General features: G+C 36.8%; 1 protein-coding gene across 1 annotated transcript; it reads left to right on the top strand.

Moving 5' to 3' along the window:
• The first annotated feature begins 21955 nt into the window (after positions 1–21955).
• PCM1 (pericentriolar material 1) lies at positions 21956–109480 on the top strand. Its single transcript, XM_082863950.1, has 40 exons — positions 21956–22508; positions 32126–32243; positions 34244–34489; positions 35840–36109; positions 36761–36931; positions 37117–37233; positions 43677–43854; positions 46613–46722; positions 49385–49601; positions 52601–52802; positions 53740–53913; positions 54443–54600; positions 54940–55178; positions 59397–59551; positions 59696–59825; positions 60820–60960; positions 61485–61675; positions 63040–63240; positions 64337–64556; positions 64646–64791; positions 65313–65500; positions 67940–68111; positions 70869–71227; positions 78649–78813; positions 81098–81154; positions 83508–83680; positions 84018–84149; positions 87927–88047; positions 89008–89166; positions 89637–89776; positions 94634–94768; positions 96906–97103; positions 98702–98764; positions 99018–99153; positions 99451–99611; positions 102151–102226; positions 102820–103076; positions 105364–105456; positions 105548–105665; positions 107242–109480. The coding sequence occupies exons 2-40, from the start codon at positions 32148–32150 to the stop codon at positions 107265–107267; spliced, it is 6291 nt and encodes a 2096-aa protein (XP_082720076.1). The 5' UTR covers positions 21956–22508; positions 32126–32147; the 3' UTR covers positions 107268–109480.
• The last annotated feature ends 14294 nt before the right edge of the window (positions 109481–123774 follow it).

The following is a 123774-nucleotide window of genomic DNA, read 5'->3' as shown; positions in this document are numbered from 1 at the left end:
TTTGCTGTTTTTCCCACAAAGTTTCCATTTCAGAATATAATCTGTGCTATATTTTGCATAATAAAAGCGCATTAAAGTATCACCCACCAAGAAAAAGAAAAGTTTTCTCCAAAGATAAATAATGGCCCTGCTCCTAGCTAAACAAAAAAATTGTCACCAAAATCTTCTTGTTAAATATGGTGGATTGACCACACATTTAAAAATGTGCTTCCTCCTCAAATCCCTTTAAGATGACAGCAAAGAAATAGAAAGGCATAAACCTACAATGTCAAAGCAAACAGGAATGATATGTGAAGAGATAAGAGATTACAACAACTTATTGGAAGAGATTTTAGAGGAACCACAAAATTCAAGAGTGACTGTCAAGGCTGAAAATAAGGGGATTGGTAAAATAATATAAAAAGTGTAGCTGGACCCTATAGCCTCCTCCCCAGCCCATGTAACTCCTACCCTCTTTATTCATATACTACCTACCACTTGCCCATTTTTTATTCCTAAAAGAATTTGATCTGGACCTTATTTTCATTTGAGGATAGCAGGAATGTTGAAAGGTAGGAGCCATAAACAGAGAAGTTAAAATAAAGCATGTATAGAAAAAGTACAACCAGGCACCTCTTTCAAACAAGATTGCTGTCAGGCAGGTTTGTATTTCTTAGCAGGAGACAGGGTTCTTCTCGGGAGAAATAGAAGGGCCCCACAGGAAAAAAAATTAAGGATACTAAAATATAATGCAACCTCCACAGATATGCCAGTTCACCACTTAACCATATATTGAATCTCACCAGTCCACAAACTCTACCCATGAACATTAAGCTAGCTTTCTGTTAGCTTTGTCGGTGCCTCACATAGAGATAACCAAGGGTCACCAGACATTTGAAGAATGTCTCCAGTATGAAAAACAGAGACAAAAACAAGGGAAGAAAAAAATAAAAATGGAACCCAGGGAATACAGAATACTGGGGGCCAGGCAGTGTTCTAGATGCTGGGGAAACTGTAATGAACAAAACAGACAAAAGTCTCTGCCCTCATAGAGCAGAAAGGTGGAAGTAAACATTAAATGAAATAAATAAATAGATTTGTTAGAATCTGTAATTTGTTAGAATCTGTAATGAACAAAACAGACAAAAGTCTCTGCCCTCATACTAGCAGAAAGGTGGAAGTAAACATTAAATGAAATAAATAAATAGATTTGTTAGAAAGTGATGTCTGCCATATACTGTGAAGAAAAATAAGTCAGTGGAGAGGCTTAGTGAGTGGGTGGGGGAAAGAGAGGCAAATTTAGATAGACTGGGCCAGGGAAGGCTTTATTGAGATGACATTTGAGCAAAGACTTGAAGGAGAGAAGAAAGTAAATCATGGGGATATCTGGGGACAGAGAGAGGAAGGAAGCAGTCCAGGCAGAGAGACTAGCTAGTGCAAAGGCTATGAGGCTGAAGTGTGTCTGAATGTCTGAGGAATAGCTAGGAAGCAAGCAGTCGATGTGTTCAGAGAGATAACAGAGATCAGATTACAGACAGACTACTAGTCTGTTGAAAGGAATGGGACTTTTACTCTGAGTGATGGGCAAGCCACTGAGGTATTTTTGAACCAAGAAATAATACAATGTGACCTACATGGGGGGGCACAAGAGTGGAGGTAGAGAGACCGGTAAGAGACTAGAGGAATACTCCAGGCAAGAAATGATGGCAGGTCAGAATAGGATGCTAATAGTGGAGGTGAAGAGGAATGGATATAATTTCAAAGTAGAAGAATGATTTCCTGACAGATTGAATGTGAGTTGTGAGAGAAAAAAAGAAGTCAAAGATGACTTCAAGGTTTTTGGTCTTAGCAACCTGAAAGATGGACATGTCAATAAGCTGAGGTGGGGAAGAATGAAAGAATAACAATTTGGAGCGAGGAGAGATGAAGAACTCTATTTTGGAAACGGTAAGTTTGAGATGACTGTTAAACATGCAAGGAAAATGTGAAGAAGGCAGTTGGATTACAGAGTCTACAGTTAGGGGAAAATATATATTTTAAAGTCAGTACCATAAAGAATGGTATTTAAAGTTATAAGAATGAGGACAGCAAGGATGTAGTACAGATTCAGAAGGGAAGAGGTAAAAATACCGAGCCCTGGGGTAAACCAATGTTAAGAAGCTGGGGAGATGAGGCACAAAGAGCAAAGAATAGTAGAGAGGAGTTGTCAGTGGGGTAGGAGGAAAACCAGGAATGAGTGACGTCCTAGGAACCAGGTGAGAAGATGCTTCAAGGAAAAGGGAGTCATTCATGTGTCTAGCAGATAAAGTAACAGGAGGACTGAGAACTGATCCTTGGATGAAGAAACATGAAGGTCCTTGGAGACTGTGACAAGGTCAGTTTCAGTGGAATGGTGGTGTGAAAGCCTGGTCAGAGTGAGTTTAAGAGAGAATGGGAGGGGATAAATTGGACATAGCTAAAAAGAAGTGCAACTGCTATAATGGGAAGTAAAGAAAAGGTTTTGTTTTATTTTTTAAGATGGGAGATGTCTGCAGAAGAAAACTTCCAAACTATATTTAGTATTATCAGAAAAGTAAGAAACAATAATGGAATGCTGTTATTTTTATTTAAAAAAGAACAATTAACACAAAAAGCTCAAAGAAATTAAATGAAATCGTCAAAATTAAACAAACTTCACTGAGTGGATTAGAATATATATTCAAGGAAACCTCCCAGAAAGTAGAATAAAATAGGAGAGAAAAGATAAGAAAATTAGAGGTATAATTCTAGGAAGTCAAGCATGTACCTAACAGAACTTTCAAAGAGGAGATAGAACAAAATGGAGAGTGAATTAACAAAGAAACAATAGAAAAATAATTCCCAGAACCGAGAGTTGAAGTTGAGTTTATTTCGTGTCCAGCACAATGACTTTTAAAAACAAGACAAAAAACACCCACCCCTTGGGCAAATCATGATAAAATTTTGAACAGCAGTGTTAGTGAAAAGCTGCACAAAGCTTTCAGAAGTGAAATCACATAAAAAGTACTGAGACTCACAATGGCATCATGCTTCTCCACAGAAAGAATGCCTTAAAAGTTCTGAGGGAATTTATATTTTCCAAATCAGGACTCTACACTGCCAAGCTAGCAATCAAGTGTGAAGTGTGAATAAAGCCATTTCGGACGTGCAAGAACTAAAAAAACAAAAACGAAAACAGCAAACAAACAAAAAACTACCTTAACATAGCCTTTCTGAGAAAGAGTCTGACAATACGATCTAGAAAAATAAGGGCGAATGAAGATCGATACATCAGAAGACAAGGAAAAGGAACCAAGAAAAAGGGTTCATTTCCCGGAAAGCCCTTTCCCTTGCCAGAGTTGGGATTCTTGTGGGCGATTTGGAGGGCAGAAATGAAGCGGCAGGCTTTTTAGCTCTCACATGCTGTTGCCTATCTGTTGGCTCATCTCGCTGGCATAAGATCTCTGCCAGGCCTGCAGCTGCCCCGCCTCCCCTGGATCTTCCTTCAGCACATGACAATGGCTTCAGCTTCTACAGGAAAGCCCCAACAGCCAGGTCAGAGGCAACAAGAACTGACAGAGCTTGCAGTCCGTCCTCATGGGCTCTAGCTCCTGCTTCCCTTACAGCCATCTACCCTTTTCACTCACCTACCCTCCATCCTTCTAACTCCTCCGGCATCTTATCTTAAGAAAAGGGCCTTTGAGAGACACACAATAGCCTAAGGTCATTCCTTATATATCCTAGAGGCTCTGCTTCTCTGATTGAACTCTGTTATATACAGGATCCCAAACAGGAAAACCGAATGCCAGAGAAGGAATTTTTCAAATGCACTGTTGTTTCCTGGAGGACTCACTGGCCCTCTTGGCTGGCTACATAAAGCACGTAAAAAGTAATCTTAATAGACATTGGACAGATCTCCCAAAATGTATAGCTTCAGGTCTCACAAAACCTGTATCCTCCCCTGCTTACCAGTTAAGATAAAATGAAATGCTTATTTAGTACTCTTCTCTTCAGAGGTTTCTTGCTTATCTGAAATTTTTTCCCTCTGGTATCTAACCAACTCTGAATTAGTTGTCTAACAGGGCAAAGTGCAAAAGATGTTTTCTTATTCAATATATTTTCCCTGTAAAGAATAAAAAGAGCTCTGGGCAAGGAATGTTTGTTTTTCTTTCGATGTTTATGCAAGGACTTCAGAATTGCATATATTTTATGCTTCTGAAGAATAACATCTTTCTTATTAAAGAAGAATCTCCCCATAAGATCACATCATTAAAAAAAAAACTGCAACCAAATAAATGTTAAATTCTAATAGAAAACAGATTTTTTTACACTAAATAAATGAAGAAGAAATTCAGCTATATTGTGTAAAAATATGTGGAGAAAAAAGAAAACAAGAGCTCATGTTAAGTAAAACCACATTTTAAAATATGCCTTTAGACCCAAGGAAGATGGGCGGTAACACAAGCGTCTGCTTTCTCTCTACTCCCCAGTATGACTTCTCTGCTTTCTTTGATAAATTTGCTATACATCTTTTTCATTCAGGTACCTAAATCCTGTTTCTACGTGAGCTTTTTTCCTCCAGTTTTTAGATTCTTAAAATATTATCTCCTCTTAAAACATCATCCAACTAACTGGAAAACACACGATGATTCATACTTTTATGACCACAACTAAAAGTAGAATTCCCAGAGTTGTTAGCTATCCTGACAAAATTTCTGGACACTAGCAGAAAATTTAAAAACATGTTATTGACAGAAGTGTATTTGTACATTTGAATTTAAAATTTGTCCTTGGGACTTCCCTGGTGGCGCAGTGGTTAAGAATCTGCCTGCCAGTGCAGGGGACACGGGTTTGATCCCTGGTCCGGGAAGATCCCACATGCCGCGGAGCAACTAACCCCTGTGCCACAGCTACTGAGCCTGCGCTCTAGAGCCCGTGAGCCACAACTACTGAGCCCATGTGCTGCAACTACTGAAGCCCACGCACTTAGAGCCCATGCTCTGCAACAAGAGAAGCCACAGCAATAAGAAGCCCACGCACTGCAACGAAGTGTAGCCCCGGCTGGCTGCAACTAGAGAAAGCCTGCACACAGCAACAAAGACCCAATGCAGCCAAAAGTCAATCAATCAATAAATAAAATTAAAAAAATAAAATTTGTCCTTATTTTTCATTCAGCTTTTAATATTTTTTATTTCTTAGAAAAAAATAAGACATCCTAAATATAATGCTCTAAGACAGTTCATTTAATTTTTTTGGCCGCACAGCTTGCGAGACCTTATTTCCTGGACCGGGGATCGAACCCATGCCAATGGCAGTCGAAGCAAGTCCTAACCACTGGACCCCCAGGAAATTTTGAGATAGTTTCTTACTTTCGCTTCAAAATAACTACATAATGCTGAGAAAAAAAAGTTTTATTGTGCACAATTACACTCACATTCTGATTCATTGTTTGGTTAGCCTGCATAAGTTTCATTACAATGAATTTATTTTTCTGCATGTGCATTTGAGACCAGAAGCTGGCGTATTAAACTTCTAAAATTTACATTTAAAAATTTTACATTTGCATGTGGATGACTTTACCAATAACTAGGATTACCTCGAAAACAAAGAATAGATGTCCATACATGTGCATGACCAAGAATACACACCAAAGTGATTCTCTAAGATTGAAGTGTTTTCCCGTTTCGTCCTTAGAAATATTGAGGGAAAATTCTAGAACTTTTAGACTTTTTGTCCCTACCTCTAGCAATCAAAGATTATGAAATATTAAAGCCTAATCTCAGAGTAATCCACTTTTTGTTTTTGCTTATAAGCTAAAGAAATAAATTTATCCAGTCATCTTGAGCAAAAATAAATAAATAAAATAAACAAATGAATTTATTACAGGGATACTAAGGTAAGTAACAGAATCAATAACAGACTGCCACAAAAAAGCTGAGGAAGACAGAACATGCACTGCCCCAAAATGCTCAGCAAGAGTTCTTGGATCTGTTCTGTAGTGTGCACCCTTAAAATGATTTAATTTCAGTGGAAGTTTAGCCCCTGTGTCTTTCCATACAAATTCCACAGCCCCGGGAGAGAGAATCCAATTAGCCTAGTCACTTATATATCAGCGTACACCTAGACATACAGCACCCACACATCGGGGCTATATGCCTGCTCTCTTGCCCACAGATGATAGATTCAGGGGTAGAGATTCTTACCAAACATGACTACTTGGGGAACTTCTGTAAATAAAGAAGGCTCCCAGTATGTACCATTTTCCTATTAGCCAATCAGAAAACTTAAAGAATGAAGAAAGGGGGATCCATCCAGTTTACTAGAATATCTTCTGGTTCAATAAAGATGCCTGGCAAGCCTAATATCTCATCTCCTGTGACGACTATTTTCACCAATGACTCAACCACATTACATGTGCTCTTTTGTTATTGCTGTCATATATATATATATATATACATGGTTGATATATGTGTGTGTATACATATGTATACATATGTATGTGTGTGTGTGTATTCCAGTCCTCTTTTCCTTTATTTGTCTATTCCAATATTCCAATAGTCCCTCTGTACCCTCTATGAATGAAATAGGCCTTCCCTGGCCACTTGCCCTTCCCCTAAGCCCATCCACCTAGGCTAGATGTTTTCCTATGTGTTTACTCTCTTATATCACACATCACTATATTGTGTACTGGAGTTTCTCTCGTCATTAAACAGAGATCAGGGACTCTTTTCTTGCTTCTATATCCATAGCACCTAGCATATACGTACCATACAATAGAGGCTCAAAAATATTTATTGTTCATGGAACAATAAAATTCCTTATCTGTGATAGCATATAATAAAAGATTCAAACTTGGTAACTTACATCAAGTTGGCATCTTACATGAAGTATTACTTACTATCAGGCCTAATACACAGAAGTCATGCAATAAATTCTAGTTTCCTATTGTCTTGAAACAAGATTAGGACTGTTGAGCTTGATCTATAGAGAGTGAGGCAGCAATAATACACACACAAATAATTAATGGTTTCATATACATTGCTAATTTAGGAAAGGAAAAAAGTGATTTTTAATAATCTAGAATTATTTGTGAGATGGGGAAGAAGTGAATCTGGAGACAATACCTTGCTCCTAAAATCATTTTCTAACATTGCCAAACTCACTCACTCTTGTGGCAGAATGAGAATTTTACATTGCAATAAAGAAAAGTAACAGAAACTTCCGCTTTAATAATGTAAGTGCTTGTAGCAGAACAAAATTGCTACCAAGAAAAACTCGAAAAGTTAGGCAAAATGAAAAAGACGACCTGTATGAAAGCATCAGGGAGTTACTAAGGCAGCCAGGATTGGAGGGGCCAGATTGTAGAGAAGAAAGCTGTCCACAGTCATAATATGATAAATGTAAACTATTCTTGCTTCTTTTTTTTTTAAAGCATAAACTATTGATCAAAGCAAAAAATACACACAGGTACACACAGGAAAAATACACAAATCATTAGCATATAGTTCAATGAATTTTCTCAAACTACTTTTTCTGTAGTGTGGACATTCTGGTGATTGATTTTTTTCTGTTTTTGTATACCTGAAGATATTTTTGCCTTAGTTTCTGCATATAGCATTCTGGTTACTCCACTGTTTTCTCACGTGCATCATTTCCAGCAAGAAATCTGCTAGCATCCTTGTTCCTCTGTAGGTAACACTTTTTTCCTCTTGCTGATTTTAAAGGAACTAAGTCTGTCCATTCAGATTATATTCTTCAGGAAGCTAAAAAGTTTTGTTCTCGGGATGTTTATGAGGGAGTGGCCTGTGATCCACCCCTGTGGAAGGGAGCAGGTTTGGGCAAAGGGAGAACCTATGCAGAGTTTTGAGCTAATATAGCCCATCAGAGGTATCCTGCTTTGGCCAAAATGGCTGGACCTTACTCCCAGCTTGATGGGATGTTACACGTGGGCTGCCCAGGGAGGGGAGAGACCTTGGCTAGAGGTGGCTCTCTATAACTGATGGAACTCCTAAAGGGGCTGACGGCACACCTGTTGCCCTGATGGCAACAGGGCAACAAATTCTCCCTTGAAGGGCTGATCTGGAGGTGGTGTGTCACCATTTCCTTACATCTGTGGATACAATCACAGGCATTATTCATTCACTTGGTGGAGGAGAGCAGAGTCTAGATACCCAAGACAGTGTCTATTGTTGTATCTTTTTTGTGACAGAGAAAGACTGTTAGATGCCTTTAAAAAAAATTGTGATAAAATACACATAGCATAAGATTAACCGTTTTAAGTGTATAATTCAGTGGCATTAAATACATTCACATTGTGGTGCAACCATCACCACCAACCATCTCCAGAATTTTTCATCTTCCCAAACTGAAATGCTACACACGTTAAACAATCACTCCTATTATTTTCTTCCCCCAAACAATGGCAACCACACTCTAATCTCTGTCTCTATGAATTTGACTACATTAGGTATCTCAAATAAAAAGAATCATTCACTATATGTCCTTTTGTGTCTGGCTTATTTTACTTAGCACAATGTCTTCAAGATTCATCCGTGCTGTAGCATGTGTCAGAATTTCCTTCCTTTTTAAGAATGAATAATCTTGCATTGTATGTATATAATGCATTTTGTTTATTCATCTGTTGATGGATATTTGGCTTGTTTCCATCTCTTGGCTATTGTGAATAATGCTATTATGAACACTGGTATACAATATGTCACATTCCTTTTAATCGCTCTCCATGACTACTAAAGGATAAAAGAAAACAAGAGGCCAAAATATGAGCTATGAATTTCAATTGGGGAGATTCAGAGTCAGATTTTGAGTATTTGATCATACAAACTACATGAGGCTTAAAAGCAGGTTTGCAAAACAGGTAAGTGTCTTTAAAAGGATTGTTCAGCTTTCAACAGTATAAAAGGCCACACACACACACACAAAATCTGAACAATCTCATGTTCTCTCCGCCCCAGCCAAATTGGATATATGCCATTTCCCAAATACAAGTTGTGCTTTCTGTTTCTGTGCCTTTGCCCATGCTGTTCATTAAGTCTGCAGAAATCTTTTCTCAGAGGATCTGTGATAGCCAACTCTGACCTGTAGTTCAGAACAGAGAAAATGCCAATAATTATTTTCCTATTCTGAGGCAATTTCATTTAGCATCTTTTCATTCCACTGCTAACACCTATTTAGATTTATTCCCATTTTTTTCAGTTTGTCCTTTAAACATTACATTATACATATTATAGCCAAAGAACATTATGCATCCTAGATCATAAGATCTTTATGGTTATTCATTTATTAATGACCAGGTCTGTGTCATCCATAGTCAACAGGCAGCCCTAGACAACAGCCCTGTCTGGTTAACTGATGAGATTTGCAGTTGACATGTTATTCTTTTGCCTCCCAGCTTCTATTCCTCCTAATAGCATCTCTATTTCTGTCTGGGGCTTCTCCGTAACTTTTGGGGAAAATAATTCTGCACTTCCACCGCAGGAGCCAAAGGACAGTGGGCTGCAGGAATTAGATAATTTCTCCAGCATCTGCACATTTAAGGAGAGACACAAGGAGGTCACGCAACCTAGAAGAGCAGAGGCAGCAGCACGCTGGCCAGATGGTACAGGCTATGACACAGGTGCTCTGCCCCTTGCTTTCTGTTTCTTGGCTTTCCAGAGCTCTCTTAATGCTTGTTCATCCTGAAGTCTGATGGTCCCAGACGACTTCTGATTCTGTGAATCCCGCATTCTCCAGTAAATTTCAATAAATTCACTTCTGCCCAAATTAGTGTCAGAAACCAACCAGGAACTCTGATACATTACTATCCTCTTGCCCCTCCTCATCTCTCAAATTCCTGTCCTGCTCTGGCCTGTATCTATTTTTTAAATGCATATATATATAAATAATACATATATATGATGACTTTGTAGATGAAAATGTAGATGTAACTTTAGACACAGATGAACGATATCTATCTATCTATCTACCTATCATCTCAAAAAAATGAAGGATCAGATTCAGAAACAATGGAAGTGAAGGATAATAACACAAGTTGGCAGTTAGCTTTTACTGCTTTTACACATCTCTCTTTAGAAGATCCTTATCCTAGGCTACTCATCGGAAGATACAGTACTACCGGCATGGACAAAGAAAAAGAAGCAAAAAGCACAACTTGTATTTGGGCAATGCCATGTATCCAGTTTGCAAAAAGGTTAATAAAAGTGACAAAGTATGATTTGGCTAGAAAAACCCAAGACTTGGAATTAGAAAACCTGGGATAATGTTCTAACTCAAAATCTATTTAAATTGGGGTCCCCCAAAGCAAAGCCTGAGGCAAAGATTTGGATGCAAGTAGTTTACTTGGGGGGTGATTCCAGGAATCATAAGTGAGGGAGTAGTGAGATGGATCAGGGAGGAAAGCCAATAAAGGGTGCCTAGTGAGTGGGTTACAGCCCTAGGCAAATGGGGCACAAACATGCTGGACCAGGGCTTCCCTGGTGGTGCAGTAGTTAAGAATCCACCTGCCAATGCAGGGACACGGGTTCGAGCCCTGGTCTGGGAAGATCCCACGTGCCACGGAGCAACTAAGCCCGTGCACCACAACTACTGAGCCTGCGCCCCAGAGCCCACGAGCCACAATTACTGAGCCCACGTGCCACAACTAATGAAGCCCACGCGTCTAGAGCCCGTGCTCCGCAACAAGAGAAGCCACCGCAATGAGAAGCCTGCGCACCACAACGAAGAATAGCCTCCGCTCACCGCAACTAGAGAAAGCCTGCACACAGCAACAAAGAACCAATGCAGCCAAAAACAGATAAGTAAAATAAATACATTTATTAAAAAAACACACAAACCTGATGGACCCTCGGAGAGACCCACATCAGAATTTCCCCTCATGTGGCAAGAAACCTGGGGTATATATCTAGTAACTCCAGCCCCTCATTGCTTGAGGGTTGCCTCTGTAGGTACTGGCTCCTCTTGTTTTAGTCTATTCCGTCTACCTATGCTCTGAATCCCAGCCTCTTCTTTCTTGTCTAGAACTGTACTCTTTTAATTATCTTTCCCCTTCTTACTTTTAACATCACCCGCTCTACCCATAGTCTTGTCCCCCTTTCATCCTAGAGACAAGCTCAATTCTTTTAAACTCTAGAAAATTAAAATCTCCCTTGTTCCTGCCTCTGGCTACCCTCTCATTGTTCTCTCTCCCTTCCAGCCATGCTTTGCAAAAAGGGCGATCTACACTCACTGACTCCATGGTCTCCCTTCCTATTAACCCCTCAACCAGAGCCAGTGACTTCTGATCCGTTCACTTCGCTGCAGCTGCTCACGATTAGGTCACAAGTCTCCTCAGAGCAGTTTCTTACTGATTTCTCAGAATGCTCCTTCTTCTTCAAAACTTATTCTTCAGTGGGCTTTCCTAAAACACCTCCCTCTTAGTTCTCTGGGTGTCCTCCAAGTGTTTCATCTTTTCTTAATAGAGTATTCTTCCTCTCTAGTCCACTGAATGTTAGTGTGTACCAACTCCCAAATATCTAATGCCAGCTTTCACTTCTCTCTGTAACTCTGTGTTTGGCCAACAGTCAACTCATTACAGTCTCTTCCTCTTCCTTTCCCCTGGAGGAAAAGGCTTGCCTTTGGGAGAACACAATGAGTTGGAAAAACCCTTATTTATTCACTCATTCAGTTCAAACTCCTGGCATTATCAGACATCATTCCTCTCCCTCATCCTTCATTTCATTAGTCAATAAGTCCTATTGAATCTACTTCCTAAATACCAAACTTTCTTCATCAGCCCCATTGTCACAACCTCATTGCCACTGCAATCTTAATTTGTGTCCTCAACACCTTAGCATAATCTATTGGTACCTCCTCTTTGATCAATCTACTTCCAGTTTCCTTCCCATGGTGACTATCTCCTACACAGTTAAAAAAAAAAGTTATCTGTATAAAAACAAATGTGATCACATCACTCCTCTGTTTAATAAGGCTCAAGTGGCCCTCCATAATCAACAAGATAAAATCCAATTTCTTTCCTGTGGTGATCTAACCTTGGTGTCAGTATCCACTGGTAGTCAAGCAGTCCCCACGGTTAAAGCCACTGTGACTCAGCCAAAGTGGCGTACTGTGAGTGCTTTGAAACCTCTGCTAAAATGTGATGCAGGAATGGATCCTGAAAACTTGGAGGCCTAAGTCAGCATCAGCACAGAGCCTCCTTTGTAAGTATAATAAATGTAAACATTTATATATCACTTACTGTGAGCCAGCACTCTCTGAACATTTTCTGTGTATTAATTCATTTAATCCTCATAACAGCCCTTTGAGATATGCATTCTTATTTTTACTCCCATTTTGTCAGTGAGACAAGAGAGACATAAAAAGAGCAAGTAACTTACTGAAGGTCACATATGCCAGGGTTTGACTTGAAATAGTCTGGTCTCAGAAGCATGTTTTCATCCACTTGCTGTAGTGCTTTACTAGCTTTACACGAAGGTAGTGGGGTCGCCCAGCCTTAGAACATCATTACAGCCTGTGCGGGAATCTGTGCGAATCAGAGGCAAAAAGCCTGAGTCAGTGACAGCTCAGGGCAACCTAAACCTGGAGCAAAACATTATAAGGAGAATCCTTGTTTCCACACCTTCCCAATGCCCCACACTCCATGAAAAGCTTCTAAGAGACCAGAAGTGGAATCACTGCTGCAGAGGATAATGATGGCCTCAGATCATACGGGAATGTTTTCAAAAGTGATAAGATGAGGGCAGTGGGACAAAGGACAAAAAGTGGGACCCATCTTGAAAATTAGGCAGTCTACCCTTCTCTCTCCACTATGTGTTTGGACTAAAGACTGGCTCCTGGGCTTCCCTGGTGGTGCAGTGGTTGGGAGTCCGCCTGCCGATGCAGGGGACGTGGGTTCGTGCCCCGGTCCGGAAAGATCCCACATGCCGCGGAGTGGCTGGGCCCGTGAGCCATGGCCGCTGAGCCTGCGTGTCCGGAGTCTGTGCTCCGCAACGGGAGAGGCCACAACAGTGAGAGGCTCGCGTACCGGAAAAAAAAAAAAAAAAAAGACTGGCTCCTAAGAACTGAGTTAAGCATCCTCCATTCCATTCTTGGATATTAAGGGAGGGGATGTCAGGGAAATGAAGGGAAATGTTTCTTGTTACAATATCTGCTAATCAGGATAGTTAAGAGTCATATGCAATTAATTTTAGCATTCAGAGAAGACATAACTTTCTTAGAACTTCATGCTGAGGAAATGGGTCACACTAACTCATGTAGCAGAGGAAGAACATTGTTTATCTTAATAGTAGGTCTAGCTGGGACAGGCTAGAAGCAAGACCAAGGGAAAAACACTGTTCTGATAACAAATAATTAATGAGGAATTTGGAGTTTCCATGGATAACCCAAGAGGAAGAGGGTGAAAAGGCAGGAGTGAGTGAGATAGGAATGGGCAGCAGAATGTGAAGAATCCATCAAGACGACAGAAAGTTGGCAGGAGGCAGCCAGTGAGAAATTCCAGGCTATGGCCAAAGATCTTTAAACAACAGGGGTGTCGAATATTCACTTTTAAGATGTTTGCTGCAGCACGAAGTCCTCTTTCTCCTCACCCCCTTGGCACTGTTAACACCAAATCCTCAGTGAAAAGCTACCACAGAGAGGTGCCTGATGGTATTTTGAGAAAATAAAGGGTAAGAGGCCATGTTCTGCCTTGGGAATGATGTGGGATGAAGAAAAAGAACAGCCCAAAGAGGCTAGACTTGAGAGAAATCAAGAAATCAGCAAAAGCAAAAAATAACAGAAAAACATTAGCTCCAAGATCCTAGAAGATGTCGGCAAATGAGATCAGATTTCCTGCTGTCCTCGCAACGGAGATGTGGTTATCCCAACAACTTCGGGGGCTTGGGAATATTCAGGTAGCTGACATTTGAACTATGTAAGTAAAGTGGGTATATTTCTTATGCCACAAACTTACACGTGAAAGATAAATGTGACTCTTGTTTTCCTAATTGGATTTCAAGACTATATTCTCTGGGCTTGAAGAAACCTAATCTCTCTTGCACTGACTTTGGGGCTTGTGGTAGGCGAGGTCTGCGCTGTGCCACGAGAACCCTCTATTCCTGCCACAGATACTGGCCCCTCTTAGTTCTCCTCAGTCAGCAGTCCACACAGGCTGCTGCTAAACCTTCCTCCTCTTCCTTTTCAGAGATGCAAGGGAAAGCATCAAATTCTTTTGATTTCCCATCAAGTCTTCCTCTTTTCACAAATTGTAAGGCGTGGAAACTGCTCTGATTTTAATCTTTTTTTCTCATGTCTGAAATTTTTATCTTTTGTTGCTGGTGTGACTGCCTGGGATCATCCTTCATGGAGGCAATGCATGCCTATAACTAGTCTGAATGGGGGAAAAGAAAATATATCAGAAAATGGAACAAGCTAATACCTGCAAATATTGTTCAGTTGCATTTGCTTGATATTCTCCCTCTCTTAATTAGTTCAAAAGATTCCTTGTATAATGACCATCCTGCAAAGTAGTAAAACTGCATTTTTTTCCATTGTTAATTTCTCCCTTGATCTATCATTAATTATCTAAAAACTTTAAATGTTCAGTGCTCTCTTAGGGGTCAGCACACTATGGCCCCTGGGTTAAACTGGGCCCACTGTCTATTTTAATATTTTTAAATGGTTGAAAAAAATTAGAAGCGGATTAATATTTTGTGACGTGAAAATTATATAAAATTTAAATTTCAGCGTCCAAAAACAATGTTATATTGGAACACAGCCATGCTCATTCATTACCTGGCTGCTTGCACTCTACAATCATTGAGTAGTGGGACCATATGGCCCACAGTACCTAAAATATTTAATATCTGGCCTTTTACAGGAAAAGTTTATCAACCCCTGCTCTACACCATTCTGCTGCACCTATTGTCAGGGTTTTATTTTTTTCCTTCTCTAGATTAGATTGTCTGTCCATTCAATATCTCCCAGTTTTTAACTCTGGACATTTAGTCCTCTTTTGGTAAAGAAAGAACATTCTAACCTCTTTTACCTGGTTAATCTGAGTTCACACATGTTTTGCCAGTTCTCCCTGACCTTAGAATCTTTCTTATGGAAGGAGAAATGCAGTGTGGGAAGCCTTTTTATGGTAAAAGGGCAAAAATCATAGCATATACAGCTGTACCTCACTATATAATGCAGTGAATTTAATATGGCTCAATGTAACGCCAATCATGTTGGATATTCCTTCATTAGCCCACCCTTATTTTCATGCATATACCAAATCTAGACCTGCAGATCTCCTTATTTATGTGAGAAAAGACCCTTTTCTGACCCAGAGTTCATCTTTTGTAGTTACTCCAGATTACTCCTTTAGAACCATGGCAATTGTTCTTATTTCATATAATTTTAGTTTCAATAACAGGGTTTTGAAAGTAAAAGCTGAAAATTACTTTTGATACCTTTTTAATATTTTTCATATGAATTACAGAACAAAATCCCTATCAGTCTATATTTCTGTAATTTTGGAACCTTCCCACCCAATTACCTGATTTCTCTAATTATTAACAACCTACATCTAGTTATATTTAAGACTTTCTATTGTAGGGGTGGTGGGAAGCTAGGAGAAAAGATATAGATTATTTTTTGTCCAGTTTTTTATTGTTACTCAGGACACCTTTTTAAAAACCCTTCAACTTGATTTTTTCCTGGGAAGCAAGCATTGCACATAGGACTGCACTACTGCAGCTCTGATCAGGTTTACAATGAATAGAGAAGGTGGGGTAAAAACACACAGACCCCCAAGAATATAGACAAGGAAAATATAGGAAGAAGTGTATAGTAATTACAACTCTAGAGTTGGAAAGCCACGTAAAGACTGATGACCTGCAGACAGAAATAGAGACACAGATATAGAGAACAAACCTATGGACACCAAGGGGGGAAAGTGGTGGTGGTGGAGGGGTGGTGCTGGGATGAACTGGGATTGACATGTACACACTAATATGTATAAAATGGATAACTAATAGGAACCTGCTGTATAAAAAAATAAATAAAATTAAATTAAAAAATTAAAAAAAATAATTTATGACCTGCAAATATGTATGGAATTGTCAGAATCACAAGGGTTACATTTATTGAAAGAGTGATTTTTGAATGAAAAGGACCATAAATTGGTTATGAAGGAAAGAGCAGTTCAGACTGGTGTAAACATTAATATTGTATGCTGAGAGCAGCAATTAGGTATTTTGGAATCTAGTAATAAAGAGTCTGAACTAGGCAGTAATGAGAGCTGTCGTAGTAATTAGATATGGGGGAAACGGAAGAAGGTAAGAAGAGCCTTGAAACATTACTTATGCATGAGGATTTGATATAACTAGTTGATATAATTACCTAGTAATTAATTGATTTAATTATTTATATGTTCAGGTTTTTGAGCAAAAGAGGTACATAAGAGAAATCATAATTAACACGGTTTTCTCAATGCAAAGACTAGACAGTGTTTCTCAACTGGGAGTGATTCTGCCCTTAAGCCACACGGTCCACCGCACCCTGACTCCGGGGTTATTGGGCAATGTCAAGGGACAGTTTTGCTTGTCATCACCAGGGAGGCAGCGGGCTACAGGCTGCAAGAGGCCAGGGCTCCTGCAGCACACAGCACAGCCCCCATCACAAAGAATCATCCAGCCCTACAGGTCAACCATGTCAAGATTGACAAACTCTGGGCCAAATTAAGGCAGAGCAGTGAAGTGCTCAAATTTAACCGAAAGGTATAAGAACTAGGCCAGAGGTCTCCAACTAGTTCCCTGGGTGACATGATCAATCTCTTTGTTCATCAAGTTACCCACAAGCTAAGATAAAGCATAAAGATAAAATCAGTTATATTCAGTTGTAGGATTATTCAAAAATTAATTTTACATTCTGCTCTTAACAGACTGTGTTTCTACCCATCAACATGGATGAATTGCAGAAACATAATGAGGAATCAAAAAGCACATCAAGCAAGAATATAATCAGTATGATACCATTTATATGAAGTACGAAAACAAGCAAGACTAAAAAAATACTACTTAGGGATATATACATATAGTTACACAAGGAAAATGAAGGAATTATAACACTGATATCATTCTGGATAGTACTTATGACTGCAAAGAAGGGGAATGAGTTTGGTGGAAAGCAGAGGGGTCCTTAAATATACTGATTATTTTCTATGTTTTAGGTTAGGAAGTGGACTCTTGAGTGTTTCTTTTCTTATTGTACTTTATAATTTACATAAATGTCATACATTTTCTTGAGTGTATCAAAAATCACATAATAAAAACAATCTTAAATTCAGTTATAATAGTATAGTGGTCACTGAAGGTTTTACCTTTAACTTCTCTCGCCACCTACAGGTTAAAACTAGGTACTGCAGAAAACCGTCTTCAAAGACCAAATTAATGAACATCAAAATAAATGAACTCTACAAGGCATCTGGGATATAAAGAAGCATAAAAGGCAGGGTTTCTGCTCTAGCCATGGTTAAAATCTATCTGTGGATAAAGAATGTACAGAACTCATTAAAGAGATAAATAATATACCACAAAATGTTAAATTTTAAGAGCCCTCTGGTCAATGTCATACTAAATATCAAATAACAGAAACAAATATTTTACACAGCAATGACAGCTTATTTAATTTACCGTCAGATTCCAACTCCTCCACTTGATTCATTCTGCTATCACCTTAGGCCAGGCCTTAATTACTTCATGCCAGTTACCACCTGTTCTTTGTCTTTCCCTTCTCCTCTGCTCTCCCTAGTCTGTTCTAAACATTGCCACTAGATTAAGTCTTAAAACAACTACTTCCTTATATCATTGCCTCTTCCAAACCCTCAACTAGTTTCACATTATCTGTTGAACAAAGCCGAAACATTTCAGATCAACATTTAAGATTTTTTACAGTTTGGCCCCAACCTGTTCATGGCTCTCGCTTTCTTCTCCTGCTTCCCCATCTCCACATGAATCCCCTACTTGACCCAGTCTGTTTTCTGTATTATTCATTGCTTATTCTGGATGTATTATCTGTGTTACAGGTGTGCTCCTTTCCTTTGAACATCATTCTTCCATTTCGGCCTCCTCACCCACCTTTAATACATGTGTTTAAGTTTTACTTAAATGTGGAAAACTGAGATGTAGTTTCAACCTATATCTCTTAAAGGCTACTTATGTTCCCCATTTACATTTCCACCAGACTGTTGCCCCTAATTTCATCCTACATAGAAATCCTGGAGCTATCATCATCTTTGAGACAATATAATACAATATACTTAATATAATGTACTCTTTCTCTGCATTCCTAAAGCACTTACTGTATTGTTTATTTGCCATATTCATACACTACTGATGCTAAACTGGTTCATTTGCATAGTTTGTTTTTCTAAATTAGATGTGAAGGTTTTAGAAATCCAGGATAATTTCATCATTTGGGGGGGTCCTCTGTCCCCTGCTAAGATCAATAATGCCCATATTTAGTTTGAGGACCCCATTTTAATGTAAAAATTTCTCAGACTTCTCCCACCACCTAACAGACCAATAATAGCACTGGCATCTTTTAGGGTTCACAAATTAAAAGAACATAATGACCATATGATTTCAGTAGTGCTTTTGAATCCATCTGTATTGTTTCAATGACAATAGCTTCTACATATTTAAAAATAATAATATATATGTATAAAACAAAACGGTGATGATGGTGATGATTATGGCTTACCATGTGCCAGTATTTTTTCCCATGCATTTTCTTTTTTTTTTTTTGGTACGCGGGCCTCTCACTGTTGTGGCCTCTCCCGTTGCGAAGCATAGGCTCTGGACACGCAGGCTCAGCGACCATGGCTCACGGGCCCAGCCGCTCCGCTGCATGTGGGATCCTCGCGGACCGGGGCACGAACCCGTGTCCCCTGCATTGGCAGGCGGACTCTCAACCACTGTGCCACCAGGGAAGCCCTCCCATGCATTTTCTTAATCAAAAAATTCCTTCGAGGAGTCACAGTTTACACCTGGGCTCTCCTACTTGGAGCTGTCAGAACTTTGGCAATTTATTTAACCCCTCATTAGTAAAATGGAACTGATGTAGAACCAGTATCTTCAGGATAGTTGTGAGAATTCAGAAAACCACAAGAGATGAAATGCTTAATCCTGTGCCTAATACAGAATAAACACTACTTTAAAAAAAAAGATCTAAGGTAGGCAATATTATTAGCTCCTCCCCTTCATTTCATAGGTGGGGCAACTGAGGCTCAGAAAGGTCAAGTAACTTGCCCAAGATCTTAGAGCTAGTGTGCGGTGGAATTACAATGAGGCCTAGGGCACACTGGACTACAGTGAACACCTAATCCATTAGCTGCTCGGTGCTGGGAGTTCCCACAGCACTTTGTTTTCTTATAAAACACAGTTTATTTACATCACACCCTATTTCTTCATCATTCATTAAAATATGAGCTCTTAATGGGCAGGGACTATGTTTTTGTTACCTAAGTAATCAGCACTGTTAGACGCACAGAAAAGTACTTAAAAAATGCAGGACAAAGGGTCAAAGATCATTGCACTGAAGCTGAACCTGGATTCAGTTGCAAATTACAGTAGCACGAAGGGCTTGATTTACCTGAATCATCTATTGAGATGCAGTTCTATTAATTGGTTTTGTGAACAAATTCCATTGGTAACTGAGAACAATTTGCTGTTGGAACTTAGACACCCATTCTTCATTCCTCCTACCCTTATTTTGCTTAAAACAAAGTTATCCCACAATTACAAACTGTCGAAAAATAAAGAAAAACTGACCAGTGTTTAAAACTTTCAGGTAGCCACACTGAAGACCTTAATTGTCACCGTGTTCTGGGGGTTTGTTTTAAGAGAGAACCTGTTTATATACTAACCTTAACAGGGCTGCTGCTGAGAAAAGAGAGTAAATAAAAAGGGACTTCAGAGACTATAGTTTTAGAGAACATTTTTCGATATTAAATTTTGATTAAAATCATCTGGTTCTTCTAAGGAAACTAGGGCGTTAATCCAAGGTGGAGTTAATTACTAACACTGATGATTCTCCCACTGACCAGCTGTACGACGTTTGGCCAATTAACTCGCGTGGGTTTATCTCCTCAGGTGTAAAATTAAGCCCAGATTGTAAAGGTCCTTTTGCTTCCACCCCTTCGTGACCGGGATGTGGGTAGTGGGCGACCGCACTCCGCGACCTTTTCTCCTCCTTCCGGCACTCTCCGGAGCTGGAACCACCCGCCCACCCACAGAAAACCAGAACGCGCCTCCACTCTTTTTCCAGCTGCCCAAGAGGGCTCCATCCGCTTCCGCACAGGCCTCGACCTCCTCGCCGGAAGAGCCGGAAGCGCCCAGCATGCTGGGATTTATAGTCATTTCCCTCGTGGCGAACGTGCGGGCGCGTATAACCCGAGAGCGAGTTGGCATTCTGGGATATGTAGTTCCTGGTGGTTCGTTTGTGTAATCGGCAGCCGTCTCCGGAGCCAGAGGTGACACCGCAGACTCCCGCCGGTCACATGACTCCAGTCTAGAGCGCTGATCGCACTGCGGCTCCCGCCCAGGCGAATTTCGCCCCCGCGCGGCCGTTGCCGAGGAGACGGCGCATGTCTCCCGGCGCGTTGCCCCCTCTGCAGTCCCCCCGCCCCTCTTCTCCCACCACAATGAGAGCCTAAGATGGCGGTGGCTGCGACGGTTGGAGCCGAGTAGCTGAGGTAGAAAAGGCGGCCATTGGGCCCTAAGCAGCCAGGAAACTTGGGGACTCTCCCTGCTGTGGTCTCTAAGGGAGGCCCGCCGCCGGTGGCGGTTCGTGGGGGCTGGCCGCTACTCCGCCCTTGGCGGGAGCGGCTGCTTCGTTTACAGGTAATGCCTGAGCGTCCCCAGCCCTTGGCAACCGAGGGCAGCGCGGCGTAGGGGCGGGAGAGCAACGGCCCTGGGACACTTGACTCCGTAGGGCCTGGTCTCGGGCCCACGCCTCTGTCTGGGCTCCTGGGGTTTTTTTGCTGCTTGCTTCCCGTCCCCTGGCCAGGCATTCCGCCCCCTACCCCGGACCGACCGACGCGATATCGGGGTGAGCCTCAAGGGACGCATCTTGGCGACCACAGAACCCTCCTTCTTGCCTCCCCGCCCCTCTCTCTTTTTGGCCCTGGGGAGGAGGCCGCCCTGCGACTCTGGAGCTCCAGGAATGTCCCTTGCTAGTGCAGGAAGCGGGGGGGGCGGGTTACGGTTTGGTTGCCAGGGGCAGGGGGTCTAGTTTTCCATAGTAAGGGGCCTTAGTGGCCGTAGTCTTCGTCACTGCGCCTCTCCCACCCTACCCCCCAAATTCTCTTCTGGTGGGGCTCTCGAGGTCCAGAATTTGGGGTGGAGAAGGGCTGGTGAGGAGCGACGCGACTTCGGGGTTGGGCTGTGGGCAGCGGGACTTAAGCTGTCTCGGGTGTTTTTAGAGCGGAAGGGCCGCGGGAGGCGTTCCTGGCTTTGGGGTTTCTACTTGCGAGGGGAATGTTCATTTCAGAGCTCTTCCCTCGCCTCTGCCGTTGCGCCCCTTCGCCATCCCTTACTGCTGGTCCAGTTTGGATGGGCCCAGGGTGGGGATAAACTAAATGCCAAATGGAATTCGGGGAACATCGCTTGCTTTGCAGAAACGGGGGTTTGGGGGTTACGTAGTAGGCCCCGCTAGGGAGGCGGGTCGCCCAAACTTTTCATCCCGCGGCTCACTCCTCAAGAGCTCGCCCTATCTGAAAAAAGAAAAAAGTTTTTTTGACCGATTGGAGATCTGTGTCGTTTGCTCTACGGGTGACGGATCGTGTCTTGGCGCTGGAAGAAGCGGGCTTTCTGGGCGCCCCTTTCACCCCCGCCCCATCGCTGCTTTCCAGACTCCGCCTTCTGGTATTCTCTGGTTACTGGAGTGGGTGTTGTCAAGCTTCGGTGCACCTGCTCCTTTCTTTCCCTATCACCTTCCCAGTTAGAGCCACTGGGAACCATTATAATTCTGAGTTTTTGGACTGAAAGTAAACCTTGTGTTTATGTAGTTACAGGGTTATTTTTTAATGAAGTAGCCAGCTTTTAAATAAACATTTTCCTCATCAACGGGTCTGCAAGGTTCTGGAAGTTTTGAGTGACAGGAAGTTAGTGACTTGATCAATCTGAAGAGTAAACTTGGGCATGGATTTTTTACATGATGATTACATTATATTCCAAAGTAGGTATTAAGGTATCACACTGTTGTTTGGTAGGATCTTACAAGGTTGGAGGGTTTAAACCTGTGTACCACATTGTTTTCCTAAAAGATGAAAGTAAGGTGATTTTAAAATAGTGATAAATTGGATTTTTCCTTTTCTGTTGATTTCCTGAACATACTTCAGGTTATAAATATAGTCAGTATTTGTTATTCTGTACTTCATAGTGTAATTTACTGAAGTGATTTTTTTTTTTTTTAAATCATAAACAGACAACAGTTTTGAAGTGTGAAACAGGAAAGGAGCCGTTTCTGAGCTGCAAAAACTAGTTTCTAAACAGGTAACTTGACATCATTATGTATGTTATTGGCCTTTGTATTATAGTTGAAGAAGACCTTATGATGCAGACTGTTATAAAATACCAGTGCGTGTAGTAAACAAACGATCTAGGTTTGTTGCCCTGTTTGCTGTGCTTTTGGCATGCCACTTTGGTCTGCCTTAATACTTTTGTTTGAAAAGAGTCATGTCATTCCTAATTATTAAATCCTAGAATAGCTTATGCAATACCTTTTAAATGTCTTTGTCTTCGCAGAATTTCTTCTTCAGCCCATTTCAGTTTGAATGTGTCCTGTAACAACTATTTGGATAGCCTCTTCTTCTGAATTCATTTACTCTTAAGTCATCTTGTACAACTTTTCTATAAGTTGGCTGTTTTTATTTTTTATTCACAAACCTCTACTTTTTGAGCTTATTATATATACTATTGATTGAAGTTGGTTTTTTTTTTTTTTTTTTTAGCTGTCTAAAATTACTTTAAACATTAGTTTGTATGCACAGTGCATTGTCAAATGCTGGTTATGTAAAGATATTCTCTGACCAGCAGAAAAAAGTCAATGTAAGTTCATTGAGGGAAAGTTAAGTAATTGTTTGCCAAGGACCATTCAGAAATTAAATGACCAAAGGATGAGGATTAGAAGAAATTTTTGTTAGAAGCATTTCAGCAATAATTAGTCTTTTAAAAAAAATCTCAGAAAATTTAATTCTATTGTTAAAATTTTAAGGCAGACCATTTTTAAAATATGCTTACTATATCCTTGCTTTCCAGGAAAGCAGACAAATCTTCAGCTCCCTTATGAAATAGGCTATCATGAGAAAATATAGATTGGTCATTGATTTATATCTTAATTATAATTCTTGGTATTTTTTTCTTTTAATTGAAAGAGTATAACAATAAAACAAGAAAAGTGGAACTCGGGAAAAGTCAAATGTGAGTTTGTGGATTAGAGTTCTTAACACTGGAGTGTGTAATAGGCATTTGGTAAAATAAAAACAGTTATAATATCAGTCATAAAATAATTTTCCTTTTAACACATTAGAGAAGATGGATAAAATAGAATAAAAATATAGGGCTCTTGAGTTAAACTCATTTTAAAAGACCTTCGTTTTCTCAGTAGGAGGTTTGGCCATTTGTAAAGGAGGCAAATGTATGTGAGATTTGGAAAAAATAGAAAGTGTTTGGAATAATCACACTAGGGAGTTTATTAAGAAGCCAGAAGGGGGTACATAGCAGTACATTCATCTTACAAATTTAATTCAGTGCCTACAATGTGCGACTTAATGGCTGTAAAGTACTAGAGATGTGGCAGTGAGCAAAACAGATAAAGTTCCTTACCTCAGTGAGTAAACCTACATTTTCCAAGTGTGAGTGTGTAGTATGGTATAATACACCTTAATAGTGGACACAGTCATTGCCATTTTATAACTATTTGACCTTACCTTTGAGTTTGAGAGTAGAAGCAAAGAGATTAGGTAATGAGGTTTATCCAGAATTGAATTCATAAAATGGGCAAATAGTTGAGTAGGCCAAGGATGCTAGCAAGTCATTTTTGGAATGGCTTACTTGGGTTTGTATTTGGGGTTGAGTAAGAAAGTGAGGGTTTAATGGATTCCTGGAAAGAGAAATGATCAAGGGGCTGGAAGTGTTCAGCAGGGCCATGAGCAAGTGAGAGAAGTAGAATGCAAGGTCTTAGGTTCAGAAAGAGGGATTTCAGAAGTTCAGGATCTTGAACAAATTATCTCTTCAGAGTAGAAATAGTATTGGAATAGAGAAGATGAGATGGATGTTGGAACTGAGGTCAGAGTTTAGAAAAATGGTTACAGATGTTCAGGTCATGAAAGCAGAGAATGAGGTGCAGAGTGAAACCATGAACCTGTTGTTACCAAGAAAAGTGTAAGACTGTCTTGGGATGGACAGTAGGAAGTGGTACCCAAGATAGGGAGAGTGGTATTTTTGGTGGTTAATTTGTTCGAAAGAGGAAGGTTAAGCATTGTTAAATAAGAATGGTCTGCAATTGGTATCCTTCCCCCCATGAATCTGAAAGACTAGGAAGAGTAGCATCTTCTTTTAGAAAGGATTTCTAAGGAAATAGTGCTTTTAGAGTGACTTGGGATTTTATTGAACCCAAAGAAGTAGGAGGAATATTTGGGAACAGATGGAGGATGTATAGGGAGTTTGTATGTAATGGTCCAGTGGAAAGGGATCATAGGAAGAGCTGTTATCAGTAATGAGTATGGGATGGAGTGGCAGTGAAGATTGGGATTGATTATAGCAGGGCATATAGATGTACCCAGGGAGTTATATGTAATCAGTGATAAGGAAGTGACAGATTTGAATATAAATTGCAGAGAGGGAGAGGTTTTAGCAAGCAGAATTTAATTGACCTCAGGGCTCTCATTTGCTTTTGTAGAGAGCAAGGATATATTAAATTTTCTTGGTGTGGAAATGCTCTACAGAGCAACTGTACCATAAGAGAGACCCAGTGCAATACTTGGTACATAGGTCTAATTAAATTGTTGATAATTCGAATTGAGTGTTATATATTGTAGTCTATTGTTGCAGTCTATTCATTCTCCTCCCCCCAATACCTTAAGAGTTTTAATTTTTTTTTAATTTAAAGAGGGTAATTATAGAAAGATATCTTAAGTTCTAGAAAATTATTGAAATTTTTAGGAAGTGTCAAATTGAAAGAACCAAGGGAAAGATCTGTATGGTTTTTAGGTACAGAGAAGAAATTGAGAAATTCCTCAAATGAAACTAAACAATCACATAATGCCAGAAACTTATGCATTTTCTTCTCAGTTTCCATTAAAAGTGCTTAGTATGCTTGTATTTCCTTTATATAATTAGTAAAAGAAATATTCCAAATAATGCAACCTTTAGAAAACTTGTGCAGATAACATAAAGTACCAGCTTTGGTTATTTTGTGACTCTAAGTAAATATTTAGAAAAAAACCTATAGTTTCTACATTATTTTATTTGGATGAGTATTTCTAAAACCTTGATTTACAGCTGTCAGGTGAGAAGTAAGGTATTTCCAAAGACAGTTATGAATAATTGAATACTATTTGAGAAATAATATCTGAATTTTAAAGATTTTAGGAAAAATAATCTTTTTTCTTTTCTTGATTAATTTCTTCTTTACTTTGTATTTTTATTTCAAAGGTAACTTTAGTCAACCATTGGTATTTTCATGGTAATTAATACTGTGATATTCTACTTAGATATATATAATACTTCTCTATAGTAAGAATCCTACAACAGGATTTTCTTCAGAAGGATCAGTCACTGAAAGTAGCTTATAAATTGCCGTGGTATTTTTGCATATCATATCCTTATAAGATAGGGGAACCAAATAAGGCTGTCAAAAATAGCAAAATGAAACCTATAAATAATAGTTTCAACTTAGTTTAGTAGGTCATAGGATGCACAGAATTGCTTGTTTGAAGTAGAATTTTACTCTTATCCCCATTCAGCTTCACATACCATCATCCATCACTTGTACTAGTTATCTTCCAATGGCTTCAACTTTTCCATCTCATTGTCTTTCTATTAAGCCTGCCTGGCAAAATCCCAACCTTGGATGGATTCAATGGAGTGTTTATACCAAGGCTGATGAGCACTTCTGGGGGAAAAAAATTCACACTGCAAATTAGTGACACATTAGTGATGTCAGGGAATGTTACTGCTCTCATCTGAGTCCTTAGTGCTGCCCACGTCACTCTTCCCCAGTCTCTCAGACACTGTCATGTTACCCTTGCACATTTAACGAGCAATCCTTTTTACTTCACCTCACTTAACAAACTCAGCTTCCTACCACCAAATCTGCTAACCAGCCTGTATCCAATTGTATCCTTTCTTTTCTTTTGTTTCAGTAAAAGAGGTGTTCCTTTGCCTCTCTGAAGTTAATCATTTTTCTTACACCCTGGATCCCAGCTGCTCCTGGTTTTTCGGAGACCACACAATTTATCTCCTTTGTCATTTGCATCTTCATTATCTCCCTCTGTGAGCTCTATCCCGACAAATTTTAAACGTGCTCAAGATACCTTCCTTTTAAGGAAACTTCCTCTTGACCATCGCCACCTGCTTTCCTTCACAGACTGATTCCTTGAAAAAATCACCTCATTACTTCCTTTATTTTTTCCCTTTCCCATCAATAAATGCATTTGTTATGGAAGTGATTCTTACCAAGCTTGTCAGTAACCCCCTTGTTGCTAAATCCAAGTGTACACTTCTCACTGCTTTCCTTATATGACAGAGTAACATCTGGCATTCTTATCATATCCTCCTTCTTTATATACTTCTCCCCCTTTCTAGCACATTCTTCTGGTTTTCCTCCTGTCTTTCTGTACCTTCTTAGTGTTCTTTTCCTTTCTCTCTTAAATATCAGTGTCTTTCAAGGTTCAGTCTTCTTCTCTTACTCTTCATCTTCTCCCTGAGCCTTCTTTTCCACTTTAAGTTCTTTTATGAGTTGATGATTTGCAAATCTCTCTAGCCTAGATTTCACTTCTGAAAGATCAGTATTTGCCCACTAGACATTTAATTTGGTGGACAGTAGGCATCTCAAATATTTCTAAAACTGAACTCATCTTCTCTCAACAGAAACTTGTTTCTTTTCACATTACTTTGAATGTATCATCCTATACCCGGTTGTTCAAGCTAGAAATCTGGGAGTCATCCTTTAACTCCTTCCTCCCTGCCTCGTCTCCCACATCATTACAGTCACCAAGTTCTTTGATTCTGCCATAAAAATTTTTCTTGGCATTGGTCCTCTTCTCTACATACCTAGTTTTTTGATTATTGGAAGTCTTTCTATACAAGTAATAGTTTATAATCATCATAAAATAATCAAAAACTATATAAATAATTATATTAATCTGTTTACAGAATAAAATTTAGAAGGTAGAGAGAGACCTGTAATTTTAATGGTGACTTTGAGGTGGTTAGAGAGGTTGACATAAAAAAGAAATGACTTGCCTTTGTTTTCTCCCTTTTGTAGGGCGAGATAGCTACTCCCGTAGAGAAATCAGCTGAATGTTAATACACTGAGAATTGACTCACATGCAATTATTTCTTTAGCTTCATACTGATGATTTTACTTCTTTAGGAGTGTGCCTTTTAAACCATGTTTTAGAAACTTACGTTAATAGTGTTCAAAGTCATTAGCCTGTAAATAGATCCCTAGAAAAAGCTCTTCATTTTAGGGGGAATTCATCATAATAAAAAATGAGTATAAAATATCTCTGAATATAGTCTTAATAATTTATCTTAAAGTAAACTTACCTTATTACTCAACTGATAGAAAATGTAACATACTCTATTAAAAAAAGAAGAAAAAGGGATTTCCCTGGTGGTCCAGTGTGTAAGACTCTGCATTCTCAATGCAGGGGGCCTGGGTTTGATCCCTGGTCAGGGAACTAGATCCCACATGCCACAGCTAAGAGCCCACATGCTGCAACTAAGACCCGGCACAGCCAAAATAAATAATAAAATAAATAAATATTAAAAAAGAAAATATAACATACTCTTTTACCAAAAAAATTGGTAAGAGTTTTTCCTAAATATTTTAATAATTTTCTGTTCTAATTTCCATTTTAAGATAAATTGCCTTTAGTAATGTTAAGTATCATTATCACCTCTACTGCTTATGTATTTTTTTGAGCTCCTGTTCTTTAATATTACAGATTATATTAGTACATCGAGAAAAAGGTACTTGTAAAATGTTTCATTTAAATGAGTCATTTCAGTTCACTGGGCATACCTCTTTATGAGTATCAGTTATTTTGCAAAGTTCTTAAATATATTTCTAGTATAAAAAATGATGTAAAATATTGCTGAAAATATATAAGACAGAAAAGAGCAAAAATCACATTCTACACCTGCAACCAAAAATTGCTTTCATGCAAGCATTTTTTTAATATAGTAAAGATACTAACTATATACTTCCTGTTTCTTTCAGATTTTTTTCTCAATTTGTCATTTACTATTCTCAGTATACTTGGGATTCACTTGTATATGAATCAAATCGGTTGAACATAGTCCTTTTATTTCTGCATTCCAAATAAGTAAAATCTCTATTTTTCAAGTCTGTTCTTTTTTCTTGTCTGTTATTTGATTCTTTCATCTTATTTTTCTATTTTTAATCTACTAGATAGTATATTGGTGTTATGATATAAGGCAGTCTTTTTCAATTGGGAGGGAATTAAGCTCTAATGCTCTAAGGCATCTGTTTCTTACTGTGAATTAATTCCCCTTCTGTGTGTCTGGAATGGTGCTGGGTATGTACCATCCTTGGGAGAACTGAGAAAATAGTTACTCAAATCATTTTTCTGTGTTTGTGTTTAAGATGAAGCATCCTAGTTTAGGAAGCCTGTTAAAGCTCTAAATAAACTTTTTTCAACATTGTTAGCAAATTGTCCCAACCACTGAATAATCCAATACCACACAATTGTTGTGAAGATTAAATGATAAACGCATATAAAATATTTAGCATGGTGCTTGGCATATAGTGAACAAAATAGATGTTAGCTATAATTACTTTTTGTCATTAAATTTTTTGAATTGGGTGTATTTGAGGATTTTCTTTTTGGGTGGTACTAATATAACCATATAGATACTTAACGTGGTTGAGTATCTTGGGACTAGTTTTCTACTCTCTTGACCTCTCTTGCAACTCTTGCTTTTATTTTTCAGATAATTTTATTTCCAACTACTTGTTTATTCTTCCAGATGGCTTTTAGAATCATTCTGTCAAATTCCAAGAAGAATTCCAGTGGGATTTTTCTTAGTATTTAATTAAGTTTATACATTTAGAAAAAATGGTATTATGTTTATAATATTTAGCCTTTTCATTAAGGGACATAGTTTGTTTTTCTGCTTATTCACATTTCTGTTATGTTGTTTTATAGAGTTTAATAGTGCTTCTTATATATGTTTAACTGAATCACTCTGCTGTACAGCAGAAATTAGCACAACATTGTAAATCAGCTGTACTTCAATTAAAAAAATAATTCTTCTTTACATAGGGCAAAACTATATTATTCCTAGATAATTTTATTTTTTTGCCACTGTTATAAGTGATATCATTTCCACCCAGTATATTTCTAACTGGTTATTTGTGATATTTTGAAGTTCTCTACGTTTTTAAAATGAATATTCTTTAAGAATACCACGTTTTCTCTTTTCAGTATTAATATTTGTTTCATATTTTTCTATTTTGTACAAACAATTTCAAAACAATGCTAAATAACTAATATGTATTTTGGTCTTTTATTTAAAAATTGTTTTTAAAGTTTTTTTTTTGATGTGGACCATTTTTAAAGTCTTTATTGAATTTGTTACAGTGTTGCTTCTGTTTTATGTTTTGGTCCTCTGGCCAAGAGGCATGTGGGACCATAGCTCCCCGACCAGGGATCCAGCCTGCACCCCACCCCACCACCCTGCCTTGGAAGGTGAAGTCCTAGCCACTGGACCTACAGGGAAGCCCCGTTTTGGTCTTTTAATAGGAATATTCTTCATATCTTATTTTAAGATCATTGGCTATTGGTTTAAAATATACTTTTCAACTCTTTAGAAAATTTTTAAAGTAACATATGGGGCTTCCCTGGTGGCTCAGTGGTTGGGAGTCCACCTGCCGATGCAGGGGACACGGGTTCGTGCCTCGGTCCAGGAAGATCCCACATGCCGCGGAGCGGCTGGGCCTGCGCGTCCGGAGCCTGTGCTCCGCAACGGGAGAGGCCACAGCAGTGAGAGGCCCGCGTACCGCAAAAATAAATAAATAAATAAAAATAAAATAAAATAAAGTAACATATGCTCATTGAGTATAACCTTTAAAAAATTTGAAGTTTTACACCTGAAAATTATATGATGTTGTACGTCAACTATACCTCAATAAAATTTTTTTTAAAAAGTAATAAATGCTATTGAAATAAACAGCATAAAAATACACATACCTGTAAGGAAGTACCAATGTATTTGTACTTTTTAAGATTTTTTTCAAATTAAGTGTTGAATTTTATCACTTTTTATTTTGAGATGATAATATTTAACCTGTTTAATGTAATGTATTATTCTAATATATATCCTAGCATTCAAATCCCCATGGGATAAATCCTGCTTTGTCATGGATGGTTAAAATCCTTTTAATATTATACTCTAGTAAGTGGGAGAAGTTAGGATCTTAGAATCAAAGCAACTTGGATTTGTATTCTTTTATGACATTTTTAGCTGAATGACCTTGACAAAATTAACTGACTTCTTTGCATGTTAATGTTAGTATCAGTAAACTGAAAAACCTATTATAATCCTGATGTCTAATGGCTTACCCTGCCCCTTGAGTTACAGATAAAGTTTATCTCACTGTCTCCCCTTTCACTCAGTCCCCCTCCAACCCGAGCAGTTCCACACCCAGTGGAAATACAAAGTCCTCCACGAGATCATGTAGAAATCTTATTTTCTCATGATTATCTATGCTTCTGAACCTTTGCTTGTACTATTGCTTCTTCCATTTCTCAGCTCTTTGACCCAGGTGTGAAATTTAGTACCTTCCTTGATTTTCACAAAATCCCCACTTTTTTTTAGTGGGGAGAATTTGTGACTTTAGTAGACTATATCAAGATCTAGGGAAAACTATGAGGTAGCAGTAATATAATTTAAAATAGGGCAGTAGGGGGACTTCCATGGTGGCACAGTGGTTAAGAATCCGCCTACCAGTGCAGGGTACACGGGTTTGATCCCTATCTGGGGAGATCCTACATGCTGTGGGGTAGCTAAGCCCATGCGCCACAACTGTTGAGCCTGCGCTCTAGAGTCTGCGAGCCACAACTGCTGAAGCCTGCATGCCACAACTACTGAAGCCTGTGCTCATAGAGCCCGTGCTCCGCAACAAGAGATGCCACCACAGTGAGAAACCCGTGCGCCTCAACGAAGAGTAGCCCCCCGCTCGCCGCAACTAGAGAAAGCCCACAGGCAGCAACGAAGACCCAATGCAGCCAAAAATAAAATAAATAAATAAATAAATTTAAAATAGGGCAGGAGACATTGCTATGTTTAAATGTTTTTAGCCACTGTATTCTTGGTTTTTATCGGCCATTTCACCTACCTGGTCCTGTTTCTCTCTTGCTGCTTTCTTTTCATCTTGCTTACCATTACTTTCCCATTAAGACCAAACCTTTCTTCATGTTCCATGCAGAGCCATTCTACCTTCTTTGAATCTTTGACACAAAACAAATGCCCAGGTCTTTGGGGGTATTAGTTTCTTTTCGAAGAGCAGTTTTGGTTCTAGCTATTAATAACTTTTTCCTACCTGATTACTCTACCTTTTAGGATTGTGTTGAATAAATTAAATTGAATAACCTTAAAGTATGCAAGCCAGCTGACACAGTGGATATTCTGAGATTTTTCCTTCCCCTCCCCATCACTTTGGCTACTTAATGCATGCTAATCGTACTATGCCTATGGCAGCTAAATCATTTCGTCTGTGATGTGTAGTTGACAGTGCCTCTTTTATTTCATAAAATCAGCTTTTCTGATATTCTTTCATATTGCTAAGCTTCATGGAATTATTTAAATTACAATTTGTTTTTATGTGTTAGGAAAGTTAGTTTTCACTTGTTTTGCAGAACATTAATTATAAAAGCCAGTATGGCCACAGGAGGAGGTCCTTTTGAAGAAGGCATGAATGATCAGGATTTACCAAACTGGAGCAATGAGGGTGTTGATGACCGACTCAACAACATGGTAGGATATCTTACTATTGATGGTGTGTCGTTGGCTGCTAATGTTAGAATGCAACTTTCCCCTGACTTAGCCAAGTCATACTCACTGAAACTCTTTGAAAACACATTTTTTCTTGCTGTCCAAGATATTAAATGACCCTGGGCTATTTGTTATATTACTTTAAGACATTTTTGTTTGTAGGTAACATATCAACTTGAGTTAGCTTAAGCCAAAAAGGAGATTTATTACAAGGATATAAAGATGTTTTATGGAAAACAACTTAAAGGAATATAGCTGGGTTTTAGGAAGGGACTAGAAAATGCAACCAGAAAGTTGTCAAGAATTACTTTTTCATTACGCTGACTCTTTGCTTCTGTGTGCCTCTGCTTAACACAACTTCTTTTCACAGACCAGTTTTCTCTCCTCTGGTCCATGTGGTATACTATGGCTGCCCCTTCATTCTAAAGTTTTCAGCTATGGCTGCAATTATATACTGACTAGTTATGTCTTAGTTCCAATTTGAAATTTTAACATAGGATTATCCCAATTTGGATTAGATATGCATCTCTTTTCCAGTCATATATGGCCAGGATTGGGTGGGGTAAGTAGAACAGGAGGTTGGCAGGAACACCCACACATGGATTGGGGTGGAGGGACAGTTTGTAGAGAAAGGAGTTTTATTATAAAAGAGAAAACTATCCCAAAAGATTTTACTAAAGTAAAACTAAAAGACTCTTCCAATATGGCTAAAGTGGGAATTTATATCTTTTTTGTTGAATGCGTTATGTGAGTATAGCTAAGTAAATAAAAATGTTTTCTAGTTAAAATATTAAGCATATTTTTGGGCTTCCCTCGTGGCGCAGTGGTTGAGACTCCGCCTGCCGATGCAGGGGACATGGGTTTGTGCCCCGGTCCGGGAAGATCCCACATGCCACGGAGTGGCTGGGCCCGTGAGCCATGGCCGCTGAGCCTACGCGTCTGGAGCCTGTGCTCTGCAACGGGAGAGGCCACAACAGTGAGAGGCCCGCGTACCAAAAAAAAAAAAAAAAGAAAGAAAAAAAATAATTAAGCATTTTTTGTCATTTCATATTAGACCTTATCATGTAGTACATTGTTGCCTATAGAAAATAATAGTTATATTTATTGCTTACTATATGCTAGGCACTGTGCTAGCTGTTTTATGTACGTTTTTTCTTTAAAAATTTTTTTTTATTGAAGTATAATTGCTTTACAATGTTGTATTAGTTTCTGCTGTACAATGAAGTGAATCAGCTATATGTATACCTATATCCCCTCCCTCTTGGACCTCCCTCCTCCGCCCCCATCCCACCCATCTAGGTTGTCACAGAGCACCGAGTTGAGCTCCCTGTGCTATACAGCAGGTTCCCACTAGCTATCTACTTTACACACAGTAGTGTATTTATGTCAAACCTAATCTCCCAGTTTGTCCCACCCTCCCGTTATGTATGTTATTATTAATCGTGTTTTAAAGGTGACACTATTTTAGAGATTAGGAAACTGAGATCTTGGGAAGTTTAATAAATTGCCTGGAGTCACACAGTGGGGCGTTTCTTCCTATAACAATAATTGCTTTAGAACACAGGTTGATTCCAGATCTGTCTACCTATATATACTGACTTTAAAGGAGGCCAGTAAAGATATATATAATTTATTTCACTATTCAGTTTATAAATAGTAACGAACCATTTTTAAAAACGCTTTTGAAAATATTCAGACTGACGCTAGGTTTGGAGTTTGGGTATTTGTATTTGTTAATGACCTATGATAGGAAAGTAATTATTTTCTGAATAATTATAATTTCAGCACAGTTTGAAATTTAGGCTAGGTGTAGTGGAGGGACAATGGGTTAGTACAAGTAAATAATTGTCTCTAAGACTATATATTTATGTGAAAAATGTTTGTCATTTAAAATTTTAAGACCAAAAATTTTTAAGTGTACCAAAATATTTTCCTGATTTGATAGAGGCCAGATTAACCTTTGCCTGTACTTTTTTTTAAAGGATTGGGGTGGCCAACAGAAGAAGGCAAATAGATCATCAGAAAAGAATAAGAAAAAGTTTGGTGTAGAAAGTGATAAAAGGGTAACTAATGATATTTCTCCGGAGTCATCGCCAGGAGTTGGAAGGCGAAGAACGAAGACTCCACATACGTTTCCGCATAGTAGATACATGACGCAGATGTCTGTTCCCGAGCAGGCAGAATTGGAGAAACTTAAACAGCGGATAAACTTCAGTGATTTAGATCAGGTTTGTAAATTATTTTAAAAATCAAGTTATGACTATGGAAAATATTGGCAAAAGACTAAATAGTTTGTCTTAATAAATTTGAGCTGTTTATTTCCTTTTTCTTAGTTTCTGTGCATATGGAGAGAATGTTAATCCGTTGTGATGGTACTGTGTTCTTTGGAGGGCAATAACGTCCTTATTTCTAAACTTGCTGAGGACAAGTCTCTTGGGACTTTATTATTATACTGTATGACTAACTTAAATGATTTCATTTTGAAACTAAATTATGCATGCTAGTAACTGAGTAAGATTGCTGTTAAGCAAAAGGGAATATCCAGTTTAGAATATTTGTCATTTGTTAAGTGTGGGATGTGCTGGCTTATCTCAAGTTTAGAATAAAACAGTTGTTTGTATTTATAATCACTGAAATCAAGTTTAGAACTAAAAGCAAGTAGAAATGATAATGAACTCTTAACATTTTACTGTCACATCTGTACTTCATAGAGATAAGTTTTCCAAATATGCATAAAGGTAGATTCAAGTCTGGTATGATGGTGATGATCATATATCATTTAGTCACCTATGTGTTAATTATTGAGCATTTACTGTATGCCAGGCACTGAGTTGAGTACTTTATCAGACAATGCTTCACATTGACACATCTTGTTTTTAAAATTTATTTATTTATTTTTGGCTGCGTTGGGTCTTCCTTGCTGCATGTGGTCTTTCTCTGGTTGTGGCACGCGGGAGCTACTCTTCCTTATGGTGCGCAGGCTTCTCATTGCGGTGGCTTCTCTTGTTGAGGAGCGCGGGCTCTAGGCACGCGGGCTCAGTAGTTGTGGCTCGCGGGCTCTAGAGCGCAGGCTCAGAAGTTGTGGCACATGGGCTTAGTTGCTCCGTGGCATGTGGGATCTTCCTGGCCCAGGGATCAAACCCGTGCCCCCTGCATTGGCAGGTGGATTCTTAACCACTGTGCCACCAGGGAAGTCCTACACTGACACATCTTTATGTTGATGTTTATATTAATTAACATTGATTCATTGGGTCCAAAGCCTATGTTATATTCTGTGATCAAGTATGACTAGCAATATGAGTTATAAATATGATTCATAATCCTGCTACTTCATTTAGACTAGTCTTGCTCATATTCATCATTTGAATTGTTTGACAGAATGAGGCCTAGGATGTGATAATTGAATTTTGATATTTTACTAAAAGAATTTTGTAGGTCTGAAGCTGTTTTGAACCTTACAGCAAATCTGTTTATATGCACCTTGTGAATCAATATCTGATGGTAAAACTAAGAACATTGGATTTTTTTAATTTTGAAAGATTAATGTTTGTGGGATTTGGTTTCTTTTTCATATATAGAGAAGCATTGGAAGTGATTCTCAAGGTAGAGCAACAGCTGCTAACAACAAACGTCAGCTTAGTGAAAACCGAAAGCCCTTCAACTTTTTGCCTATGCAGATTAATACTAACAAGAGCAAAGATGCTGCTGTAAATCCTCAAAAGAGAGAAATGATTGGATCAGCACAATGTAAAGAGTTATTTGCTTCTGCTTTAAGTAATGACCTTTTGCAAAACTGTCAAGTCTCTGAAGAAGATGGGAGAGGAGAGCCTGCAATGGAGAGCAGCCAGGTGATAAAACTTCTTTCTTTTGCTCTTTGCTTTCATAAACCTCAAAGTAGATTCATTAAGATTTAAAAAAAATATTGGGTTATGCACATAGGAATTTTAGGTAGAATTAAAGTACTTCTCTGACCTTTCTCATTAATATCTCAGATTTACTCAAAATGGTGTAAATTTCTTTTTACCAAAATGATTGTAGAAATGGCATAGTAAGGTAAATTAAGACTTCTGTTCATCTGCCAAATGCTGTATTGCTAATTTTTAGTGAAGAGCAATTGGGAGCAATGTGATTAATAGATTGCTGTAGAAATTTTTTTAAATGGTTGTATAATTTTTTGAAAAAATTATTTTTCAAAGTATCTTAATTTTTAAAATTTATTTATAAAATATATAAACAGTAGAGAAATTTATATAAATGTTTGATACGCAGTTTTATAAAATGAAGTTCCCAAGTAATGAAACTAAAACACATTTTGAAATTTTTAAGTTAACAGTAATTGGAATTGTTAGTATTGCCTGTTATGTTTTGATTAAATTCTAAATTTGATTCAGATCTTTTGCATGTATGAATTCACACAATAAACCTAGAAGTATCTTTAGTTATTTGAAATTAAAATCTATAATTATAATTCCCCCCCACCCCAAATATTTCCGTTGCAGATTGTAAGCAGGCTTGTTCAGATTCGTGACTATATTACTAAAGCTAGTTCCATGCGGGAAGATCTTGTAGAGAAAAATGAAAGATCTGCTAATGTTGAGCGCCTTACTCATCTAATAGATCACCTTAAAGAACAAGAAAAGTCATATATGAAATTTCTCCAAAAAATTCTTGTAAGTTTTGGACCCTTTAAATAACGTATTGAGTTATTTTTGTAGTATATCAGTGTACATGTACTGATGACATTCTGATGCCACCCCAGAGGAGTTAATATATTTTCAAAACATCGTGCTATCCATTATAACATTTTATTGCCCTTTTTAATAGTTGTATGATTTATACCACTAAAATATTTCAGGCTAGAGAAAATGAGGAGGAGGATGTTCGGACTATAGATTCAGCTGTGGGATCTGGTTCTGTAGCTGAGAGCACATCGCTAAACATAGATGTGCAGTCTGAGGCTTCAGATACCACGGTAAGCGGCTTTTTAGTAATTAAAGTGCTGGAAATGAAGATATAAAGTTTTCCCCCGTTTTTCACGATGATATTTTTGTAGGCATTCCTTAATGAAAAGTTTATCTCAGGGAAGAAACCCTCAGATTGTTAATGCTGTATATATTCTTTTTGAACATGGAGGTTTAAAAGTTTTATTTATTAGCATTAAAAATAGTTTTAATGGTTGATTAAATCTAATAATATCTGATCTTCAATTTGCAGAAACCTGGTTTTTCTAGTTTGTTTCATTAAGCACAGCTTTACTCATTTTAAGAAGCATTGGGAAAGTTAAAATTCATTGTGGATGTAAGAGCTATAAGTACAGTGTCATTGCTTAGCACGTCGTCTGTTGGAAAAGTCTCCAAGTTAATTTCCCATTGAGGAACCATTTTAAGGCTGTTAGGATTCTCATTTCTCAGGCTAGCTTAGAACGGAAGCAAAACCAGGCGACTGATAAATTGAGATGAAAATGGGACAGGGTAGCATTTACTTTGGGATTTATTCCAGTGAGAAAAATACTATAAATTCTAACTCTGCAAAATAGAATGTATCAAAATACTGTCTTTTGGAAAAATAATCAGAAATTTACAGAACTTTGAGGAAAGATTTATAAAATAAACTTAGTTCGTAGAAGTTAGTATGAAACTAGTATACTTTTAAGCATTTTAATTTTAGCAGATGAACCTACAACCATGCATTAGTAAACTTGAAAGTCTGTTATCAGTAATGCCTTTCTTGTGAAAGGATAGCCACGTGTATCTTTTGTGTCCGAGGTATGTTCCAAAGTACCATTCAGCATTAGGAATTTGAGGGTTTGTTTCCTTTTAATATTGACCTGCATAGTTTCCTGTCTGCCTCCTTTCTCTTCCTTGCCCTTCCTGAGTTGAAGAGGAAATTTGAATTTTTTTTCTCTCCATTATCTCCACCAGGAGATGCTCAGAGGGCTTGATCCAAATGGTTGTTGAAGAATGGATTCTACTGCGGGGAAATTGTTTTTCTGTTTACAGTGGTGCTGGGACTAATTTCTTTCTCACATTTCATTCCAGCAGAAGTGGAAGGGTTGGGGCATGTCGGTAAAGGAATTCTGTTGGAGAGGAGTGGGAAATGATATAGATGATTATTATAACTTATATGCTAGTGTGTATCGTATTCCCCATGATGAGAATTTCTTTCATATCATTAAATCAGGAAATTTTGAAAGTTAATGACAGCAGAATAAATGTTGAAATATGCTTCAGCAATTGTTGTATAGCTTATTGCCTAGGATATGATATTCACTTAATTATAATAAGCCCAGAGTCTAGTCTATAGGAATTTAAAAGTCTAACTTAAAGTTTTATTGCCACTTGGGGGAGGGTGGATTGATTTTCTGAAAGATGGACTTGTAATTTTTTATATTTATTTACAAGACTGGCTTATATGTTAAACAGGAGTTTGTGTTAAGAAATTAATATGTTACACTATTTAATAAAGGAGGCATCTTTTAGTCTGAGAATTCGGCCGTGCATTGAGGACAAACTAGGGAATTCAGCTTCACAAGAACAGGTTTCAGACATTGACGTTACAACAAGTCCAAAAGGGAAAGGTGACAGACCTCCTCAGAATGACAGGGAACTGAGGCCTAATAGGAAATATAGCCGAAAACGTGGATTTCCCTCAAAGGTATACTTCACAATATTAACTTGGGAAGTCTCTAAATGAGCACCTCTTTTGTTCATATTTCCTCTCCTTTATTTTCTTTTTTGTTGTTGCTATTAACTTTTAAATATGTACGTTAACATGGTTAATTGTACTGTAATTTGCATTACTAAAATGCTGTCCCTTAGTGTTTTTTCCTTTTCTGCTTTCTTATTCTCCGCTCCATGGATTATGTGTGGCAGCTGTTTTTAATTTGTATTAACAAAGGACTTGAAACTTAATCCATTTTCCTTTTTTTGCTGTTGAGAACTCAAAATATAACACATTCTTAAACCTTGACCATTAGTTGCCTTTTGTTTCTGATATTTGTGTTCATGGATTAAGATGGTATTTTTAAGTTTTGTCTTATTTCCTGTAGTCATTCATTAAAGAAAGAAAAAATAGAGCAAGCAATTAGCTTTCCTGTTTTTTTAATAATGAAATATTGGGTTGGCCGAAAATTTGTTTGGGTTTTTCCCCTAACATCCTATGGAAAAACCCAAACGAACTTTTTGACCAACCCAATATTTTTAGTGTTTTTTTGTTTATATTTTTCTTCCCATTGGAAATCCCTTCTTCCATTCTGTTTTTAAAAAAATTATCCAGTTGACTTGTTTCCTGATGTTTTTGCTACTTTTTTCTCCAAAGTTTGCTGTAAATGTTCTTTCTTTTAATTTTCCATGATTTGCATAAAGACACTCAGGAAAGGTTTAAAGACAACTATTTGTGTAGTTCCACTTAAAACAGTTTGAAAAAAAATGGCATTTGTAAAAGTGCTCATACTTGACAGGAGTAAAGTACTATTTTAATAATTGAGTATAGATAAGACCAATTTCCTATGTTTTATTACTAGCTTATTACCTAGGATTAGGCTTTCCTTTCTGTTATGTACATATTTTATATTTTTGTGGCGTTTAAAAATGACAAAGTTTAACCTCTAGATATTATGGTGTCTCCCCGCTCTCCCACAAGAGTTTGAAGATATAGTTTGAAGTCAGCTATAGTGATCTTACTATAAAGTGTTAAGCAAAAGGTGTCCCAGTTCAACAGAATAGTAAAGTAGCTGATTATTTTTAAAACTACTAGCATTGGAGAAGAGAAAGTGAATGGGGGGAAATAGATCCTTTGGAACTTAATGTTCCTTTCTTAAGTCTTCTGAATAGTGACAAACAGAACTTGAGTTGACAGTTACTACAGCATAGCATCTTCCAGTTTTACTTTTATCCCCTAAGGCATTAGGTTTGCTTTTAAAAACCACTTTTCTGTTTTAAGTTTCTTTGAATAATGTCCTTATAAATATTATTTTCTCTTGAACTTCTTTCTGGAGTTTATTTTAATTTGATTCTTTTTAATCTTTTGATTCTTTGGGCCATCCTAGGGTAATTCTATCAGTACTGTGTTCATAAAATGATTTCATTTTCTTAGAAAAAACCCTAATTCCCACTGACTGACTTTATTCTTTCTCTGTTATGCAGAATCTGTTGTTCTCCCCACCTACCTTCATTCCCTCCTTAACATCCTTTCAAAATGTAGTATTCTGTTAGAAGACTAGGGAAAAAAGTTGGTGTCTTAACTGAGGTTCAGAGCTTAAAGCAACCTTGTGAGTTGCAGCTTGATAGGAGATAATTGATATTCTTGAGTTGCCTACAAGGGCAGAGTCCATTTTATGAAATATTTTATAGACACGATGACGTTGCGTAATTTTTAAAAAGAGCTTTCCCTGAATACCCATGCCCTCATTGTTTTCCCATACTCATCTTTCCCCCACACTTAATCTCAGCTCTTAGAGCATTCATAAGCTTTTAAAAATACCATCTACTCATTTTTTGCTATTGTTTTTATCATTTCTATTTACTTCATGTGGGCTAGATTTGTCTCCCAAACTAGACTATGCTTCTTCAGAGATAGTTTTAAATACAGAAGACATAGTCTATGGATGTAATTTTGGGGCAGATAGTATGATGTGAAAAAACACTAACCTAGAACTTAGGAATCTGATTTCCCCTCACTGTGATATTGGATAAATCACAGCTTTATCTTCTCTGGGCTTATAGTTTCTCACCTTTCAGATGACAAAACTTAGAATACATATTAACTGAAGTACTTTTCAGCCATAAAAATATATTTGGATCCATGAAGAATTATTGGAAGAACATCAGTTGAGTAGAGGAAAGGAAGACTTAGGGTTTTCTGAAATGTGTTACCTGTATGCAACTCGAGATTTCATGCTTAAGTTATTATTTTTTTTAATTTGTAAACTAAGAATGTACTTACTGAAAGTGACTCAAAACGTTTAAATGAAAATATGTGTTTGAAGGATGCGTATAGTCCTGGCCTCCTTTTTTGGATTTCTATTCCATGTACCATCTTCTTGCCATGTTTTTATCCCCAGGTATTTTTATTACCATTTTCTCATCTTCCCTTTCTTTATATTTGATTGTAGTTCCACCCACCTCCCTCAGTTCATCTTTTCAAATTATTAGTCTGAAATGTTATTTATGTGGATGGAAAAGTTATTAAGCAGTAATAAAACTCCACTAATTTCAAAAATTGTTGGGAATTCATCTTTGGATTAGTGAAAAATCTGAAGTTCAGAATTCTTTATAATTAGAGTATCACAGTTTTGCAAATAAATGTGACTAACAAGGATTAAAGTTCTTTTTAAAAGTTTGCATTTTAAAGGGTAAGAAACCATAATATTAAATTGTTTAGTAAGTTCTTCAAAATTAGATAGCTTTAAGGTTAGCTTGAGGTCTAAACTATTTTTGAGATGGGAGGATTATGAATTAGATGGAGATAATGCATTCTTGATGGTTTTCTTTTTTCCTAGATGACTTTTTGCCTTATTTGTGTAATGTTTCTCTTCTTAGTCATTTATCACTGATGCTTTGTTGGAGTATTTGATTGATGTCAACCTGGAGAGATTTCTCCAAGTTGTTCCACTGAAATCTGTACCTGATTGGGTTTGGTTTTATATTTTACCAGTGACTTTGATGAAATTAATTTGGATCAGATCTGAGATGGCTACCTATCTCAGATTGATAGTTATCTCTCACCCTTCAAATTATTTTTTCAAGATGTAAATAGTCTTGAAATGAGCAAGAACTAAGAAGATGAATTTTCATAGGAATGAATGTAATGTTAACTAGGTAACTCCACTTGTATAAGATGGGAGAGAACTGGGTAAATTGTACTTGATTTGAAAATGGCTTTAGTTTATTGGAAAGTCTTCAGTAAATACTAGCTTAACCAAGGTACATTATTTCTCTTCCATATTCATAAAGTCTAGTTGGCCAGTCCTGGATAGAGCACTGACCTGGCTTCTCTGATACCTACATCAAACATTCTAACTGTAGTCTTCTACTTCCTATTTGAGCTTCCTTTCTTTGAGTTCTTAATTCTGAGCCATGTAATTATTTTTATTGCTTGCCAAGTTATCACAGTTACTCATTCTATTTACAATACTAATGAGTCCTACTTGGGGAGGTAAAGAGAAGAGGTTTTTGCAAAGTATTGTTAAGGAATGTTACCCAGAAGAGAATTTCTCTGGAGCCGTCTGTGTTCTCCATAATTTTTCTTGGAATCAAATGTACATAGGGAGAACAGATCAGTTCATTTTTACTTTGAAAAGAAATCACTGAGGTTTATTTTCCTTGTTAACTTTGGTCAGAGCCAGGGGAGATCATTCATTTAAAGTCTCCAATTTGGTAGCAATGCAAATTTAAAATTGACTATTTCTAAGTTAATAGAAATATTTTATGTAAATATTAGCTAAAATCATTAAACTTTTAAGATACAGAATTTTTTAAAAGGCAAATCAGTGATGAAAAATACCATTATGGTATACAGTTCATGCATAATTTGTCTTATTTATTGTTTCCAGGTTGTATTTAACTTTCTCTCTTTGATTAATTGACTTTATTTTTTCTGGTTGGGTTACACTTGAATAGTTTTAAGATTAACATTTAAAATTTTATAATTCCTTATAAGTGGCACCTATTTAATCTGTTCCTCTTTTAGGCAAAATGTTATCTTTTGGGGGGAATTTCAAAGTAATTTATGTCCTCAGACTCAGCATTAAATGAGCATCTTTTGAAAGAAAAAATAGTAATGATATCTTTGATGCAAAAGATAATATTTTTTCTTTACTGTATGATAATATAAAGTGATGCAAGTAAATTAAAGCCTTTCACATCAAATAATCAAATAAAAAGTATATTTTAAAAATTTCCATCCGTAGTTAGAAAATAGTTGGTTTGTTTTTGTTTTGTTGGTTTTTAAACATCACTTCTAGGAATGGGGCAGAAGAGTTTTTTAGTCTGTTCTTTCTCCAGGGCTACTTTTAGGGCATTAGCCTGGTATGATCTGCTCTTCCTTTTCTGTAAGGCCTGGTCTGGATCCCTCATTTGTGTGTGTGTGTGTGTGTGTGTGTGTGTGTGTGTGTGTGTGTGTGGGCCTTCCTGTCTTCCTTTTTGTATGCCTTTTCTTTTATTTTTCTTTTTGTTAATTCTTCATGCTAAGCATATGCATATGGTCTTTTACCTTGAAATTACCTAACTATCTAATTCTTAACATGACAGGCTGTCTCTGTGTCATCATTTTCCTCTTTCTCTTTTTCTTTCAAGTCTGTATCTAGGGTTGTATATTTAATACTAATTTATTATCTATGTATGTACCTTGCCGTTGGTAGTTGAAATAGGAACATGGATTTTAAAAGATATAAGCGTTGTTGGTCTTATTTTTCAGGCCAGAGATCCTCAGCAGGAGCCTATGGAAGAGATAGAAAATTTGAAGAAACAACATGATTTATTAAAAAGGATGTTACAGCAGCAGGAGCAGCTGAGAGCTCTGCAGGGACGACAAGCTGCTCTTCTTGCTCTGCAGCATAAGGCAGAGCAAGCTATTGCTGTGATGGATGATTCTGGTATGCCACCATCTTAGAATGTTGTTATAAGTAAGGCTCAATAAATAATGATATGATTGCAAGGTGGATGCTGGTTATTATATAATTAGATCTTGATTGTTGTCTAGTTTAGAAACCTACATGTGAGGCTTACCCTGTCCTGTGCTTTTCTCTGGTTATGCAGAAAAGGTTGCAGGGACAACTCCTGGCCATCATACTGTACCGTGCAGACAGCCAGCTCGCTCTCCTTTTCATCAGAGAGTACCCTTAAGAGGTAAAAGGGACAGGATGTAGTTCTGTTTTTGTACCTCAAATTTATAGGGCTCTTGTTGCTTATATTTCTGCCTTTTGTACTTTATTTAATTAGGATTGCTGTACTTTGCTTGCCTGCCAAGGAAGGGTTAAAACCTTAAGTGAGACAGTGAATAAATGTAAGCTTCTTTGGCTTCTGACATGAGTAGTGAGGTATCAAATTGTATGCACTAGTTCCTTTGAACTAAATTTATATCCTATCCAGTCTCCCTGAGACTCAGAAATGTTCTTTTCTTTCTCCTTCTTTCCCTCATACCCATGTATCACTTAGATGGAAATTGTATTGAATTCTTTTTTTTTCATTTTTAAAAAAATTTCAGCTTTATTGCGGTATAATTGACATATAAAATTATAAGATATTTAAAGTATACATCTTAGTGATTTAAGTTTTGTATTTTTGGATCTTGTTTAAGAAACCTTTCCCCATCCTTTGTATTGAATTCTTTAGTATTGAGTCTAACTTTATAGTTTGTCTTGTTATTGGCAAACCTACGTGTTTAATTTCTCATTAAGTTGAAAACATATTGTTACTTATTAAAACTTAAAGCCAAATTATATTTTCTAGTAGTCTGTCATTACAGTCTAATAATAATTTATCTCCTGTGAGCTCTCCATTTTAGGTCCTTACTGTGGTTACCCTGTTGTTACTCAATTTATCGTGTTGTCCACACCTAGCCCACTGGCTCAGCCTTCTGATCACTGTTATATGTAATTTAATTTTGCATTTTCATAAGGAACTTTATGACTTGCAAGTAACTTACTCTTTTGTAATAATTATATAGTCGTATAGAATATATATGGTATAGTATATAATAGTATATAATATGCAAATTTTCATCCCCATTTTTCCCTTGCAAAATTCAAAGTATCATTAGCTGTTAGATTTAGGAAAAAACAAAATATTTTAACAATGACAAATACAGTTCGGTTAATGACCAACTTTTAAAATATTTTTCAAGATTGGAGTATCAGATTTCAGAGACTTTCTTGTGATAGTTATGTTATTTCAAATAGTTATATTTACGTCATCTCATTTGATCACCACAAAACTGTAGGTTAGTCGCCAGGGCTTTTTTTATAATTCTCACTTTAGAGAGAAGGAACTCTAACACAGAACTCGTGACTTGCCTAGGCTTATATGGAATTTTAGTAGAATCAGATTTCTTGAGTTCCAGGTCAGGGGTCTTCTATTTCTGAATATAAACCTTTATTTTTAAGTAAGCAGATAATCTTTCTTTCTTTCTTTTTTTTTTTTTAATGTACTATTATGAGACAAGTACCAGGAGAAGAATAAACAGGAGTTAAAATTTGAATTTATTTTATGTACTATTTCAAAAAGAATTTTAGGTTAATGATTGAAAACAGATTTTCTCTTGCATTTATGAGATTTTGCAGAAGAATACTGATGAAAAACAAACTAACAGTAATCTTTAGGTATATAAGAGAGGCAACATAATTGTCATGGGAAAGAGTGTTCCTTTAACCATTTAACTAGCAAGTTGTGTGTTATCTAGACTGTAATTGCTTTTTTTTGTCCCCAAGTACTTTGGACTGGATACATGGGAATCTACCCTGCCCTGTAATTCTAATTTCTCTTTGAAAAAGCTAATATTTTCCTTCAAAACAGAAACAGTTTATAGTCATTGTCTCTTTTAGAGCTGGAAAGATAAGCATGGGGTGTTTGAGTAATAGAGAGTAACTATTATGAAAATTGTCATCAGAATACTGCCTTAGGAAGATAAAAACTGTGGTCTTTTAGTATGACTTGTATCACAAGCAACTCCTTCAATAAATTATCTGTTCTACAGTAGGGGTCGGCAAACTATATATAGCCAGCTGGATTTGGCCCACTGCCTGAAATAAGATTTTATGGAACACAGCTATGCCCATTTGTTTATGTATTGTATGTAGTTGCTTTTGCCCCACAGTGGCAGAGTTGGGTAGTTGAGACAAGAACTATATCTCCACAAAGCCTAATATGTTTACTATCTGAATCTTTAAAAAAAGTTTGCCAGCCCCTGTACTACAACACTGATTCTGTTGGGGAGGTGGGGATTGAGACTGGTCAGAATTAGCTGTGCTTTTTCAGACGAACCACTTTGCCCGCCATGCCTCCAACCCAACCTGGTGGACCTTCCCACACCCAGACTCTGTTGAGTCACTATTCTTAATTGGGATGTAACAGTATCCCTCCTTGAATGTTGGGACAGAAAAAGATGAACCACTATACTAGAGTTTTGTGAGTGTCCCTTTATTTTCAGGTTAGGTGGAAACTTATAAAATGATTGGTTGACAGATAAATCTGAGGGTTAACTAGTTTCAAATTACGTTGAGATTTTTTAAATTTCTTTTTTCCCCCCAAATTTCTTTTTAGCGTCTCAGAAGTTAAAGTGTTGTTTTTTATTTATTTGCTTTAATGAATTATTAAATTATTTGCTTGAATGAAAGTTGTTAACTTCCTTTCCAGCTGTAACAGAAACTACAGGTAGCCTATCTGGAGTCAGTATCACATCTGAACTAAATGAAGAATTGAATGATTTAATTCAGCGTTTTCATAATCAGCTTCGTGATTCTCAGGTAACTTCATTTTTTTTGTATACTGGATTTAAAATCACATTAACTAAAGCAGTGCTTCTCAAACTTTACTGAGCATACATATCACCTGGCATGATTGTTAAAAAATGTAGATTTCTGGTCAGTGGGATCCCCCCACCTCCAAAATTATGATTCATACATTTGGGGTGGGCTTCCCACCATGTGATTCCAGTGCTGGAAGTCTCGGGACTATGCTTTGGGAAACACTAATTTAGAGGAAATATCTACTTTGAATGAAGTGATTAGTGAAATTTCCCCTTTGTATGCTCCTAGATGACGCATTCTTATTTCACCTTTAAGATTGTTAACAGTCACAACTGTTAAACTTAAGTTAGTGTGAATCTATGCTTTTGCAATGTTTTACTAACAATTTTAAGGAAGTTCTTAAGTTTAATTTCAGAGTTAATAAGTGTTATAATTTGATGACCTTTGTAAATAATGATATAAATGCAAAATTTCAGTCTGTTGAGTGAGAAAGGGTGAATTAGTACCTTCCACTGGAAATGGGTATAATTGACAATGCATTATCTTCTGTCTGCTGACCCAAGTTTAAATGAAAGAAGATGATCTAACTACTTTGGAGAGTTATTTAGCAATATCTAGTACATTTTTTCTAGTGACCCTGTTCAAAAGGAGATGCATACAAGAATGTTCATGGCAGCATTGTATTAATAGCAAAGCAGAAACAATCTAAATGTCCATGAACAGGAAAATGGATTAGTAAGTTATGATATATACATAGAGTGAAATCCTGTAACCGATTACAGGAAATGAACCAGAGGTAATGAATGAAAATGCAAGTTTAAGAAGGATACCACTTAGCTTATGTTTTAAAATGTGTAGAGTGTGTTTTTTTTTTGTTTTTTTTTTTTGAGGTATGCGGACCTCTCACTGTTGTGGTCTCTCCCGTTGCGGAGCACAGGCTCCGGATGTGCAGGCTCAGCAGCCATGGCTCATGGGCCCAGCCGCTCCGCGGTACGTGGGATCTTCCCGGGCCGGGGCACGAACCAATGTCCCCTGCATCGGCAGGCGGACTCTAAACCACCGCGCCACCAGGGAAGCCCCAAGTATTTTTTTTTTTATGGATACCTTCATAGGTATTACAAAATAAAAATACGTTTGAGAATGGTAGGTGTCTAATTCCAGATTGTGGTTATCTCAAGAGAGTAATGGGGTCAGGATTTCTATGTATAAAGCTTTAGCCATTATCTGTAATATATTTCTCTTAAAGAAAGAATTGATGCAAATGTGGCAAAATACTAAAATTTGACTAAGCTCAGTGCTGGTTACTCATTATATGATTCCCTAATCCTTAGTGGATTTTTTAAATGTTTCATAAATTTTTTTTTTTAGTAGCAAAGAAGTGATAGGAGAAACTGATAGGTTAAGAAGTTAAAGTTTATGATTGTGGTTCTAAAAAGATGGCAAGAGAATGAGATTTTTGAAGGTTTATTCTATATAAAATATGGCATTTCTAGCACTTAATTTAGATCCAGTTAATAACATCCAGTGAATCCCCACTGTGTAGTTATGTGTGTCTATAAAACAGTATATATATACTGTTATATAGATATGGTGGCACATCAGGGAATAGTATGTATATAATTTGGGAATAGGAAAGGCATATATACTTACCGACCAGCACAACCTACACTAATGTTTATCTCTTTTTATAAAGAATATTTATGTATTTTTGGGACTTCCCTGGTGGCGCAGTGGTTAAGAATCCACCTGCCAATGCAAGGGACACGAGTTCGATCCGTGGTCCAGGAAGATTCCACATGCTGTGGAGCAACTAAGCCTGTGGGCCACTACTACTGAGCCTGCACTCTAGAGCCCACGAGCCACAACTACTGAGCCCACATGCTACAGCTGTTGAAGCCCGCCTGCCCTGGAGCCTGTGCTCCACAGAAAGAGAAGCCACTGCAGTGAGAAGCCTGCGCACCACAGCTAAGAGTAGCCCCCGCTCGCCACAACTAGAGAAAGCCTGCATGCGGCAACGAAGACCCAGTGCAGTCAAAAGAAAAAATGAGAGAATATTTATGCTGTTTTAATATATGATCCATTTTTTAAGAAATTTTATTTATTTATTTTATTTATTTTTGGCTGTGTTGGGTCTTCGTTTCTGTGCGTGGGCTTTCTCTAGTTGCGGCGAGTGGGGGCCGCTCTTCATCGCGGTGCGCAGGCCTCTCACTGTTGCGGCCTCTCTTGTTGCGGAGCACAAGCTCCAGACACGCAGGCTCAGTAGTTGTGGCTCACCGCGGCATGTGAGATCTTCCCAGACCAGGGCTCGAACCCGTGGCCCCTGCATTGGCAGGCAGATTTCAACCACTGTGCCACCGGGGAAGCCCTATTTATGCTTTTTTTTTTTTTTGCGGTACGCGGGCCTCTCACTGCTGTGGCCTCTCGTTGTGGAGCACAGGCTCCGGACGCGCAGACTCAGTGGCCATGGCTCACGGGCCCAGCCGCTCCGCGGGATGTGGGTTCTTCCCGGACCGGGGCACAAACCCGTATCCCCTGCATTGGCAGGCGGACTCTCAACCACTGTGCCACCAGGGAAGCCCAATTTATGCATTTTTAAAATGAGATTGCAAGCTTTAGTCGCCTAATCTTTCTTTTTTTTCTTTTTTCTTTTTTTTTAAAGCCTCCACCTGTTCCAGACAATAGAAGACAAGCAGAAAGTCTTTCATTAACTAGGGAGGTTTCTCAGAGCAGAAATCCATCAGTTTCAGAGCATTTACCTGATGAGAAAGTCCAGCTTTTTAGCAAAATGAGAGTGTTACAAGAAAAGAAACAAAAAATGGACAAGCTGCTTGGAGAACTTCATACACTTCGAGATGAGCATTTGAACAATTCATCCCGTAAGTAAATCTAAGCAGTGTTAGGTAGAGGACACGTAAGTATATATGCCAACATGTAATAATTCCTTAGTAAATATTTGGTGAATGAATAAACACATAGTTACTCAAGAAAATTATAATTTTTGTGGGGAAATAGGACTTGTATGTGAAAGTAACAGACAAGTTTTTAAGTAACAAGGCAATGTATGGTAAAGCCAAATAGATGGTAGATCTGTTCTGTAAAATTCAGAAAAGGAAAAGAATGAATTTGCGCTTGAAAAATTGGTAGGATTTTATTTTATTTTTTATAAATTTATTTATTTGTTATTATTTTTGGCTGTGTTGGGTCTTCGCCGCTGCACGCGGGCTCTCCCCAGTTGCGTTGAGCAGGGGCCACCCTCCGTTGCAGTGCTCGGACCTCTCACCGCGTGGCCTCTCCTGTTGCGGAGCATGGGCTTCAGGCACGCGGGCTTCAGCAGTTGTGGTGTGCGGGCTCTAGAGCACAGGCTCAGCAGTTGTGGTGCATGGACCCAGTTGCTCCACGGCATGTGGGATCTTCCCGGACCAGGGCTCGAACCCGTGTCCCCTGCATTGGCAGGCAGACTCCCAACCACTGTGCCACCAGGGAAGCCCAGTAGGATTTTAAATAAGGGAAAAGTATAAGAGAAGGTAACTGTTAGACACTTTGACATAATAATACTGCACTTTTTCGCATATCCAAAATTTTTCCTTAAGGAAAAGCTAAACCAAATTAGTACTTTGATTTTAAAACTATGAAACAGATTTAGAAAGTATTTATACAATGAAAACCTGAGATATGAAAAACTTATTTAGTACAGAAAGTCCCAAACACTCCCCATTTTTTAAAATACATAAATAGTTAGGTGGGACTAGGAAAGGCATATAGTCATCCTAGGTATACTAGTTAAAGAGTTATACAACTATCCCTCAGTATCCATGGGGGATTGGTTCCAGCACCCTCACCCACACCCACACCCACACCCACACCCACACCCACACCCCTACGGATACCAAAATCTGAGGCTGCTTAAGTCCGTTATCTAAAATGGCATAGTATTTGCATGTAACGTAAGCATATCCTCCAGTACACTTTAAATCATCTCTGGGTTACTTAAAATACTTAATACATGTGAATGCTATATAAATAGTTACCAGCATGCTGCAGATTCATGTTTTGCTTTTTGGAACTTTATGGAATTTCTTTTTTCCTGAATATTTTCTATCTGCTTTTGGTTAAATCCGCAGATGCAGAACTCTTGGATATGGAGGGCTGATTATACTAGTTATATAGGAAAGCCAATAGTCATCTTAGTTATACTGTAGGAACTGTCTTTTCTGCTCTACAGATTACTTGCCTTTGTCTAATTCAGATTCAGTTACTAGTCCTCACTTGGCCGCCTACCTTCCCAAGCCTGGTCTCTGCCTCTTACTCAGACAGTTGGTAGTAGGAGCTGTAGCATTGGGTATTGGAATCAGTAGGGTCAACCCTAACTGGTCATTATTCTTTAGCATTCCAGATGCTGTCTTAATAAAGAACAGACAGGGATAGAAACATCATCTCTGGATCCCTGTACTTCACCCTAGTTGTCTGCCACCTTCAAAGAACTGTACTGTTTCTGCCCTGAGACGTGCTCCTTTCTTTTCCCTGACTTGTGCTGCTCCTCGGCCTCCTCTAGAGTAGAAGCTAATCCCAGTGCCCATCCTCCCTAAACAGATGAACACAGCCAAGAAAAACTTAGTTTTTCCAAAGTTGTACTCAAACGCTTGTGGTCAGTTTTATACACATAATTAAAGTAGCACTCTGTCTACTGATGACTAAAAAATCATATATTTCTCTGGGAAACAGAGTGAAAGCAGAGCAAAAGGTAGAACAGTCAAGGAATAGAGAGAAAAGACTACTGGAAACCAGCTGTAACAGTAGATAACGTGAGCAACAAATGACGATTGTCACTGAGGAAGAGATAAATGATGATAGTTTTAAAGTGGTAGTGGACTTGCCTGGTGGTGCAGTGGTTAAGAATCTGCCTGCCAGTACAGGGGACAGGGGTTTGAGCCCTGGTCTAGGAAGATCCCACATGCCGTGGAGCAACTAAGCCCATGCACCATAACTACTGAGCCTGCACTCTAGAGCCTGTGAGCCACAACTACTGAAGCCCGCGCGCCTAGAGCTTGTGCTCCGCAGCAAGAGAAGCCACCACAATGAGAAGCCCGTGCACCTCAACGAAGAGTAACCCCCAGCTCACTGCAACTAGAGAAAGCCCACACGCAGCAAGGAAGACCCAACGTAGCCAGAAATAAATAAATAAAAAGAAAAAAATAAATAAACTGGTAGGAGAGAGAGAAGCACAAAGATTCTTAGTCTTCATTTATTACCCATGAAAGCATAAGATATCTTTGTCTGATCTGTGTGGACAGAAAAGTAATTAAAATGTAGTTCAAGAGCTGTCTTAGAAGATTAATCATCATCTAATAAGAAAATTTTATTGCTGAGTAGTATTCATGGTATTATGTACCACAGTCACTTAAACAATTTTGCTTTATCTTTTGGAACAAGAAAAGTTCCATCTTGGAGACCAGATAGAATCCCTCTGGACTGGAACATTCTCAAGGACCTAATCAGCTAGGGTTGCCCTGTAAAGATTTGTAGATGGTGTGCTTGCACATCATATGCAGTGGCTCTATTTAACTTAACCTGGAACCAAGTTTATCAGAGGAGTACTCTCGTTACTTTCTCAAGGTAGAATATCGTAGTTCTTGTTGGTTTCCATCTTGTCTTTCCTTATTCTTTCCTTTCTGTTTTAACTGTGTTTGGTTGAAAGACATGTTAATAAACAAGTGGCCTGGTTATATCCTTAAGTTTCACATTTTAAAGCTGCAGGATTTAAGATGTTAATGACTTTTACTTTTTATTTTTCTATGTCTGAGCCAACTATGAATGTGTTGTTTGATGCTGTATTTGTTTATTTATGGTAACTGGTCTTTTTTTTTTTTTTTGGTAGTTGTGCCTTCTTCAGCCTCCCCACAAAGGAGTGTGGATCAGAGAAGTACAACAGCAGCTCCCTCTGCTCCTGTAGGCTTAACACCAGTTGTCAATGGAGAATCCAATAGCCTCACATCATCTGTTCCTTATCCTGCTGCTTCTCTGGTTTCTCAGAATCAGAGTGAAAATGAAGGCCACCTAAATCCAACTGAAAAACTCCAGTAAAACATTTCTACAAACATTGTTTACATAGATTAGAATTGAATAATGGGGATAAATCTTGGGGGTTTTTTCTTTGTTGAAAATTCTGGAAAAACTGAGTTAATTTGATATGATAAACATTCTTAAGTGGTATGGTGGTAGAATAAGTGTGTGTGTTATATGTGCATCTTTGAGTTGTCCTAGAGAAATGTGACATTGTAGTAACATGTAATTTCTATAGCTAATGTATTCCTGTTTTCCAAATAAAGGGACTACAGTTAAAAGATTTCTGTATTCAAATGGTTTAGAGCCCAGGCTCTAGAGTCAGACAGCCCTGGAATTGTATCTCACAAGGTTGTGTGACTGTGGACAAATAGCACCCTCACTAAGCCTCTTTTTCTTCACCTGGCATAATATATTTGTTCATAAAGGTGTTTTAAGGATTAGAAAACATTGGCATAATTCCTGGGACTCAGTAAAAATTCAACAACCTAATTATTCTTTTTGGTAAACATGTTATATAGTATGGTAACTGGTAGATCTCTATATGTTTTAGACAAATTGGGAACCTTCTGTGAATGCTCAGGAATGCCTGCATACCTGATTTGCCTAAGAGGTCCTATTTTAATGGAATATTTAGTACTTTACATTTTTGATACTTATTAAGAAACATAGGAATATTTTTGACATTGAGACTTAAGATGTTAACATCTATACCTGCTTAAAGTGAACACTTGGAAGAGGGTTTCTTATGCTTTTGTCCATAACACAACATAAGTAAATAAGGTGATGAGATTTTGAATAACCTATACTTGAAATTACATTCATTATAGTCACATCTCCTGGATATTTGACTGGGTTTAAATTTTGTTTGTGCTGGCTGCTACTGTATGAAAATAGTGTATGCTTTATTTTGCTAAAATGGGTGTTAATATAAATGTTTTTGTTGTTTATCAGGAAGTTAAATGAAGTTCGAAAGAGGTTGAATGAGCTAAGAGAATTAGTTCATTATTATGAGCAAACATCAGATATGATGACAGATGCTGTAAATGAAAACACAAAAGAAGAAGAAACTGAAGAGTCAGAATATGATTCCGAGCATGAAAATTCTGAACCTGTTACTAACATTCGGTAAGAACTTTTTTTTAAGTTGTTTTTCTAACATACTCATCCTAACAATACATTTAATATGAAACAAAAGAAACCTCAGTAGAGTGCCTACCGTTTGCCTTTTATTTAAGCTTTTCTCCTGTAAGTCTGCTGTTTTGGTTAGTGTACTCTTACTTGTTCTATAAAGAAAAACAAATTGGGAAGTATTGAACACAGTAGTTTAGTAAATTTGCTGTTTGTTAGATCAACTAAAAGTTAATCATAAGAAGTACGTAACTTCATTTTCCTACCTCTTTATTTTTACGTGTAGTTTTGATTTTTTTTTGGTTGTAATTTTGATTTTTTTAGATGTTTTTCTTCTTAAATGTGTGAATAGGAGAAGTTAGTGAAAAGCAAGAGCCGTTTATTTAGAGGATGAATTTAAATGGGGAAATAGCCAATGATGTTCATAGTCTGGAATTATTTTATCAGCAGTTGTAAAACTTTGATTTTTTTATTATTACATATATTTTTTACCTTAAATAACTTCAGGTTGTTTTCTTTCTTTTAGAAATCCACAAGTAGCTGCCACCTGGAATGAAGTAAATAGTAATTCTAATGCACAGTGTGTTTCTAATAATAGAGATGGGAGATCAGTTAATTCTAATTGTGAAATTAACAACAGATCTGCTGCCAACATAAGGGCTCTAAACATGCCTCCTTCTTTAGGTATGATTGACTCTATTCACAGATAATTTTACCATATTATTCTTGGGCAGTGGAATTCCTTTCTTTTTTTTTTTTTTTTTTTTGCGGTACGCGGGCCTCTCACTGTTGTGGCCTCTCCCATTGTGGAGCACAGGCTCTGAACGCGCAGGCTCAGCAGCCATGGCCCACGGGCCCAGCTGCTCTGCGGCATGTGGGATCTTCCCGGACCGGGGCACGAAACTGTGTCCCCTGCATCGGCAGGCGGACTCTCAACCACTGCCCACCAGGGAAGCCCGGAATTCCTTTCTTTAGTACTCTTAAGTTTATTAAGGTATTGATTTTACTGGTACATGTTTTCAGCAGATTGTCGATACAATAGAGAACGAGAACAGGGGATTCACGTTGCACAAGGTGAAGGTGAGGAGGAGGAGGAGGAAGAAGCAGAAGATGAGGCAGTCAGTGGAGCGTCATTATCTAGTCATCAGAGCAGTCTGGTTGATGAGACGCCTGAAGATGCTGAATTTGAACAGAAGATCAGCAGACTTATGGCTGCAAAACAGAAACTTAGACAGTTACAAGATCTTGTTGCATTGGTGCAGGTAAATGCTGCTTGTATTTTAAAAAAAAAGTGTCAAATGGACAGTCTTGTAAAATTTATGTGTTTGATAATTATGTTGGTATAAGTATACTAGTACACATTTAATGAGTTCTAACTATATACCAGGTTTAAATGCTTAGCACTTTACATGCCATATTATCAGAGATAAGCAAACTTTTTCTAAGGGTGACTTAGTAAATATTTTAGGCTTTGTGGGCTATACAGTTTCTGTCACAACTACTCAGTGCAAAAGCAGTGATAGACAGTATGCAAACAGATGAGCATGGCTGTGTACCAGTATAACTATTATAAAAACAGGTTTGTTTGTTTTTTTGCTGGAGACCCCAGTTCTATATCACATAGAACTTGGTAACATCTCAGTGAGGCAGATACACAGATTAAACGTGTTAGTTGACCAGAGTTATACCATTGTCAGAGCCAGAGTTGAGACACATTCTGGCTGAGATCTTAACTCACTTGATGTAGAAGAAAAACCATATTGTCTTATTCAGTAAGGCCAAATAAGTAAAGTTGGAACTATTAGTTGTAAATTTTAAAAAGCCATTTGAATGTATGAACGTGAAATTATGTAACAATTCACACTTGTATATTGACTGATGTGGTCCAGAGGCTTTTTGCAGTTTATTAGACTAGGTATAAAACTTTCTAAGAATGATTGAACTTTTTAAAATCATTCCTTTTCATCTGTTTTTATATATATATATATATATATATATATATATATATATATTCTTAGTAACATAATCACTATAAAAATATCTTTAAGAGAGACTTCCTAAAGTATTGAAATTTGTACGATTTTTGGAAGCCAAAAAACTTCTGGTAAAATTAATGAGTGATTTGTCTTCATTTAGGTTTGCTTAGCTTGTGTTAGGTTGAAAAAAATGAAGTATAGAACATTAAAATTAACCACACTAATGTATAGAAAAACAATTTTTTTGTGAATGAAAAAAATTAAATTGTTATTCACAACTTCTTTTGGAATGCTACTTATTTTGAGTAACTCAAGTGAAAGATGAATGTGCTCCCATTTTTAAATAAAGGAAACACTACTAGTAAATTCCCTTTGAGCCTTCATTCATAATCCCATTCTCCTTCACAGATGCTACTGTGCATATGTTTTATATATATATATATATATATATATATATATATATAGTAAATACAGTTCTTTTTTAGCTGCAATATAGTTTTCTGTACTATCAGTGGACCTTAGTTTAGTTAATCTAACATCCTATTGATGTTTACTTTTGTTGTTTCCAGTTTTTCACTATTTAGAAACAACAATCCAATGAACATTCTTTCACAAGCTTTGTGATGCATTTGTGTTTTTCAAGAGCAGATATGAAGAAGTGGAATTGCTTTGTCAGAGTTTATGCACATTTTTTTTTTTTTTTTTTTTGGCGGTACGTGGGCCTCTCACTGCTGTGGCCACTCCCGCTGCGGAGCACAAGCTCTGGACGCGCAGGCTCAGCGGCCATGGCTCATTGGCCCAGCCGCTCCATGGCATGTGGGATCTTCCCGGACCGGGGCACGAACCCGTGTCCCCTGCATCGGCAGGCAGACTCTCAATCACTGCGCCACCAGGGAAGCCCTGCACATTTTAAATTTAATGGACACTGCTTAATTGCTCTCCAGAATGACTATATTAATTGATATCTAAGCAGTGGTGGATGAATCCATTTCCTTATACCCTTGATTACATTTTATTTTATTGAGATACCATATAGCTTGTTTAACCATTACTGGAATTGGCTTTTGGCTTTTTCGAAGGTTTTCCTATTGTAAGAAGGGGTGTTGAAGGGAAGAAGGAGCATAAACACATGTATACAAACAAACACATACAGGTTTATGTACACATGTATATATTTTTGCTTATATATTCAAAGTATATCTGTAGACAGATACATAAACTGGTAACACTGGTTACCTATGGAGAATGGAATTGGGAAAAGGGATAGAAAGGAGATTTTTCTAAACATCTTTTTTACTATTTGAACTTTGATCGTATGACAGTAGTACCATTTGAAAAAATTAAGACAGCTTCTAAAGCAAATAATAATATAGGTTGTGCTATCTTGAACATCATTGTACTTGCTAATTACTTTCTCATTTTTTCTTTATGACTCCTCTCCTCAGATTGCCCGAGTGGGAATAATAGATCAGAAATGATGAATAACTTGGTGGCTTATAGATGAATCAGCTTAATTTCAGGCTTATGTTGAATGCAGCTCTTTTGCTTTAGTGAGTGTTCTAAGACCTGAAATAACATGTATGAAAAATGAGAAAACTGCAATACAGAGGGATTAAGGGTCCTCATTCTGAGAGCTATTTAAAAACAAATGATCCAAACTCCCCAAGTTTTTATATGTTTAAGATTGATACATTTTACTTATTTTATTAAGGGTAGTCTTCTTTTGCTTGTGCCCTTACTTGTATCCTTTCCCAAGAGACTCAGGAGAAGGTTTAAACAGTTATATGGTTATCATGATTGTATAAAACTATTATTACTCTTCTTGATGAGATTAGCTTAGACAATTTATATGGCCCTTATATGGTTCCTTAGTCTGTGATGCAGCATGTGTTGAAACAATAATTCTTTAGTCAGTTACTTTTAGCTTCGGAGTTTATATCATTTCAGTTCAGACACTCATGTGACAATCTGAAACTTTATGTAGTTTTTTTTTTCATACTTTGGTTTTTCCACTTTTTTATTGTGGGAAAATGCCTCATGATCCAGCTTCTCTGTTTTTGAGTCCCAACTCAGTTTCTTTTTAATCTTACCATTTTAGTAATAAATCAGGTTAGCTTTTAGATTGATGAGAAGACCAGAATAACACCATGTCTATAAGCTTAAAATCGATTAGACAGTTTTACAATCAAAGTTAGCTTTAACTCTCTATTTCCAAAGGTTAAAGTTTCAGTTGATTTCTGCAGAGAAAGCATGAGTAAATATAAAGTATACAATATTAATTTTTTTTTTTTTTTTTTTGGCGGTACATGGGCCTGTCACTGTTGTGGCTTCTCCCGTTGTGGAGCACAGGCTCCGGACGCGCAGGCTCAGCGGCCATGGCTCACGGGCCTAGCCGCTCCGCGGCATGTGGGATCTCCCAGACCGGGGCACAAACCCGTGTCCCCTGCATCGGCAGGTGGACTCTCAACCGCTGCGCCACCAGGGAAGCCCAATATTAAATGTTTTTAAGAAAATGTCATAGGTTACCTCCAATCCTCCATTTTTTTTAAATAAGATTTTTAAAAAATAAATTTATATATTTTTGGCTGCGTCGGGTCTTCGTTGCTTCATGCAGGATTTTTCTAGTTGTGGTGAGCGGGGGCTACTCTTCATTGCAGTGTGCTGGCTTCTCATCGTGGTGGCTTCTCTTGTTGCAGAGCACGGGCTTTAGGTGCGCGGGCTTCTGTAGTTGTGGCATGCGGGCTCAGTAATTGTGGCTCACGGGCTCTAGAGCACAGGCTCAGTAGTTGTCGTGCATGGGCTTAGTTGCTCCGTGGCATATGGGATCTTCCCGGACCAGGGATTGAACCCGTGTCCCCTGCATTGGCAGACGGATTCTTAACCAGTGCGCTGCCAGCCCAGTCCTCCATTTTAATAAGCACATTGATTTCAACAGAAGATACGTATCTACTGTTAGGAAGATATGAACTTTTGTTGTTTTTCCAGTAGTTACAGATTTGAGGTGGTACATTCTCATTCGTTTTTGTATTGTGAGCCATTGGTACTTGTTTGGCAAACTAAAGACCAAAGTGAGGAAATGGAAAGCTTTTTAAGTGAACAAGTGGTAATAGACATTGGTTGTTAAATTGTTAATGTAAAAGTCATATCTGAAGAAAAAGTATCTAATATCAAGAGTTCCAAGCTCCAATGATATATTTTGTATCTTTTTCATATTCTCTAGAAAGCTCTTCTTTGATTTTAGAATCTGGTCAAAGAAAGAAAAGGCAAACTAGTACTTGCCATTGGTGGGTAATTGGCAACTCAAATTATTAATGTACTGTTTTTAGTTTTAGTACTTTATTTCCTGCCATTGGTAGAGGATGAATTTCATTGCTCAAAATCATATGCTTTCCCTACTGCTTTAAATTTTATGTTAATTTTACAACCTAGTTCTATTTACTAAGGTATGAATTGGATAATGTCTTTAGATATCAAGATGGTTTTAATATAATGATGCTGTTTTAGGATGATGATACAGCAGATCAAGGAGTTATCTCTGCCAATACCTCAAATTTGGATGATTTCTACCCAGCAGAAGAAGACACCAAACAAAATGCAAATAACACTAGAGGAAATACCAATAAAACACAGAAAGATGCTGGAGTAAATGAAAAGGCAAGGTATGTTAAGCTTCTGGCTTTCAGGTCATAAAAATTTAGTGCCTATTAGAGAGAAGGTACTCCGCTAGGTACTGTATTACATCGTGCTTAATGCTATTATCAGATTTACTGGAGTCCACAAATATAATGTCAATTTAATTATAGAGAGAAATTTTATGAGGCTAAACTACAGCAGCAACAGAGAGAGCTCAAACAATTGCAGGAAGAAAGGAAGAAACTGATTGAGATTCAAGAGAAAATTCAAGCATTGCAAAAGGCATGTCCTGACCTACAGGTAATTAGGAAATTTCTTTCTTTCTGTTTGTCTGAAGAAAGATATTTAAAATCTTAATGTCAACTGAAAGTACTCTTTGTCTTTTTTTAGTGCTAATTTGATAGATTTGTATCTTAATTTTATGATTAATGTAATGGATGGACAAATGAAATGTGTTAAGGATGTACATTTATACTGTGAAAGGTAGCACATAGGAATTGACTCTAATTATTCCCATTCTTTCACTTGTTGGGCCGGCTGGCTGTGGATTCAGAACGTGAGTATTTATAAGTATGTATTATATTAAAATATTCTGGTTTGAACTTGGCAGTTAAGGGACTAACATTTCCATTTTTTACTGGCCTAAAATTACATAATAAAGCTGTTAAGCCATCATGAGTTTTTTAGGGAAATTAAAATATTGTTTTTGTAGTTTGAATATTAAATAGTACCCTATGCATGGGTTTTTGAGTTGAACAGAGAATGTGCAGTCTTTGACCATGTCAGGTAATCAGGAGGAGGGTTAATATGGGAGGGGAATATCAATTCTTTTTTGAGATTTTTCCTACACTTTATTGGTTAGCTCTATTCTTCAGTCAGGTTTTGTTTTCAAAGAAAGGGAAACATATCAAGTGATATTTCTAATATAACTTTATTTTCTAGACACTTACCTTTTCTACTTTATCTAATCCTTTTTTTCTCGTTCCCAATCTAACTAATGTGCAGAGGAATATATGTCGGAGTTGGGTTGAGTATGTGAAATTTTCCACAGTAACATTTTATCCCTCATGTCTCTGTTGTTTCGGAGGGTTGGTTACTACTGTTCAACTTTAGTGTGTGTTTTCATCTTTGTTTGCTTATGTCAGATTTTCTTTAGATCATGATGGCAATTGAAATCTGGTGGTAATAAATTAAATATGATACTAGAGCCCTAGAGAAGCAGTGAAATAATTGTTTTTACGAAATTAACATATAATTGCTTTAATTCCTCATAATAGTTTTAATTCTTTTTTAGCTGTCAGCCACTAGTGCGGGTAATTGTCCCACAAAAAAATATACGCCAGCTGTTACTTCAACCCCAACTGTTAATGAAAATGAAGCCAGTACAAGCAGATCTGCTTTTGAACCTGATGATCCTTCAGTGGTAGATAATGAGGTATGTTGTACCTTGTTCCTGAGTCTTAAGGAAGAAAACTGAATATCTGTGAAACATGTTTTTAAATGTAGCCTATTATGTGTCTTTTAGTTGTGGGAAGAAATAATTTTTTCCAAAAAGTAATTAAGTTTGTATATTTTCAAAATAGCCTTGCCCTTTATTAGCAAATATTTGGCAGAATTATATGTAAGGGTTAGTTATAGTAAATAGTAATCATTTCAATTAGAAAAGCCTGTCCTTTGGCATTTTATTTATATGGGATTTATAGAAAACATTGTAACTTTCTTCTAATAGTTGATAAAGTATACTTGGGTGCTACCTGTTTTCATAAAGAATTAATGATTGCCTAATTTTTTCTTATTACTAAAATATCATTTTGGCCTTCTTGGGTGTCTCAGTGTAAAAAGGATAGAGTGAGAATAGAAATATTTGTTGGTATTGACAATAGTATTAGGCTGTTTTTCTTTAAGGCTAAAACAAGTCCCGATATTTACACCAACTTGCCTTAATTTTTAAAATAACAGTTGTGGTCAGAAATGCGAAGACACGAAATGTTAAGGGAAGAGCTGCGACAGAGAAGAAAGCAGCTTGAAGCTTTGATGGCTGAACATCAGAGGAGGCAAGGTCTGGCTGAAACTACATCTCCAGTGGCTGTTTCACTGAGAAGTGATGGGTCTGAGAACCTGTGTACGCCTCAACAGAGTAGAACAGAAAAGTAAGAGAGCTGTTTAAATCATTTTTTAAAATATCACCTATTTACGGCCTATAGGATAGGCAGCCTCATTTCCCCTCTGCATCATAGCACAAATCTGCTGTTGCAGTGAGACTTGTGTTTTAAGCATCACCTTTGTGACTCAGTTTGACTAAATCTAGCTACTTTCTGTTCTAACTTCTCACAGCATCACCTGTCTCTCTTTTTAAAAAATTTACAAAAATTACCAAGATGCTTGCTCAAATGGTGATACAGATTTTCTTGAGTATATAAGCCTTGTTTTCTTAGTTAAGTTTAAAGTTTATAAAAAGAAAATGCTTGATACTTTGTAGTGCTCTTCTATCAGGCCAGAAATAAGTGGTTTTTTTTTAACTTAAATTGAGTGTCTGCTATTTGTAAATTTCCTAAGAATTTGAAAACATTTTATTGTATAAAACATTCAGTTTTTAGGATTTATGTTTGAAATTTCCATATTTAGAATATTTCTAAAAGAATTGGTCATCTATAAGATCAGTTAATTACTTATCTTTATAGTAGTATTCAGATCTAAAATTTTGAAATCCAAATTTGTTATGACCTAATTTTTTGGTATCAGATGGCATTTCTGCAACATTGCACTAAACCTTACTCTCTTTCGTACTCATAAAAGAACTATTCCTGTTCTTGGAGTGCCAATATGAATTTTATTGATCAAACTATATCTTCAATATTTTATTGTGTTCTGTGTACCACACATCTATACTTTAAAAAAGTTCTTTATATTGTTTTGTTAAACATCTAGGTTTGAGAACCATGGGTCTAGAATTGTGCTTTCCAGTACGGCAGCCACTAAATATAGGTGGCTATTTAAAGTTAAATAAAATTAAAAATTCATTTTCTCTGTCACACCAGCCACATTTTAGGTGCTCATTGGTCATGTGTATTTAATGGCTACTCTATTGGACAGCACAGATATGGATTATTACTACTATTGCAGAAAGTTCTACTGGATAACTCTAATCTAGAAAATTGTGACTCAAGGAAAAGTTGAAAGTTGAGAGGGGTTTAGTTTAGGAATAAGTTCCAGGGGATATGATTACTAGTTTAATTTATATGAAGAATTGTTTTCTGGAAGGTAGCGTAAACAGATTATAACAGCAGTTGGAGAGTACCACCCATCTCATAGTTACTATGACTAAATGAAATTTTATATACACACATATGCATATACATATATATATATACATATATACATACACTTTTTTTGGTGCAGTGATATATATATATATATATATTTTTTTTTGGTACAGTGTCTGGTACATAATAGGCGGTAAAGTATTTAGCTCATCTCCAGAATGATCTCATGTGTTTTGTCTCTTAATCTCTAGAACAATGGCAACTTGGGGAGGTTCTACCCAGTGTGCACTAGATGAAGAAGGAGATGAAGATGGTTACCTTTCTGAAGCAGTTCGGACAGATGAAGACGAGGAGGAGGAGGAGCAAGACGCCGGCTCCCATGATAGCTTTTCCGTGTGTCCTCCTAGCAGCGCAAATCATAACTCCTATAATGTAAAGGAAACTAAAAATAGGTTAGCTTTTCCGTGTGTCCTCCTAGCAGCGCAAATCATAACTCCTGTCATGTAAAGGAAACTAAAAATAGGTTAGCTTTTCCGTGTGTCCTCCTAGCAGCGCAAATCATAACTCCTATAATGTAAAGGAAACTAAAAATAGGTTAGCTTTTCCGTGTGTCCTCCTAGCCATGCAAATCATAACTCCTATAATGTAAAGGAAACTAAAAATAGGTTAGTTTTGCTGTTTTAATTTTTTGCTTGATTTTAAGAGTCTCAGGTCTTTCTGACTCCAAGCAGTTCTTCAGTTCTCTGAACCAACTGTGTGTCCTACAATGTAATTTAATTCCACCACTAACTACTTGGAGTCAGAGCAGAGCCCATAGGTCAAGAGGCTCAGTCCCACAAGAGTGCCTCACTTTATTTTTTATTTTTTTGCGGTACGCGGGCCTCTCACTGTTGTGGCCTCTCCCGTTGCAGAGCACAGGCTCTGGACGCGCAGGCTCAGCGGCCATGGCTCACGGGCCCAGCCGCTCCGCGGCATGTGGGATCTCCCCAGATCGGGGCACGAACCCGTGTCCCCTGCATCGGCAGGCGGACTCTCAACCACTGCGCCACCAGGGAAGCCCTCCCTAGTTTTAATATTTATTTGGTTGCACTGGGTCTTAATTGCGGCAGGTGGGCTCCTTAGTTGCAGCTCGCCAGCTCCTTAGTTGCGGTACGTGGGCCCCTTAGTTGTGGCATGTGAACTCTTAGTTGCTGCATGCATGTGGGACCTAGTTCCCTGACCAGTGATCGAACCAGGCCCCCTGCATTGGGAGTGTGGAGTCTTAACCACTGTGCCACCAGGGAAGTCCCATAACTGTTTTCATTTTGAAGAATACAGAATTATATAAACACTTCTCGGTAAAACATAAATGAAAAAAGATTCGAAAGGAATGAAAAATGATAGTGTACAAGACTAGAAATCCAGAATTTTTCTCATTCTATTTTCCATACATTTTAAGTCCTGTGAAGAGAATACAGACGTATGGACCCAGGGTATCAAGGTTTATTGCCAGATTTTAAAAGCCAAATAATTACATAAGATGACCTAATGCTTTAAATCTTGTGTTAGGTGGAAGAACAATCGCCCTTTTTCAGCAGATGGAAATTATCGTCCTTTAGCCAGGACAAGACAACAGAATATCAGCATGCAGCGTCAGGAAAACCTTCGCTGGGTGTCAGAACTCTCTTATGTAGAAGAGAAAGAACAGTGGCAAGAACAAATCAATCAGCTAAAGAAACAACTTGATTTCAGTGTCAATATTTGTCAGACTTTGATGCAAGACCAGCAGGTAAAGTAGAATTTTTTTATCTTGTTTTTGAAGCAGTACACGTTTTTCTCATGTCATCGGCAACTATTCTGAAAATTTTCTTTCCACAGACTCTGTCTTGTCTGCTACAAACTCTTCTCACGGGCCCTTACAGTGTTATGCCCAGCAATGTTGCATCTCCTCAAGTACACCTTATAATGCACCAGTTGAACCAGTGCTATACCCAGCTAACATGGCAACAGAATAATGTACAAAGGTAATCTGTTTCTTAGAAGTAGTGAGAGTGTATAGTAAGTGCTAAAACTGAGCAAGAGTTTTACAGTTACCTTCTGGGAGAAAAGGGCCTGAACCAAATATCATTTTTGAATATTCTGACACTTGGGAATTTTATAAGCAGAGATATTGCTCAATGTTCCTTTTTAATACCGTAGACCTGACTTTAAAAAAAAATTTTATAGTACTCAACTTTACACTTACCTTAGGTAGGTTGTATGGTGTGTAAATCATACCTCAGTAAAGCTGTAAACAGTATAAACAATGAGTGTTGTAATTATGCCTACTATCTGTTAGAAGTGCTAATAAGCACAGTTCTTCTTGCAAAGGCGAAGTTACTGAACTAAGCATGCAGGACAAGCAGATATTTGTTGTAAACATCAGAGCAGTCAGTTTGTTCCACATACTGTTGAATCATGTCTTACATATATTCTTTCTGGATATACTTTACATAGATGGTAATACAACTGATCTTTAAATTACTGACTCCTTAAATTTTTACAGGTTGAAGCAAATGCTAAATGAACTTATGCGCCAACAAAATCATCCAGAAAAACCTGGAAGCAAGGAAAGAGTCAGTAGTGCATCACACCCTCCTTCTCCCAGTTTATTTTGTCCTTTCAGCTTTCCAGCACAGCCTGTAAATCTGTTCAACCTACCGGGGTTTACTAATTTTTCATCATTTGCACCAGGTAGGTGGCTGAAAACTTAAATGAAAAAACTTAAATGAAAATAAATAAATGCAGAGTGTTTGAGAATAACATTTGTCTGTTGCATGGATTTTTATCAGTCCCTTTTGGAGTGGTAGGAAATGTTGGCAAAGAAAGTTATAAACTCTTTTCTACATTGATTCTTTATAGTGAACTCTTAAACTGAATGTGGTTGCTAATGAAATTAAGTAAATTATGAATGATTGCTTAGTCTTTTACCTTTGAATTATTCAACAAGTATTTATCAAGGAGAAAGGGAATTAACCTGTCTATTGGCTGCTGTACATCAGGCACTGTGTAAAATATTAGGAGAGAAGAGGTGAATAAGGCAACGCTCTTGTAGAGGAGCTTTGTGTCTTGGTAGGGAGATATATACCACTAGAGTAAAGGTGTTTGGCTTAGGCTTATATTTACTTTTACTTACTTTAGGCTTTTATTCAGACTTTTCTGTACCTGTCATGTGCCAGGCACTATATAAATGACTGGGATTCAAAGATGTTAAGCCTGATGCTTTAAGGAATTTAGAGTCTAGCGAAGAAGCCAAGAATGTTAATAAATGCTTAGTGCTTTGCCATGGGTGCTGTAGCAGTGGTGCAGATGAGGTGAATGACCTGCTTTTCCTTGGGGCAAGAGATTATCAGCAAATCTCTTTTTTCCTAGAGAAAGTGATATTAAAGCTAAAGAATGAATATAATTTTTTTCCAGGGAGATTAGAAGGGAAAGGACTTTCTGATTAATGGAACCACTTAGAGTTACAAAGCAGTGGAACAGTATATTACTTAGGGAATTTAGAGGTCATGAAGTATGGCTAGTGTTTAGGGCCATGACAGGGGAAGTAGTAGTTGATGTGGCTGGTGAGCAGTGGAGGCCTTTGTGCTGTGCAAAGAAGCTTAGACTTTCTGCTGCTTACTAGAGGGGCCATTGGAGGATGTTGAGCAGAGGAATAGCATGAGGTTTATATTTTAAAAAGATTACACTAGTGATAGTGTTGATTGAGATTGGAGGGAAGGTGCTAAGGGTATAGATGGTGACTGGAAGGCAATTGCAGTAATAGCAGGGAAGGAATGACAGCTTGACCTAAGGCATCGGCAGTAGCGGTAAAGAAAAAGGAGTAATTTTAAAGACATTCTGGAGGTAGAATGAGCAGTTAGGTGAGGTGAGTCATGAAGGGAGAGGAGTTGAAGGTGTTTGCCAGAGAATATAGGAAGAGGAAAAGGGTTGGGAGGGCTTTGTGAATATAAATATCCACAGATACAGTGTATTTTCTTAACAGGATTATAAAAGCAATGGCCGTTAAACAATTTAACAAGGTTTTTGGTTCTTAGGTGTGGATTAATATTGGCAGCAGACTTTTAAAAAATTAATTAATTAATTAATTTATTGCCTGTATTGGGTCTTCGTTACAGCTTGCAGGCTTTCTCTAGTTGCGGCGAGCGGGGGCTACTCTTTGTTGCAGTGCGCAGGCTTCTCATTGTGGTGGCTTCTCTTGTGGTGCAGCACAGGCTCTAGGCATGCAGGCTTCAGTACTTTTGGCACACGGGCTCAGTAGTTGTGGCTCATGGGCTCTAGAGCGCAGACTCAGTAGTTGCAGCACACGGGCTTAGTTGCTCCGCGGCATGTGGGATCTTCTCAGACCGGGGCTCGAACCTGTGTCCCCTGCATTGGCAGGCGGATTCTTAACCACTGTGCCTCCAGGGAAGTCCCAGCAGGCGTTGTTTGAGTAGGCATTTAAGAAACAAATAATGTAAGAAATTGCACATGCAGTTCCTTTTTGTCATAATATGCCTTATACCCATGCCAACCCTGTACGAAGACTGTTCATTCTTCACAGTCAATCTAGTTCAGTTTTGTGAAACCCTCCCTGATCCCCTTCTCCCACAAGTTGTAAGTAGCCATTTGTAAATACCTCTGATACAGCAATATATATTAAGTATGTGATTATATTTTACTTCCCATGTAGAGTGTAAAGAACCTAAGCTTTGGAGCCATGCAGACCCGAGATCTAACCTGCTCTTTCATTTACTAGGCATTTGATCTCTAAACCTATTTTCTCACTAGTAAAATGAATATAATACCTATTTCACAGTGTTGTTTTGAGCATTAAATGAAGTAACATGTAACGTGCCTACAGTGGAGTCTTGTACCCAGTAATACTCTGATAAATATCAAGCATTATTTTTGCTAACTTTTAGGTCTTAAGGGGTTGGGGATCAGTATTTATCTTTGAATCACCAATGCTGAAAACATAGCAGACTGAGTTGTAAAACAGTGATTGAGTAAATGAGTGTTACTTTATTTTAATCACAAATTTTTCTTTTGGTGGATTTGAATGGCATATTTAATTAAAACTATTTTTTAATTTCATTTTAAGGCTAAAGGTGCTTCTTTATTGTTGTCTTACCCATTGTTTTTATTTATTAGGTATGAATTTCAGCCCTTTATTTCCTTCTAATTTTGGAGATTTTTCTCAAAATATTTCTGCACCCACTGAACAGCAGCAACCATTAGCCCAGAATCTTTCAGGGAGAACAGAATACATGGCTTTTCCAAAACCTTTTGAAAGTAGTTCTTCTGTTGGAGCAGAAAAACAAAGGTACTTGATTGTAAACATAATCCATTATTTGCTTAAACATCACTTTGTGATTACATCTAATTATCTGTAATTTGAGAATGTAATTAGGGAGGATGTTTGTGATTGTCTGACTTGATAGTGTTGGGAATATGAAGTTTTGACATCTTGCCAGGTGTCACTCAGGTGTATACCTGCTGCTAACCCTTGTACAAGAGCAGTTCAGAGTTTTGATCAGGGTGTCCCGTGAGGTTCATTTTGGAAGGATATGACCTAACCCATAGAGTGTCTTTGGCCTTGATTTGATATCTGTCTTTAAGGTTATACCAGTTCACTGTTCATTGATGTAGAAATAGAAACTAATATTAACTGCTGGAGGATAGTTGTTACAAAGTGATGGCTCCTTTGTTTGATTCATGGCCCCTGATTAGAGTAAGTTCCTAAGGCCCATCCAAATGTAATATTGAGTACTATTAGGTTATAAAAACAACTTTTGTCAAGGAAGTTTTAGCAATGCATAGTCAGGAATCCTTTTTCTCTCTGTTTCTAACATTTATTATTATTATTATTATTATTTTTTGCGGTACGCGGGCCTCTCACTGTTGTGGCCTCTCCCGCTGCGGAGCACAGGCTCCGGACGCACAGGCTTAGCGGCCATGGCCCACGGGCCCAGCCGCTCTGCAGCACGTGGGATCCTCCCGGACCGGGCACGAACCCACGTCCCCTGCATCGGCAGGCGGACTCTCAACCACTGCGCCACCAGAGAAGCCCACATTTATTATTTTTTAATATGATAATCTTCCCAATTATAATTTTGACCCAAATAGTGTGTGAAAGACTCATTGGATTGGCTCAGGTTAATCATTCTTTAAAGCATTTTTATGGCTTGATAAATAATGTTTTTAATGATTGTTTTAATCCAGAAAATGATTTTGATAGCCTGCTGGTAAAAAGATTATAGCCTTTTTATTGTTGTTATTTACTTCAGAAAAACTTTTTAAAAGGAGGAAAAATCAGAGGTCAGTTGAGCCTAATACTTGTTCTGTCAGAAGTATCTCTATGATTTTGTTTTTCCTATCCCTTTATAAATATATAGGTCACATTACTTCTCCCTTTAGTTAGGTGTGTGGGCATGTCTCAGCCTCTTAAATTAGCATTTTGACAGTTTAATTGTTAAATCATGAACATTTTGGTTTTGTTCTTTACTTAATTAACCAAAAATTCTTAGAATTCAACTTGGTGTTCACCTCCAGGAATCCTGTGGTAGACCTCCCTGACCTTGCCTGACTCCTTTTCTTATCTGCACTAACCTTTTTTTCCTACTAAATCTTGTGTTACTCTGTGAAAGTATTCTATTGTCAGAGCCTAAAACAGTGTTTAGTGCTCAATTGACATTGAGAAATGGTGGTTGAATGAATCTCCATCACAAGCAATAAAAATTTATTCAAAGCTTTAGTGAATGGTCTTCCTATTGGAAGGTCCCTACTTCACTATTATCTATAGTTTATATGTAATTGGTAGTAAAAAAAAAAGATGCATCTGAGTAGTATTATTTTAGATATTAGACCTACTTCAGATTGGACCTCATCTCTTTCCAAAATTTCAGCTATTATAGGTTCCCTGAATTAAATGGCTGGAGATAACAAAGAGGTCAGCTAAAACATTGTAGTTGTTAGCTCGGGTCAGAAAACTTTTCCTAGAAAGGACTACGTAGTAAATATTGCAGGCCATAGTGTCTGTCATAACCATTTATCTCTGCCATTTTTGCACAGAAGCATTTATAAACAATATGTAAACAGATAAGTTGCTGTGTTCCAAGAACACTTGATTTATGGACAGTGAAATTTGAATTTTATGTAATTTTCATGTCTCATAAACTATATTTCTCCTTTTAATTTTTGTTCAACGATTTAAGAATATAAAGATCATTCATAGCTCTCAGGCCATACAAAAAAACAGGCAGCAAGCTGAATTTGGCATGTAAACTGTAGGTTTGTTAATCTTTGTCTTGAATTAATCCCTATAGATCAATGTCTCCCAAATTATATTCTTAGGAACTCTTTTGTCCATGTCAGGTTCTGTAATAAAAAGTTTCAGACAGCATGTTCACTATGTTCCCTTCGAAGACATTTATAAAACACATTGGCATATTGAAAGTTCTGAGAAGTACCGCAGACCTGTTTAACTTTGTTTTGCCTATTTTTTCCCAGATTTAGATAACCAGTGAATACCTATTAACATATTAAGGGATGCCAAAGTTTAGCAGATAAAATTTGGAAAATGACACTAAGCTAACAGAGCTAAATAAGACTTAATGTGCAGAGAAATAAATTACTAGTTACATGGCCAATTGTTTTCACCAGATTCTGGTTATATTTGAACTGCTTTAGATGACACAGATCCATGTACGTTTCCAAACTTTTTACTGTGGTTCTCTTTCAGTTGTTTCTTTAAGTTTTTTGTTTTTTCCTTGTATGTCCCATCCTCCCTTGATCTTACCTTCCCACTCTTTCCATCATGAATGCTGGACCTTTGGTTTGGAAGTCTCACTAGTGAAAATGGTTTAGTGAGAAAGGTCTAAGATTAAAGTTTAAAGTAATTTAGTACCTTAGCCTGTGTAACATTTTCATTTTTAATGTGTATTTTGTGGGAATATTTTTATAGCCTGTTGACAATTTTTATTTACCTGAATCTACTAGTAGACTATAAGTATATCTGGAGTTTTCAGTAGATATAGAAATATATCATTGTAATATATAAAAACTTATTTTCATTGGTAAGGAATCAAAAACAGCCCGAAGAGGAGGTGGAGAACAGTAGGACACCATGGTTATATGACCAAGAAGGTGAAGTAGAAAAACCATTTCTCAAGACTGGATGTGCAGTGTCTGTAAAGAAAACAACAAATAGTAATCGCAAAAATCAATTAGATACCAGTAGGAGAAGACGCCAATTTGATGAAGAGTCGTTAGAAAGCTTTAGCAGTATGCCTGACCCAGTAGATCCAACAACAGTAACTAAAACATTCAAGTCAAGAAAAGCATCTGCACAGGCCAGCCTGGCATCTAAAGATAAAACTCCCAAATCAAAGAGTAAGAAGAGGCATTCTACTCAGCTGAAAAGCAGAGTTAAAAATATTGGTAAGTACTGAAATTTGTTGACTTGATCAGCATAAATGTTGGTACGCTTACTCTCACATGTTGGCGTGTATCATTTCGGTGTGGCTGTTGAGGAGGCACTGTTGTAGACCCACCTGAGCAAAGTCATTTTTATTTACCTTTGAGAACTTTTTAAATAAAATTTATCAAATAGGGTTTAATGGTGTAGCTATTTTAAAACATGGCATTTATTCTTTTTTGTGCTTCTTAAAACTTCTTACTACGTATGTGGTTCCTATGAGCTCGGAACTTTTACTGTTCTCTTGTTTAATATTACGTGCAAGACCTCGTTGGTGACTTCTGGCTAGATCCACGATGGATTCATTTAAAGAAATGCAGGCCTGTGACTACACTGCAGTCTTTGGATATCATGTAGGTGAAGTCACTTTTAGAACAAGTTTGCTCTTAGTCCTTCAGGAACTGAACCTTAGTTAATAGGAGAAAACATTAATCCATATTTTATTGAATCTTGTCATTGAGTATAATATCAAAGTTCTCTTTATAGTGTTCACTGCATGCCACTTCTTTAAAAAATAGATTTTTTTATGATTTTTGAAGAACTTAGTGAAGTCTAACACTGGTTAAAAATTGATTTACTAGCTAAAATCTGGAATATTATAGTTAAAGGATGCTCCTTCCAGTTTGCAAGGGATACTTTTTGGCTGTGGCCTTGAAAGGTCATTCTGCGTTCAAGGAGATAGTATTTGGTGCTTAAGAGCAAAATATTCTAGGCTTATAATCAGAAAATTGTGAAAACTCACTGCACCTACTAACTTCCTCTCTTGGAAGCTCACAGTACATTATAAGTGTAGTAAAGGTCCTGGGACACTCTGCAGTTAAAATCCACTTGTAAGCTTTGGCAGCATTCATCTCAGCCATCTTTGGATAATGGAACCCTTGAAAAATCTGATGAAAACTATGGATGTGAAAAAGAATACATGTACGGTTTTTTTCATTTCAGTACCTCATGTTTCCTAAGGTCCTGGGCTGCTACTCCTACTCCCATGTAAAGAATCTGATTTCATGGTTAAACAAGCAATCGTGAACAGGGGTAACATTTTTCTCAGCATACACATTATCATCCTTGAAATAATTTTTCAGTTATTTAGGTTTGGGAGGAGCTGATTACTTAGTAGATTAGTGATCTGAAACCATTCAAATGAATGAAAATACAACTACGATGCCTTCTCCATGGTCACTCTTGGTGCCACTAGAGAGGATTTAAGGAGATAGTGACCATTTTGAGAGAGGCCCTCGGGGTAACTCTGAACTTCTTATTAACGTAGTTGCTCCAACAAAATGCTTTTTGTCATATGAGTAAATGGAAAGAAACTAACCTTTGTTATCCCAGCGTTCTCTCATTCAGCTGGTTATTTTGAGTGTGCTAGGGCAGTGCGTCTTGAACTTGATAATGTTTCATACAAATCTCCTTGGGAATCTTGCTTAAAGTCAGAGTCTGATTCCGTCAGTCTGAGGAGGGACCTGATAGCCTGCATTTCTAACGAGTTCTCCCATGCGTTGTTGACCAGCATTGACAGTGTAGTCTGTGGACTACAGTTTGAGTAGCAGGGTCTTAGAGGGCACTCAGCCAGCATATGGCCATGTCTGCCTGAGCCTAGAAATCCTGGTGTATTTGTATTTTTGAAACCCCTTTATTCTGAAGAATTATGGTTCCAGATATACAATTCAGCTTTTCTTTTACTTCAAGGCAAAGATTGACATTCTGATCTATTTGCTCTCTTTTCTCATGCTTCAGTATAAAAATACTTGCCAAGAATGCACATTCACATTTGTTCAAGAGGGCTTTAAGACCATCTGTTAGTGGGAGCTCCACTTTAAGGTGCACACACAAAGGTAAAAGACCTGATAGCAGAACCGAACTAATATATGCAGAGTCAAAATAATATGTAGCAAAATCAAATGAGCTAAGTCCTTGCTATGCAGAATGTGAACCATGGACAGGCAGCATCCGCATCATCTGGGAGCTTATTAGAAATGCAGACTCTTGGGCCCCACCTTATACCAACTGAATCAGTACGCATTGTTTTTCAGTTTGCATATTAGCAAGATTCCCGATGTTTTAATACGAATATATGCACATTAAAGTCTGAGAAGTGCTGAGCTAGACCACTAATTTATGTTGTGTTTGTTCTCTTTGTGGGATAGGAATAGCCATGATTTCTTAGAAGAAAGAATGTTTACTCTGTCTTAAAGGAAGTAGGAATGGAGGTCGATGGGGGGAAGATTGGAAAGCATTCCAAATTGTAGTAACAATAGGAAAAGTAATATAGAGTCAGGGTGAAGCAAGAAGAGAAGATGAGAGAACTGGGGAAGGAAATAGGATATGACAAATAGGCCAGCACAGTGGGACTTAAGTTGCTGTCTTAAAAGATATAGTACAGCCAGTTATACTGTTCCAAATTTGAGCTGTTTCTATGTTTTTTGCACATGTTGACAGTCTTCCAGAAGTAGCATGCTAAATCTTCATTTAACTTTGTTTCACATGATGGTAATGTACGAATGATGGTAATCTTTAGAAGGTCTTTATATATAAAGATACATATTATTGCATGCAGAGTAAGATTTTACAAATTATGTGCTAATTATCTTTTAAGCTTCAGTTCAAATTCAGACTTTATGAGTTGAGCATGACTTCTTGCCTTGCTGGGTACTTGAGTTATCAGACATATGACTTGGTTTACAGACCCATAATTTGGCTACACTCTACCAGACCCATTTCCTCTTTTGATGGTATTAGAGAGGAGTAGAAGCATATAGTCTAGATGGTCCTCATTCTTGTTTTGGGAAATTGGATGAGACTATTAGTATACTGACTTCTGGGTTCCACCCAGTCTTGAACCTTTTTGTTTCTTTCTTCCCCCACTCTTCTTGCTCATTAATGAATATTGAGATAAAATGGATGTCTCGCATTAGGCAAGATAAGCCCTGACAGATGTGGCCCATTTTAGATTCAGAGTTTATTATTTAATGAAGTCAGAGAAAGGAAGGGTAGCCAAAGGTGCCAGCTCCCTGTGTCCCTTATTCCACTCACCACAAGGGCGACGCTGATACAGAAGGGGCCAGATGATAGTTGCATCATGAGTGGTGGGGCACCCTGTAGCCTAGGAGCCAATGCTGTGCTGTAGCTAAGCCACAGTCGAGAATGGAGATGTACCCTCAGGGGGTGAGGCGAACTGGTCTCATGTTTTCATCAGAGCCCAGGAGGAGATGAGAAGTTCTCTCATGACAGCCTTTCAGGGGAAAGAGAGGAAAATCATAAGGCCTTCCGCCAAGACTTAGATTCAGCGACGGTTCAGTCCTTCCCAGTGTGGCCTGTGTAGGTACATGGAAGGTCTCCAGGGTGCTGTGGCTGAGCTGTTTCCCTGTATTGGAGACACAACTAGAAATACTGTTTCTTCCAGCTCTGTCAGCCACTTGTGCTGAGAAAGACAGGAGATAACCCCCTTATAATAATGACCATCATATGTCGTTGTTGCTGTTGTTATATCAGCTGGCCTGGCCAGTGTTACTCTGAAGTATTACTGACTTTCATTAAATCTTCTACTTTCCCTGGAGGATTACTATTAAAGTGTCCCAAAGAGAAACAAATCAACAGTAGTACCTTAACTTTGGAAATCTAGCCCTTGATATTTTTAAATTGGGACTCATGTAAAACCATGGGGTTTTTTTTTTCCCTCTTTTTATAGCATCTTAAAAATTATAGCATGCTTCTCTTCACAGTCTTAGCTCTTTTGGAAGATGACTGAGTTTTTTTTTTTCCCCCTCACTACTGGGGCTCCCTAAAGAGAATTTTGTGTATGCTGCATAATACATATTTTAATTTTGATTAGAATCCATTCAGCACTTTTCACATGATTCAGTAACAGCAGTTAGAAGCTTAATTTCATTTATATAAATGTTCTTGTTAGAATAACATTCTTTATTTTCTTCAGAGCTATGTTTGCTGTTAATTAAATAAGCAATAGTACTACCATTTATATCATCTTACATATTACTCTTGGCAATCATACCTTTTATTGCTTTTTATGTAGTAGTCCAAAGTAACCAACAGGGCTCTTTTTCCGGTAAGTTTCATGCAGATTGAATGAGAGTGGCTTGAGAGTCTGAGAGACCAACAAAGAAATCAGGAACCTATACATGAGATGATGAAGTCCTAACTTGAATGATGGCCTTAGAGAAAGAAAGGGAAGTTGAATCCAGATAGGATATCACAGAGAATAATTTGACAATATATTGGGAACTAATTTGTTATTAACAGAGCAGCCGTTGTGATCTAGAGAGATAAGCAGCAAGGCTTTAGGTTCTGCTGGCTCTTTCAGAGAGTGAGCAAAAATCAGAGCCCTGTGGTTCTTAGAGAAAACTTGGTTGGAGGAGATCCATGCAACCCCTCCTTCCACGGGGAGGGCGCTTCCCTCCCTTCCAAGAGGAGCAGTCTTTTGCCACTTCAAAGTACTAACGGGAAAGGGTGTCACTGAAAAAAGAGGCGGCATCCTACCTACTCTGAACATGGTAAAGCATTTACCTTTGCAGCTGAGGAGCCTGAGGGGTCGAGAGGCTTCCTTCTTCATCGTCTTGATGGGAGGCTGACAGCTTGCCAGCCAGATCACTGCTTCACCATGGGCATGAGGCTCCCAAGCACTGCCAGCGTGCTGCCATTAAAGCTGCCCAGCAGTCAGGTCCAGCCTGAAGGGTAGATAAGAGTCGGGGCTAACCCAGTAAACATAACAGTGCACATAAAAGGGACCAGCAGCCAGAGAGAAGTCATGGAAGCAGACCACTAGAACAGGTAAAATCTAGTAAAAACAGAATTACTGAAGGAAATACTCACTTGAGCAAAATGATAAGAATACTTAAGCAGATTGAATTATTTTTAAAAAGCAGATTGAATTATAACGTAAATTCTTGAGAACTAGAAAAAATGATTTTCACATTTAATGTTTAGATTATTTGAAAAAGAGGACAAATGCTATTAAGTTCCAAATTACTGGCCTAGAAAATTAAAGGGAAGAACTATGTCATTACACAGAGCAAAAAGTACTAAGAGATAAAATAAAGAGGGAAATGATTAGAGGCTTAAGGACAAATCTTGGAGATCTGATATACAAGGAGTTCTAAAGGAGAAAAAAAAAAGTGGAGAGGCAGTAATTCAACAAATAATAAAGGGGAATCTTTAATGAAGAAAGACTCAAGACCGCAGATCAAAATAGCTGACTGTTGCCCAGCCAGGAGGCACGGAGACAAAGTACACACCCCTTCTCCCCTGTGTATAGACTGATACAGTTCCTGGATTCCGAGGAAAAAGTAAAAATCCTCTAAGCTTCCAGGTTGGAAGAACAAGTTACATATAAAGAAAAAAAACAAACTGACATCAGACAGTCTTACTTAAAACCTAAAAAAGTAGAAGTGAAATGACATCCATTCGTGGACAAAAAGGGACTACAACTCAAGAATCCTACTCTCTGACAAGAGACTCTTCACCTGTCAAGCTGAAAAAACATACTGGTGTATCCTATCTGAAGAAAACTATGGAGACAACATATGAATCAGATAGAGACCTTTATATAAGGGAAGGTGAAAAGGAGAGGTAACAGTTCAGTAAAGAAAGCAGTAGTTTAATCTCAGCTATTAATGTAAATTCAAAAGTAAAATACTAGCAAATTGAACCTGCCAGTATATGAAAAGAGTATTAGACTGTTGTCAGCAGGGTTTATTACAGAAATGTAATCGTGATTTATTATCAGGAAATCTGTCAACATAATTGATTCTGTCAACCACATTACAGGACAGAAGTCATGTAATCATAGTGGTAGGTTAGATGAAATTTTAAGTCATTCCTAATGAAAATGCACCTAGAAAGGGAGGCAGTTATTTAAATATAATAAAGGCTGTTAGCTGATGCCACTTACAGGCACTATTGTAAATGAAAATACTCCAGAGATATCTCTATCAAAATTAGGAATTAACAGGGATTCCCTCTCTACCACCATCATTATTTAGCATTGGTTGGAAAGTATTATGACAAGATTAAATGATTGGAATAAATATTTGAAAAGGAGGGAAACAAATTTTATATATTTTCTAAGCTAGCCCGAGAGACACTGGAAAACAGCTGCCTAAGTTAGCTAAGTTAGTAAAGTAATTATGAAATAAGATTATGAAATAAGTGTGTAAATATTTTTCTCTATCATAGTAATACCCAGTAGAAATGGAAGTGGCAGGGAGTATTCTTTTCATAGTAGTATCCAAAGCTACTGGGACCAAAAATCCTTAGGAATAAATTTAACAAGAAACGTACGAGATCTATAAAAATTTTTTTGAAGAACACGAAACAAGATTAAGCAAATATAAAAGCATAACTATGTTCTTAAGTTAGAATTTATAAAATTGCAACTAAAGATTCTGCACGCTGCAACAACGATCCCCTGTGCTGCAGCTAAGACCTGGCATAGCCAAATAAATATATAAATAAATATTTAAAAATAAGTAAATTCTCCTCAAATTAATAAATACTTTTAATGTGTTTCTATTTTGAATCCTCATGGATCGTTTTTGAAATTGGGGGAAAAAGATCTCAAAACTTCTGTGGAAGGACCAGTGTCCAAAAATAGCTAAGAAAAGAAGCTAGATAAGACTTGTCTTACCAGGTGTTTAAACATAGTGTAGAACTTCTGTGGCATTGGATTAGATAAGTTAAACAGATGGAATGCCCAGAAATAAAACCCAATAAATGTGGAGATTTAATATATTGACCAAGGTTGCATTTTAATTCAGTGGGAAAAGGGTAGGTGTAACCAACTATCCATGTGGAACAAAATAAAGTTGAATTCCTACCTTGTGCTAGATGCCGAAAAGTAACTGAAAAAAGATTAATTCCAAAACTTGGAAGAGTTAATAGAATATATGTATAGCCTATGGGTGGGGAAGGCTTTATACCATTTATACCAAGTCATATTAAACAAAAGGTATACAAAAGCAGACATCTGATTATTTAATGCCCCTTATTCTTCTGTCTATCATGGACATATATAGATTAGATGTGATTCTTTCTTGTATTTCCTAATACTGAAAAATTGTTAGCTTGGAGTCTAGTAGAGAATTTGGGTTATATAAGGTCTGCCATGTAGTTTGAGTTGGGATGTATTCATTGAGATGAATATTGAAGGACAATGAAGTGTTAGAATTTATTACTGTTATCCTGTGCCTACAAAGGTTATCGCAAAGATTTTTCTGAAACATACTATTTACTAGTTTGATTTCTAGTTATACCAGGCCTTCACAGCATTCTAAATTGAGTGACCTATACTGTTTCACTGTGGAAATCAATTTCCCTTTCAGTTTGAGTTAGTTGCAACTGATAACAGTTGTCACTTTTTTTACTCAAGGGTATGAAAGTGCCAGTATGTCTAGCACATGTGAACCTTGCAAAAGTAGGAACAGACATTCAGCCCAGACTGAAGAGCCTGTTCAAGCAAAAGTATTCAGCAGAAAGAATCATGAGCAGCTGGAAAAAGTAATAAGATATAGTAGGTCTACAGAAATATCTTCAGGTATGTTCTTTTTTTGGTTTGTTTTAATTTAAAGACTTCTTCACCTTAGATTTGAAAAGCTGTATTAAAACAAGCTTAAAATTCATCTATCACACTTTTCTATCATGTGAAAAGTTTTACAGTTGAGTTTACAGTACACAGTTCTTGATGTCAAGAAGTGTAGACTGGAAATATATTTTATTGTTATTGTGATACTATCTTTTGATGCATTTTGATAAAATTCTGAATGAACAAGTGTAGTTGACATTAATTTGGTACTCCTAATTTGAAATTCTGAAAATATTATCTGAATAAGAGTTGGATATAAAATCACATCGTTCCCCTGCTTAAAATCTTTGGCCTTCACCGTGCCTGCAGGAGAAAGTCCAGATGCCTCAATGTAACATATCTGACCAGCAGAGATTTGATTCCTTCCTGCCTCTCCAGACTCATTTCTCACACCCTGTGCCTTGAACTTGACTCTTTCAGTGGCACTAAACTGAAGTTTTCCCATAGCCACCTCAGCAGTTGTCTTACCTCAGCAGTTGTCCTTCCTGCCTCAAGTCCTTTTTGCTCTTTGTTGGCCTTTGTCTCTGCTGGCTCTTAAGTAAAATCTTAATTCTGCAACTCTGGAACTGTATCCAAATCCAAGCTGGGAGAGGTTACCCTTTCTCCTTTTTGTTTTTCTGTCATAGCCTGTGTAAACCTCTTTTGTTGCCTGTATCACATTATGTATATTTACTTGTTTAAGTGTCTGTATCACCTTTTTGGTTCCTTTGGCAGTAGATAATATTTTTTCATATTTGTATCTTAAATGTTAGCATGGAACCTGACACATGGTAGGCACTCAGTGAGTGTTTACTGAATGAATGGAGTCATAAGTATTTGCCGCCATTTTAGTTTAAGTAAATACTGGCACGTCCCTGATTTATAAAGAATAAGTACGTCTCAAAGAAATATGGAGAGGGAGGCAGTAAATATAGACTCTAAATTTTCAGTTGTCAGTAAGACCCTTGGTGAAAATGATAATAGTAGCTACCATTTGTAGTATGCTTTACTGTTTGCAAACTAAACAAATTACTCATCTCATTTGAGCCTCATAATCCTTTGAATTCATTTTGTTTTCATTTTGCAGATGAGGAAACATGATCAGAGGGGGTGCCTGTTTTTTCCCAGTGCTCATAAAGGACCAGTAGTATAAACTGGTACAGTTTTTTGGGAAAAATGTCATGCCCTTAACCCAGTACTTGTAGGCATCCATCCTAAGGAAACAAAAGTGAAAAGAAGAAATTGAGATTTAGGTGTTGACTGAACATTATGATTCCAACTATTTTAAACAAAAATCTGGATAAAAAAGCTGGAAGAGAATGCATCAAAATGTTAATAGTGGTTTTATTATCTTTAAACTCCTCTATATTTTATAAAACTTATAATGAGTATTTATTACTTTTGTAATCAGAAAAGAAACATCACATTTATTCATATTTTGAAATGACCTCCTCAAGGTTGTATTGCTAGCAGATGGTAGAACCGAAGTTTCAATCCTGGTCTCCTGTTAAGTCCAAGATCCTTTTGTCAAACATATCAATTCTGTTGTTCCGACCCTAGCATTTTACCAAAGTTTTGTAGTTTCCATCTCCTTTCACTATCTTTATCAAATACTGATGTCTTCAAACAATAAACAGTTGGGTGGAGGTTGGAGAAAGGCACTAAATTGATAGGCTTAATAACTTAGATGTCAGTTACCTAAATAATTGATAGTTGGTCATAGTACTTCAGATCTTATTACTGTCACTTAGAAACATATAACCATCAAATTTTGGTGAACTAAAAAAATGTTTGAATAATATAAATACTCCTCTTTTCTAAAAAGACAGTTATAGTTTTAAGCATTACCCTAAAATTCTTTATAGCACGTAAGAGTAGTTTTTGTTATATGATCATTAGATTGTAGCATATACGGCTGCTAGTATTGAACTGTATACAGTCCTCTTCTCCCTCGGGGGTTGTGGGGGGTTCCCTTTGATGTGTATGCTTCTAAGAGTGAATGGTAGAAGTTTATTATGATAGTCATCATCAGTCACATCAACACAAGTTTATAGCAGATCTTTTGATATTTTCCCTGAAGAGAGATTATTTTTAAACAAAGCATAAACCATACCTCGTGATAACATTTCAGTTCAGGCAAACGATTTTAAAGAAATTTGCTTATTTCTTTTTTTCATTCATTTATTCATGTTACAGACCCTGTCTTTACTATTCATACACATTTTATGTTCATCCTTATGTCTGCCCTTTCCTACAGCACATGCTAGGAGAATACTACAGCAGTCTAACAGAAATGCATGCAATGAAGCGCCAGGTAACAATCTGCTTAGTTTTGGTGTCCACTTTTTGTTAGTTCTTCCATTGGTCCTAAAAATCCTTAGTTTTATTGTTCTAATTAATTTTTTAGATTTAGTTTAGTGTGTATGTGTTATTTGGCTGATAAAAGAGAAAGAATTCATACTTACTAAATTCTGAAGGTTTTCATTTATAATTCTTTACTTGGTTGGTAAAATTGGCTGCTTTTCTTATTTTCATTTTCTGTTAGTGTATGTAACATAACCAACACATTCATGTAGGTAATAGAAAACATTTTTATAATTTAGTGTTTTATTTGAAGTTATTTATCTTGTATTCTTTAAATGCTTATGAGCATTCATATTTTTTGGAAACAAAAATATAGTTACTTTTATTCTTAGCTCTGATTTACAGTGTTAAGTATTGTGTATGACTTCTGTTGTAGTTCTTATTTTTCCTTACCAGTCAACATGTATAAAAAAATAAACCATTGAACAAAAACAACTATGACATGCAAAGACCATGATACATAAAGGTCATGGAAAATTGCAGAATGCTATTTTTGTCCTTAAACTATGAATTTTCTTTAGACATGGTTCTGTATGATTTAGAATTGTAAATATTCTTTAATGCCTCCTGTGCTATACATGAGTAAAAAAGAAAAGCCTGTATGAACCTCTAGGGGAATTTAAAGAAAACAAAAAAAACAAGGACCTAGCATGGAGGAAGCTAAATGTATCAGTGGTACTTCCTAAAGAAGAAAAGAACTCTGAAAGTAGGATAAAAACAAGATGGAGTCAGACAAATCTGGCTGAGATCAAGGATTTTTCTAGCCTAAACTAATGCATTTTAGTCCAGGAGGAGAAACTGGCAAAAACTTTCCACTTTTCTATTGTAGGTGGGAGGGATGAAGCATATGTTTGGCATAATTCATTATTCGGGAATAATTTAATCTTTACTGATATACAATTTAGAGTGATAATTTTATCACATACAGAGGTAATTAAATATGCTTTGTTCTTATATCTTTAAAATAAAAAACTTTTTCTAAAACAACTGATCAAACTACAATATAGTGTATAAATTGGGAAAGTTTGTGTGACATCCCATCTTCTTACCTGGATTTTTCCTATAAATAGAGATTTACTACAGAGATAGTTCTGGTTCCTGCTCATAGTAAATATTTTTATAGTAACGTAGCACATTTGAACATTTTAAAACTACTAAGAGAATTTTAGTATATTATTTCATTTTATACTCATAAATGTCTGAGGCAAGATAGGGAAGTTGCATATTTATTACCCTTATTATTTTATACTTGTGGAAATTGAGACCTGAGGATGTTAATTTGCCTAGTAAATTAATGGAAAGTTTTTTCATTAAACCACATTTGCTTTGCATTTTTAAAATTTCTCTCTTGCAAAAAGTGAATTTTTAAAATCTTAATGATCTTTGCATGTTTATGTGAAAACACAATATATTAAAACACTCAACATTTCAAATTCTCTTTCTTGAAAACTTATCACTGATTTTTGTAGAACTTGAATATTTAGCTGCTTGTGGTTCTACTATTACTCTAGAAAGTTTACAGAATTTGATAGCTAGAAGAACACTGGGAAATTTTTTTTTTTCGGTAGAGAACTCAAAATGGAAACAGTTCCTAATATGTGCTCTTAAAAGTAAAGGTATGAGTGTATACCTTTAAGGGTGATAATTCTTTGCTATAAACAAATATATGTAGCAGAATTGTTGCTAAATAATAGAGTGATGCCTAGATTCTGTGAAACTGAAAACTTCATTATCCTCACTGCTTGCTCCAACTTATAATGAGTATGTCACTAAGACACTAGTAAAATTGACCTATTTTGTTATAGTTACAAATTCAGTTTTCATCAATACAGCATGATTGCGGAGATTTGAGAATCAGTAGACCTAACTAGATAAGCCTTAAAATAGTATGTTTCCTTGGCAGCATTTAGTTCTCAACATTAACAAAATAAACGAATTTCCTTTTCTGTAAAAAAATTCATATTAGCAAAAAAAGAAAATTGTTTGCAATTTGCTTATTTCATTCAAGTGCTGAAAGATTTCCACTGATTATTCCTATGAAATGTGTAAAATTTTCCATTGAGAAATAACTTTGCTCTAAGTAATGCTAAGTAATGTTATTTCTCTAGTAGATATTTAGTGTATATCTTGATATTTTTAAGATTATTTTTTTCTTGGTAATTTTAAGATTTTTATTCTACTTTAAAAGCTCTGAAATAGAATTGTGTTTTAAGTAGTTTAAAGGTGAGAGTAATGTTGCAAGTTAAAAGAAATAGGAATGTATTTCATCAATATTAACTTCCTGATCTTTTTATATCTTCCAGAAACCGGGAGTGATTTTTCCATGTTTGAAGCTTTGCGGGATACCATTTATTCTGAAGTAGCTACGTTGATTTCTCAAAATGAATCTCGTCCACATTTTCTTATTGAACTCTTCCATGAACTTCAGCTACTGAATACAGACTATTTGAGACAGAGGGCTTTATATGCATTGCAGGTATCTAACATTTTTTCCCCTACGCTTTCTGGTACTGCCATTTTTCACCATTCTGTCTGGTTACTTTCTTAGACTGAAGTATGTCCTTGTTCCATAAGTATTTTGATCTGTTTTTTTATGTATTTCCATGCCATTTTAATAATCTTATATAGCTTATGTAGCTTTAGATAAAGTCTTTTTCTGAGCAGTTTTTTAGTGTTTTATCCTAAATGTTATGTCTTCCTCATAGTTAACCTTTGAGGTCAGGAGTATTGCATTTGTTCTGGTATCTACTTCCACTTTTAATTTTGTGATTAAACACAAATGTTTTTCATATCTATCTTATTTCCTTATTTAGGACATAGTATCCAGACATATTTCTGAGAACCATGAAAAAGAAGGGGAAAACGTAAAGTCAGTGAATTCTGGTACTTGGATAGCATCAAACTCAGAACTTACTCCCAGTGAAAGCCTTGCTACTACTGATGATGTAAGCTGATAATGATTAATGAAATTGTAGACATAATTTCAGTATGCAGCTAACAAAAGTTAAGTAGGTTGTTAATAAATTGTGAGTATACCTAATATATTTGTTTTTTAGCTTTTTTAAAAAGCTGAGTGTAGTGTATTGCTTTATTTTGAGGTGAGGTATAAAATTCAGTCACAATATGACAGCAGTCAAACACCAAAAATTAGTAAGTTATAAGGTCTGAAATAGCCATATTTATATCTCCTTTGTCCCACATAGGAGTTGAGTCATAATAGACACTCAGTAAAAATTGTTGTCTTCATTCAAGACATTGAGTAAACCAGACAGCAGTTAGATCAAAGAACCCTTGAGTAAATACAAGATAAATTGAGTTAGTCTTTGAGTTAGAAGAGAAGCCTAGACAAAAGAAAGCCTGGAAGAAAATGTAATTTAATATATTAAAATTGATGAAAATTTTGAGTAAAATAAAAAGGGCCTGGAAATGGAAAAGAGTGGTGAGGAAAATGTATATTTTCAATAAACTATGTCCTCCAAATAACACCTACCTCACACATACTGGATTGGATAACTGTATGGCAAACTACGAGGATACTGAGGAGATAATGAACTAGGCATTTGAAATCACCTATTTAAAGGTTCAGACCCTGATTCTGTTGTAAAAGATTATATGTGGTCCTGGGATAACAAGTACATTCTTTTTTATTTTATTTTTATTTATTTATTTTTTTGCGGTACGCGGGCCTCAGTGTTGTGGCCTCTCCCGTTGCGGAGCACAGGCTCCGGACGCGCAGGCTCAACGGCCATGGCTCACGGGCCCAGCCGCTCCGCGGCATGTGGGATCTTCCCAGACCGGGGCACGAACCTGTGTCCCCTGCATCGGCAGGTAGACTCTCAACCACTGCGCCACCAGGGAAGCCCAGTACATTCTTTTTTATACCAACTTCAGCACCTGGATATTCATGGATAAGAGTGTCATAATTGATTAGCAAATACCTGCTATAGGTATAGAGTTGGAAGCATATTACTGTGTTTCTGCCCATTGTTAATATAACATACACGTTTTTTTCTGAAAAGACAGTGTTTTCTCAAAAAGATCATCTTCTCTTCTTCATGTATAGTAATTTCCTTACAATTATTGAGGACTTTTTCTCAATTTTTGCTCTTTTATTTTACTCATGTTTAAAACAATACTTCCCCAAGTCATCTTTCCTGCTTAAAACTTTTCTTCACTAGGCTCCAACTCCTATACTACTATGAACATAAACCTGTGTGCAAGAACTACATGGTTTTGGTTGACTTTATAATGGCAAATACAAATTAATGTAACTAATTGCTACTTGGGATTAATTGTTACTTTAACTAATTGAAAATTGTGTTCTCTTTTTTCGTGGGAAATGAAATGTGGTCCAGCTGTATACATAAAAAATAGGAGCTACTAGGTTACATTTAAGTTGATTAGGCACTGAAATAACTTACTGAGGGAGCATGAAGAGTGTCTGTTCTTAGAAATCTTTTTTAATAATTTTATAGCCTTAACTCCAGTGCCTTTCTTTTTATCCAAATTTCAGATAGGCGGCATTACTTCCAATTATTTTAAAGGATTTGAACCCATTGGTTTGCATCATCAACAGTAAATTTTGAAAATTAAGCTGCAATTTATGATAAAGTTAACCTGACAAGGTTTTAAAGTTAAAATTTAAAGATACAGTAATACGTTATAAGTAGGTGTCTTAGCAGATCTAGAGCAGTGCTATCCAGTAGAACTTTCTACAGTGATGGAAATGTCTTATATCTTCATTGTCTAATACAGTACCCATTAGCACTTGAAATGTGACTATTGGCACTATTGGCACTATCGAGCACTTGAAATGTGACTATTGGAATTGAGGAACTAAATTTTAAATTTTATTTAAATAGCTGCAGGGCTAGTGGTTACCATACTGGATGGATATAGAGTCTCATTCTCCACGTTTCTAGGCCAAGGTCCTTTGAGTTCCATTTATGGAGCTTTTACACATACCTTTCACAGTGTGTAAAAGTCTTCATGCCGTGAAAGAGAGAATTAAAGTAGACGTCTGGGGATTATAGTCAAGGAGGTTGAGGAATTGAGACTTAGGAAGAGGAAGAAACAATTTGCATCTTCTACTCCAGGGTGCTATAAAATGGCAAAGGTACATCTACCTTCAAGTCTTACTTAAAGGAGTAGCAAAATGATTCCATTTCTTAAAACATGTTCCCTAATGCCTGCATTTCCTTTAATCAGGGACAAACCTGTCATTTCATAATTTAAGAGAAAACTTTAAAAGATGAGTAGCTAGGAAAGAACACAATTGTGAAATGAGTTACAGTCAAAATATAATTGAGGCTGTCTCCTAATCACGCTACACACAAAAATTAATTTGAAACTACTTACAGTCCTGGAAAAGTTAAAACTATAAAACTTCTAAAAGAAAACAAAATCATGATTTTGACATAAGAAAAAAATTGATAAATCAGCCTTCATAAAAATAAAATCTTTCTGCTTTTCAAAAGATACCATTAGGAGAAAACAACCTCAGTACATATATCTGGCAAATGACTGTGTAAAAGACAAATCCTGACTATATGAGGAACTTTTACAACCCAATTGTAAGAAATCAACTCAAAAAAAATGGGCAAGAGATTTGAACATACGCTTCACAAAAGAAGATATGTAAATGACCAGTGTGCAAATCAGAACTACGTGAGGTACTATCTCACATCCACTAGAAAGGCTGAAATTTAAAAGATTGACAATAAGAAGTATTGGTGTGAATTTGGAGCAGTTGGAACTCTCACACGGCTTGTAGGATTGTAAAAATTGTACAGCCACTTTGGAAAGCAGTTTGGCAGTTTCTTAAAAAGTTAAACATAAACTTGGCATGTGACCCAGCAATTTCTCTTCTAGGTACTCATCCAAGAGAAATGAAAACATGTCCACAAATACTTGTACACTAATGTTCATAGGATCTTTAGTCATGATAGCCTCAAACTGGAACATCAGCAGATAAATGGATAAACAAACGGTGGTATATCCATACAATGGAATACTATTTCAGCCATTAAAAAATAATGAACTTCTGAAACACACAACAACATGGATTAATTTCAGAAACATACTGAGTGAAAGAAGCCAGACACCGAAGAGTATATAATGAGTGGTTCCATTTTATATAAAGCTCTAGAACCAGCAGAACTAATGTGTGGTAATAGAAATCATATGAGTGGGGTGTAGAGGATACAAAGGAACTCTCTGGGCTGGTGGAAATGGTCTTTATATTTAGGAAAGATGGTTGCGTTGGTGCATATATTTTTCAAAACTCATCAAACTGTACACTTAATGGGTGCATTGTATGTAAATTATATTTCAATAAAGTTAATTTTAAAAAATATGAATATGCTGTCATGTTTTTCTTCTGAGACAACCAGATATCATAGTAAGGTACTAGGCATTGTTAGAGTTTGAAGATAGAGTTTCTCTGATGGTGTAGAAATAATGTTACCGTTTCCAAGATAGAATTTAATTAGTAGCTGGGCCTGTGTATTTTCATCTCCATAATGACAAAGTGTTCTGCAAGGTTACTTAATATTTTAATATTCTCTGTGACTCTGTATTCAACTTTTTATAACTTTCATTATATCACAGTTTTAAGTGTTTTATGCAAATACTTAGTTTCTATGTTAAATTTTTAATATTAATCATAAAATTTTAAAAGAAATATTAGTGACTTTTATTTGTTTTTTTAAACTATAACTTAGGAAACTTTTGAGAAGAACTTTGAGAGAGAAACACATAAAATAAGTGAGCAAAATGATGCTGATAATGGTAGTGTCATGTCTGTATCTTCAAATTTTGAGCCTTTTGCAACAGATGATCTGGGTAAGCAAAATTTTTATAATCTTAGAACACGACTTTAATATAGTCTTTGAATGGCATTGATAAGGAAACAAAAGTCTAGAAAGGCAAGATGTGGTGGAAAGAATGTGGACTTAAAAGTCTATCCATCCATCAGTCTAAATTCAAGAATTGTTAACTCTTTGACTTTGGGCAAATCATCTAACCTTTCTGACTCTCTGCATATACTAAGGAAATGAGGTCCTATTTACCTTGCTATGTTCTTGTGAAAAATACACAGAACTCTCTAGCATGCCTAATAGAAGTTCAGAGAATGTTAATTTCCTTTCCCTTAAAGGTCATCCTTTAAGATCTCCAGTTAATTAGTAGGAAAAATTCAGAGGTAGCAATGCCTCATCCAATCACGTCTTCAATAAAAATGTTAACTTCATAATTTGGGTAAGAACTGAAATTTCTTAGCATATATAATTTATAATGGGAAACCCAGGTAACTCTGAGGCATGGCACATGGCATTTTTTTACATCAGTAGTAAAACAAAAGCTTAGAGGGTTGCATAGGTCAGAGAGAAAAAAACCCAAGTCCTAAATTTGGAAAGGAAATTAGAGAAAAGAAAGATGCCCAGGTGCCTGATTCATTTTCCAGACTGTAGCACATCAAACTATACCCAAGTATTCACGGACTTGAGAGTCTGAGAGACCTGGGTTCCAATTCTTGATTCTGTATTTAACTGGCTGTGAAACCTTGGGCAGTCACTTAAGTTCTGTGAAAATGAGGGTACCATCATCTACTTTATAGGGTTATTTTAAGGATTAAGTAAATGTGATAGTGTATGCCAAGTACCCAAATAGTACAGTATCTGGAACTTGTTAAAGGTAGTTTTTCTTACCTATGTTCAGACATTATTTTTTTATTAATAAATTTTATGGAATACATGAAAAAGTTTGCTTTTATATCCTCTAGAAATATTTCTGTTCCATATGCAGGTAACACTGTGATTCACTTAGATCAAGCATTAGCCAGAATGAGAGAATATGAGCGTATGAAGACTGAGACTGAAAGTAACACAAATGTCAGATGCACCTGCAGGATTATTGAGGATGAGGATGGTGCTGCTGCCCCGACTACGGTTGATAGTTTAGAAGGTGTGTTCTTGAATTGATTAAAAGTAAGACTCATTGCTCCATATATAAAAAAATAAGAGCCCCATGTGATGTGTAATGGGGATTTTTTTTTTTTTGCGGTACGGGGGCCTCTCACTGTTGTGGCCTCTCCCGTTGCGGAGCACAGGCTCTGGACGCGCAGGCTCAGCGGCCATGGCTCACGGGCCCAGCCGCTCCGCGGCATGTGGGATCTTCCCAGACCGGGGCAAGAACCCGCGTCCCCTGCATCGGCAGGCGGACTCTCAACCACTGCGCCACCAGGCAAGCCCTAATGGGGATTTTTTGGACCACTTTTCTTTTAATTATCAGGGGTACTAGAACTACATGGCTGTTCCATTATGTTATTTTAGCATAAAATCATCAGAGTTTAATATTCTTTAGAATTTTGCATAAGTGTATACATATAACATCATAGACTTTATTTTGCTAATACAGCATTTTCTTTTTTAAAGTGGAAACTCCTGTTATTGAAAATCATAGTTCACAGCAATCTGTAAGTGAAGTTTCTACCGTCCCATGTCCTAGAATTGATACGCAGCAACTGGACCGGCAAATTAAAGCAATTATGAAAGAAGTCATTCCCTTTTTGAAGGTAAGCAATTAATTTTTAAAAATAAATAAACTGTTCTGTATTTATTTTTAAAATTCATACCAAAGACTCCATTGTAATAAATTAAGAAAATAGGTAAACAAAAGAGAAAACTAAAAATCACTCATAATTTTGTCACCCAGAGATAGCTCCTGTCAATATTTTGTCAACCTTTCTGTAATATTTTGTCCATATATTTGTGCATTCTTCTTTTTTCAGATATTAATAATACAAACATCTTTCTGAATTGCTGTTTTCTACAGCGTATTTTTTAATGGTTACACACTGTTGATTCATTATTCATTCAAAAATATTTGTAAGATGCCTACTTTGTCCACAAAACCTGGCATATAGTAGTGAACAAGTCAAGACCTTTGCTAACATGGAGCTTACATGCTAAGATGAGAATATGGATTAAAAAAACAAGTAAACATAAAACATATAAGTAGATATATATATCAGGTAGTCATACATGCCATGCAGAGAATTAAAATATGGTGATGTGATGGTGTCTATTTTTGACTGGATGATCAGGGAAGGCTAAATTTTAAAGAGGGAACGTTTAAACAGGGGTGTGCATAAGGAGCCAGCTTAAGGCAAGATCCTGCCAGAGAGAGGAAGGCCTTAAATTAGAAGCTAGCTTGGCATGTTAAGGAACTGGATGAAGGATCATGTGGCTGTAGGAAATTTGTGTGAGATGATGTTGGAGAAGGGGGAAGGGCCAGTTACATAGAACATCATAGGTATGGTTAGGAGTTTGGATTTTGTTCGAAGTTCGAAGGGAAACTCCTAGAAGATTTTAAGTAAGAGAGAAACAAAGTCTGGTTTGTTTGTGGAGAATTAAATATAGGGCTCAGAAGAACAATGAGACAGGTGAGAAATGATAATGGCTTAGACAAGGGTGTGGCACTAAAGATGGGGAGAAGTAGACAGTTGGGATATATTTTGGAAATCCGGTCCTACTAACAGTAGGTAGGGTCACCTAAAGCCCAGCACTAGATAAGAGAAGGTGGCCTAGAACTGGGGCCCAGGATAAAAGTTGTGCAAAAGAGGAAGAGCCAGAGTTGACTAGTAGGACTGCCAGCAGTGAGCTATGTTGATTGCTACTGTGAGTGCTGAGTATTCATAGAACAGAATTGCCTGTTATTTTGTCAGTTCCTGTTGTTAAACATTTATGTTTATTCTGGTTTCTTTTTCACTATTATGAACAATACTTAAATGATTTAGCTAAATTTAAATACACATCCCATTTTTATTTCCTCAGAAATAATTCTTAGACATAGAATTTCGAGCTTTAAGGGTATGAATATTTTTAAGGCTTTGGGGCCTTATGTGCATTGTCCCTCAGAAAGGTTAACAATTTATATTCCTACTAACAGTGAGAATAGTAAGCTGTACCATTAATTTTGTTTAATGACAAAAGAGGAGAGAAAGAAGCGTGCAAGCCAGGCCTTCTTTCTGAGATGGCCCCTTTTACATTCTCATTTAAAGTGGAAATTTAAAAAATTAAAAATGAAAAGACGGTCGTTTCATTCAGATGTGGGAAACTCCAAAATATGTTGTCATTGGGCTCATTTCTTACAAGCTACTTGTACTTGCCAATGTGTAGGATGTTGACAACAGAAAGTTGTTTCCATATAGTTACATTTCTTCCCTTGGTGGAAGTAATTGCTTTCTTTGGAATATATTTTTTTTCCTTTGGAATATTTTAAGAGAAGAGAGATCCTTGTAAAGGCAATTATAGAAACTGCTTTCTCTGAGGAGATGTGATAGCCAAGAGGAGAGAGAGGATCCATCTGTCTATGCCCAAATTATTCCATGTGAAAAGTGAAAAACTTAGCCTTTTCCTGGGCACTCACAGCAGCTCCAAATGGTTCTTTCTGTCTCTGCTTCCTCTTCTAATCTTTCAACTCTCCTGCTAGCGTTGCTAACACTTTTAAGGCTTTGGCACTTGCTGATACTTCTACCTGGAATGCTCTTCCTTCACATACCTGCATGGCTTTTTCCTTTGACCCTCAAGGCTTTAATCAAATGTTACTTACTGGGTGAGCAGATCTCCCCTACTCCTTATTGCTTTTCTTTATCTTCATAGTGCTTGTCACCTTATAACCTATTTAATATTTGCTTATTTATTTTGTCTGTCTCTCTTGTTACATGTAAGCTCCATGAAGTAATGGAAGATTTACATCAGAGATGTTAAACTGTTTTGGTTACTGTCTTACCAGTGCCAAGTATAGTACATGCAGGTAGTAGGTACTCAGTAAATAATTAATTAGTAAGTGAATGGATCCACCAAACCTTGACTTTGGTTTTCAAACTGATCAAGTGTAGTTTGAAATATAGTTTGAAAACAGTTGGCCTATAGAATCCAGATCAGATTCAGCATTGCTTATAAAACTTTTATAGCCTGGTCCCAGCCTCATAACTGTTCCTTCCCACATACCTTGTATCCTACTTGACATTGTCAAAAAGGCACCTTGCCCATGTTACTTCCTTTGCCTCGAATGCCCTTCACCCTCCTCTGGCAGTCACACCCTTGAGGACCCAGCTGAAGTATGTTAGCATGTACTTGCAGGCAGGATTTCTCCTTCTTGTAACTGCTTCTGGGATACTTGGTACATATGACAAAGTATCACAATTTTTTTGCCTGTATCTCCCCACTAGAATAATGTCTTTCTCGATTTCTTAGTATTTTCACTCAAGAAGGACTTCAGAGACTAGATGAAGGGAATCTGAGGAGATAAGACAAATACATCAGTTTCATCCGTTATTCCTGTGCCTTTATTAAAATATGTATTCACCCCCTCACATATTTATATTCCTATAAATTATAAGAATATGTATATATTCTTATAGATAGATAGGTAGATATTCATTTAAGAGTTTGAAACCATTCCCTAAAGTAAATTGACAAACTGTTCAGGTATTGCTTGCTTCTATCTTAGGCATAGACAACAAAGCATTGCCTTTTTTCTTTTAGGTTTTTGTTTTATTGTAATTCAATAAATACTTTTAAACATGGCTTTTTGGTTAAATTAGGTATATTGGTAGTGATATTTATTTGATATGTACAGTTATTTTCTAAGTGTTAAAAAATATAAATGATTTAGCTTTATGTGTAGGGAATGCGACCATCTCAGGAAATTTTATTGCATTTACAATTTTGTGTCTGATTAAGTTATATCCTTTCATAAGGATCCCCTACTAAATTTAGCATTTCAGACAATTTCTGAGGCCAACAAAATGAGTAGGACTAATGGTCTGATTTTAACTACTTTATGATGTCTCATTTCACTTCAAATCTTGACTTTTTGGGTAAGATTATAGAACTTCTTTGTTAGTGTCAGCCTTACACCCAGTCACCTAAGCTAGACTCACGAACTTTCTCTTACCCTCTGTCACCTGTGACTCAAAAATTGATGTTTGAAAGAATTGATTTTGCCCCTGAGAGCAGTTAGTTTTACTTCCTTCTCTCCAATAGCATAACCTTAATTCATATCTTTGAAGTCGAGAGATTTCACCACTGCATATGGTTTAGTTTCCCAGCTTTCTCTCTCACTGCTTTCCGTCTAGATAAATACTCATTTCAAACTACTCAACATTTCCTATACCTGCCATTTCTTTTTCATATATCAGCCCTTTGTGCAACTAGTCATCATTGAAAATATAAAATGCTGTCACTCTTTTCTGCCTGACTGACCTTTCTTCAGAGCTCTGATGTGCTACCACAGCTCCTTAGGGCACCTAGTGTGTGCTTCTTTTATGATCCTTATTTATTCAGCAAGTAATGAGTATCTCCCGTGAGCTAGCAACTGTGCTAGGTGATGAGTAAGAAACAGTCCCTGCAGTTTAAAAGTATCACCTACTGGACGGTGCATAGCTTGTAGTGATTGATGTGCTCATGATCTGACTCCTCCAGTGGTATTTGATTCCTTGAAGACAGGGACTGTTGTCTTTTTTTTTTAATTGCCTGCCTTGACACATAATTTTTTTAAAAATGAGCTTCAATCCTTAGATTTAAGGGATCTTAGATATCATCTAGTTTGGCCACCTTTGGCCACACATTTAATGGAGGGGAAAAAAACCCCACAAACTTAACCTGAGTCAAGGTTAGAGGACCTGCCCAAATGAGTTTAGTGGCAGAAAGAGGATCAGAACCTTGAGGTTACTTGATAAGGATGTTTTATGGACTCACCTCAGAAAGTTAACTCTGGTTTGGATTATTATGTAGATTGCACATGCTTCTAAAGGAAGATTAAGGTGATGAAGAGAGTTGCCCAAAGGGGCTTGTTAAGAAAGGACAGTAGTTCTCAACTGGCTGTGATTTTGACCCTAATAACATTTTGTGATGTCTGGGTATGTTTTTTAGTTGTCAGAACTTGGGAGAGTGGAGGGTGCCATTAGCTTCTAGTGGGTAGAGGCCAGAGGGCTGCTAAATATCCTACAATGCACAGGATGTCAGCAGTGCCAAGGCTTAGAGAAGTTAGAAGATAACACAGAGGAAGTTGGGTGGAAGGTGAAGTGTGGTGGTGAGAGTAGTTGAAATGAACTGAACTGCAAATAGGAATACAGGCAATATGGAAGCCATGGCATGAGTAGTTCCTTAAAGTACAGAAAGGAAGTGATGGAAAATGTTGAATCAGCCAGTTTCTTTTACTGGCTATTATCTGCTATAGTGAATCAAAATTTGCAAACCTTTTAATGTTTGTACGCGGGAGCTTGGCTATTCTTATGAATGAAGTTTCCAAGTGTGCATCTAAAAGCTGAAGAGCTTATGCAAAAAAAATACAATGTCATTATGTGGATTAATATTTTTTAAGCAAGATAAGTTATATCCTAACCAACTAGGACTTTTCTCAGGAGCACATGGATGAAGTATGCTCTTCTCAACTTCTAACCTCAGTAAGACGCATGGTTTTGACTCTTACCCAGCAAAACGATGAGAGCAAAGAGTTTGTAAAGTTCTTTCATAAACAACTTGGAAGTATATTACAGGTAAGAGTTTGTACTTGTATGACTTCAATAAGTACCATGCGGTTAGGATTTTTTTTTTCTGCCATTTTCTGACATTACACAGTTTATTCAAGTAGATATTCATTCTAGCATCCATTTGGGATGACATTTTAATACTTCTTAGGTTATTGCTTACTTAGTTAAAAAAAGTTGGATTAGGGCCTGTGTCTTCATTTAACTTTATCATCTCTAAGGCCTGTCCCAACTCTAATAAAATTTTGTTTTGATTTTTCTTCTACCCAGTAAGAGCATTTCAAGTTTGAATTGTTTAAAAAGTATTCCATGATATTTTCTAAAATAATTTTTTTTACCAATCTGGGAAATTGTAGAAGCCGGAAGCTAGCTTTTGATTGTAGAGACTTCTTAGGCTGTAACAGTAACTTTAAATTATGCGACGGTTAGTGGTTTGTAACTGGGGGCAATTTTGCCTCCCGGGAGACATTTAGCAGTGTCCTCAGACCAACAGGCAGGGAGGGGCTGGTAGTAGCACCTTGTGGAATGTTAACAGTGCCAAGGATGAGAACCCCTGTGTTAATGAGTAGGGATACCATAATTACTCCATATAATAAACATCTTGACAGTTAAATTCACCAGTATGTTTTCCCATTGAAATAGTTCAGTGATGTGTATTATTGCTCCAAACTAGAAAATATGTTTTTCTTTTCATCTGTATTACAGAATTTTCCTGTAAAATTTTTCCTTGCTTCCTATTCTGTGTTTAATTTAAATTTGTTTTAGAGATAGTATTTTCACTTTGTCCATCAAATTTTTAAAAACCCTAGGTTGATGTGCTTTTCCATCACTATAATTTTTCATTTTGTTTTTAATAAGACTGAAGTATAAATTTCAGGAAATCTATAATAATCTATATAAATCTATATAATCTATATAAATCTATAGTAATAGATCCTAAAGTGTCCTGGCTCTATTTAATCTAGTTGTACTAACACATAAGGAATGTAAGACATCTGTGGTGTTACGTATTGTTTAAAAATGTTTAGGATAATTTTTAGGTAAATGTATTTTTATAAATTTAACTAGGTAACTTATTCCTACAGAAAGAAAAAACTCCATTTTAGAGTCAGGTTGAAAGAGAAACTGTTGATACTTTAAACGTTTTTGTTAATCAGGATCCATGTAGCCCTTCCTCAGTTCTGTCTACTGTTATAATTGTGGGAAGATTCCATATATTAATTTGCACGTAAGGTTTTTTTTTCCTAAGTCTAAGAAAATCCGACTGCTTTTCTTCGTATTCCTAATTTTTTTCACAAGGAGACCTACATGAAGAATAAAAGTTAGTTTACATTAAATCTTGCCCAGAGTTGAAAATTCTTCTTGAGGTAGAGATTAAATTACTGTCTTCTACTTTTTCTCTTACAAAACCTATTCAATGAATTTTTTTTCATGAAGGACCCAGGGTTTGTACCTCTCTCCATCACTGTGCTAGATAAGGTAGTTTTTTGGGAGGGAGGGGGCACTGAGCATTATAGTTGTTTGCCTGTTTTCTAAATAGCATAGTCCATATTTTTAGGAAGAAAGAAAAATAAAAGTGGTTTTGTAAAAACTGTGTAGAATATAGCAGACTTGTTCATTTGATGATGCTATATTTCAACTTAAATAGAACTAAAGTTTACTTTTAGACTGATTTTGAAGAGAACATTTAAATTAGAATGATTGGCTGCCTTACATAAAGGGGAAAACTTGAAAAGTATTCTAATGGTATTTTCTTCTCTCATGGCACTTCAGCTTTTCACTGTGGTTTATATGTATATCCTCTGGCACTGTGTGGGACCTCTTCTGAGATTAGGAATCCCTTATCTTATATATTTGTGGCTGGCAGTTATATTACATAGGGACTAAAGCTAGGATGACCATATGTTCTTTTGTATACTCTGTAAGCAGAACTAGCAAGATTCCCACTTAGTCATGTTTTTAGTAATATTAATATATCTTTTCTTAGCCTGTCTTAGTCATTAGTTTTAAGTTTTTCAATACTAAAAAGTAATAATATTGTTTTTTCATTGGTGAGTATTATAATTTAAACTTGTTGTTTGTATTGCTTTACGCACAGTTGAAGTTTACTGTAATCTTTAAAGCTATTTGGTTTATCTTTGAACAGGATTCACTGGCAAAATTTGCTGGTAGAAAACTGAAAGATTGTGGAGAAGATCTTCTTGTAGAGATATCTGAAGTGTTATTTAATGAATTGGCTTTCTTTAAACTCATGCAAGATTTGGATAATAATAGTATAACTGTTAAACAGAGATGCAAAAGGAAAATCGAAGCAGCTGGAGTGATACAGTCTTATGCAAAAGAGGTAAATTACATGCATTTTGATTTTAGGAGTAGTTATAATTAGCATATAAATATAGCTCTTGATCATTATGAGTAATTAAAATCATACTTGACCTCAGCAAAAGTAGGTTTTTTAGTAATATGAGTTAATCAGGAATGCAGGCAGGAACAGGTGGCCGGAATTATCAGATAGCCACTTCACGTTATTGCCACTTATGCAGGTTTCCAGAAGAAAGAGGAGGGCTGGGATCCGGCCCTTGGCCAGCTGCCTGCAGTGGTTATTGCCAATCCCAGTAGATGCCCCAGGAGTATTTATCACCGCAGCCAATACTTACGCTTGTTATTAGTTAGGACTTTGGTTGTATATCCCTGTAGCTGCTTATACCCTGTTAAATTAGTCTTGATCACATATGTAATTGGATGTTTTTTTCCCCTCAACTTAAGGCATACCAGGAGGCTTTTTCCCTAGACAAGCACCCTTTTCTTGACTCTAATCATGAGAGGGAAAGCAGGTCAAGACCCAAAACAGAAACAGATAACCCTTCTTTCTGAAACCTAAAGTGGATAAAGTCAAGCCATCTTTTTCACACTTTTCATAATGTTTTTATTGTAGACAAAATAAGTTTCACATCATTTCAGTCATTGCTTAGAGCTTGAAAAAAATAAAAGAGGATGATACTATAAAAAAGTGATAGGAAGGGTTGCTTTAGATGGCGGAATCACGAGGCTCCTTCAGGGGATGAAAAGGGAGGTAAGCCATGGAGGGACAAGAGGAGTTTATAATGAAGATGAAAGGGAAGAGCATTCCAGGCAGAGAGAACTGTTAAGTGTAAAGAAAGACTCTTAAGGCAGGATTGAGTGTTTTGGAGAACAGAGAGAAGGCCAGGGAGGCAGGAACACTTGAAATGAGACGAGCATGTAGGAGATGAGGTACACAGAGGTAGGTAGGACCAAGTTATGGAACCTTAGAAACGGTGGTAGGGACCTTATATTTTATTTTGTTGTAAGCATGATGGAAACTCATGGGAAAGTTTGGAATAGAGGAGTGACATAATCTCAGTTTAAGATTTGTCTGGATAAGATACTGATTAGGAATTGTAGAAGAGTAGAGATGGAAGCAGAGAGACCAGTTGTAAGGCTGTTGCAATAGTCCAGGTAAGAAATTATGTGTCTTATCTTTGAGTGTGTAACAACAGGTACCTTTGGATGATTGAGTCAACAACGCATTCTGATAGTTTCAGTGTGGATAATAAAAGTAAAGTACAGGCTGGTTCCTAGTTTTCTGGCTTGTGCATTTGGGTGGATGAAGGGCCATTTACTGAGATTGGGAAGACTGAAGGAAGATGGGGTTTTGGAAGGAAAGGAATCAAAATTTTTGTTTTGGATTTAGTAAGTTCTTGATATTTCTTACACATCCAAGGAGATGTCCGGTAGACAGTGTTGCTTTTTGTTTTGTTCGTTTAAAAAATTTAAATGAAAGAGTTGAATTTACATTTCTAAGAAAACACTCAACTCTTTGGATGATGGTTAAAAAGTGCAGCATTTGTTAAGGTTTACTGAGTACTTAAGTGTAATGATGAATGGTTACCCCTAAGTTCTGCTTAATTGATTTGCTTTTAGGCCAAAAGGGTTCTTGAAGGAGATCATGGCTCACCTGCTGGAGAAATTGATGATGAAGACAAAGTATGTGCTAATAATTCTTTTGAAACAAAAGATTAAATAACTTAAGTAGCTTTTACCTTAATGTTTGAGAGCAAAGTATATCATAAAATATCCTTTCTTCTGACAAACTTTTCTTCTAAAAACAACTAAATTTAAAATGATTCTTTATATTTTTATTAGATAATAACTATTATTAATTTTTATGATAGACGTACTATATACCTTTGAAAAATGTACTTTAAGGAATTAATTACTCAAATTTACTTGTGGCTAGGACAAGGATGAGACTGAAACAGTTACACAGACTCAAACATCTGAGGTTTATGATGGTGACGGTCCCAAAAATGTGAGCTCTGATGTCTCTGATCAAGAGGAAGATGAAGAAAGTGAAGAATGTCCAGTGTCTATTAGTAAGTCTGAAGGCTCTAGACTAGGTTTATACATTAGTTCTTTATAGATCGCTTATTGAAACAGTTTGGTGGAGTGGAATGATTATAGAATTAGGTGTCAAACAACTCTGAATTTGAATTTCCGTGTGACCCTGACTAAATTACCTGTCCTTTCTACACCACAGTTTTCTAGTACTTACTGTTTTGAAGATTTCAGATACTGTATGTAAAGCACTTGAGCAATGCAGGAATGCAATAAATGGTAGCTATTATTAAGAGCTGAAATTTTACTAAAAATTGTGTTATTAATCAACTTAGATTTGTCCAAAGCTGAAACTCAGGCTTTGACTAATTATGGAAGTGGAGAAGATGAGAATGAAGATGAAGAAATAGAAGAATTTGAAGAGGGACCTGTAGATGTCCAGACTTCACTGCAGGCTAACACTGAAACTACAGAAGAAAATGAACACGACGATCAGGTATTCCAGTGCAGACTAACACACCCTCCACCAGTCTTACTGTAACTACTAAAAAGCTGATTCTTTTTACAGATGTTAAAATTTACAACTTCACCATTCTCATTTTCATGAATACAAACTACTTTAATATTCTTATTGAAATCCTAAACACTATTATTATTTTTGTATTTAGCAATGTTTACATTTAAAGCACTTCAAAAAAAATGTTTTTTTGATAACAAGTCCTAAAAAACTATGTGATTACTTCAGAAGATCTGGATTTTTAAGTTTTATTTTTTCTAGTTATACATGGAAGTGGTATGTAACAAAATAAAATCATTTCCTTTCCTACCTTCACCTCATCCTGCCCCAGAGGCAAAATTTTTTATGATTTCTTCTGCTGTTTACCTCCTTACATCTGAATAATATGTGTGTGCATTTATTCATTTATGTATTAGGCATTACCTACTGACTTCTGTTATAGCAGGTGAAGATTTTTAGGTCACTTACGGCTCCTCATTTAATTATATTAATCCTGTCCACCTCATTTAATTATACCTTTTGGTTAAATCTGTATTTAACCAAATATTTAGATTTAACCAAAATATGTAAATATTACTGACTGTTGAGCTAAGCAAATATTATTTATTGCTAAGTCTTATACATTTTTTCACCTGAATTTAATAACTGTCTCAATATTTTTATTTACTCTCTTTTCTTTCATCACAAACCCAAGTCTTTGCTATGCCCATCAATAGTTTTATAAACCTCTCAGTAGAATTTTCAACATGAACCAATTAGTCAGTTTTGTCCTTCCTGGAGCATTCTCCTTTCCTGCTCCATTCTGGGTTTGGCTCTTCTTTAGACCTTTAAATAGCTACCAGCCTGGGAATGCCCTTTGTTATTCTCTATTAGATCTCAGTTTCTGGAATCAAATCTTGCCTTTCTCTTCCTTGGTTTATTACCTCATTTTGGTGGAGCACATCCTCCAGTAGCTCTCTAAGAAAGAGTGCAAAGAATATTTTGAGACTTTATATTGTCTAAGAAAACTTAATGCTTCAGTGTTGAAAATCATTTTCCCTCAGGTCTTTGAAGGCACTGTCCTTGTCTTCTAGTTTTCAGTGTTGCCATTGCCTTTCTTTATTCTGATTCTTTGTATATATCTTTTTTTCTTTCTAGCTCTAGAAGCTTTCCCTCCATCCCCCCACCAGAGATCTGAAACTTTACAGTGATATACATCGTTGCAGGTCTTTTTTCATTCACTACACTAGGTACTCAGTTGTCTTTTCAATATAGCATGTTCTTCAGGTTTGGTCAATTTTCTTTTATTTCCTTTATTTCTTCCTTACCATTTTCTCTTCTTTTCTTCTGGAATAAATGTTATCAAACGTTATTAGCTCTCATGGGTTGATCTAATTTTTTCCTCTCTTTTATTGTCTCATTGCTCTTTCTCTTTTACTTTTTGGGAGATTTCTTCGACCTTAATACCTATGTGAAATTATTTTTATTTCAACTGTTACATTTTTAATTTCTAAGTACTTTTTTCCTGATTGTTACTTTTTTATAGCACCCTATTACCTCATCGAAGCAATATTTTCTCTTACCCACCTAGAGGCTTTCTTTAAATATCCACTGTACCTTTGGTGCTTATATTAAAGAATAATACATCAAAAAGCCAGTTGGGGTTCTTTTGGGCTTCACCATAGGGTAGCCGAGTGTATAGCTTTTTGACAGAAAATCTCAAATGTTAATTCCTATTGGTCTTTTCTCTGGGGTGGTTTAGTTTCTCCAAAGTAGGGAGGGTCCTCCGGTATCCTTCTGCCTCCTTGGCTGTTGGTGTTCTGCAGTTAGGTGTAGGATTAGGGCTGAGGGTCCCACCTCTATACAGACTTGCACTAGATCTTTCTGTTTCAGTGTGACACTTTATCCTGTCTTCACTTGTGCTTTCTGCAGCCTACCCCTTTCCTGGTGGCCCCTGGTCTGAGGCTCACTAGTTCATTTTCTCCAAAACATAATCTCGCATTTTCTGTTGAGCCTGGGAGAGGGAATCTAAACGTCCACATATTTCTTAAACAGCTTCAAACAACCACCAGCACCGTCCCCTTGTCACCAGCTCCCACCCCACTACTGTACTCCTTCCTTCCTAGAATCTGGTACACCTAGTTATGAGGTGAGTCTTCAGTTTTCTGTCCTCCTGCAGAAGGCACTTAGCTCTGTTCGTCTTTCTCTCCTCCTCGTCATTTCCTCTTCCTTTCACTTAACATCTGCATATAAATAGGTGTCTTTTTAAGATAGAGTCTGGTCTGAAAAAAAACAATGAAAACTAGTGGAGTCCATAACATTCAGTTCCTTGTGTTACTGTGAGGCTAAGAAGAGGAGCCCTTGTACTGAGCTGCCTTGGAACTGCAGCCACCGCCTCCTCCCTGAAACACTTTTAGGAGGTGTTTTAAAATTCCCCTGTCTGAGGTCTCAGGGTGGACATACCACACTTACCAAGCATCTCCTGTATAGTGACCATATATTTAGGCCCTACTATTAAGACATCACTTCTTCCTTCCAGGTTCCACAGCATGATTTTGAAAAATCAGCGGAAAGCAAAAATGTCCCATCGGAACAAGAACCCACTACTAGTAAAGGTAAGAAATCTAAATAAGTTTCAATGTTAAGATTATCTGAAGTGCCCTTTATGTGCTTAAAAACAAAAAAATCTAAATTCTTTGAACTTCCATTAGAAGTTCAAAGGTGTTTTGGACCTGATGTATGTCTTTTTTTTCTCCATAAATCCTTTGTAGAAAACACGAGGGCTTTGTTTCTGCAAACAGCTGTTAAAGAATAGTTGACAAATATTTAAACACAGAAAAAAATTTTGTAAGGAATGTATCTTTAGATACCAATGTGGGGGATTTTTAAAAATTAAGTTAAATTTTAAAAATTAAATTTAAAAAATTAAATTAAATTAAAAAATACCCATTCCTGGGCCTGACTCCTGAAAATCCTATTTCATTAGAAATCAGGTGCATTTCAGGTATCTAATATTTAAAGCATCCCCAGATGAATCTGGTCAAATAAATTTGGGAACCATTGATAAGGATAATTTCTAGTTGCCTTTTCTTTTGGGTCTTAAATGTCTTGATTACTCTCATTTATACTGTTTAGTCTTTATTTGGTATAATAGTAAATTTAATGACAGTTGTATTACACTAATGTTAAGACTTTCTTTTGATGACAGATGACCAAGATAGCACTCCTGTGAAGCCCTGTTACCTCAATATCTTGGAAAATGAGCAACCTTTAAACAGCACTGTCCAAAAGGACGCTCTTACTACCATCGATTCATCTAATCAGCCTAACGCTTTGCCCTTACCTTTAACTGAAATTGAAACCTTGGTGCCTAGAGTCAAAGAAGTTAAATCTGCCCAGGAAACTCCTGAAAGCTCTTTGGCTGGAAGTCCTGATACTGAATCTCCAGTGTTAGTGAATGACTATGTATGTATCATTTGCATTTCATTTCTGTGCATATTTTTTCATTTTCAGGTTAACATTTCTAGTATATAAACACAACTCTGCTTTGTGTTTAGGTTTAGAAACTGTCGGAACATTTTTATTTCTTACTCAGATTTATTTTAAACTTGAACAGAAGAGTGATAGTGAATTAAGATGACCATCTCAAAACCTAAAATTCCACTTTTCATAGTTTTGAGAAGCAAAGAGATGAGTTTTATATGGAAACCTTGAGGGAGTTCAAGTTCAGATCTAAAGGGGTAGTGATATGTGAATCATCTCTTACTCCATCCACGCTTGACTTCTCAACAGTTTGGAACACTTCATAATCTTTGATAACCCTGAAAGTTTACATTTGGGATGGGAAATAAAGCAGTTTGACAGCACTAGAGTCCCTAGCTCTGTATAGGGAATGACAGAAAAGTAAGCTAGCAAATCTGCATTTATGATGTAAGTAGCTGAGTTTAGTTTTACTCTGGACGTTTGTTTCAATTTAATTTTATAGCAAATAGGTTTTTTTTTGGTGGATCCTTGGGCTGTATATGTTATATATACTTTACTTTTTCTTGTCAGTAAAAATGAAGGGATTTGTAATAATGTACCTTTAGGTCTAAAGAATGTGTTTCACATATTTTTTAATTAACATCAGTTTTCTGCCCAAAGATATACTTATGATTTCACAGCTTCTCAGCAAGGGGGCTTATAATACTTCAAAACATTCGTAGAAAGAGTACTCTCTTAGTTGTTTTATTTGCTTCACTACCTGTAAAATTTTGCATTTAAAACTGAAAGTTAGGGCTTCCCTGGTGGCGCAGTGGTTGAGAGTCCGCCTGCCGATGCAGGGGACACGGGTTCGTGCCCCGGTCCGGGAAGATCCCACATGCCGCGGAGGGGCTGGGCCCGTGAGCTATGGCCGCTGGGCCTGCGTGTCCGGAGCCTGTGCTCCGCAACGGGAGAGGCCGCAGCAGTGAGAGGCCCGCGTACCGCAGGAAGAAGAAAAAAAAAAAAAAAACAAAAAACTGAAAGTTACTAGATTTGTTCTTGTTATCATTTGATGAGTGCATAGAATTACTGTAGGAGGCATTCAATCAAAATTAACTTGAAATTAGATCTTAGAGGGTCTTGAATTTGAATTTTAGGCAGGGAACACTACTGAAGGTCTTTGTGCAAGAAAGTGAAATGGTCAAAGTCACTGTTTTTGAAGATGAATCCGATGACTATGTAAGAAGTGTTGTCAAGGAAGCTGTGTTAGGAGCCTCCATTATCATATAAATACAAAATGAGCTGAATAGAGAGACATGGGTGAGAAATGTTTCAAGAAAAAGAAAAACCTAAGGTTTCTACTGGGTAATTGGTAGAATGATGATACTATTAAAAATCAAAGAACTAGGAGAATAAAAGACTTCAGTTTTCAGGAAAACAGTGTGAGGTGTTTTTTAGTAACTTTTGTGAGTTACTAAGTTCATACCTCATCTTTCTGTTTGAACCTCTGGAGTTGATACTGAAAGTCTGTAGGGGCTTCGCTGGTGGCACAGTGGTTAAGAATCCGCCTGCCCATGCAGGGTACACGGGTTCGAGCCCTGGTCTGGGAAGATCCCACAGGCTGCGGAGCAACTAAGCCCATGTGCCACAACTACTGAGCCTGTGCTCTAGTACCCACGAGCCACAACTACTGAGCCCATGCACCTAGAGCCCATGCTCTGCAACAAGAGAAGCCACCACAATGAGAAGCCTGCACACCGCAACGAAGCCCCCACTCGCCGCAACTAGAGAAAGCCTGCGCGCAGCAATGAAGACCCAAGACAGCCAGAAAGAGAGAGAGGGAGAGGGAGAGGGACAGGAAGAGGGAGAGAAAGAAAAAAGGAAGGAAGGAAGGAAGGAAGACAGACTGTAAATGTTTACTTATATTCTGCTGGATACAGTTCTGATGCATTCTATAAACATATCAAGTAATAAGAGTAGTTCTAATTATTTTAGCCCTCAGTATTACTATTTTTTCCTCTAACCTGTGTGAACTGGCTCTTTGTTTTATAAAATGGGGACAGAAAAGCTTGACTGTGTGCCCATAGTTGCAAGTGTGTAGCTCTTCTCGTGAACTCTAGATTTCTGTTCTATTCACTGAGCTGAATATAGAAGAAAAGCAAATATGATAGAATTACTGACATATATACACATGTAAGAATCCGCTTTATCTCCTGGCATGGATTACTTTGGTTTAGATCCAGAGATAGAGTGGATTGCCGTCATTAAATATAATTTGTTAATCTTATAGGAAGCAGAATCTGGTAACATAAGTCAAAAATCTGATGAAGAAGACTTTGTGAAAGTTGAAGATTTACCACTTAAACTGACAATATATTCAGAGGTATTTTGCTCTCTTTAATTAAAGTTGTCTTTATATAACAAATATTGTTAAGGTGAAAAATGATTTTGTATTTTTAATTTTCATTCTAAAGGCAGATCTAAGGAAGAAAATGGTAGAAGAAGAACAGAAAAACCATTTATCTGGTGAAATATTACGTGAAATGCAGCCTGAAGAACTAGCTGGGAATTCTCAGACACTAAAAGAACCTGGTAAGAGTTATCATTTTTAACCATATCATATTGAAAAGCTACTGAATCTTGATCCTGTCATTTTGTTTTGTTTTTTAAATGTGCTACTAGTACCTGGAATATCTAAGATAAACATTAGAAAGGAAGCGTAGTTCTATAAAAATTCGTTCAGCTGCCCAATTTATAAAATAGTATTATCAGATAATTTTTTTCTGTTTTTAGGGTTTTTTTTGCGGTATGCGGGCCTCTCACTGTTGTGGCCTCTCGTGCCGCGGAGCACAGGCTCTGGACACGCAGGCTCAGCGGCCATGGCTCACGGGCCCAGCCGCTTCGCGGCATGTGGGATCCTCCCGGATCGGGGCACGAACCCATGTCCCCTGCATCGGCAGGCGGACTCCCAACCACTGCGCCACCAGGGAAGCCCCTGTTTTTAGTTTTAACAAAGTAATATATGCACATGGCTTAAGAAAGAAAGGTATAAAGCAGTTAGTGATGATTGGCAAGAGCCCGTTTCTTTTAATTATTGGTTTTCAGTTCTTTTGGAGGAGACCCTCTAGATCTCTGAATACTATTCTTATAATTTTTCTTAATTTTAAAAATTAGATAATTTTCCTGTCTCCCAAACGGAAAGTATTTAGACCTACCTCTTCTTCTTTCAGTGTTTATGTTTTTGGTTTTCCTGTTACCTTTGTTCTTATAAATATATACATTTTCTAGTTCCATCAACTTTGGTCATTACCCAACTACTTGCTCCTCCCCTTTTCCTTCTGCCTTCTCTGTTCAGTTTTACTCATATTCTTACGTTATTAACATTATTAAAGTAAACACACTTACATTCTGTTTTTGTAACTATAATAATTGAATCTTGTATAATTTCCTGAAGATGATTCTATATAAATATGGTTTGTTGCAGAGCCAAGTGATAATCCCAGATTTCCTTCTTTATGGGTCTAATAGCACAACCCAAGGGCCACTCAGAGGAGCACATTTCTTGCATCAAGTTCAAAGATTTCTTTTTGTTCATCAATTCATCAGTTGATTAAACTCATATAAGATTTTTTGTTTTTTTTTTTAAGAAATAGGGTGAAGAGAAGTGCAAACCAAATGTCAAACCTTCAGTTAATTCCTCACTCTTCAGCCCATTTCTGCCTGTTAGGACTCAGTTGGTACCCTCTGCACTGCCGCCTGTCCTAGTGTGTCTAGGCTGCAGCTTCCTCCCCTCTTCTCTGTGCCTCCGTCTCCTTTGAGCATCCTGGGAACTTGTGGTTCGCCATCCTCTGTTCTCTCACAGCCAGTCTTCTTCTGTTGGTCTGGGTTTATTCATTTTTATATCTTTTTTTTTCTAGTGGGGCTTTCTTTTGGAGAGAGAGGAAGTATCTGCTTAGTCTGCCGTCTTAAAATGGAAACCCTTACCTGTGCCTTTTAAACTCTTGCTGTGTGTTATCAGGGAATTATTGTAGCAAACTGAGTTTCTTTTGTAATAACTTCATATTAGAAGTGAAAGTTTTAATGGAAGAGAGCAGTATTAAACTAAATTCTATAAGGTCTTAACTTAGTAAGTAATTTATAAGGCATTAACTATGATTCTGTTTTTCAGAAACAGTGGGAGCCCAAAGTACATGAGATGTCTTCAGAGGCTCATCTAACTCTCTCTTTACATAGTCAATGCATATATGGAAATGGCACTAAATAAACATCTGTTTTGATCTGTAAAAAATGTAAATTAGTTTGACACTGCATTTTTGGTAGGTGTGCTAATTTCTGCCCATGGCAGTTTAAAACATCAAAAACTGAATTCTGGACAGATTCAAGCCTTGATACACTGTGGGTTTTTTTTCTTTTTCTTTCTGTCATTTTTTTTGGTCTTGATTTTTTTTCCCCATTGTGATGTTTGGTAACGTTAAATTTAAAATGTAGTTTTAAATAAAGTTTGGACTTAACCTGTAAACTATCTTTTTTGGAAATTATGTTGAATTCTATACAGCAAGTCACTGTTCTGTATAATTAGGCTATTCAAAGAGCAATGGTCAAGAGTTAGAGAAATATACTATTTATTGTAAAGCCCAGCCTTTAGGCCAGGCTTCCAAATAATGCCAGTGTTGCTGCTATTGGGTCTAATGTTCTTTTAGATACTTGCATGTCTTATTCCTGTGCAAGAATAGGGCAGGTTATAAAGGTTTCCAGGTTATTGTAGAATATATATTAATATTCTATTCAAATTGGATAATAAGTTTAGAACACTTGTCCTTAGTACGTAGAACTTACATAATTATCTATTAGATAAATATTTTCTAGAATTTCAATTCATATCTGTGTTGCCTCAGTCTAAAAGTAAAAAAAGTTTTCTATAATTAGAGAGTATTTCTGCACAGCCAAGTAAAGTAACATTGTGATTAATTTTAAAAGGAAAACCAAGATCTTTAAAGTAGAGATTAATAGAACTAAATTTATGTACCAGCACATTAAAGTTCTATATGCCTTCGGACAACCTTGCCTTTTGAGATGATAGTTTAGCCAAAGCATAGCAGTTGCTTCTGTATGCAGTGAGAGAGAAGCAGGTTCGCAGAGGAAGTTTTGAGTAACGGAAATCTACATGACCTCTTTGTCATGAAGTAAATCAGCTTTTAAAGGTGGTGTAGCTTTAGATCCCAGACTTGCCACATACCCAGTAAGGCTTCACATAGCCAGTTAACAATTAAGTCATCTTTACAGATTCTTTCTTGAATAAAATATGAAGAATTGTTCCAAATAGTCTTTTAAATTTGTCAACAATTAACTGAAGTATCCCATAAGAAAAGAATTTGGTTGGTATTCCTTTGAAATTCTTGCCTGATACCTCAGTGTAAAAGTATAATGTCCAGTCAGGGAGTATTAAATGAGGATTTCCCTATGAGGGCATTGACTGTATTGCTCCATAACTTAAATTATGTGAGACATATATCTCCAACTTTCTGAATTAGTAAAACTTATTCAGAAAACTATCATCCCAGAAACAGGAATTCTTATTCAATTGGCTTGACTTCAGGGAAATTGAAACATAAGTTACATTATATGTATACTTAAGTTCTGTATTTGTTTTCTAGACTCTGTACAGAAACTTCATTTTGATACTCAAGCCAAGCCTTACATATTAAGACTGTCTCTCTCTCTGCATGCATTTTAAAGATCGATACAGTGGAAGCATTGTACTTATACCTTAGTTATTACTGTAGTATCTGTGAACCTTATCAAACTTGCTTATTTGACTTATGTTATAGCTGTTGTAATATGGTCTGTTTTTTTCTATTATAGTAGATAATTTAGTTTTAAAATACCTAGGACTTGAGAGCAGATAACTTGTTTAATATGTTTTTCCCTGGTAACTGTTGCTAAAGGGTTAGGCATTGAATATTACTGTTTGTCTTCATTTTTAAGTTAAAAATTTGGTTAGAGATAAAAGAGGAAGAAAAGGTCAAAATGAGTGAGAGAGAAACCTCGCAGGTTGAAATAATGCCTAAAAGAGTGAGCTCGCCAGACTGTGCAGCAGGTACTCTTTGTATTTTGTAACATTCACTTTGGGTAAATGCTTTTTCACTGTTAATAAATGTATATCCTGCATACAGCCCTGAATTGCATTTTCATTTAAATTGACATACTCATTTACGCTTTAGAATTTATTCCAGAATTGTGGCTTATTTGACTATTTGAAATGTGTTAAAAAAAAAAAAACCCTCAATACAAACTACTATATATAAAATAGAAAAATAACAAGGTCCTACTGTATAGCACAGGGAACTATATTCAGTATCCTGTAATAAACTATAATGCAAAAGAATATGAAAAAGAATATATATATATGTATAACTGAATCACTTTGCTATACACCAGAAACTAAAACAACATTGTAAATCAACTATACTTCAGTTTTTAAAAAAATCAAGATATGAAAAATAATGACATATCAACCAACCAGAGAGAAGATTTATTAAACTTGAGACATTTTTCTTATAGTGGCCATGCTCTTCTATTTTTTAGTTACATCTGTCTTATATACTACATACAGAACATTCTCATATTTATTCAGAATTAGATTGGCATGTTTCTTGCTCAACTTTCTTTAATATAAAAAACTCGTTCTTTATCTGTCAAAGAAATAATTGCCTCTGGATTTCGCTTGTTTCAGTATACACGTGTAATTGCTCAGTCGCCTTGCTTGGAAGAGCCAGCATTTCTTGTTCTTTCTGCACAATTCTAATTGTTACTTTAATGTTCACTGTCTTTACATGTCTAGTTTTTTCCTCATATTAAGTAGTGTCTCTGGCTGACCCACTTTCCATTAAGGAACAAGGAACAGAGGAAAATTCTATGCCTACAAATGACTGTGATTCATATATAAACAGAGTTTTAATTATCTTATCAGTTCATTTCATCTGCCCAGACTCAGAAATATCCACAACAGAATATCCTTTAGGCCAGCAATTTATAGAAAGCTGTTGATCTGGTTATTTTGAAAACTAATCACAGCATAATGTTTCTGTATAACAGTTCTGTTCTCCCACCTACTTAATATATTTCTTGCATTATGACTTTTCCTACATGTAATTAGTTATCCCCCATATATAGGTCTAGCAAATCACATGTGATTAATTTAAAATAAATAATATAGTTATAAATATTAAGAATATTAATCAGAAATATTAATTAGAATTATTAATTAGAAATATTAATTAGAAATCTTCACCTTTAATGAACTGTATCCCCCAGAGTTATAGTTGCCTTTTTAAGGCCATTCTCTTAATCAAATGACATCATGAAAAGGCTTTGAAAAATATAAAGTGCTATACCAGTTCACAGTAGTAGCACTCAGCATTGGTGTTAACCTTGCTTTCAGTGAGACTGTGTCTGTGTACATTTAGTGTCTCCACTGCTCCATCTCCTGTTGCCTCACAGTTGATACTCAGTATCTTCCTAGAAGGGGCACAGGCATGGGTTACTCTTATCAAATGAAGTAGTGTTCATGGAAATGCCTTGATGACAGGTACTGTATATAAATGTAAGGTATCATGTGTGTATTCATGTTGGAGAAAAGAAAGGTCCAGGAAAAGAAGGGCTAAGATTCTCCTCAAACTTACACAACTCAGTAGTGAGGTTTTTTGCCTACTTTTCAGTGTTCTGACAGAGTTTTAAAAACTAGACTTACATATTAAGAACCCATAATTGCTTCCATGTGTTCTTTGGCTAACATTTTTTTCTGACATGTCCTGGCTGTATACTCTTTTTGTAGTTCTTCCCTCTTTAGGTAAAGAGGCAAAGTCTAAAGAGCCTTCCATAATGGATTTTAGAGGTGCAGTTTTCCCACAGTGTCACTTCCACCATTCTAGTTATCCTCCTCCTATTTAGTTTTATTTACTCTTCTTTCCATTTCCTCACTCTCTTAGTATCCCCAAATCCCCCAAAAATGTTTAAGACATAGGTAGAGTAATGGAGTTTATGCTACAAAGTTAGTATTTCCAATAGCTTTTTGGACTTTGTTCTTTAGTGAAGTGTATTTGGTTTACAGTATTATATCATTTTCAAGTGTACAAGATAGTGATTCAATATTTTTATAGATTATACTCCATTTAAGGTTATTATAAAATATTGGCTATATTCCCTGTGCTGTACAATATATCCTTGTAGCTTATTTATTTCATACATAGTAGTTTGTACCTCTTTATTCCCTACCCCTGACTTCCCCCCGCCCCCCTTTCCCTGTCCCCTCTGGTAACCATTAGGTTGTTCTGTATAGCTATGAGACTGTTTCTGTTTTGTTATACTGTCTGTTTTATATTTTAGATTCCATGTATAAGTGATAACATTCAGTATTTGTCTTTGTCTGACTTATTTCACTAGGCGTAAGTGAACCCCAGGTTCGTCCATGTTGTTGCAGATGGCAAAATTTCATTCTTTTTTTATGGCTGAGTGTAATATTCCATCTTGTGTGTGTGGGTGTATATGTATATATATATACCACATTTTCTTTATCCATTTATCTATTGATGAACACTTAGGGTGTCTCCATATCTTGGCAATTGTAAATAATGCTGCAGTGAACATTGATGTGCGTGTATCTTTTTGAATTACTGTTTTTGTTTTCTTTGGATATGTACCCAGAAGTGGAACTGCTGGTTCATATGTAGTTCCATTTTTAGTTTTTTTGAGGAATTTCCTTACTATTTTCCATAGTGGCTGCACCAATTATTCCCACCAACAGTGCACAAGGCTTCCCTTCTCTCCACACACTCAACAGCACTAAAAGACAATAGCCGTTCTGACAGGTGTGAGGTGATGTCTCATTGTGGTTTAGATTTGCATTTCCCTGATGATTAATGATGTTGAGCATCTTTTCATGTGCCTGTTGGCCATCTGTATGTCTTCTTTGGAAAAATGTCTATTCAGGTCCTCTGCCCATTTTTTAATCGGGTTGTTTGTTTGTTTTTTATGTTGAGTTGTATGAGTTCTTTGTATGTTTTGGATATTAACCCCTTATCAGATAAATCATTTGCAAGTATCTTCTCCCATTCAGTAGGCAGCCTTTTCGCTTTGTTGATAATTTCCTTCGCTGTGCAAAAACTTTTTAGTTTGATGTACTTCCATTTGTTTATTTTTGCTTTTGTTTCCCTTGCTTGAGGAGATATATCCCCCCAAAAAAATCTTTTTGGAGACTGATGTCAAAGAGTGTACAGCCTGTGTTTTCTTCTAGGAGTTTTATGGTTTGTGGTCTTATAAACCATTTTCAGTTTATTTTTGTATATGGCATGAAAAAATGTTCTAATTTCATTCTTTTACATGTACCTGTCCAGTTTTCCCAGCACCACTTATTGAAGAGACTGTCTTTTCCCCATTATATATTCTTGCCTCCTTTGTCATAGATTAATTGATCATAAGTGCGTAGGTTTATGTGTCTGTTTTTGTGCCAGTACCCAATGCTTTTGGTTACTGTAGCTTTGTAGTATAGTCTGAAGTCAGAGAGTGTGATACCTCCAGCTCTGTTCTTTTTTTCTTAAGATTGCTTTGGCTATTTTAAATAGCTTTTGGGATTATAATTTTCAAGTTTATTTGGATTATGTCACATATGATTGCCTTTTTCTCCTCCCTATCTTTCTTTATATTCCACCACCACCAATTGCCAAGTTTAGGTTATACAGGTGTTTAATAGGTTAATTTCTATAATGCTTGTTATCCGTCATTGAATTCTATTATATTTGAGTACAATTTCTGATAATAGCTAGAAAAACAAGGTATATTTCAAGATGTAAATATTTTCTAACCAAAGAGATACATAAATATTCCATTTCTTGTTTCATGTGATTTTGAAACTTATTCTCTGATTGTGTCAGTGGTTAGTCTTAGAATTTCATGTAGAAAATCTCTGTACCTTCCAAGGGATTGTCAGGACTTAAAAGCTCAGCTTCATATAACATTGTATAGTTCAACTTTTTTCTTCTATCAGTATTAGCAGTCATTTTAATACATTGGAGTCCTATGTTCTTTAGCTTAAAATTCTTTCACAGACAATATTTGGACAAGTATTATAAGAGATAGTATTACTATGACTTTTGGAAACATATGATGCACAAAAACATACTGATGTTTTTAGCCCACTTTATTCCTCATTTTTCTGTCTGCAAAATGAATTATCCTGGATCCAAGGATGCTCTTAGTATTTACATTTTATCAAATGGTAACTGTTTACATCTTTCAAAGGAAGATTTTTTTTTCTAATAAATTTATTTTATTTTTTGGGCTGCGTTGGGTCTTCTTTGCTGTGCATGGGCTTTCTCTAGTTGTGGCAAGCAGGGGCTACTCTTCGTTGTGGTGCACTTGCTTCTCATTGCGGTGGCTTCTCTTGTTGCGGAGCACAGGATTTAGGTGCGTGGGCTTCAGTAGTTGTGGCCCACGGGCTTATTTTGCTCCGCGGCATGTGGGATCTTCCTGGACCAGGGCTTGAACCCATGTCCCCTGCATTGGCAGGTGGATTCTTAACCACTGCACCACCAGAGAAGTCCCTCAAAGGAAGATTTATGAAAATAAATAAAAATGGAAATTAATAAGCAATTGTACAAATAATTATCAGTGTTTATTAAAATCACAGTGAACAAGACAGTGTTGAAAACGTATAGTTTATTTTGTAAGAAAATTGGGATTAAATTACAAGGATCCATGTGACCACAGCTTTGGTCAGTCATTTCATGATTTGTGAGGCTCTGGCCCCTTCCCTTGGCATGGTGGCACAGCCTGAAAAAAATGTATACTTTCTTGTTGTTACTTAATAGAGATCTTCCTGGGCATGTTCCCCGAAACAAACTCCACAGGATGGGAGAAAGGGGAGTAACAATTTTTCTTCCTACTCCCTCTAGGCTTTGTAAAACCAAAGTCAGATGTTATACAGCCCCATCCCCAACCTTAAATGTAAACAACCAAATGATGTTTTAAATTAAAGCCTTCCATCTTTGACATTCTAGAATTTCTGTATGGTGAGATTTATGAAATTCATATGGATGTACAAAGAAGTTCTTATAATAAATGTAGGCATTCCCTAAGACTTAATCTTTAGATCTCTCAATTATACTTTGTAAAACCTTGATGATCTCATCTAACCTCATAACTTGAAACATCATTTATAACTTGCCTGCTTCCAAGTTTATATGTCAGTACAACCTCCCTCCCCTCTCAAAGTCTTAAGTTCTTTTGAATGTCTAGTAGGTTTTCTGAACTTGATGTGTCCAAAACTGAGTTCTTGATTGTTCCAAATCTAATTTTTCTGCCGTTTTCCCACCTAATAAATGGCACTTCCATCCTTCTACTTTCTCAAGACAGAAACCCTGACATTATCTGTAGCTCTTCTCCCACATCCAAATAGTCAGCTCTACCTTTAAAATGTAACTAGAATCTAATAATTCTCACTACCTCTTCTACTACCCTCTTTATTCAAGCCACCCTTATCTCTTGACTGGATTATTATGGTAGTTTCTTAATGCCCCTATCTCTTCCTTCCTTGGCTTTCTATAACTGAAACTCATCACAGTAGCCAGAGTGATTCTGTTCAGATGTCGGTAGCTTTCTATTTCACTCCAGTTAAGAGCAAAATAGTCTTTACAAGACTCTGTGGGACCGGTTCTCTACCTCTACCTCACTTCTTATTTTCCCCATTATTCACTCAGCTTCAGTCACACTGACTTTTTGCTGTTTCTCGAACATGCTGGGGATCCTCCCACTGCTGGACCTTTGCATTTGTTGTTCCCTCAACCTAGAATGCTTTTCCCAGATATCTTTATGGCACACATTTAGTGAGATCTCTGTGTGTCCAACTTAAAATTACAACCTCCACGAATCATTCTTATTCCCTTGCCACGTTTTATTTCTTTACCTATTACTTATCAACACTGTATTACTAACTTGTCTTATTGTCTGTTTCCTCTTTACTCCCAATTGAAGGGTAAGCTCTATAAGGGCAGGAATTTTTCTCTGCTTTGTCCACTGCAATATAACTAACCTTTAGAGCAGTTCTTGGCATATAGAAGGTGTTCACTGTCTATGAGTAAATGATTAAATTCTTTTAGTACTCCAAAGAGAGGTTTAAGTTCTTACATTTTACTAAGTAGGATTGGCTATCTCATTTAATTATGACAGATTCTCTCCACTTCAACAGTTTTGAAAAGAACAGTGTAATACTCCTATAGTAGTGTATTTCAGACGGAAGAGTTCCAGCTGAAGAAAATGCAAATATATACCTAGTTATTCTTTTTCAAATCTGCTAATAGGTAAGTCATATGCATTGATTGATATGATCAAAATGAATATGGAATTATTTAAAATGCAGTGAATTCAGTGATGTGATATGACAGCAGATTTTAATCATTGGAAAGCCTTTCAGAAAGACCAGGTTTTTACTCAAATTTAAAAGTATCTACTAAAGGTTTGTGAGAAGAGGATTCTCCCCCCGCCCCCCATTTTTCTACTAAATGGTCCATGAAAATTGGTACCGTAGTTTGGCAATATGCACCGAAGTTTTTCATGATATGTATATCCTTTGACAGAGCAGTTCAATTTCTAGAGATGTATCCTAAAGATAAACAACTTACTAAGTTGTAAGAATTCTTTTTATATTTTGGATACTAGTCCTTTGTCTTATATATTTATTATAAATATTTCCTCCCAGTCTGTGGTTTGCATTTTCATTTTTCTCTTTCAAAGAAGCTGTTAATTATGTTATGTCATTTTTTTTAATGCTTGGTACTTTGTGTCCTAAGAAATAATTTGCCTATGCCTAAGTCATTGAGGTTTTTTTCCTATTTTCTTCTAGACGTTTTATAGTTTTAGCTTTTACACGTAGATATATCCTCCATTTTGAGTAATTTTTTTGTATGATGTGAGGTAAGGATCAGATTTATTTTCCTCCCATATAGAAATCCAGCCTGCACCATTTGTTGAAAAGACTATCCTTCTCTATTAAATTATCTTGTCACCTTCATGGAAATCAGTTGGCCATGTGTGTGTGGATCTGTATGTGGAATCTCTTTCCCACTCATTTATATATGTAGTCTTATGTCCATGTCGTTACTGTAGCTTTATACAAAGTCTTGAAAATAGGCAACATAAGACCTCTAAGTTTGTTCTTCTTTCTCAAGAACTTTTGACTATTCTGTGTCCATAATCTTGCATTTACAGTTTTAGAACTGTCTTCTTAGTTTTCACAAACAAAAAAGCTGCTGGGATTTTTATTGGAATTAACATTGAATAAATAGATCAATTTGAGGAAATAAAAATGTAAACAGTATTGAGTTTTCCAATCCATGAACCGTGTATAGCTTTCCATTCATTTAGGTTGTCTTTTGGCTCTATACAGAAATTTGGTTTGATAGTATTTGTCAACTTTGCAGTGTAACTACCTGTCTACAACATTTACTACTTGTGTAATAACTCAGCTCACCTATTATTTGCAGGACTTTGGCTATCGGCAGTATTCTTGCATTGCTGATTTCATTGTCACCGATTTGTGAAAAGGGAAGTGGCTAGGTTGATTCTTTAAAATTGTTGTTCTAGAAAAGAGGTAATTGTTAAATCACCACCACTGTTTACTGCCTGGTGGCTAAATTAACCTCCCTGTGGGAGACAGAAACAACTTAATGTTAACTCTTCTTCAGAGCAAGTGGATTCCACTCTACCTACCTCTCCAAATAGAAAGCCAAACATCCCTAGTGTTCAGTAAATATTGTCACTGAGCATCCAAGATGTGGGAAGAACAAAGGATAGGGCCAACCTTATCGATAGTTTCTAACCTTAAAGGAAAATGGAACCTTGCTTGCATTGGCATCTTCCTATTATTGCAGGGAGTGGCCGAGTAGGGCAAAGAAGGAAGAGCAGTATGAGTGTGAGCCTCTCTTGTCTGTGGGGAATATGCTGATCAAATAGGAGGTCAGAGAACAAGTACAGTGTCATCATAGTATTAGACCACAAACATCACGTTATGTTTTTTCAGCAAAAACAAGGCCGTTTTCTATTTGCTATTTTGCAGAGTTAATTTCTTCATTTTTTTTGGTGGAGGGGTGGGTGCAGTGGGGAGTATACTTATATACATCTTGCACCAACTCTTGTGACATTGTGTGTATTGACAGCAAGGTTTAAATGAGACGTCAGTGATTGGTCAAGCCCTTTGAAGGCCATCTCTGCCAAGTAAGAATATTGTTTGTATGAAAAACACCATGAATTCAGCAAAGCATCAGACCCATCAAGGAAAATTATACCGAGAAGTTTGGGTAGAGGAGATTAATTTGAAGTCTTTGTGATCTATACAATTACTGAAGGTGTTTAGTATTACAATAGATGCCAATACCTCCTGACTGTTGTTTTTCACTGAAATGTTTTAAAATTCACATCTGTCACCATAAAACGTCATGTCAAATTTATTTCTCTATCCTTATCATTACCCTTCCCTAGCACTTTAAATACAATTAAAAGGAAAGGATAAAGAAAAGAAAGCATACGTGTGGGTACTGTTCAGTACACTCTGCATCCTTCATTGTTCTGAGAACTTTTTTTTTTAATTGATGTGTAGTTGATTTACAATATTGTGTTAGTTTCAGGTGTACAGCAAAGTGATTCAGTTATATATATATATTTTTCAGATTATTTTTCATTATAGGTTATTACAAGATACTGAATATAGTTCTCTGTGCTATGCAGTAAATCCTTGTTGCTCATTTATTTTATATATAGTAGTTTCTTAATCCCATACTCATTTATCCCTCCCCCATCTTCCCCTTTGGTAACCACAGTTTGTTTTCTATGTCTGTGAGTCTGTTTCTGTTTTGTATATAGATTCATTTGTATTATTTTTTTAGATTCTACATATAAGTGATAAAATATTTGTCTTTCTCTGACTTACCTCACTTATTATGATATTCTCTAGTCCATGTTGCAGCAGATGGCAATATTTCATTTTTATGGCTGAGTAACATTCCATAGCGTGTGTGTGTACATCTTCTTAAACCACTCATCTGTTGATGAGCATTCGGGTTGTTTCCATGTCTTGGCTATTGTAAATAGTGCTGCTATGAACATTGGGTTGCATGTAGCTTTCAAATGAGAGTTTTCCTCTTTTCTGGATTTAAGCCCAGGAGTGGGACTGCTGGGTCATATGGTAGCTCTATTTTTAGTTTTTTAAGGAACCTCCATACTGTTCCCCATAGTGGCTGCACCAGTTTACATTCCTGCCAACTGTCCAGGAGGGTTCCCTTTATCTCCACACCCTCTCCAGAATTTATTATTTGTAGGCTTTTTGATAATGGTCATTCTGACCAGTGTGAGGTGTTACCTCATTGTAGCTTTGATTTGCATTTCTCTGATAATTAGCGATGTTTGCATCTTTTCATGTGCCCCTGTTGGCCATCTATATGTCTTCGGAGAAACGTGTATTTAGGTTCTTCTACCCCTTTTATTTTTTGGATATTGAGTTGTATGAGCTGTTTGTGTATTTTGGAAATTAAGCCCTTGTTGGTCACATCATTTGCAAATATTTTCTCCCAGTCCATAGGTTGTCTTTTCGTTTTACGATTTCCTTTGCTGTGCAAAAGCTTTTATGTTTGATTAGGTCCCATTTGTTTATTTTTGGTTTTACTTTTTTTGCCTTGGGAACGGATCTGAGAAAATATTGCTGCTATTTATGTCTGGGAGTGTTTTGCCTATGTTCTCTTCTAGGAGTTTTATGGTGTAATGCCTTATATTTAGGTCTTTAAACCATTTTGAGTTTATTTATTTCTATATATTGTGTGAGGGAGTGTTCTAATTTCACTGTCCAGCTTTCCCAACACTAGGTGCCGAAGAGACCGTCTTTTCTCCATTGTATATTCATGCCTCTTTTGTTGAAGATTAATTGGCTGTAGGTGTGTGGGTTTATTTTTGAGCCTTTTTTTTTAACCCAGTGCTGGCTCTTCCTGAGGAGAGCTAATAGGCTTTTTTAAGAGCACAAAAATGCATGTAACAATCTGTACAGAGACAAGAGAATTCTGTCCTCTTCTAAATAGCGCCCAAGTCTGGCTTCAAGCTCTAGGATCACTAACTCTAGCAGCCCTTGCCTGAAGCAGTGATCGAATAAATCCTCTTTGATGTTAACCTCCTTCTCCTGTGACACAGTAGTCACCAGAGAGGGAGTGTGTGGCAAGGAGGGGAAGCTGAGGAAGGAAATGGGAGGGAGGATTCTTTGTTTAATGTCTTTAGTGTCTACAAAGACAGAGACCTTGCCTTTTCTTTTTTGCCCAACATGGTATCCCCAGTACCTAGCAGACCACCCATGTTGTTGAATGTGCTCCCAGGTATATTTTTAACAACCTTATTTGAGTGATTATTGTGAACTCTATACAATTTGCTAAGTTTTTACATAGGTATACACCCGTGATACCCTTACCACCGTCAAGATAATAAACGTACCCATCATCCCCCAAAGCTTCCTGAGGCCTCTTGGGAATCCTTCCATCTCACCTCTGCCCTACTTCACCTCATCTCCAGGTAACCACTGATTTGCTGTCACTATTGATTAGCTTGCATTTTCTAGAAATTTATATAAATGCAGCTGTACAGCGTATGTCTTTGGCTTTCTTTACTCAGCATATTATCTTGAGATTCATGTTGTAGCATGTATCCATAGTTCATTCCTTTGAATTGCTGAACAATGTTACATTGTATGGACATACTGAGACTGCTAGGTGGTGTTTCGGGGGGCTCCGAGAAGCTCCGGTTCTTTATGTCTCAGTGAAAAATTCAGCGAAGGCAAAGTGATACGTAAGAAGTGACCTACTAGAATAGGACGCTTGTGAGGCTTACAGGCAGGCGGGCAAGAGGGTGCCAGGCTCTGAGAACTTAGTGGGCTACGGCTTTATAATCAAAGGAAAAGTGGGGAGAGAGAAAAGACCCCCTTCTTCCTCACTCCCGAGTAGACGTCAGGCTTCCATCATCAGCTCCTCCTCCACGTTCGGGGGGGGGGGGTCTTCCTGTTCCTGCCTGGTCAAGCCAAGCAAAAAGATATTAACATGTACTTAAATATGGCAAATCATCTTAGGTTTTGGTATAATGTCACCTTTTCCTCATATTTTGTTTTTAGTGTGCGCAGAAGAGCATGTGCTAGGCATCATTTAACTTACTGAGCTCACTGTATGGTGGATGGATGTGGGTCTCTTGCCACCATTGTTTTATTGTTTTGGGGCATGTCTCATGCTTCTATTGCATGGTTTTGTTGCTAAGCAACCCTGCTTTCTTGAGTGATCATTAACTTACAGGGGTCTCCCATACTTTTTTCTTTACTTACAGACCCTAGTGGGATTCACTCTTTAATTACCTAATTTGTCCCTTTACTCTGTCCCTATCAATAACACCATTGTTTATCCGTTAATCTGTTGATGCACACTGGATTGTTTCTGGTTTGGATTTCCCAGTGTAGCTGTACCATTTTTCATGACTCCTCCATTACACACTGAGGCTTCCACTTCACTTGCTCCACGTCCCAGCCAGCACTTGGTATCATCAGTCTTTGTAATTTTTAGACATTCTAATACGTGTGTAGTGGTATCTCATTATGGTTTGACTTGCGCATCCCTAATAACTAATGATCTGGAACATCTCATGTACACACTTGCCGTCCATATGTTGTCTTTGAAGTGTCTTCAGATATTGTGCCTATTTTTAAAATTGGGTTGTTGGATTTCTTATTTTTGAGTTGTAAGAGTTGTTTATATATTCTAAAGTCCTTTATTAGATCAGTGATCTGCAAATCTTTCCTGAGGCTTTTTATTCTTTTTTCAGTGCTTATTAAAGAAGTTCTCAGTTTTGATGGAAGCTGATTTACTATTTTCTCTTATGCATCATGCATGTAGTATCATATCTAAGAAATTTTTCCATAACCCAAGGTCACATAGATTTTTCTTGTTTTCTCCTAGAGGTTTTATAGCTTTAGATTTTTACATTTAGGTCACTGATTATCATTTTGAATTAATTTTTGTATATGGAGATATGGATCAATGTTCCTTTATTTTCTGATTAGTATCCAGTTGTTCCAGTTCCATTTGTTATCCCTTTTCTCCTGAACTGTACATGCACCTACTGAATGAATGTTCGCTCAGTTCATTTCTTTGTCGAGCTGCAGGAAGTAAGAAGGATATAGAAAAGGGAGCCAGACCTGTTTGTACTTAGGATAAAATGTAATCATGACAAAAGCAGTAACTTGAAAGCCTTCCAAGCAGAGCACCACTTAAGTATTGCCTTTATGAATAAGGCCAAGGATCACTCCAGCCTGGTTCTATCCATCTCTGGGCAGACACTGTGGAAGGACAGAATAGAATCTTTTTCTTATTCCAGTGCTGGGTAAGTTGTTGTCCCCAAAGGCTTCTGGAATTCAGTGACTCAGTAGCCAGAAGGGTTGAATGTTACGTAAGTTGGTATTTCCAGAATGACTTGATTTACGAAATGGTAACTGTAGAGCCCTGGATACACCACTCAGTGTTGAACTTGTTGACTTCAATGTGAAGTGCTTCAGTTACAAGCTGTTGATTCTGTCTAGGTGGAAAATACTGTCTTGGAACACAGGGCCAAGAGTCACAATTCCTAGATTTCTTCCCACCCTTTCAGATCAGATTTTCCAGGTTTAGAGGGTCCTCCATCGGGTTTTCCTTCTCCTTTTTTTCAGTTGCCCTGACACAGGCACCTGTTATCAGTACTCATAGTGGACCCTTTGCCAAATTGGAGTTGTAGCCCACCTGACCCCGTCTCCCCAGGAATGTCTTTACAGGATGCCCCAGGGATTCTCTGAAAATGAATCTGGCAATGGAAATAGAGTAACTGTACTCACTCTTACAAATGTGTTCACCGATGTCATTTGACAACAATTACTGTCTTGGGAAAAGGCGTTCTCCCCACTGTTGGTGGAAGTGTGTAAAGATTCCAGCATTCTGGCAGGCGCTTCGGTAGTAGCGTACAAAGTAAGTGTGCACCTAAACACATCTTTATTATCTGCTCTGTAAACTTTCACATACTCGAAATATGTTCACTGTAGCATTACTTACAATTGCAAAACTATGAAAAACTAAATGTCCACAAAATGTATTTTAGAATCCTATAAAGCATTTTAAAAGTATGATGAAAATTGATAGTGACATGGAAGGAGATGAATACTGCTAAACGAAAAACAAAAATAAGCAAAGGACATAGCACAGAGTATGTGTGAGGGGTTACCTCCCAGGAGAGGAGTGGAATTAGAGAGAGTGAAATAAAGAGACTTCTGTTTCTTTTCATTAAAAAAAATTTTTTTCTAACCAAAAGGAATAAATTACTATATTGTTTGTATATTCAAAAAAATATTAAAATAACCTAGCCCACTGGCTTCTGTACAGAAGCCATCAAGTAGCTTAGAGGTGTAACTGATAAAAAGTAGATCTGACACAAATTTAATGTACTCTCTGCACACAGACAAAATCCTTTATTTTACTATACCTAGTATAGTAGGTATAAACCCACACACCTATACCTAGGTTACATAACTTTATTAATAAAATTTTAAAATTACTGTTAAGTAAACCTTGTGGCAGTATCTAAAGCAGAACATGAAAAAAACATTCCTTCTAAATCAATGTCATAAATGTCACTTGATAAAAAAAATTGCACCTTCCTGTTTTTCTATGCTAAACTCTAAAATATTAACTCTAAAATACTGCTGCTCAGTGCTAAAAGTTTTAAATTTGTTTTAATTTGAAGGGCAAAAAAGTTGCTCTGTAGGAAAACTAATGGAATTGTCAAAAATAAAATTATAAAAATTCTTCAGTAAAAGTTACACTTCTGTTTTCTAACTAACTTGGCAAAGCTGCAACTGGTTATTTAAAAATTTATTTCAGAGTATTTTACACAAAATGATACACCAAAGGATAATTGCTTTGATTAAAATTCTAATAAACAACTTGAAAATTTTATTAGCTCTTCTCTGTGTTTTTAGTGCTGAATTTGTCACTGTTTTAAGTAGCTTAGTTGAAAAAAGAAAAAAGTTAAAAGCACTTGTACTCAACTCTTGAAATCTAGGATCTAGCTGGATAGCCTATCATCAATTCTATGATTTTAAAAAAAGAAAAAAAAATAGGAGCTATAATCTCTTCTCCTAAAAAGAACTTAACGATTTTTTAAAAATCCATCATATTAGCTCTTGGCATATTGAGAGCTTAAGGAGATGACAGAAAAATATTTTCAATATCAGATTATTTTGGCCATGGCAGATTTTCAACGTGAAAATGATTTGAAAAATATAAATTTTTACCTGGCTTCTAAGACAACGGTATTGTTCAGTACATACTGATTTGTTATAGATTCCCTTATTCCATCTAGCAACTGTAAATTAACAGGATAAAATACATAATACTGAAAATCTATTTTCTACAGTCAAGACGATAAACTTAATTCTCTACTGATAATGACAGGGCAAGCCAGTCATTAGGTGTTAGGTACACAAGGAAATATTTATTTTCAGTAACTAAGATGCAAAGTCTTACTTATTCCGTTTGGCGGTAATGGTTCATTGTACCTGAGTATGTGAATAACAGAAACTGTTATTAACACCAAGTTTTTTCTCCTTGGTCAT

The sequence above is a fragment of the Leucopleurus acutus genome (assembly GCF_964270905.1).
Source record: "Leucopleurus acutus genome assembly, chromosome: 21".
NCBI lineage: Eukaryota > Metazoa > Chordata > Mammalia > Artiodactyla > Delphinidae > Leucopleurus > Leucopleurus acutus.
The sequence above is the reverse complement of the archived record's forward strand: the minus strand, read 5'-3'. Positions and strand labels throughout refer to the sequence as shown.

What these genes read in the sequence shown, in the direction of transcription:
- PCM1 (XM_082863950.1), top strand. Translation starts at nt 32,148, where the DNA reads ATGGCCACAGGAGGAGGTCCTTTTGAAGAAGGCATGAATGATCAGGAT. An exon ending in CTTTGATGCAAGACCAGCAG is followed by an intron (nt 64,557 to 64,645) that starts GTAAAGTAGAAT and finishes TTCTTTCCACAG; the next exon opens with ACTCTGTCTTGTCTGCTACA. An exon ending in TGCATGCAATGAAGCGCCAG is followed by an intron (nt 81,155 to 83,507) that starts GTAACAATCTGC and finishes TATATCTTCCAG; the next exon opens with AAACCGGGAGTGATTTTTCC.